Source organism: Lissotriton helveticus, chromosome 1_1 (genome assembly GCF_964261635.1).
Source record: "Lissotriton helveticus chromosome 1_1, aLisHel1.1, whole genome shotgun sequence".
NCBI lineage: Eukaryota > Metazoa > Chordata > Amphibia > Caudata > Salamandridae > Lissotriton > Lissotriton helveticus.
This window is the reverse complement of record NC_136057.1, coordinates 133,943,696-134,087,874: the sequence shown is the minus strand read 5'-3', so window position 1 is coordinate 134,087,874 and position 144,179 is coordinate 133,943,696. Positions and strand designations below refer to the sequence as shown.

The 144,179-nt window shown below is 48.8% G+C and overlaps 1 protein-coding gene across 1 annotated transcript; it reads right to left on the bottom strand.

Moving 5' to 3' along the window:
- Positions 1 to 27,858: 27,858 nt before the first annotated feature.
- Positions 27,859 to 114,299, bottom strand: LOC144768286 (uncharacterized). Its single transcript, XM_078651841.1, has 3 exons — positions 114,165 to 114,299; positions 90,020 to 91,869; positions 27,859 to 30,239 (listed from the first exon to the last, which is right to left on the bottom strand). Exons 2-3 carry the CDS (start codon positions 91,836 to 91,838, stop codon positions 29,080 to 29,082), a joined length of 2,979 nt encoding a protein of 992 aa, XP_078507967.1. The 5' UTR covers positions 91,839 to 91,869; positions 114,165 to 114,299; the 3' UTR covers positions 27,859 to 29,079.
- Positions 114,300 to 144,179: the final 29,880 nt, after the last annotated feature.

Here is a 144,179-nt window from a genome sequence, read left to right as displayed (position 1 = left end):
TCGCGCAGGCATGCACAGCATGATTTTGGCCTGCAGTAAAACACACCGAACACCACAGTTACCGAAGTCCCAAGCGACACCGGCCCTTTTATTTATAGCTCTCTGGCCACACCTGGCCAGAGAGTGATACAATGTGTAGGACAGGATCCGGGTCGTCCTTCCAGCCAGCAACACTAGAACGTTACATCCCTTATCAGTTTGGTCATTAAACAAACTAAACATAACAACCTAGCACATGAAGTCGGCCAGTCTTTGGTTTGGCTTAGGGTTTGGCCTGAGACTATACTGGTGACGGTGAGTGTCTCTTGGATTGCGAGAGATTGGAACTCCCACACGGGTGGCCTGGCATTCAGGACTACGCTGTTCCAGTCCTTGGGGCCTTGCTGGACTCGACGGGGCACTTGCCCCTGACATGCAGTCTGCATCCTCCACTGAGATTTCCACAGGCTCCAGCCTTTCTGTCACTGGTGGTTCTGTGGCAGGAGTGGGAATTCGCTTGAACCACAAGACATTCCTTGTTACAGTCTTGCCGTTTCTTTCCGCTATGACTGCCATTCCTTTGTTGGATTTCACCACCCACACACCGAGTTCGTAAGGTGTTTTGAACTTCCCGGTGTTCCAGCGATTTCGGCTCAATACAGAGCATCCAGGTGGCAGGACACGGGTTGTTGCTTTGCGTCGTCGGTTGGCTCGGTCATTGGTGCTTTGTCTTTTCACTTGGGTTGTCGTTGGGTCATATGGTTGCTGTTCCCCGCATACTGCTCTTGGGAACATATCATTCCAGGGTCCGGCCAGCATGAGAGACCACGGAGATCTCTGAGTTGTGCAATGGGGTGTGCTACGATATTCCCCCAGGAACTGTTGTAACCTGCATTCTGGGTCGGCACCTTCTGCTGCTGCGATTCGCAATACTTAGTTTATTGTGCGCATGAAGCGCTCCACCTCGCCATTGGCCTGGGGCCATTGTGGCATTATCCGGTGATGTTTGATGCCGAGGCGTGTTAGAAAGTCTCTGAACTCCCCCCCTTGGAAGGGAGGTCCATTGTCAGTCTTGATGATGTGCGGGATGCCGAATAGTGCAAATGATTTTTCTAACACAGGCTGCAGGTTGTTGAACAATGTGGAGGGTAGTACTTCGACGATGGAGTATTTGGTATAGCTGTCGACAATGACAGCAGTGACTCTCCCGTCAGGGAAGATTCCGAAATCCAGACTTAGCCAGGCCCTCGGGGAGGGGGCTGGCTCTTCCGTGATGACAGGTGCTGGAGCATCAGCATTTCCAGAAAGCTGACAGCCGCTATAGTTGCTTACCACTTTTTCAACGTGACTTTCCAGGTCTGGAAACCACACCTTTTCCCTCATTTGGGACTTCATCCGTCCGATGCCCTGGTGTCCTTCATGAGCAAGGACTGTCGCTCGTTCCTGCAAGCTGATAGGCACTACAATTCGTGATCCTCTTAGAACTACCCCATCTTCTGTCGAACTAAGTTTGTGTCTTACTTTCCAGAGCTTGCCAAGACGATTGCGGTCAGGTTCACTCCATCCTTGAATGTCTTTGAGGAACGTTTCCCAGGATCCTCCTCTCAACGCGGCTGCCACCCGCAGGAGGCAGGCATCTTTGTCAAGGTGCTCCTTGATATCTTCTATCGAGATGCCTTGGGGGCATGACCATTGCGAGATCATGTTGATGAAATCCTCCGTTTGCATCTCCTGTTCCAGGCCAGACTCAGTCGCTGTGGCCAGAAGGCGGGATAAAAAATCTGCAGGATTTTTGGCCCCTGGTCAGTAAAGCACTTCCATTTGATAATGTTGCAACTGAATTGCCCATTGTTCAATCCGCGGGGGGTGTGGTGCTGTTCTGCTGAACAATGGCAGAAGGGGCTAATGGCCAGTTATCACTTTAAATGGATGTCCACTGACATAGAGGTGAAAGTGATTGCATGCCCATTTAATCGCAAGTGCTTCCCGCTCTCTCTGTGAATACCTTGCCTCGGTTGCGGTGAGAGCCTTGCTTGCAAAGGCTAATGGGACCCAAGTCCCTGGTTCTGTCTCCTGGGTAAGCACCGTGAATTAGGGTGGGTCTGCACACCGTTAGTAAACTTAATTTATTCAAGATTGAAAAACTGTGATTCGTGACAGTTATCTGTGTGTAAGCGTGCAAGAACAATGGGGAAGGGTACCACCCCCCCTGTGTATGATATGTCAAAGGAGACCCTGGAAGCCAGGGACTATGTTCTGCACAACTATCTGGCAGTAAAGCCTATGGACTCATAGTTAATCCTTTAAATGCACTTTTATTTGTGTTTTTCTGAAGTTCTCATTTCTAAGTTAGAACATCATGATTTCAAATTCATTAAAACAAAAGTATCTCATGTTCCATAATACACAAAAATACAAATGTTTCATAACATTTCGCTCAAACGGTATTCAATTGTAAATGATAAACAAAAAGAAACAGAAAACCCAATGGATTTCGGGTTCACTCTGAACCCTTCGCCAGGGGTTGTAATAACGTTTGATGCTGTTGCAATTCTTCAGGGAAGTGCGGTTCTCGTGTCTACAACAAAATACACCGTTTCAGAAATTTAGAAAAGTCTACCTCTCATGAATGTAATCACCTTCACCAATAGTCTCGAGGTTTGCATTCTCCGTAATCTCAACAAGTAAGTGCTCACAAAGATTGGAAAAGTGTCTCATGCTCATTTAAATGTTAAACCAAACTCCCATCGTGTATTCCAGAAACCAAAGTCTCCAATAAAATCAAAAAATCCACCAAGTGAAACTAGATGTGACTAAGATCTATGTGTGAGATATAATAGGTGGAACTAAATTAATCGAATAAAATAAATCGAAATAAATACCTCCCGGTTACAGAAGGTCTATCTGTTCGTATAAGTGCCAGAAGCGCAATGGTTCATCAATATCTGTAAATATGAATGTAACAGAACTCATCATCATTTACCGCTGAACTCATCTGTGCCAAATTATCCAAAGAGTAAGGGGCATATTTATGATAACTGGCGCAGCCCCAGGGATGCGCCAGGTATTTTGCGCCGCTGCTCCGCCACCCATGGTGCGCCGCATTTACAATGCGGCGCACCATGGGGCAAAAACGGCACAGATGCGTGACGCATCTGTGCCGTAAAGGTGGCGCATTGCTGGAGTTGCGTCGCAAGCGCGACGCAACTCCAGCAAGGCTCAGGGGTGCCCCATCTATACAATGCTGCGTCAAGACCTACGCCTGCTTCAAGCAGGCGCAGGGTTTTGACGCAGCATTGGCCTGAAAGTGACTGAGTGAAATCTTATAGATTTCACTCAGCCACTTTTGCGAGGCGCACCTGCCCCGGAATGCCCACCCTGCGCCGGAACGCCCACAAGTGGCGCAGGGCTTTACAACGTGATGCATCTGCCTAGATGCGTCACGTTGTAAATGGGTCGTAGGGATGCGCCACGTTTACGCCGCAGTTGCGTGACGTAAGCATGGTGCATTCCCATCATAAATCTGCCCCTCAATGTGTAAGTGAACCTACCCCTCCAAAAGCAAGACTTTGAATCCGAATCTACTCCGATGGAAAAACTTTTATTTGTGTGGTGACTTCTGTTTTCTGTCCTGGGTAAGCACGGCACCTAGGCCCACTGGGATGGCGTCCACAATCAGTTCCGTGGGACGTGATGTGTCAAAATAGGCCATTGTCGTACTGTCCAATAGGGCAGCCTTCACTTGTTTAAATGCCTTGTCTTCTTCCGGGGTCCACTTCCATGGAGTCTCCTTCTTCGTGAGATTACGTAACGGCTCTGCGATAGTTGCTAAGTTCGGAATGAAGCGTTCGCAATACGTCTCCATCCCTAGGAAATTTCTCACCTCTGGTGCGTTCAATGGTGCCGGTGCAAGGTGTATCGTTGAGACTTCCGGGGATCCACTGTGACACCATCTGCACTGAATACGTATCCAAAGAAATCGATGGACTTTTGGAAAAATTGGCACTTCTCTCTGTGGAGTGTCACGCTGTGCTCGGCCAGCCATTGCAGGGTGGCACGCAGTCGTCGATGGTGCTCTTCGATGGTCTTCGAGTGAATCAATATGTCGTCACATACATTGAGTACACCTCCTAGGCCAGATAGTATTTCTCTCACGGTGTTCTGAAATATTTCCGCCGCCGCTGATATTCCAAAATGTAACCATTTGTAGCACCGGAGCCCAAGATGTGTGGAGAAGGTGGTTATATATCTGCTCTTCTCTGCTAGCGTGAGTTGGTGAGAGCCGGCGTTCAAATCTAACTTCGAGAACCACTGGGCACCGTTTAGGTCAGCCAAGATGTCGTCTACTGTCGGGGTTAGATGCCTTTCTCGCCGGATTGCTCGGTTCGGCATCCTCATGTCCATGCATATGCGGATTTTTCCCGGTTGTTTCAGCTTTTCCGCAATCACTATTGGTGATACCCAAGGAGTCGGGCCTGTTACCTTTTCAATAACCCCTTGCCGTTCCAGCTCCTGTAGTTCCTTTTCGACTAACGGTCAAAGATGAAAGGGGATTCGTTGATGTCTCAGGGCCACCGGTTGGACGGCTTTGTCGATATGTAGTTTCACGTGCGGTCTCCGTATGCTACCCAGTCCGTCGAACAGTTGCGGGAACATTTCTAGGACGTCATCAGCCTGTAGGAGTTTGACTGCATTCGCAAAGCTAATTAGCCTAAGGTCCTCTGCAGTGTGGCTGCCAACTAGTATGTCGGCCTCTCTGTCCACGACATGGAAAACTGTTGTTACTTCATGCCCTTCCGACCTCACTTGAACGGTCATCTTCCCATTGAGAGGTAACGGGGTTGTGCTGCCATAAATTTGTATTTTAATTTTGGATGGAGTGAGGGTTGGCTTCGGGCTCAATCATTTGTAGTGCTGTGATCCCATCACATTGACGGTCGCTCCCATGTCAATTAAGCCAGTCACCTGGGACCCGTCGATTTCGATGTTGCACTTCGGTTGCGGCCGCCGCCGCTTCTTCATGTCACTCGCGACCGACACAAAATAACACTCTTCCTCTTCTTCCTCCGTTGACGAATCTTCCAGGCGATTGCGGGTTCTGTCCGTCCGCGATGCTGGATGCTCCGCTAGTATTAGGTTTCTTTCTTACAGCCCCTGTTGGTGGCTTTCTCCCTGTGTTGCCTCTTCCTTGTGCGCTTCCTCGGCATACACTTGCAAAGTGGTTTGGGATTCCGCACTTTGAACATGACTTTCCTCTTGCCAGACAGCTCTCTGGTGGGTGCTCTTCTCTTCCACACCATCCGCATGACGCTCGCCGTGGCACTCTGGGTGGCCATAGACCTCTCCCTCCCCGGGATGCTGTGCGAACTGCGTCAGCCCGCTCTACTTTGACACTGGCTACTGGTTGCTGGGCCGCAGCCCCTTGCATGTTCGTCAGTCACTTGCTGGCTTGTGCCTTCTGGTCTATTCTGGTCTCCTGTTTTTCCACTCCGACTGCCTTTCTGGCCTTGGCGTTGTGTCTCGTGTGTTGGGCTGCCTCTTGCTGGCTCTTGTGCTTGCCACAGTCCGTTTCTCTGTCACCCCCCCCCCCCCCGCTGGGTTACTTGCATTTGCCAATGCTTATTTGATATGGGGGGGGGTCGCTGCTGTGTGTCCCTTCGTTGGTGGGACTGCCTGGCTACTTATATCCACCTCTGCCTGTTTCTCAGAGGTAGGGTTGCTGCCGGTTGCTTGTTTGCCTTTGCCAATGTTTATTTGGTGGCCTTACTACTGTTTGTTTGTTGGCCTGTGTCTGAGCTCTGTCGGAGCACGTTGGGTGTGCTTTCTTGTCCTTCTGCCCCTTTTCCTCGGCTCACTCGGGACTTCTCTCTACTCAGGGCCGCTGCGGTCCTGCGCGGCGACTCCTTGCGCTCTGAGCACGTGTTCAGGCTGGTGAGGGCTTCTCCTGCGCACTGCCAATGCGCGGGACTGCTCTTCACTCACGGCGCTTCCCGATGGCTCCCAGGACGCCGCTAAACGTGCACACAGCCTCTGTCTCACTTCCTTTGCGCCCTTACCGGCAGGGACACCTCCGGATGAGGTCAAGGTCGAGTCCCTCGCACTCCAGTCTCGGATGGCTGTTCTCCGGGTTCGCCAGTTGCCGAGGCGGCTCTGCTGGGCTCGGCAGGGCCTCGTCGACTCCGCGTTGTCTTCCACCGCACGGTGAGCCTTTCTCGTTGCAGGGTCACACTTTTGGGGATCTCAACCTCGTCGCCAGTGTGATGGGCGAGGGAAGCTAGGGACGAGGTCGTGCAGGCATGCACAAACAACAAGTGATGGACTGAATGTGGATCAATGTCACACACTCCCCCAGTCAAAAGATCTGGGCCCAAATCCATCGTTTTTTTGCACTCCACACCACCCTGGGTTAGACAATGGCGATATGCAAATCAGCTCTGACCCTGTTGCCCCATGGGAACAGTCCAGTCCGAACTACAAAAGCCATGTCCTTCCCAGAACGGATTCAAGCATCCGAGGACCGGACCGGTTTTGAGGTAACACCTCTCTTCAGCCCGGCTAGCTTGACTCCAAGTGGTGTGGAGTGCCTGGGACCCACGTCTGGGCATCCCCAGCGCACTTAGGGCGGCAATTGCAAAAACAACAAGTGATGGACTGAATGTGGATCAATGTCACACACTCCCCCAGTCAAAAGATCTGGGCCCAAATCCATCGTTTTTTTGCACTCCACACCACCCTGGGTTAGACAATGGCGATATGCAAATCAGCTCAGACCCTGTTGCCCCATGGGAACAGTCCAGTCCGAACTACAAAAGCCATGTCCTTCCCAGAACGGATTCAAGCATCCGAGGACCGGACCGGTTTCGAGATAACACCTCTCTTCAGCCCGGCTAGCTTGACTCCAAGTGGTGTGGAGTGCCTGGGACCCACGTCTGGGCATCCCCAGCGCACTTAGGGCGGCAATTGCAAAAACAACAAGTGATGGACTGAATGTGGATCAATGTCACACACTCCCCCAGTCAAAAGATCTGGGCCCAAATCCATCGTTTTTTTGGTACTCCACACCACCCTGGGTTAGACAATGGCGATATGCAAATCAGCTCTGACCCTGTTGCCCCATGGGAACAGTCCAGTCCGAACTACAAAAGCCATGTCCTTCCCAGAATGGATTCAAGCATCCGAGGACCGGACCGGTTTCGAGGTAACACCTCTCTTCAGCCCGGCTAGCTTGACTCCAAGGACATGGCTTTTGTAGTTCGGACTGGACTGTTCCCATGGGGCACAGGGTCAGCGCTGATTTGCATATCGCCATTGTCTAACCCAGGGTGGTGTGGAGTGGAAAAACGATGGATTGGGGCCCAGATCTTTGGACTGGGGTGAATGTGTGACATTGATCCACATTCTGTCCATCATTGTTGTGTTTGCAGTTACCGCTCTAAGTGTACTGGGGATGCTCAGACGTGAGTCCCAGTTACTCCACACCACTGGAATCAAGCTAGCCGGGCTGAAGAGAGGTGTTACCTCGAAACCGGGCCGGTCCTCGGATGCTTGTTTCCGTTCTGGGAAGGACATGGCTTTTGTAGTTCGGACTGGACTGTTCCCATGGGGCACAGGGTCAGCGCTGATTTGCATATCGCCATTGTCTAACCCAGGGTGGTGTGGAGTGGAAAAATGATGGATTGGGGCCCAGATCTTTGGACTGGGGTGAATGTGTGACATTGATCCACATTCTGTCCATCATTGTTGTGTTTGCAGTTACCGCTCTAAGTGTACTGGGGATGCTCAGACGTGAGTCCCAGTTACTCCACACCACTGGAATCAAGCTAGCCGGGCTGAAGAGAGGTGTTACCTCGAAACCGGGCCGGTCCTCGGATGCTTGTTTCCGTTCTGGGAAGGACATGGCTTTTGTAGTTCGGACTGGACTGTTCCCATGGGGCACAGGGTCAGCGCTGATTTGCATATCGCCATTGTCTAACCCAGGGTGGTGTGGAGTGGAAAAACGATGGATTGGGGCCCAGATCTTTGGACTGGGGTGAATGTGTGACATTGATCCACATTCTGTCCATCATTGTTGTGTTTGCAGTTACCGCTCTAAGTGTACTGGGGATGCTCAGACGTGAGTCCCAGTTACTCCACAACACTGGAATCAAGCTAGCCGGGCTGAAGAGAGGTGTTACCTCGAAACCGGGCCGGTCCTCGGATGCTTGTTTCCGTTCTGGGAAGGACATGGCTTTTGTAGTTCGGACTGGACTGTTCCCATGGGGCACAGGGTCAGCGCTGATTTGCATATCGCCATTGTCTAACCCAGGGTGGTGTGGAGTGGAAAAACGATGGATTGGGGCCCAGATCTTTGGACTGGGGTGAATGTGTGACATTGATCCACATTCTGGCCATCATTGTTGTGTTTGCAGTTACCGCTCTAAGTGTACTGGGGATGCTCAGACGTGAGTCCCAGTTACTCCACACCACTGGAATCAAGCTAGCCGGGCTGAAGAGAGGTGTTACCTCGAAACCGGGCCGGTCCTCGGATGCTTGTTTCCGTTCTGGGAAGGACATGGCTTTTGTAGTTCGGACTGGACTGTTCCCATGGGGCACAGGGTCAGCGCTGATTTGCATATCGCCATTGTCTAACCCATGTTGGTGTGGAGTGGAAAAACGATGGATTGGGGCCCAGATCTTTGGACTGGGGTGAATGTGTGACATTGATCCACATTCTGTCCATCATTGTTGTGTTTGCAGTTACCGCTCTAAGTGTACTGGGGATGCTCAGACGTGAGTCCCAGTTACTCCACACCTGGAATCAAGCTAGCCGGGCTGAAGAGAGGTGTTACCTCGAAACCGGGCCGGTCCTCGGATGCTTGTTTCCGTTCTGGGAAGGACATGGCTTTTGTAGTTCGGACTGGACTGTTCCCATGGGGCACAGGGTCAGCGCTGATTTGCATATCGCCATTGTCTAACCCAGGGTGGTGTGGAGTGGAAAAACGATGGATTGGGGCCCAGATCTTTGGACTGGGGTGAATGTGTGACATTGATCCACATTCTGTCCATCATTGTTGTGTTTGCAGTTACCGCTCTAAGTGTACTGGGGATGCTCAGACGTGAGTCCCAGTTACTCCACACCACTGGAATCAAGCTAGCCGGGCTGAAGAGAGGTGTTACCTCGAAACCGGGCCGGTCCTCGGATGCTTGTTTCTGTTCTGGGAAGGACATGGCTTTTGTAGTTCGGACTGGACTGTTCCCATGGGGCACAGGGTCAGCGCTGATTTGCATATCGCCATTGTCTAACCCAGGGTGGTGTGGAGTGGAAAAACGATGGATTGGGGCCCAGATCTTTGGACTGGGGTGAATGTGTGACATTGATCCACATTCTGTCCATCATTGTTGTGTTTGCAGTTACCGCTCTAAGTGTACTGGGGATGCTCAGACGTGAGTCCCAGTTACTCCACACCACTGGAATCAAGCTAGCCGGGCTGAAGAGAGGTGTTACCTCGAAACCGGGCCGGTCCTCGGATGCTTGTTTCCGTTCTGGGAAGGACATGGCTTTTGTAGTTCGGACTGGACTGTTCCCATGGGGCACAGGGTCAGCGCTGATTTGCATATCGCCATTGTCTAACCCAGGGTGGTGTGGAGTGGAAAAACGATGGATTGGGGCCCAGATCTTTGGACTGGGGTGAATGTGTGACATTGATCCACATTCTGTCCATCATTGTTGTGTTTGCAGTTACCGCTCTAAGTGTACTGGGGATGCTCAGACGTGAGTCCCAGTTACTCCACACCACTGGAATCAAGCTAGCCGGGCTGAAGAGAGGTGTTACCTCGAAACCGGGCCGGTCCTCGGATGCTTGTTTCCGTTCTGGGAAGGACATGGCTTTTGTAGTTCGGACTGGACTGTTCCCATGGGGCACAGGGTCAGCGCTGATTTGCATATCGCCATTGTCTAACCCAGGGTGGTGTGGAGTGGAAAAACGATGGATTGGGGCCCAGATCTTTGGACTGGGGTGAATGTGTGACATTGATCCACATTCTGTCCATCATTGTTGTGTTTGCAGTTACCGCTCTAAGTGTACTGGGGATGCTCAGACGTGAGTCCCAGTTACTCCACACCACTGGAATCAAGCTAGCCGGGCTGAAGAGAGGTGTTACCTCGAAACCGGGCCGGTCCTCGGATGCTTGTTTCCGTTCTGGGAAGGACATGGCTTTTGTAGTTCGGACTGGACTGTTCCCATGGGGCACAGGGTCAGCGCTGATTTGCATATCGCCATTGTCTAACCCATGTTGGTGTGGAGTGGAAAAACGATGGATTGGGGCCCAGATCTTTGGACTGGGGTGAATGTGTGACATTGATCCACATTCTGTCCATCATTGTTGTGTTTGCAGTTACCGCTCTAAGTGTACTGGGGATGCTCAGACGTGAGTCCCAGTTACTCCACACCACTGGAATCAAGCTAGCCGGGCTGAAGAGAGGTGTTACCTCGAAACCGGGCCGGTCCTCGGATGCTTGTTTCCGTTCTGGGAAGGACATGGCTTTTGTAGTTCGGACTGGACTGTTCCCATGGGGCACAGGGTCAGCGCTGATTTGCATATCGCCATTGTCTAACCCAGGGTGGTGTGGAGTGGAAAAACGATGGATTGGGGCCCAGATCTTTGGACTGGGGTGAATGTGTGACATTGATCCACATTCTGTCCATCATTGTTGTGTTTGCAGTTACCGCTCTAAGTGTACTGGGGATGCTCAGACGTGAGTCCCAGTTACTCCACACCACTGGAATCAAGCTAGCCGGGCTGAAGAGAGGTGTTACCTCGAAACCGGGCCGGTCCTCGGATGCTTGTTTCTGTTCTGGGAAGGACATGGCTTTTGTAGTTCGGACTGGACTGTTCCCATGGGGCACAGGGTCAGCGCTGATTTGCATATCGCCATTGTCTAACCCAGGGTGGTGTGGAGTGGAAAAACGATGGATTGGGGCCCAGATCTTTGGACTGGGGTGAATGTGTGACATTGATCCACATTCTGTCCATCATTGTTGTGTTTGCAGTTACCGCTCTAAGTGTACTGGGGATGCTCAGACGTGAGTCCCAGTTACTCCACACCACTGGAATCAAGCTAGCCGGGCTGAAGAGAGGTGTTACCTCGAAACCGGGCCGGTCCTCGGATGCTTGTTTCCGTTCTGGGAAGGACATGGCTTTTGTAGTTCGGACTGGACTGTTCCCATGGGGCACAGGGTCAGCGCTGATTTGCATATCGCCATTGTCTAACCCAGGGTGGTGTGGAGTGGAAAAACGATGGATTGGGGCCCAGATCTTTGGACTGGGGTGAATGTGTGACATTGATCCACATTCTGTCCATCATTGTTGTGTTTGCAGTTACCGCTCTAAGTGTACTGGGGATGCTCAGACGTGAGTCCCAGTTACTCCACACCACTGGAATCAAGCTAGCCGGGCTGAAGAGAGGTGTTACCTCAAAACCGGGCCGGTCCTCGGATGCTTGTTTCCATTCTGGGAAGGACATGGCTTTTGTAGTTCGGACTGGACTGTTCCCATGGGGCACAGGGTCAGCGCTGATTTGCATATCGCCATTGTCTAACCCAGGGTGGTGTGGAGTGGAAAAACGATGGATTGGGGCCCAGATCTTTGGACTGGGGTGAATGTGTGACATTGATCCACATTCTGTCCATCATTGTTGTGTTTGCAGTTACCGCTCTAAGTGTACTGGGGATGCTCAGACGTGAGTCCCAGTTACTCCACACCACTGGAATCAAGCTAGCCGGGCTGAAGAGAGGTGTTACCTCGAAACCGGGCCGGTCCTCGGATGCTTGTTTCCGTTCTGGGAAGGACATGGCTTTTGTAGTTCGGACTGGACTGTTCCCATGGGGCACAGGGTCAGCGCTGATTTGCATATCGCCATTGTCTAACCCAGGGTGGTGTGGAGTGGAAAAACGATGGATTGGGGCCCAGATCTTTGGACTGGGGTGAATGTGTGACATTGATCCACATTCTGTCCATCATTGTTGTGTTTGCAGTGCAGGCATGCACAGCATGATTTTCGCCAGCAGTAAAACACACCGGACACCACAGTTACTTAGTCGGGACTGGAAGTCCTGAGCGATCCCGGCCTTTTATTTATAGCTATCTGGCCACGCCTGGCCAGAGGGTGATACAATGTGTAGGACAGTATCCGGGTCGCCTTTCCAGCCAGCAACACTAGAACGTTACAGCAGGCATTTTATCAATACCCGTGGACGCACGTGAAAACTGCCTAAATGTGCCCGGAGCCCCCGTGGGCGTCCTCACAACCCCCTAAACCCTCGGGCAGGGCCCCCACCTTAGTACGGCCAACCCGCATGCCTCCTGCCGCAGAGGCATGGCCAACTGTGCTTGGGTCCCTGGGGTGGCCTTAGGCATGTGCAAGCTGTGCACCTGCACAGGGCCGCCAAACCCCAGGGGCCGCCACGCCAATATATATCCTTAATAGAATAATCCTCTGAGGATGGATACATATTTGCATGGCGGCCCTTGGCACGGATTTGGTAGCCTCCGGCTCTGTAACACCTTCCTGAGCTCCGGGGGGTTCTGCCCCGCCCGGACCCCCTCTTGCGGGGCCCCTACCTACGCTCCCTGCCCAGGGCCGCCATGAGCCTAGGGCCACCCCTGCCGGAGGAGGCCACCCCCCCTATGGGAAACCCCCAGGGTTGCGATCACCTCCGTGACCAGGCCGTGGTCGATCGAAGGGGAGGTCATCAAGTCCCGCACAGGGTTAGCAGGGGGGACTGGCGCCAAACTAGGAAGCATCAATGCAATTACAATACAATACAATTGAGCAAAAATACAACTTACATTTAAAAGCCATATTTCGTAAGATAGAAATCGGTCATAATTAAAATGTGTCGGGGAAAATCACATTAATTTGTTTCCCAATCCTCCATTATATGAGTGTCTGTCCCAAAAACGTACACCTACTGTCGCAGCCAAGAGGTAACAGCAGGCAGTGGATAACAGCAGGCAGTGGGTAACAGCAGACAGTGGATAGAAGCAGGCAGTGGGTAACAGCAGGCAGTGGGTAACAGCAGGCATTGGACAACAGCAGGCAGTGGACAACAGCAGGCAGTGGGTAACAGCAGGCAGTGGATAACAGCAGGCAGTGGGTAACAGCAGGCAGTGGGTAACAGCAGGCAGTGGATAACAACAGGCAGTGGGTAACACCAGGCAGTGGGTAACAGCAGGCAATGGATAACAGCAGGCAGTGGGTAACAGCCATCCAAAGGCGAATTTACTTAATCAATAAATAGGTGAAGCAGATTTTATGGCATGCACATTTCATTTTCAGAGGCTGCATAACAACAGAGGCCAGCACTGACCCTGGCAATATGACCTTGAACATTTAAAGGCATCTGGTCTACATAATAAGACCCTTTAACACCACCGTCGTGCCGGATATCAAACAATCAATCAATCAATCAGAGTACTTGTAAAGCGTGCTACTTACCCGTGAGGGTCCCAAGGCGCTGAGGGGAGGGGGTGCTGCTACTGTTCGAAGAGCCAGGTCTTGAGGAGTCTTCTGAAGGCGAGTAGGTCTTGGGTCTGCCGTATGTGGGTAGGGAGGAGTGTTCCAGGTCTTGGTGGCGAGGTAGGAGAAGGATCTGCCGGAGGGTGTTCGTTGAATGCGGGGGACAGTGGCGAGGGCGAGGCTGGCGGAGCAGAGATGGCGGGTGGGGGTGTGGAAGCTGAGGTAGGCTGGTCTGGCGTTGTGGAGTGCTTTGTGTGCATGGGTGAGGAGCTTAAAGGTGATCCTCTTGTCGACGGGGAGCCAGTGTAGGTCTCTCAGGTGGGGGGTGATGTGGCTGCGGTCGGGGACATTGACGATCAGTGGGAGGAGGCGTTTTGGATGCGTTGTAGTCGTCGTAGGTGTTTGGCTGGGATTCCTGCGTAGAGTACGTTGCCGTAGTCCAGTCTGCTGCTGACGAGGGCCTGTGTCACCGTTCTTCTTGTTTCGGTCGGGATCCACTTGTAGATCCTGCGGAGCATGCGGAGGGTGTTGTAGCAGGAGGAGGAGATGGCATTTATTAATTTTATTTATTTATTTATTTATTTGCGGGTTTGTATCGCGCTTGAATCAACTCCTTCCAGAGTATCTCTGCGCCCAAAAAACACCAAAAGCATGGTCAAGCAGTCAATGGATAGCGGATTCATTCTGAAACAGGAATGTTTTGAGCTTCTTCCTGAAGCTCAAATGTTCAGGACATTGCCTCAAAGCAAGGGGGAGCTGGTTCCATAGAGTGGGACTAACTACAGATAAAGCCTTGCCACCCTGTCTGGCCTTTCTCACAGCTGGCACTCTCAGGAGAAGCTGGTTACTGGACCTAAGCACCAAACTGGATTGTATGGAATGAATTTATCTCTCCAGTGCGATGGCCCTAATCCTTTTAGGCTCTTGTGGATTAAACAGCATGTCTTGAATTTTACCCTGTTACGGACTGAGAGCTAATGCAATTTCTCCAAGAGGGGTTTAGACGGTGTCCTAGGGGGGCATTTAGTACCAGCCTGGCAGCAGTATTTTGAATCATCTGGAGTTTGGCCAATACTCCATCATTGGCCGATAGCAGGAGGCCATTACAATAGTCAAAACGACTAAGTATCAGAGCTTGCACCAAGGTTTTCCTGATGAAGTCAGGTAGCAGGGGAAAAACCTTCCGCAACAAGCCAATGACATGGAAACAGGAACCCACAGTGATGTTACAATGCTGTTTAAGAGAGAGTTCATGATCCAAGCGCACTCCCAGATTTTTCACAACCAGCTTGGGTTCTGGGACCGGGCCAAGATCTTGCTGCCACCAGTCCGGGGTCCACAGGATCTTTGCTTCCCCAAAGAGCATAACCTCAGTTTTGCCTACGTTACATTGGAGGCAATTAGATGTCATCCAATTTGCTACCGCCTTCATGCCATTGGAAAAAGATGTTTTCACCTTGTCGGTAAGAGTTTTAAAAGGAAACAGGAGCTGGGTATCATCCGCGTAGGATACCGGGATGAAACCGAACTCTCTCAAGATTCTAGCCCGGGGGGCCACGTAGATGTTGAAAAGAGTTGGGCTCAAACAGGAGCCCTGTGGCACCCCCTTGGTAATCTCAGTCTCAACCGAACGAAATGTGCCCATACTCATACTAACCGATTGAGTCCGGTTAGATAGGAAACTTCTTAACCAGGCCAGTGCTGAACTCACAAGACCGATCTTAGCAAGCCGTTCGAGCAGAATATTATGGGATATAGTGTCGAACGCTGCCGACAAGTCCAACAGTACCAGGACTACCGAATGACCCCTGTCCTGGTAAATATGTAGATCATCCGTCACTGACAGTAGTGCCGACTCAGTACTGTGCTTCGGCCTAAAGCCAAATTGCGAGTGGTCTAGACAGCTGGTCTGTTCGATATAGCACAAAAGGTGCCTGTTCACATGTCTTTCAGTAAGCTTTCCCATGAATGGAAGTAGGGATATCAGTCTGAGATTTGACAAATCCGTTCAAGGGATTGTAGCATTCTTTCTAATAGGTCTTACCGATGCCTTTTTCCATGCCATGGGCACTCGGCCTTCGGTCAGTGATAGATTCACAAGGCACTGAATCCCTGTGCCCAGTGTCTTAACCACCACTCCTTCAACTCGCTGTGGACATTAAAATCTCCAAGGAGTAGGAATTCGCTTCCAGGATCGATATGTGCAGCCAATACCTCCAACAGTGAAATGGAGAAGTTTGCGCAGGGGTAGGGGGGGCGATAGACTAATGCCCCTTTACGACCAGCTTTATTAGGCATATTAATCTTAAAAATCATCAATTCCAACTCAGAGGTGCTATATTCTTCTAGAATTGAGATGGAAGGGTCGCTCCTATAGACAATGGCTATACCTCCCCCAGATTTGACTGGGCGGTCTAATCTAAGTATCTTATAGCCATCCCGGATCCCTAGTGTAATTGCTGGAACTGAGTTGGGTTTTAACCAAGTTTCGGTTAGGAAACATAGGTCTGGCTTTCGCGAGGAGATTAGCTCCCAGACTTCAGGGTAATGTTTAGATAACGATCGAATGTTACATAGCAGGTTCTTACAGCCTAGTTGCGTGTTTGGTCCCAGCCCTCTAGTGGGCACATACTGTGATTCCCCCGATTTCCTATCACATAATGCCTGGAAGTGGCATTTTCTACAGGAGAAAGGGCCCTCCGGAGGAGTTCCCACCTCCCCAGAACATCCCAACTGAGAGGGCATCCATAAGCCTAATAGTTCTCGCGAAGTGTAGCTTACCCGAGTAGTAGCATGACAGCCAGGGACAGCAGATGGAAATGCCATGGCTCCTAGACCCGTCCGGTCACGGACGGGCGGAGACGGGCTTCTCTTTGGCTTGTCTTAGGCGCGTCCTTAGGTGCACCCCTGCGCGCGACTGCTGCGTGCTCAGAATGATGAGAAGGCTAAGTAGCCCTTCCTTGGGGAAAACTAGACTGCTACCCGCTTCGTGCAAGCGGAAGTGGAGTGTGTGTGTCTGGCTCTTACCTGTCCGCCCTCCGCTCTACGGCGCTAATTGCCGAGTCGGACCGGGGCGGGCAGGCTATACTATTGAGCGCAGACATCCCTGTGCGCGAGTGGGTCTCTGTCACCCCCTGTGGCACCAAAAGCAGCATGGGGAATTTTAAAAAACTGCGATACAAGTGTATTAAAAGTAAATCAAGTTGTGCAATTTTAAAATAACATCAAAGGATTTCAGGCACCAAAATGCTTAGTCCAATTATAACTAGGCTTGAGGTATCTTGCTGGCGTCAAAGCGGGTCGGGGAGACTCTGCCACCGTCCCTACCGCGGTCAGCCGGCAGCTCCTCGCTGCTTAAGTAGCCCTTCCTTGGGGAAAACTAGACCGCTACCTGCTTCGTGCAAGCGGAAGTGGAGTGTGTGTGTGTGACAAGGAGTGGTGGACCCCCAGAACTGACCCTGTGATGCCTCCTTCGTTACAGACGACTCCTTGGGAAAACGAACAGGATGACCATGAAGAAATAGAACCCGGTCCCTTTAATTGGGCGTTTTCTGAGGAGGAGGCCCGACCTCCAGTCCACGTCAGTGCAGCCGGAGTGGACAAAACCCAGGAAGTATGGTACGGGGCGTGTGACGTCACCCCGGTGGAGCAGGAGAGGAGGGGAGTCGGAGTGGGAGAGCGGAAAGGAGGACGGAGCGAAGAAACCAGGCGTATATCGGAGGAAGAGACCGAAGAAAGCGGTGAAGGGTCCCAAGGAGAGCCAGGAGGCCAACGACACCACGAGCCGCCGTGCCACGCTCCCGGGGGAGGAGTGTGGCTTTCTCAGGTACGGCAGCGTATGGCGGCCTGGGTGGGAAGCAAGCGCGTGTAGAGTGTAATTAGCCCCGTTCTATCCATAGTCCTCCCCTCCTCGTGTTTCTTTACCCCGCGTTTACCCCTCACCGTATGTACTCACTGTCCCACACGTGTGCTGAGTGTACAGCATCACCGGGTGAACCCCTATCGCACAACACGGTCCCGAGGTGCACGAACCCCCAGAGGACAGTAACACTAACGGCCCTGTTTCTGTTGGTCTTCTCTTTCCTGGGGAACCCGGAGCCTGTGAAGCAGACGCCTTACCTGGACAGCCCAGAGGAGAGCCGCACTACGTCAGCCCAGGGGGAACTCCTACCGCCACCAAAACGGATCCTAGTCAATTCGCCAAAGAAAGACTGACTTTCCGGACAAGAAGGACCTTAATGTTGAACACTAAACGGGGTATCCCAATAAAACCTGCTTTGCCACAACAAACTGGTGTGTCTCTAATCCCTGACCCACCTTCCAGGCCCACAGTGGTGTCAGAAGTGGGATCTACTCCCTCAGAGCAAGAAAAAGCGGACATGGAACAGGTTATCCAAACCTTGATAGATGGGCAACAGAAGTTGGAGTGGGCTGTCAGTCAACAAATCAGCACGGCAGACGCTGACAGAGCCCTTTTCCGCTCCACGATGACGCAGGAAATGGACAACCTATAGAAAGTGGTACAAACCCCAGGGACTGCTGTGTCACAGGATCGAAGACCCTTTGGCCCTCATCCATCCGGAGTGGCCCTGCAGAAGTACGTCACCGGAGAAGACCCAGACGCCTTCCTGGTCAACTTCGAAAGAGCTGCCCGCGCTTGTGGGTGGCCGGAAGAGAAGTGGCCCTTCTTCCTTGCCCCCTTTTTAGTAAGGGAAGCGCAGACGGCCTACCAAGTCGCTAACCATGCAGGCACCGCCACGTATACGGAGATTAAAGGGGTGATACTAGACCACCTCGGGATGGATGCCGAAGCATACAGGCTCAGGTTCCGAAAGGAAAAAGGGGTGGCGGGCGAAAACCCGAAGACGCTATACTTAAGACTGAAAATGGCTGCAGAACAGTGGCTAAGGCCGGAAAACAGAAGCAAAGAAGACGTCATGACCAGCATTGTACTGGAGCAGTTCATGGAGGCATTGCCGTATGGAACTCAGAGATGGTTGAAGCAGCATTCGGGTCTGACAGCCGCACAGGCCGTAGAGATGGCGGCCAACTATGCCAGAGCGGCGCCCAGGTCGTTTCCCTGGGACACAGAAAAAGCCACAAAGACACCAATGCCTCCTCCGAAAACAGAGAAAAAGAGAGCTGTATTCGAACCTATGAAGCCACGGCCTTTCCGACCGGACATAACACCCATGAAAGGGCCCCAGTGCTTCGAATGCGGAGAGTGGGGCCACATAGCCCGCTTATGCCCACGGAAAAGACCCGTTGAGGAACCCATGGAAGTCGGATACATCCCTAAAACAGTGCTATACACCGCGGAGATGGGACCTTCCTATTATGTAAGAGTCAGGGTGAACGACTCCCCTGTTAAGGCTCTGTTGGATTCAGGGTGTAGGCAATCCGTTATCAGAGAAAAACTGCTGTTCCCCACACAGATAGGACAGGAAGGTGAAGTGCACATCCGATGTGTCCATGGGGACGTGAAGACCTATCCCCTGGCCCGCATCATCATACACCCTATAGGAAGAGAACCATGTACAGTGAGAGTGGGGGTGGTGGGGTCCCTCCCCGAGGAACTGATTCTAGGGGTAAATAATCCTCAGTTCCTGTCCTTATTCAAAAGGGAGCTAGACCTACGCCCCGCTAAAGCCTACTTGACTGTCGAACCATGGGCCCTAGACCGGGGATTTAAATTCGCACAGTCCAACGACCCTTCACTGTTGAACGCATGGGAGGCAGCCCATACAGCACAGTCAGAAACCACAGCTCCCACATACCCCCGGTTTAGCATAGAATGTGATCTACTGTATAGGGAAGGAAAAGAAGGGGACCATAAACAACTGGTGGTTCCAAAGGAATTCCGTGAACAAATCCTGTTCTATGCACATACCCATCTAACAGCGGGACATAGTGGGGCAGAAAAGACCACCCAGAACATACTGCGATTGTTCTACTGGCCCGGGATATACAAAGAGACCGAGGCTTATTGCCATCGCTGTGAGGTGTGTCAGAGGAAGAATCTCACCAGACCGCCTTCGGTGCCTTTGCAACCGCTGCCCATCATTGGCAATCCCTGGGAACGCGTGGGAATGGATCTCATAGGGCCTCTGCCACGCTCCTCAAGGGGACACACATATGCCTTGGTGGTCGTAGACTACGCCACCAGGTTCCCCGAGGCGTTCCCTCTTAGCGCCCCGACCTCTAGGAATGTTGCCGAAAAGTTAGTGGAGTTGTTCTCGAGAGTGGGGTTCCCACGAGAAATCCTAACGGATCAAGGGACTCCATTTGTTTCACGAATGATGACTGAGATCTGCAAGACGCTGGATCTCCGGCACATTCGTACGTCCGCCTACCACCCGCAAACGGACGGTTTAGTGGAACGGTACAACAGAACCCTAAAGACAACCCTAAAAAAACTATTAACAACTGAACCCAAGGACTGGGATAAAATGCTCCCCTTAGCTTTATACGTGGTGAGAGCACAGGTCCAGAGTAGCCTCGGTGTTTCTCCCTTCGAAATGTTGTATGGTCGCCAGCCCAGGTCCCTGCTCGAAATCACCAGAGAGGCTTGGGAGAGGGAAGAAGCAAACGAACAAAGATCTCTCCTTGATTACACTCAGCAATTAAGGTCCAGGTTGGGCAAGCTGAGAGATTTGGCCTATTCAAACATGAAGACGGCCCAAACCCACCAAAAACGATGTTACGACAAGGGCAAAAGATGGAGAACCCTGGAGAAGGGCGACTGGGCCCTAGTCCTGCTCCCCACTACAACGCAAAAGATGAGGAGTGAATGGAAGGGGCCATACCAAGTACTGGAAAAGTACGGCCATACCACCTATAGACTGCAAATATCGTCCACACGCAGCCAAACCTTCCATATCAATCTACTGAAAAAGTGGATAGGTACAGTACCCCGTTCTTCTAATCTGGTCCTACCAGAACACAGCTCAGGGACCACCTTACCCTACCTACCTGTCAATCCCGAGCTAACAACCACGGAGAAACAGGACCTCCACATGGTCCTATCCCCATTCTCCCCCTTGTTTTCGGACCTGCCGGGATGCACCCCATTGGCAGAACACGAGATCATACCACTACCGGGAGCATAGTTAAACAGAGAGCCTATCGTATCCCCGCAGCAAAAAGGGCCGATGTGAGGAAGGAAGTTGCCAACATGCTAGAACTAGGGGTTATCAGACCCTCAAAGAGCAATTGTTCTTCTCCCATTGTTATGGTCCCCAAGCCAGACGGCTCGACCCGTTTTTGTATGGACTTCAGAGCATTAAACGCTGTTTCGTCACTTGATGCATTCCCCATTCCCCGAGTGGATGAGCTAATCGAACGTATAGGAGAAGCCAAATACATAACCACCTTGGACTTAACCAAAGGTTATTGGCAGGTACCCCTGAGGGAGGAAGACCGCCACAAAACCGCTTTTGCCACCGAAGAGGGCCTGTATGAGTTTAATGTCCTTCCCTTCGGTCTCCATGGGGCTCCTGCCACTTTCTAGAGGCTGATGAATAAGGTATTGTCTCCCCACAACAAGTACAGTTCAGTATACCTTGACGACATCGTCATTTTCAGTCACACATGGAAAGACCACCTAGAACACCTGACTAGGATACTATCCTCCCTGAGGGATGCCCGCCTCCACGTGAATGCCAAGAAATCCCGAGCAGCATTCCCGAAAGTGAAGTATCTAGGATTTATGCTAGGAGACGGCGTGATAGCCCCACAAGAGGAGAAAATCAAAGCGATAACAGAGACGCCGTTCCCCTCAACAAAAAGGGAGTTAAGGGCATTCCTAGGTCTGATCGGCTACTATCGCCGATTTATCAAAAACTTTGCCGACCTTGCCTCTCCCTTGACTAACCTTTTACAGAAAACCATCAGAAACGTCCTTCCTCACCCTCCCTCCACAGATGCAGGAAGAGCCTTCACATCGCTGAAGGAAGCAATCACCATCAGCCCTGTGCTCATCCCACCTAACTTTGACAAACCGTTCATTCTGGCCACTGATGCTTCCGAGACAGGCATAGGGGCGGTCCTTTCCCAAATAGGTGAAGACACCGAGGAACACCCGGTTCTGTTCATAAGCCGTAAGCTTCATCCCCGGGAACAAAAATAACCCACAGTAGAGAAGGAGTGCCTGGCCATTAGATGGGCCGTTGACAAGTTAAGATACTACCTAGAAGGGGGGCCTTCCTTCTATACTCTGACCATGCCCCCTTACAGTGGATGCAAAAGAACAGGACGCAGAACGCCAGAATTCTACGGTGGTTCCTGTTCCTTCAGCCCTTTTCCTTCACTGTGGTGCACAGAAAGGGAAGCGACAACGGAAATGCTGATTTCCTTTCCCGTATGCCGGTCCTCCCCGATCGGGAGAAGCCAGGGGGGGTGGAGTGTGACAAGGAGTGGTGGACCCCCAGAACTGACCCTGTGATGCCTCCTTCGTTACAGACGACTCCTTGGGAAAACGAACAAGATGACCATGAAGAAATAGAACCCGGTCCCTTTAACTGGGCGTTTTCTGAGGAGGAGGCCCGACCTCCAGTCCACGACAGTGCAGCCGGAGTGGACAAAACCCAGGAAGTATGGTACGGGGCGTGTGACGTCACCCCGGTGGAGCAGGAGAGGAGCGGAGTCGGAGTGGGAGAGCGGAAAGGAGGACGGAGCGAAGAAACCAGGCGTATATCGGAGGAAGAGACCGAAGAAAGCGGAGAAGGGTCCCAAGGAGAGGCAGGAGGCCAACGACACCACAAGCCGCCGTGCCACGCTCCCGGGGGAGGAGTGTGGCTTTCTCAGGTACGGCAGCGTATGGCGGCCTGGGTGGGAAGCAAGCGCGTGTAGAGTGTAATTAGCCCCGTTCTATCTATAGTCCTCCCCTCCTCGTGTTTCTTTACCCCGCGTTTACCCCTCACCATCTGTACTCACTGTCCCACACGTGTGCTGAGTGTACAGCATCACCGGGTGAACCCCTATCGCACAACACGGTCCCGAGGTGCACGAACCCCCAGAGGACAGTAACACTAACGGCCCTGTTTCTGTTGGTCTTCTCTTTCCTGGGGAACCCGGAGCCTGTGAAGCAGACGCCTTACCTGGACAGCCCAGAGGAGAGCCGCACTACGTCAGCCCAGGGGGAACTCCTACCGCCGCCAAAACGGATCCTAGTCAATTCGCCAAAGAAAGACTGACTTTCCGGACAAGAAGGACCTTAATGTTGAACACTAAACGGGGTATCCCAATAAAACCTGCTTTGCCACAACAAACTGGTGTGTCTCTAATCCCTGACCCACCTTCCAGGCCCACAGTGTGTCTGGCTCTTACCTGTCCGCCCTCCGCTCTATGGCGCTAATTGCCGAGACGGACCGGGGCGGGCAGGCTATACTATCGAGCGCAGACTTCCCTGTGCATGAGTGGGTCTCTGTCACCCCCTGTGGCACCAAAAGCAGCGTGGGGAATTTTAAAAAAAACTGTGATACAAGTGTATTAAAAGTAAATCAAGTTGTGCAATTTTAAAATAACATCAAAGGATTTCAGGCACCAAAATGCTTAGTCCAATTATAACTAGGCTTGAGGTAGCTTGCTGGCGTCAAAGCGGGTCGGGGAGACTCTGCCACCGTCCTCCCTACCGCGGTCAGCCGGCAGCTCCTCGCTGCCTAAGTAGCCCTTCCTTGGGGAAAACTAGACCGCTACCCGCTTCGTGCAAGCGGAAGTGGAGTGTGTGTGTCTGGCTCTAACCTGTCCGCCCTTCGCTCTACGGCGCTAATTGCCGAGTCGGACCGGGGCAGGCAGGCTATACTATCGAGCGCAGACTTCCCTGTGCGCGAGTGGGTCCCTGTCACCCCCTGTGGCACCAAAAGCAGCGTGGGGAATTTTAAAAAACTGCGATACAAGTGTATTAAAAGTAAATCAAGTTGTGCAATTTTAAAATAACATCAAAGGATTTCAGGCACCAAAATGCTTAGTCCAATTATAACTAGGCTTGAGGTAGCTTGCTGGCGTCAAAGCGGGTCGGGGAGACTCTGCCACCGTCCTCCCTACCGCGTTGACCTGCTTAGACATGGAGAGGGAGGAGTCGAGGATGAATCCTAGATTGCGTGCGTGGTCGGTGGGTGTTGGTGCTGTTCCCACTGTGGTCGGCCTCCAGGAGTCATCCCAGGCTGAGGGGGTGGGTCCGAGGATGAGGACCTCTGTCTTGTCTGAGTTCAGTTTCAGACGGCTGCTCCTTATCCAGTTGGCGACGGCCTTTATTCCCTCGTGGAGGTTGGTTTTGGCGGTGTGTGGGTCCTTGGTGAGGGAGAGGATGAGCTGGGTGTCGTCGGTGTAGGAGATGATATTGAGGTCGTGATGGCGGGCCACTTGTGCGAGGGGGGCCATGTAGACGTTGAACAGTGTCGAGCTGAGGGATGAGCCCTGGGGGACGCCGCAGATGATGTCGGTGGCTTCGGATCGGAAGGGTGGGAGGCGGACGCTCTGAGTTCTGCTGGAGAGGAAGGACGTGGTCCAGTCAAGAGCCTTCTCTTGGATTCCGGCTTCTAGGAGGCGTGTCTTTAGAGTGCGATGGCATACCGTGTCGAAGGCAGCTGACAGTGTCTTTAATCTTAGTGGAATAGGGCAATGCATAAAAAGGTGGGCCTTATGATTAAGAACGGCAGCCCTAAGTCAATGGCAACTTTAAAGCACAACGCCTCCCCCGCACGGTTTGTACTTAATTGTACTTACTTGTCGAGATAAATGTACTTTTCTACTTTATTTCTGATGACGTGTTCCCTTATACTGCTAATGCATACTGTAATTTACAGTGTACTGTTACATAGAAATGTCAATAAAGAATTGTGATAAAGAAATAAAACAAGACCTCCAGGCGGGGCCGGCACTAAGGAATGCGCTCAACCAGGAGCAAGATGGGGAAATGCGCAGCACTAGGGCAGTGGATCTCACCTCTCCAAAGACTCCTGATGCACTGTTGAGGGCCCCGGTGCTCGTGTGAGCCCCTCCCCTCGCTGTAATACGACCGCAGTATCACCCCTGCCCTCCCAAGCCCTGGAAGTGTACGCATTTTAACTTTGCTTCAGAAAGCGGTGTCCCTGAAGCGGGCACTGCGCTCCGTTTATTTACTTATTTTAACTTTGATTCAGAGCTCTGTGTCCCTTAAGCGGGCCCCGCGCTCCGTTTATTTACTTATTTTAACTTTAATTCAGAGCGCGGTGCCCGCTTCAGGGACACCGCTCTCCGAATCATAGTTAAGAAGACGATAGGGATCAGCTGTCACAAGCTTGCTGTGCGAGGGCTACATGTTTAGAACCTGCTTCATTGGATATATGGCCGGATTCACCTCTTTGTCAGAACCTCAAATACTGCTGTACCAACAACAGAAAGAAAAACCTTTAAAAGGTCTAGATATGCGTTTTTGCTTTCAGCCGTGCCTTTGGTCTCGTAGCGCGTTCTCCTTTTCTACCCTTCTCCACAGCCCATAAATAAAACAAGCGGCCGCGCGGAACGAGGGAGAGGAGGGGGCCACGCCCCCAACCAGATGGCACACTGCACACAATTAAGTGCGAGCGGAGCTAAACTGTAGTTAGGCACGCTGCCACGGGACTACACGGAAGTGACCATAGGGCCAACAGCCAACAGAAATCAAGAAAACAACAGAAATGCCAAACTTAAACCAATCACGAGGGGCAGGAGAAATTACACAGAGCCAATATACAGATTACTTTAAGTCTCGCTGATAGGCAACCCTCTAAACCAAAACGTTTGTTGATCCTCAGTACAATTGACACACATACACCATTGTTCCTGTGTCATAGTAAGCATGTAAGGTAGCGCAGATGGTGAACGCATCCACTGCGGACATCTGTAGCATGCAGAGCACAGGCTTGAAGCCTTTTAAGATACAACACGTCCTCGACCCTTTTTTTGTAAAGGTATCCCCTCCCTATGATGGGGATCCTATACAACACGTAGAGTGGAGTATAATGGACATAAGGTGTGGATATTCTTAAAAGGGTTGATGCGTGTGTGTATGTCCATTTTGTATTTCCAAGACGCTTGCAGGTATAATCCTATGTGCTGTTCATCCCGCTAAAATCTAACTTTGCCGTTGCATTTAGGAAGCAAACTGCGTTGTTAAATGAAACATACAGGAAACTTATTTTAGGTCGAATGAAGTCCTGCATGAACCAAGAAGAGGTAGACGAAGGGTTCCTGCTGCTCAGGCGTCGGCAGTGCAGTGACTCGTAATAATGATCATTTTATCTGAGCATTTTATCTGAGCATGGTCCTGAGAGACCGACTCTCCTTCCAAAAAGTTCAGCCCCCCCATCAGTGCTAGCAGTGACACCCAGCTCGGGTTTATGCATATTTGTGGAAAGACCAGGATGCCATGAGCTCAGGTGCAAGCAAAAGAAATCACCAATTTGACTGTTGTTGGGCTCCTAGTATACAGTAATTTACAAGATTCAACGGGCCCCTCACAGTACTGGGCCCTGTGCCACTGCACCTGCTGCATCAATGGTAAAGTGCACAGAAGCATGTAGACTTAACAAGCACCAGCAGGAGTGTGTGATGAATGGACCAAGCATAGCAGGAGCATCTGCTGTCCGCTGGTAAAACACAAACATGAACTTCAAACAAAATTGGGGGCCCGATTCACAGAACTAACTTAAGACAAAATCCTAAATTTACTACTTTTGGTATTAACAGAACGTACTTACTACTTTTGATATTCACAGAATGCACTTGCTACTTTTGGTATTTACAGAATGGATTTACGACTACTAACTTTACGTCCGCACTCGGGCCTGGGATTCCAGCCCAGAGGCTGAGATTCCGGCCTGGAGGTGGAGATTTCAGCCTTGGCAAAGTCTCCGCCACCGGCCGGAATCTCCACCTCTAGGACGGAATATCCACCGCCGGCTAGAATGTCCACCTCCGGGCCGGAATCCCCACCTCCGGACCCGAATCTCCGGCACTGGGCCAGAATATCCGGCCCGAGTGCGGACGTAAAGTTAGTAGTCATAAATCCATTCTGTGAATACCAAAAGTAGTACGTTTAGGATTTTGTCTTAAGTTAGTTCTGTGATTTGGGCCCATTATCTCCAGGCCTAAGGCTGAAAGAGATATCTTCAATCATGACGAGCACAAATAAATGAATACTTGCAGTGAATAATTTTTTTTTTTTTTAAACCTAAGTGCCTGTGCTCATGTCACCGCCGTTGCTGCACACGTGCAAAGCTGGCGCTGCATCATTAGTTTAGTGCCTTATTGTCTTGTTCCCCTGCTGGGGGAGTAAATCATTAGGGGCCACTTGTACGAAGCATTTTTGCAGTCGGAAACGTCCAACCGCAAAAATGCTTTTACAAATGTACTAAATACAAATTGTGATTCTGTAACACGCTACCTACTCGCAATTTGTGTTTGCGATTTGGTATTTAAAAGGGGTGTGTTTACGGCATTTCTTCCAATTACTGAATCTGAATGGGCTGTATGAAAGATTTACGACCGAATTAAGGTAAAATTTTACTGATTCCCTGAAGTAGGTGGTAACCCATTTGCAAATAGGTAGGGGTCAGTTGAGAATGGAAAACAACTATTTTTAAGAGCAGGCAGTTGTCCCACGGACCCCATTGTCTACTCTTAAAAAATTAAACAAAAAAGCTTATTTTTTATCTTTTTAAATGTATCCCATTATCCTTTAAGGAAAACGGGTTGCATTAAAAAAAAAACAGACTGCTTTATTAAAAACTAATCATATACATGGTGGTCTGCTGACCTCAACAGGCTGCCATCTCTGTGATGGCTGTGATTCCAAATAGGTCTCAAATTGCGACCTATCTCACTAATATGCATGAGGTAGGTCTATTTGTCACTCGCTAGCAATCGCTAATGAAACTCAAAAGAGTTTCATACATTAGAAATTCCGATTTATAAATTACGACTCCTCGAGAATCGCTAATAGGAAATCGGTATTACTGATGCTAGTACATCCTGCCCTAAGTTGTGTTGTATTTTGCATTCCTCGAATGAGGAAAGCAAAAAAGGGCTGGGATGAAAAAAAGAAATAAAGAAATTAGTCTGGACACAGTACTTACTCCTTACAAGAGGTAAACTAAGTTATACCTGGCGGCACTCATAGATAAGGGGCTGCTCGGTGGGTTAGTTGCTTCCCAGTTGGTTGCAGCAGCATTCTTCACTACCGAAGCCTGAGCGCTGTAGAGCTTACAGAGTGACAAAAAAATAAATGTGCCCCCTATAGGAGGGGATCTTAAATGCACAGAATATTGACTTGAACCCATAGCAATGCCAGATACAGCAGGATTTATTTAGCAAAAGATGTCTACATACATCTGCAATAATCACAGTTCAACTACTAACTCTTAATCCTATGTGATAAAAGGTATGATGGGAAGGTAAAAAAGCCCATGTTTCTTTCTGCAGCTCTAACAGTATTCACGCACGCACGCACTACAAAGAGCAAGCAGCAACTGGGCTGAAGACGGAAGCAAGTCCGTTCCACGAGGCGAGTACCTCTGTGCGCTGCAGAGGGGCTATGGGCTTCGATTTGTTGGGACTTTGGCATCTGTGAAGAGGGGTCTGTTCTGAGAGCCCTAGCTGTAAGCTAAAACTTCACAGGTGACCAGAGCTGCAATTTCAGAGCACAGGTCTAGGCCGGGAAAATGACTTATTTTAATGATGCTGCCTCACTGGGGGCACATATGACTTGGCATGCTTGCGGCAGGGTCAGAAATGACTTCTCTAAATAAGTTTAGCACAGGCATACCACTATGCACTGAGTGCCTGCCTTTTGAACACTTTTAGCTGGGACTTAAACATCAGTATGCCGTACATCATGCCCTTAAATACCGAACAATGCTAGTGCATGGCCTAAAAGCAAGAGCTGCAAATGGTGCCTCAGTGATGTGTGAAGTGTATGCGCTTCGCAACGGAGTTTGCACACTCAGGGTTATTACACTAAATGCATGTACCATACAGGGAACAATGGCCATTGGGCATTTTTGACTATAAGCCCTAACTAAGTTACAACATTCCAGTAAAACTTACTTTGGGGTAAGCAGGACATAAGATTGTTACAGTGGAAATGGATCTATCTTGTTTGCATTAATTGGGGTTGTAGAAACATTCGTTTTGAGTGAAGTTCCTGCCATAAACTCTACAGTGATAGGCTTCAGTTTAGTGTGTATTCTTTGCTGCCGTTGCATATGTGCCTTTCGAATAAAGCTCTTCTCACACCCAGTGCAGTGATGAGACCTCTCACTGGAGTGTAATCTTCGAAGCCGTAGAAGATGTGCCTTACCAGTAAAGCTCTTCTCACACACAGTGCGGTGATAAGGCCTCTTTCCTGTGTGTGCACTTTGATGCCGTACATGGCCTTTCTTTCTGGGAAAAGCGCTTGGAAAACACTTTGCAGTGATAAGGTTTCTCTCCTGTGTGTTTGGTGTTACGAGACTTGACTTTTGATTTAAGCTCTTCTCACACACAGTGCAGTGAAAAGGCTTCTCTCATGTGTGTAAGCTTTGATGCCGTACAAGGCCTCCATTCTGGGAAAAGCTCTTCGAACACACAGTGCAGTGATAAGGTCACTCTCTGGTGTGTATTAGCTCGTGCTTTAGTAGATGCGCCTTTTGAGTGAAGCTTTTCTCACACAAGGTGCAGCGATAAGGCTTTTCTCCTGTGTGTATGCGTTGATGCACCTGAAGAATTTTCTTTCGAGTGAAGCTCTTTGCACATACAGAGCAGTGATAAGGCCTCTCTCCACTGTGAGTTCTTTGATGCCGTACAAGGCTTCCCTTATAAGCAAACCGTTTGCAACACAGAGTGCAGTGATACGGCTTCTCTCCTGTGTGTGTTGTTTGATGCAGCACAAGGGTTGCCTTCTGAGAAAAGCACTTTGAACACACAGTGCAGTGATAAGGTCTCTCTCCGGTGTGTATTAGTTCATGCTTTAGTAGATGCGCCTTTTGATTGAAGCTCTTCTCACACACTGTGCAGTGATAAGGCTGCTCTCCTGTGTGTGTTCTTTGATGCAGCACAAGGGTTGCCTTTTGAGAAAAGCGCTTCTCACACACAGTGCAATAATGAAGTCTCTCTCCTGTGTGTACGCTTTGATGCCGTACAAGGGTCTCCTTACGAGAAAAGCGCTTTGAACACACAGTGCAGTGATAAGGTCTCTCTCCGGTGTGTATTAGTTCATGCTTTAGTAGATACGCCTTTTGATTGAAGCTCTTCTCACACATGGTGCAGCAATAAGGCTTTTCTCCTGTGTGTATGCGTTGATGCTGAAGAAGAATTTTCTTTTGAATGAAGCTCTTGGAACACACTGTGCAGTGATAAGGCCTCTCTCCTGTGTGTACGCTTTGATGGGGCCTCTCTCCTGTGTGTACGCTTTGATGCTGTACAAGGCCTTTCTTATTAGCAAAGCTCTTGGAACACTCTGTGCAGTGATAAGGCCTATCTCTAGTGTGTGTTCTTTGATGCTGTAAAAAAGTTGCCTTTTGAGTGAAACACTTTTTGCAAGTTTCGCAGGGATATGCCCTGAGGATGGTGTGTCCTTTTTTGTGCCTCACATGAAGTGTCTCATTCATAAATCCTTTGTCACACACATTACAAGCAAAGCGTCTCTCCCTCATGTGCATTCTGCGCCATTTTTTTAAGTAGATATTTTGAGTAAAATTCATCTTGCCTCCGGAACCTTTATGGCTTTCTTTCCCATTCATATTTTCTAGATGTGATTGTTGTTCTGCAAAATAGAAAAAACATTGAAAATTACATGAAGAAAATATTTCTTGAAAAAGCTGCATTGATATAATATGGAGAAGTGAACAGTTACAATTCAGGGGAAAAAATGTATGTTCCAAGAAAAAGAGTCACACTTCCCTTTGAAACACAAATAGTGGCTAGTCCTCCTACACTAACTGTGGTGACCTAGTCCTGCAGCAGGAGCATGCTGGGAAATCAAGTGATTCACAAGAACCACTGTTGGACATGGGGTTTCTGGTTGGCTAGGGTAGGCACCTAAGCCAGGCAGAATCCACCACTCTAGTCAGGGTAAGCCAGATACACACCTGAGATAATCTGCGTTCAACCTCTGATAGCTTGGCGCAGAGCAGTCAGGCTAGTTTAAAGAGGAAATGTGCAGAGCATTTGTGCAACACACTAGTGCAGCAACACAGTGAGTAAACCACAAAAGGGAATCCATGCATGATTATGTAAAACTAAATTCTATATTATACATCAAACAAGTCCAAAATGACTTAAATCACACAGTTAGAGCAAATAATGCAGGTTTGACAGAGAAAAACACAAATAACTATAAAAACATAGGTCCCAGCGCACCTGCGCTCCTATTACACTTCATATGGTAACTGTAGTGAACGTGGTTGAAGTGATTGCATTTAGAAACCAAACGTAGGGCGCAGGAGCACCTACTAAACACTAAACAGTAAGTGAGCTTGAGTCTTCCAGCAGTTCTTCTCTATCGACGGCCCTGCGCCATTCTTGAGGTCATCTCCAGAGCAGAGACAATGCTGAACAAGAAATGCCCCTCACGCTCTTGCGAATTTGGAACCCGCCGGGGCCATTCGAATCGCGTTTCTTTGCCCAAGGAAAACCAAGCCACCCGTGAAGGAGAGCAGGGCGGCTTTACCACTCTTCTGGACCCAACCCGCCTCACAGTACCTTTGTGGGTGCAGGGTCACTGTCCTCAAGGCATCTGTAACTTGCTAACAATGTTGTCATGTCTTGGGAGTGGGACCAGATGTTGAGAGCTTCGTGCAATATATGCGTTAGAACCAGAGGGCGAGGCTGGCTGGAATGAGCCTCAGGGGAGAGGAGTTGGCCTAACGCTAGGGCGCTCAACCTCGGACCTGGGTTCGAGTCTCGGTAACGATGCCAAAACCTCCTGTGATTCTGGGCAAATCACTTAATCTCCCCGTGCCTAATATGAATGTGTGTCCTCATGTAACGTAACTGGTGCTATGTGAAACGCTCTGATACACGATTCGGTTCGGGTCTAGATCGCGCTATATAAAACTCTGCAAAAAAAAAAGAATGCTCTCCCGCCACATGTTACAGAATAACATGTCGTCAAAAGGTCTGCAGCTCCTGTAGCTCTGCAGCCTTAGACGCTGCACTGTACCACCTCAGAGCAGTACAAGTCTTCATTGGGCTGTTCCTCCAGGCTCACGAACGGAGGGGCCACACTAGTTTGTTCTTGGTGGCATCTGACGGTGGCGATATCTTGCCAGACTCCGGGGGTGAGGGTCACAATACAATTCAGCTGCAGTGAGCACGCTGGATCAAGGACGTGTCTGTTTCTCTGGTAATGCCTCCAGGCGAAACAACACTGTTCTAGCTAGAGAAAAAAGCTCACCACATGCTGGTTTGTAAAACATGGAGCACTTCCCTAGAATGCACAAATGCACTCCCCTTGTCAGAGCGCTGCACTGTAGGCCCTTGGTGCACTGTCCTGTAATGCACAAAGTTTTACCTTGGTGCAGAAGAGAGCACTTGCGACATGCTAGCCCTTGTAAAGAGGGCTTACCCAGCAGAAGTCTTGGAGAAAAGAGGCAACAAGGTCCTTGATGGCCCTGAGATCTGGAGAGAACAGGGGGCAAGCAAACAAGGCCTTAGAGAGCACGTCGGGGCACAAAAAGAGGTGGCAGGCAGCAGACAGCACATATAGTTAGGTTGCAAATTGGCAGTCCCTTTTGCAGCCCAGCAGCAGAAGGTCAACACAACAAGACAGTTAGTCGAAATGGTGGTTGCTCCTGGCAGCACAGCAGTCCTCATGGCAGTGAGCAAGTTTCAAGTTTAAGTTTATTGTTTGATTATTTAAAATCATTACAAAAACCCCCCAAGAAAAATAAAATGCGTCTGCACAGGCGGCTAAGATTTTCATACTATATAAAAGATCGAATTGTATCGGTGCTTTGTCTTACGTAAATTACATGAGTATAAAATTCAGTTATTATAAAATTGCACTTTAAACAATATTAAAATCAAATAACAGATGTATATAAAAATATGTACCCCAATTAAGGGAATGGGGTAGTATTACGTGAGCTTATATTTAGTCATCGTCCGCTTGCAATAGGAGACTATTGACAAATTTCATAAATTTGACTCCTCGGCAAGACAGGATGCACGACGAGCCCCCCAACCAGCGTATAACTGCTTGTCTGCTAGATCGGATATTCAGTTCGATGAGAATCGCTTTTAGGTATTGTCTCCTTTGGCTTAGGATGGCTGGACAGGCACATAGCAAATGGATTAGGGTTTTTTTTTTAAATCCACATAATCAACAAGCTTCTGAATTAAAAGCTGGCTTCCATGAGGGGAATAAGACCTTGGAGTCATGCACGCCCATCCTGAATTTTAGAAAACACATTTTTAAATGAGAGCTGAAATGGGCAGATAAGTAGGCTTGAGGCTTTGACGTCCTATATGAATTTATAACTGTCCATCCATGCCGCCTCTTTGTAAGCATCATTTTATCCTCCTGTAAAGATTTCTTTTTGGCCGTGACATTTACTGTTTTGTTAAAAGAAACTCTATCCATCGTGTTGTCCCATGCTGGGTGAAGTTCCATCGTAACCAGAGAAGTACTCAGGAAACTCCCCCAGGAGTTTGGTATTTCATGCTCCTTCTGTGACTTGATTTCATCCCAGCAAAGGCTGTTCAGAGTGCCCGCTTCGGAAGATCGGAGAGTATGGCAGAATTTAATGAAGTTACTCATACCCCTGTATTTCTGATCCTGGAGACCAAATTCCAGTTTTACCTGGGCAGGCGAGGCGTATTTAGGCAGATCAAAGACCGATTTGTAGATTTTCGACTGTAACTCATTCTGTAGATGCGAGTCTTTGCCACACCAAGGGACCAAGCCGTAGGACAAACAGGGTTGAATTTGGGCGGCCATTACTTTTAGCAAATGGGAATAGTTTGGGCAGTCCAATTTTTTTTAAATTAATCGATAAGCATAGATCAGCGACTGGGCCTTGGCTCTGAGGGCCAGTTTGTGTTCTTTGTGAATTGTACCCTGCCCGATAGTTACACCCAAGTATTTATATGAGCTTTTTTCTTATATATGAGCCCGTTGACCATCCATTTGAACTTTAGTGTTGTACCGTCAACTAGGCGGACGATTTTTGTTTTCTCTTTATTTAGCTCCAGCTGTTCCTTGTCCAAGTAGGATGCCAGGTTATTTATTGATCTCTGTAACCTGACTGGGGTTTGGCTCAGCAAGACTATGTCGTCCGCATATTGAAGGATTGCACCTGGCTCGTTAGCGAATTTCAGGGGGTGGCTCTCTGGCTTTTCAATGTGTGGGGCTATGTCGGATAAATACAGGTTGAAGAGGCTGGGGGCCAGGACACAGCCTTGTTTCAAACCGTCTTGTGTGTGGATATTTGCGGTAGTACTCAACCCGTTTCCCAGCTTAACTCTTGTCCATGTCTCCGTATACAAGGTTATAATAGCGGTGAGCAGTATGTTCGGCAGGCCCCATCTTTTGAGTTTTTCCATAGATGGCTCCGGATCACTCTATCAAATGCGGATTTAATGTCCACAAAACAGGCGAAGAGGCGGAGTTTCCTTCTTTGCGCTTGTTCCATCAAGAGAGCTAGAGTTGCGAGATTGGATTGGGTGCCCATGCCTTTCCTAAATCCTGTCTGGAATTTGGGAATGATGTTTTTTTCCTCCATGCAGCTTTGCAGGTGGATTAGTAGGCACGAAGCATACAATTTTGCTTCCACGTCAATCAGTGAGATTAGTCGGTAGTTTCCCGGCTTGCAGTGATCTCCCTTTTTGAAAATGGGGTGGATGATAGTCCCCCTCCAAGAAGCCGTGATGTTGGAGTGCAAATAAATCTCATTGAAGACTGGGGTAAGGATTGAGGACCACAACTCTGGGTTATTCCTGAATATTTCATTTGGTATACCTTTTGGCCCTGCCGCTCCCTGAGACTTTAGTTTCATTATAAGTCTGCTTAGATCTTTCGCGTTTGTCAGGGCACTTTGCTCGATGAAGGAAGAGTTCAATTGAGATGTAATATCTTCTGCTGCAACGTGAATGAATGAGGCTTGGGCTTCCTTTTGGTCGTGGTGTGGCCCCTGAAGTAATTGTTCGGGACCCATCGTGGATTTGTTAAACAGGGTTTTTACGTGGGCTGTCCAAATTTCTGCACCGATTCCTGCCTCTTGCTGAAGTGTTGGGCCGGCTGTTAATGTGTTAATGATCCCCCAGAAATTGCTACTGTTGGTTTTTTTGCTGGCTGATAATAGTTGCTGCCAGATAGATTCTTTATACACTGATTTTGCTTTTCCCAAGTTCCTTCTGTACGTGCTCCTTAGAGTTTGCAACTTTGTTTTTTGTTGGTTTGGGCCCTTTTCTCCCACTCAGGATAGGCGTCGTACTTCTCTCGCGATCTCTCTTTTGTGCATTTTGAGATCTAGATTGAACCATGGTTCCCTTCTGGCGACTTTTGTTGAACTCTGTAGCGTGGAAACCGGGAACGTTTGGAGCAAAAACTCAGCCAGCCGCTCCCAGTAGATTACGTGAGCCTGTTCTTGTACAGGGCCTTGGGTTTCTTTGAAGGCCTTTACTTTCTCCTCGATGGATTTTGGGGCCACTCCTCGCCATTTTACTTTACGCAGATTGAACGTTTCTGGTGGCTGCATGATGGTATTGCACTTTTGAACGATTTTTGTTTTATTCTTCAGGTTCAAAGTCAACGGAAGGCGGTCGCTTTCAGCTCGTGGAATAATTCTAAAGTTGTTTATCTGTGGAAACAGGTTAATGCTGGTTATTATGAAGTCTATTGTCGAGGCGACCTTTCCACTCAAGTATGTTGCCGCAGGGGGCGAATCCCACGGGGCTTTACCGCTCATGATTGTCATGTCGAGTGCTGCTAGTTTGCAAACAAAGTCGGACGCACCCTGTGAAGATTTACTGTTTCTTCCCCGTTTAGTCGCTAGAAGATTGATGTTAAAGTCGCCTGCGATCACCATATGGGAGTTCATGTGGCTTTTCTGCAGTGCGTTTAATAACTTTATTAGAGTTATGTATTTTCTGTTCTGCTTCTTCCTCTCCGGGTGGATGTAAATGTTGATTAGGAGGAGTTGTGTGGTTGGGTCCTTGCTGGTTACCTTGATCACTTGGATCCAGTTTGCCCCTGTGTCTATTTCTTCCGTTTCCCAATTCAATTTTTGCGTAATAGTTGATAAGCCCCCTCTCGGATGACCATAATTTGAGTATCTTTCTGCCAGGCAGTGATGTTCAATGAAACCGGGTATTGAGCTTGCCCCCATGTTCCATGTTTCTTGAAGCAAGATTATTTGTTGTTGCATAAAGAAGGTTACGGTTTCCTAATCTTGGTTCATGTCCCTGAAGCTGTGCACGTTCCACGAACAGAGCGAGATGTTGGTTAATTGGGTGTCTTCCCTTGTCAGTCTAGTTATTTTACTTTCTTGGTTAGGAGTACTTATTATTCAGTGTTTTTGTTGTTCCTGTTTGCTTCCCCCGATAGTGCCAGGACATTCGCTTTTGGGGAGCCTGTTCTTGTGGGAGGGAGGTATCGGTGAGTTGGAACGCACTCCTCGTAAGCATGTGGGCTGATGATTTCCTAGGTTTTTCCCTTCGTTTGATTTGTTAAGAAAGGGATATGGATACCTTGGGCGTTGAAATGCTTTGAGTCTGATGCCCCATGCCACAAATCTTCCACTCATGGCTGCAATTTTGTCCACCAGGTCCTTGGACGACCAAGTTGTCAGAGACTCCTCCACCCCACCCCCAGTTATTTCCTTGAATTCCACCGAGATTAGGTCACACAAACGGATTCCTTTTAATTCTGGGATTTCGTGGAAGAGTCTCAAAAGGTTTCCCCTATTGAGCGTATCCTGGGTGCCTTTTAATGAGTATTCCGGGATAAAGGACTGTTCAGTTCACACTCATCAGGTGAGCAGTTTATAGAGCCAACAGTGTCTGGCTACAAGTCCCAAGGAGCGTCTAAAAACATGGGATCAGAGCTCCAGTACTTATACTCAACAAGCATTAAAAATGCAATAGGTCTCGCAGTGACATTATTTAGAGCTATTTATAGTGTAAATGACATTGTTTTTTGTGTGTTGTTTTTATTTTGTAAAACATAATGAAATTGAATTGTAATTTTAAATAAAAGTAAAAAGATAGTACTAAATGGCCTAATGTGATATATACAGACTTATTGTGTCTAACTGTAAACTATATGTGTTTGGTAGAGGGCAACATATATTGTATATGTTTGTGAGTAAGATGTGTTGTACTGATGGAGTATTTAGATTAGAATGAAGGGGAAGATATTCAGATAAAAGGTAAGGGAATTAGGGTAGTATTATAAATGGCTAGGCCTTTTATTTTGGGTTTGGTTTTAAATAGATAAGTAAAAGGCATATACATTTACAATGCCAATAGCTCAAACTTGCGTAACTGCGAGACCTATTGCATTGCAAATGCTTGTTTAACATAGAGGGTAAGCAAGCACCAAACTGCGTGACACGCCAGGCATAGGAACACATGGAGAAAAATATTGCCTTTCAGAAGGAAATGGTATAGTCCAAGGGCTTTGTAAGAAATACTAATTATTACTCCTATTCCACCACCTACTACTCCTACTACCCCACCACCTACTACTCCTACTCCACCACCTACTACTACTCCTACTACTCCTCTACCACCTACTACTACTATTCCACCTACTACTCCTACCCCACAACTACTATTCCTACCCCACCGCCTACTACTCTTACTACACCACCTACTACTACTACTCCTACTGCTACTCCTCCACCACCTACTACTCCTACTCTGCCACCTACTACTCCTACTACTACTCCACCACCTACTACTCCTACTCCACCACCACCTTCTACTCCACCACCACCTACTACTCCTACTACTACTACTCCTACTCCACCCCCTACTACTCCTACTACACCACATACTACTCCTACTACACCACATACTACCACTACTCCTACTACTACTACTCATACTCCTCCTAATCCACCACCTACTATTCCTACTCCACCTACTACTCCTACTACACCACTACTCCTACTACACCTACTCCATCACCTACTACTACTACTCCTACTACTACTCCTCCACCACCTACTACTCCTACTCCACCACCTACTACTACTATTCCACCACCTACTACTACTATTCCACCACCTACTACTCCTATTACTACTCCACCACCTACTACTCCTACTCCACCACCTACTACTCCTACTACTTCACCACCACCTACTACTCCTACTACTTCACCACCACCTACTACTCCTACTACTTCTCCTACTCCACCTCCTACTACACCTACTACACCTAGTACTACTCCACCTACTCCTACTCCACCTACTCCTACTCCACCACCTACTACTACTCCTACTCCACCACCTACTACTACTACTCCACCTCCATCACCTACTACTCCACCTCCACCACCTACTACTCCTACTCCACCACCTACTCCTACTCCACCACCTACTCCTACTCCTCCTACTTCACCACCTACTACTCTAACACCTACTTCTCCACCACCTACTACTACTCCTACTCCACCACCTACTACTCCTACTTCACCACCTACAACTACTACTCCACCGCCACCACTTCTACTACTCCTACTCCACCACCTACTCCTCCTACTCCACCACCTACTCTTACTAGTACTCCTCCTACTCCACCATCTACTACTACTAGTCCACCACCTGCTACTACTCCATCACCTACTACTCATACTCCACCACCTACTACTATTACTACTCCTACTACTACTCCACCACCTACTCCTACTACTCCTCCTACTCCACCACCTACTACTCCTATTCCACCACCTACTACTACTCCACCACCTACTACTACTCCACCACCTACTACTCCTTCTACTCCACCACCTACTACTACTCCACCACCTACTGCTACTACTACTACTCCACCATCTACTACTACTCCACCACCTACTCCTACTACACCTACTACTCCTACTCCACCACCTACTACTACTCCAGCACCTACTACTACTCCTACTACTCCTACTTCTACTCCACCGCCTTCTATTACTACTACTACTACTCCACCACCTACTTCTACTACTACTCATACTCCACAACCTACTATTCCTCCTCCTCCTACTACTACTCCTACACCTACTACTACTACTCCTACTCCACCACCTCCTACTCCACCACCTACTACTATTACTACTCCTATTTTTATTATTTTTATTTGTTGAGCTTTTAAAGCGCGACAGCTACCCAAAAAGGGTTTCCCGGCGCTGAAAAATAGATAGCTGTTGAACAGATATACCACCTATCTTAGATAGACAAACTTTAGGCACGCTGAGAAGGCCCTGCGATGAGGATCTCAAACAGCGTGCAGGGAGGTAGGCATGCACCAGGGATTTTAGATATTTCGGGGCAGAGCCGAATTTAATTTTGTGCATGAAACTCAGGGTCTTGAATTTAACTCTATTTTCGACTCTGAGCCAGTGCAAAGCCCTGAGATGCCCTGACATTCGATCTCTCCTGTGACACTTGCACAGCAGTCTAGCTGCTACGTTTTGCACTAGCTGGAGACGTCTCATAACAGCTAGTGAGGACCCTAAGTAAAGGACGTTTCCGTAGTCAAGCCGTGAAGTAATAAGGGCATTGACTACAGACTTTTGCGTATCTTTGGGCAACATCCATATGATTTTTTTTAGCCATCTCAAGATGGTGAAGCACGTGGCTGTAAGCTTACTAACCTGAGGCTGCATGGTAAGGCCTTTGTCAATGATGATGCCCAAGTTTCGCACTTGGTCAGATGGCGTGGGAAGAGAAGCCATTTCAGGAGGCCAGTGCATAATACTCCACAAGTCCGGATTTGGGACCAGAATTAAAACCTCAGTTTTGTCTCCATTGAGCTTCAACAGGTTTTCCTTCATCCATGTTGCAATTTTGCTGAACCCTGCCTGCAGAGGAGATGAAGAATTCTGATCTACGTTTGAAAGAGATAAGATGATTTGCGAATCATCCGCATAAGTGAACATGGTCAGGCCTTCAGATTCGGCGATCTGCGCAAGTGGGGCCACATACAGATTAAAAAGCAAAGGACTAAGCACCGAGCCCTGAGGCACTCCATACGGAGACATGGATGTTAGAGGACCCAGTGTTTGAAGTTATTTGGAATGTTCTTTGGGTCAAAAATGAAGCAATCCAGTCTAAGGCCTTACCCCTCACACCCATGGCTGAGAGGGATTTTAACAGAATATTATGGGAGATGGTGTTGAACGCTGCGCTGAGGTCAAGTAAGATCAGCGCAGCTGAGTCCCCTTTGTCTACTAAGTGGCGCAAATGTTCTGATACCCCCAATAATGTAGTTTCTGTCGAAAACCCAGGGCGAAAGCCTGACTGCGAAGGATGGAAAATGTCATTGGCTTCTGTGTAATGAGCGAGATGGCTGTGAACATGCTTCTCCAAAAATTTGGAGAAGGCAGGGAGGAGGGAGATGGGTCGAAAGTTGGCCAACATTTTTGGGTCGGCCGTTGGTTTTTTCAACAAAGGTGAGACCTTAGCATGTTTCCATATGGTGGCCGTGGCTGGGGATTGGTTTATTGCCTTGCAGATCACAGAGAGATGCTGCATGTCAAGAAGTTTGAGAACAGAAATAGGAAGAGGATCAGCTGGGGAACCTGATTTCAGTTTCCCAATTATCTCTTGAAGGCCATGAACATTCATCTCAGGCCAGGAGGTTAGTGGCTCATATGTCAAGTCAGGCTGGAGTGGAAAGTCCGCATCATTAAAGCCCGACTCAACATTCTTTTAAACAAAACCCAACTGTTGTTTGTAGATGTCCGAATAAATAGTGTCAATCTTACTTGTGAAAAAATAAGCCAATTCTTCACATTGAACATCACTCAAGGAAAGGGGTTCAGCAGTAGTTTTAGAGCCCACTAGTTCTTTAACTAGATTAAATAAAGTTCTGGATTTATTTGTGGCTGCCGAAATGGTCTTTGCCACAAAGTCGGCTCGAACTGCAATACAGTCTTTGTGATACAGCCTAAGTTCCCTCCTGTAATTTTGGCCTACCGTTGGAGAATAGTCCTTCCTCCAGAGGCGCTCAAGACATTTGCATTTGGACTTGGTAACTTTCAGTGAATCATTAAACCATAAAGCAGGGGTGTTATGGGCCTTGACTTTCTTCTGTGTACATGGCAAACAGGCATCAATGGCCTCCTAGAGCCACTTGTCGGTCTTTATGGCCACAGTTTCCATATCATCCAAATCTGCATTCACATCATATGGTACAGAGTCTAATGCAGTTTTAAAAAGGTTTATATCAAGTTTCTTCCAGTTTCTGTAACCAAACAGGACAGTTGAATTAAAAGAAACAGGGGTCGCATGGGCCAAAAGGCTAAAATTGATAAGAAAGTGGTCTGTCCAGTGTAGGGGCAGAGCAGGGGAGCATTGGAGCCGAGGAAGGCTGGAAAAAATAGGGTCCAATAAATGGCCCCTATTATGTGTGGCCCCTGTATTACATAAACTAAGGTGCATGGCTGCCAGGTCATTTATCAGATTTATAGCTATATTATTCTGTGAGTCATCCAGATGAATATTTAGGTCCCCTACTATCAAAAGGTTACTAGAGTTGACCAAAAAAGAAGCAACTAGATCTGAAAACTGCGTCACCCAGGTTTGTGCGGAACCTGGCGGTCGGTAGACTAGTAAGCCAATCAGCATAAAACTGGGGAGCAGTGAGAGTTTAAAAAGGGCTATTTCACAGGCATTCAAAGAAACCGGTTCAAGAGTGCATTGCAATGATTTTTTGAATATGACTGCAATGCCACCCCTGGTTCTTTTCGGTCTGTCCCTTCTAACTATGGCTTAATTTGGCGGCAGGGCTTCCGCGACATCTGGGCCTGCACTGTCATTTAGCCAAGTCTCTGTAAGAAATAAGGCATTTAGTGTTTCATCGGACAGAAGGTCATAGATGTTTATTTTATGTTTACTTAAAGACCAGCAGTTAAGACTGCCAAACCGCCAGGTCAGAGGCGATTTACAGCCTGCGTCCGATTGTCTACAAAGCTGGGGAGTATCAAGCTGTAGCTTACATGTAGGGCACACACTAGAACATTTCCGGTCATTCCGAAGGATCATGCATTGTTCCTTTACTGATCCTCGGAGTGACCGTAGCATGCTCGAGGAGTAGACACTTATTATCGAATCAATTTGTCCAGAGGTCTGGGGCCCTGGGCACGACCTGGCGCTGACGGGCGCAGATGGGCTTGCCTTTGGCGCGCCCGCTGCGCCCGCCCGCTGCGCCGTCGGGGAGTGACCATCATTTTGTAGGAGGGAATGATGGTAGGCAGCCAGCGACTAGAGCGCTATCCCTGCCGTCCCCCCAAGATGGCGTCCACCCCTCTCTCGCACCAGCACCTGATCGGCTGTGCGAGGATTAGGGTTTCAGTAGCGTAGTGGCAAAATGAGGACCAGGACTAAAGTGCAGAATTAGTTAAAACAACCAACAAGTACAGACAATTTATTTAAAAAGATCCTCTGTTACGTAGCTGCGCAATTTTTAAGAACAGAGATTTAAAAGTACAATTTGCACACTGCCTAACAGCTCCCGGCTTTCCGCCACAGGGATAAACAGCAACTAAAAACTCCTACTCCTACAACTCCCATTCCACCACCTACTACTACTACTACTACTACCCCACCACCTACTCCCACTCCTACTCCACCATCTACTACTACTCCACTACCTACTACTACTAATCCTACTCCACCACCTACTACTACACCATCTACTACTACTCCTACTCCCACTACTCCTACACCACCTACTACTCCTACTCCACCACCTACTACTCCTACTCTACCACCTACTACTCCTACTCCACCTACTACTACTATGCCTACTCCACCTACTGCTACTACTCCACCACCTACTACTACTACTCCACAACCTACTACTCCACCACCTACTACTCCTAGTACTCCTACTCCACCACCTACTACTCCTACTCCACCACCTACTACTACTCCTACTCCACCACCTACTACTACTCCTACTCCACCACCTACTACTACTCCACCACCTACTCACCTACTACTACTTCTACTACTCCCACTCCACCTACTACTCCTATTCCACCACCTACTACTACTCCTACTCCACCACCTACTACTACTCCTACTCCACCACCTACTACTCATTCTCCACCACCTACTACTCCCACTCCACCATCTACTACTCCTACTCAACCACCTACTCCTCCTCCTACTATTACTACTACTCCTACTCCACCTACTCCTACTCTACCACCTACTACTACTCCTACTCTACCTCCTACTCCTCCTACTCCATCACCTACTACTACTACTCCACCTACTACTACTACACCACCTAATACTCCTACTCCACCACCTACTACCACTCCACCACCTACTACTATTGCTACTCCTACTCCACCACCTACTACTCCTACTCCTACTACTACTCTACCACCTACTCCTACCCCTCCTACTCCTCTTCCTTACTCCTACTACTCCTACTCCACCACCTACTACTACTCCACCACCTACTACTACTACTACTACTCCACCACCTACTACTCCACCACCTACTACTCCTACACCACCACCTGCAACTACTCCTACTCCACCACCTACTACTCCTACTCCACCACCTACTACTACTCCTACTCCACCACCAACTACTACTCCTACTCCACCACCTACTACTCGTTCTCCACCACCTACTACTCCCACTCCACCATCTACTACTCCTACTCAACCACCTACTCCTCCTCCTACTATTACTACTACTCCTACTCCACCTACTCCTACTCTACCACCTACTACTACTCCTACTCTACCTCCTACTCCTCCTACTCCATCACCTACTACTACTACTCCACCTAATACTCCTACTCAACCACCTACTACCACTCCACCACCTACTACTATTACTACTCCTACTCCACCACCTACTACTCCTACTCCACCACCTACTACTACTACTACACCTACTACTCCTACTCCTACTACTACTCTACCACCTACTCTTACCCCTCCTACTACTCTTCCTTACTCCTACTACTCCTACTCCACCACCTACTACTACTCCACCACCTACTACTACTCCACCTCCTACTACTCCTCCTACTACTCCTACTCCACCACCTACTCCACCACCTACTACTACTCCTACTCCACCACCTACTACTCCTACTCCACCACCTACTACTCCTCCTACTCCACCACCTACTACTACTCCCCCACCACCTACTACTCCTACTCCTCCAACTACTACTCCACACTACCACATACTACTCCTATTCCTACTCCACCACCTACTATTACTACTACTCCTACTACTACTCCTACTCCACCACGTACTACTCCAACTACTCCTACTCCACAACCTACTACTCCACCATCTACTACTCCTACTCCACCACCTACTACTACTCCTACTATTCATATTCCATCACCTACTACTCCTACTACTACTCCTACTCCACCACCTACTACTGGTGGTGGTGGGTAGGGTGCTGGTGGGTATAGTGGCAGTGGGTAGGGTGGCGGTGGATAGGGGTGGAGGGTGGCGGTGGGTAACCGTGGTGGTAGGGATGTTGGTGGGGTTGGTGGTGGTGGGTAGGGTAGAGGTGGTGGCCAGGGTGGTGGTGGTGGGTATGGGTGGTGGGTAGGGGTGGTGGGTAGGGTGGTGGTTAGTGGTGATGGTGGGTATGGTGGTGGGTGTGGTGGTACCGAGCAGCCCTGCCTGCCGATCACATAAACTCCCCGTGCCTGAATGTGCCCTTGTGTAACGTAACTGGAGCTCATGTAAAGCGCTCCAATACCTTCAGGTAGAGTTTGCACAATAGACAATAGAAATCTGCATAAAAAAAAACTTTTGCAATGCAATAGGTCTCGCTTTTATTTAGAGTTAGAGCTATTGGCATTGTAGTAACTGTAGAGACGTGTATCCTACGGGGCACATGTCAAATCGGAATAAGACAGCTCACTCGGTTACTGCACCTGTAGAAGAGACCTGTGCGTGTAGTTCCCAGTAAGCTGACTCGGTTGGTTAATGCACCTGCGACAGCGGGGGCTCAATGGGTAAAACGCATGCTGCAATAGCGTGCCCATGCACCTCCTGCAGAGAGCTCTCTGCCACACGCTAAAGGCCTAAAGGCCTAAAGATAGTTTGTGGTGTTAACACACCTGTTGCTCTATTCTCTCACTCTCTGCGTCTGTTTGAACTCAGCAGGTCACTTGAGTGAGATAGTTCAGCGGTTTATGCCCATGGTGCTGAGATCTCTTTCTAACCTGCAGAGTAATGTGTTCAAGTCATTGAAGGCCAGCGTGGTGGGTTCAAGCGCATCCTGTAGAGATCTGCGCCTAGCTCGTTCTGTAAAATAGTATGTGGTGTTACCGTGCCCCCTGATGTGGCCTTTCTCTTTCTCTGTATATAAAATATAACGATCACTTGTTTGAGAAGTAGTAAGATAGCTCAACGGATTATGCGCCTGCTGTAGAGATATTCATATAACCCGCTGGGTAATCTCCAGACTGAAATAAAGGTGCTAATCAGGTTAATGCGCCTGCCGCTTCCCCGGGCATCGGGTGCTGGGTGGTGTAAATGTAAATGTAAATGTCATGGTACTTATAGAGCGCACTGTCACCAGACGGTCACCTTGCCGTGTCGCCTATGCGGCTTCCTGGCGCTGATACTCATACTGCTGTGGAACCCCTCCTGGCTTTCCCTGTGAAGTGTCCACTCCTGGGCACCCCTAGGGTGAAGCCAGGCATCCTTAGCGCTGTTGGGGCCGGTGTGGAGGCTAGGCAAGCTATTGCCCAGAGTTGCAGCGTGAGGCCCGTGATTAGAATAGGCACCGAGGCGAGAATTAACAGGTCCGAGGAAATTGAGCCCGAGACCCCGCCGAGGCGGGAATCGAACCCTGGTCCCTGGCCAGAACTCTGCATCAGGGTCTGCCGCTCTAACCATTGAGCCACACTCCTCCATTGGTCTGCACTGGTGTCCGTGCCAGCAGGCCACTCTCCCCCTTCCCTGAGTGCACTAGGATTGTACGTGTTTCTAAGAATCTGTGGCTCATGGCCAAGGGCAATTTGTAGAAGGTCAATCGAAAGTTCCCAAGAATGTCGCTGTAGCCCCCCCACCGCTCCCCCACCTTAAGCAATTTAGTATCACCTATTCCCTTGGCAATACCACCACAGGAACCATAGATTGCTTTGTGACGGACCCCAGAAATGATGCTTTTGCTGTGATCACGGTAGGGAATCGGATTTTTTGACTCCAGGAAGTTCAAAAAATAGTTACATTTTACTGAAAAGTCGAGAAATACCACAGTGCAGTTTTCACCTTGGTTCAACCTCACAAATACAAAAGCACACCTACCCAAAACTCCACTTGCCCGAAACACTATACACAGGTCTCGAGTCGGGGTACCACGCGGGTGGACGGCGTCCCCCCACTTATTTTACCGGGAGCTCAATAACTATAAACTGCAACTGAGTGCAAGCCACCTTTCGTGACGTCAGCGTCCCTCCACTTCTTTTTTTAGGTCTTGTGCCCTGACTATACAAGTGTGCTGTGTTCTTTGAAGAAAACAGCTATACCATTTGTTCCCACCTTTGATCCAGATGTCCCTGGAACTTTGCACTGGTACACAGACAGACAGACAGACAGTGCTGCGTGACCAGCGCCAGGATGCCCGTTGGGTGACAGGAGCGCTTTATAAATGTGTTATACATACATACATACCAGGACGGCATCCTGAGGGGCTGATTCACAAGACCCTGCGAGATACATCTCCTGGCTGTACACTAACAGGTATCTGCAATCCGCGAGTATCTTGTTTCGGGTACTTATAACTCATGTTCGCTCGTCGTGCCTTAAGTGTCATAGTAGTTATATTTAATTCTGAGCCACGTTCAATGTTTTGGCTAATGACACATTTGGGATCGGAACCTTCCTACTGCACGGGGTCAAGCTTCCTAATGCACACAGCAGCGCTTCGCTTTTAACAATCCCACTTGCTCAAACAGGAAAAGGACATTTATTTTCACATCGTTTCCAGGGGTTTTCAATAGAAAACTCAAGTTTACACAGTTGGACTGCTGGGAAGTATGAGATATATCGACATTAATTCCACATTTTAAGATCCTTATGAAACCACGCTGTTATTGACAAGCTGTTTTATTGGCTTTGGCAGCCATTTGCAGCGAGTTCGTAGGTCTTTCAGTGAATGAGTGTTCATTTTGGGGCGGTCCGTTCATGAAAAATTTATAGAATCCAGGGTCTTGTCTTTGGAATGGCATAAGAAATTATTCACTTATTATAGAGTTACTCTGGGTTGGTTACAAAACAAGTCCCCTGGGGCGAGGGGCGCGCTCGTGTGCAGGCAGGCAGGCAGCCTGTAATAGCGGCGCAAGCAGCAAACCTTTCTCCTGAGGGGAGGGGGAAGGAGGCAGCTCCAGGTCGAGCCGCAGAAAGTGGCCGGCTCGAACATTATCATGGTGGGCTGCTGCATATGAAAGTGTAATTTTCAAGAAAGAAACGGTTTGGGGAGCCCGCTATAAGAAAAGTGTGTGGCCGTGATTTTTCCATTGAAATGCTGCATGCCAGTGAGCCGCACATAACTAAAATAGAATCCAGGGTCTTGTCTTTCATTAGAGCACTTTTCAAAGAACCAAACGTCATGCACGTTTTTTCGGCACATGAGGATTAGATGATTTGTAAATTAGGCCTGTAACCAATGTCGTGAAAGAACCAGCACCGCCTCTCCCCTACCTCCTCCACCGCCAAGGAACCTGTAGAATGACTGCAAAAATGCAACAACCAAAAAATAAATAAATGCCGGAAACCAGATAATGAATCCCGCCCCTCCTGGACTGGTGACCTGACTCATGGTTGCCATGGCAATATTTCAATAAATATTGTCGTGCTACCGTAAGTCACATCACCCAGTCCTCCAGAGGCGGTATCCAGAGCAGACAAATCTGCTAAACAGGAGCTTTTTCCAATGGCAGGCCTCTGTTTCGAGAGGCCTGCCAATGGAAAAAAGGGGCGAGGCTTCACGCCATACTGAAATCCCCTCTTCACAATATCTCTTTGCCTGCAGCAGCGCATGCGCTGCAATGCAGGCTTCGATCTAAAAAATGTCTTTGATGAACGGGTGACTTCAAATGAACCCTCAGAAGTGTGAAACAGTCCCTTGCAGCCCATTCCTGGCTCCAGACGATCAGTAGGGGGTAAATCAGCCCTTTGAGTGAGGGCAGGACACAACCTATTCAAATGTAAGAGTGAATGCAGATGTATCCCCTGTCACACTCAGCCCCTTCCATTGGGAAAGCTTGGTTGTCATGGCTCTTCCAAACATGATAGTTGCAGGGGTTTCCTCTGTGGTTGGGTGAGGGCGTCAAACGGTAACCTCAAAGAATAGTGTTCAAAACACCTTCGAGGTCGAGCTTCCCCAATGCAGAATGCTGAACAGCTTTCTTTAGAGTACTCATGAGGCGTTCTACCAGACCATTGGCCCGGGGTCAAAGGGGAGTGCTTTTTTGATGCTTTATATTGAGATGATTTAGAACTTTTTTGAATTCTCGACTATTAAAAGGTGGGTCAGATTTTAAGATTACAGGTACAAGTCATGTCGCAAAGATGCCAGCTAGGTTTTGAATAACACTGCTCATGTTTAGTGGATAAAAGGTCTTCTACCAATGGAAAATTCTGCAACTATTGGTGAATAACAATCTGTGTACCTTCCAGAATGAGGTCTTCCTGCGTTACTGAAAGTTCATCTCTTACATTTCTGAACTTCACATACTCGCTGTCATTAGTGAGAGGTCTAGAATACTGGTTCCACAACTTTTAATCTTGGCATGCTACTACCTTGGCTTGTGGCAGTGACAATTTGCTCTAAAGACATGGCAGTTGGTATGCTAGATTTCACAATAAATTTGATGTAATCCTCCATTGTCTTAGATGGGGTACCAAGGCATAATCAGCCAGTTTCTGATCTTTCCCTGGACAATGAAGAATCGTTTAGTTGTAATTCTTGTGACCTCAAACACTAACACTCAATTCTAGGAGGCATTTTTGCTGTGGGATTGCCAAATACGATCACAATGCTTGGTGATCAGCCACTAATGTGAAGGGCTTTCCATACACAAACACATGGAAATTATACACAAGCCTAAACCAGTGCCAAACTTTCTTTCTCAGGGTGTGAGTATGCACATTCAGTTTATTACAGCCTCTTTATGGCATGTACCACGATATGTCTCGGAGAATTTGGCGGTCCCTTGTGCTGTGCAAAGATTGCGCCTAACCCACAAGGGCTATCATCAACTACAACCTCTGCATGGAGTTTGGGATCAAAGTTAGGCATTTCAATGGCGCTCTCAATGGCTTGCTTGATTTTTTGGACACTCTGTTGGCCTTCCGCAAGCTCCTGAAAACCCATCTCTTTAAGGGATCGCTCGAACATTGCTGTTCCTCTGCCGCTCGGTCCATAAGCGCTAGGAGGCCTCAGGGTAGCTATGCGCTATACAAACTTAAATTCATTCATTCATTCATTCATTCTTCTCACACTCATGTGACCAATGAAAAGACACATAATTTTTGTTTAATTCTGGTGCAATGACCATAGCAAAGTCTTGAATGTATCTAGAACAGTAATTGACTGTTCCAAGAAATAATCGTAAGATAGAAATGCCTTGTGGGGGATTTGCAGTAGACAATGCTTGTAGTATAGATGGATCAGGTTTCACACCCCCATCACAAAAGACATGGCTGAAGAATGTCAAGCTTTTCTTGTGGAATTCACATTTGTCAGCATTCACAGTTAAGGCTGCATCATTCAGCAAATGACATACCTGCATGAGAATTTTTTAATGCTCATTCTGTGCAGCCCCACAATACCAATATATCACTATAGTTAAATGCATTTACTACAGGCTATATGATAAGTCAAATGACGTCTCAGAAAAGTTCTGCAGCAGAGGATATACCAAAACTCAATCGCTTTTAGCAAAACAAACCAATATGCGTAGAAAAGGTTGCAACATATCTGGATTTTTCTTCAAATCCCAATTGGTAAGATCCTTTCTTTAGGTTGAGTCGAGAGAAGAACTCTGCGCCGTTCAATTAAGTTATTATATCAGCAATGTTCGGACTGTGAGGTTTCTCTCGCTCAGTTGCCTGGTTGACCTGACGCATGTCAACACTTATGCGTACAGGTCTTCACTGTCTCTTTTAGGCACTGTTACAATGGGAGAAAGCCATGGTGTCGGACCAATGGAGCGTTCAATGATGCCATGTATATGTAAAAAATGAAGTTCCTTTTCAACAGCTTCTTGCAAGTGAAACGCAACTCGTCTGTGTCTTTGATGAAAATTGTCATTTATGTGTAACCTTACTTTCATGGTTTGACTTTTCCCGACCCATGAAATAATGAAGGAAACTGACTTACAATTTCCTGATGAGCATTCAAAGTGTAGTTCACTGATATCAGTCCCATATCAGCCGCACTATGGAAACTCAGTAAACACTTGAAGCTGTTCCTTGAAGTACATGAATAGGCGTATTCACCACAGTTTTCTTATGCTTCATCGTGGCTACACATTTTTTATTTGACTTTTGAAGGGCGTTGAGGCAGCCCATGAGTATACTTTAGTCTTTGAATTCGTAATTTGTGGTACCGTAAATAATTCGTGATACATCTCCAGCGGCATAATATTATCGACGCACATCTGTCTTCATGTTGAATTGTCTTCACTTAGGATTTTTTCTCACATTCGACAAGCCTCATATGTGCATGCCTTTTTGAAGTAGTAAACATCAATATTGCTCAATTGTCATTGTTCCTTTCATTGTAAACAGACACAGAGGAATTTTTTCTCGATGATTTAGACAATTATCAACTTCATTTTCCGAAGATTTGCCTCAATTGGTGTGACCACTTAGCTTTGTGGGAGTACATCGAATGTCACTGATGTAGCATTTGGTCGGCCATTTCTTCTTCACGCTGCAATCTGCTTACTTTTATCTTCGCGTTGCAAGTCGTCATGAAATGATTCGCTTTACCGCAGTCTATGCATATCTGTCCAATTGCTGGACATTTACCTTTGTGTGGAAATGGCAGTCCATATCTGTAACACGTTTTCTTTTTCTGTGGAGACAGGACATTGTGTCCCTCGGCCCTGTACCTTGGCTTACCTTTCGTGCTCATGACCAATGCACTTTGGGCACCTACGGCCTCTATGTCTGTCACTTGGCGATAGGCACGCTTGTCAGCACAAGCAGCCTTGAGGACTTGATACAAGTTCAGTTTCCATCAGCATTCGTTGTTGAAATGCATACAACAGACATCCATTGATTACTCCGAGGAGGGTCGCCTCCTCATCATAAATTAATTGAATTGACAGTGCTTTACCAAACATCCAGTCTTTCAACAAACTCATCAATGGTCTTACCTGGTCTCTGGCATTCTTGGCTGAATATGTATCTTTTATAATTCACATTTGTCACTGGCTTAAACTTGACATTAAAGCCCTTTTCGATTTGATCATATGTCTTTTCATGGCTTCTTTCACTCCTTCACCGGCCATGTTTCTCAAGATACTTTATACTCTTTTTCATCTATTGCAAATATGGACTCTTCAAAAGTCTCTATCCATCCATCTATCGCCAATATTCTGTTTTTTTGCAATATCAAACGCAGTTGGCGGTTTTAAGAATGCAGCAGCCGTATATACATTGAAGGAAAGTAGGGGTCTCTCAGGCACATCCTGTGGAACTTGATCAGACAGAGCTTCTCTAGCGCCTCGTGATGTGCTGGCTTCGGGGTCATCCTTAATGACTTTTGGAGCTTGGACCTTGTCCTGGCTCTCCATCGGAGCTGTGTATGTTATGGCTGTCTAAGAAGTTGTTCTGGTCCCTTATGCGGCAGCTTTGGTGGTGGGCCGCGCTGTCTGGGGAAACTCGGCAAACCCAACCCGACCCTCTTTCTGCGACTGCTCTCCACCATATTGTGAGACGATGATTTGTTGATAGTTTCGAGAAGGAAATAAATCTTTGTACACTACAAGTACATGACAGCAGATAACACTTGTCGATTTTGTGCTTAAATGTTTCTTCAAAAACACCTGGTTAATCTCTGCTTCATAGCATGTGAATTTAAGTGTAATGCGTACTGAACTATTTCTGTGTGCTTTCCTTGTCCACCTTTACTTTTCTTACTCCGCATAGCGTAATGGTATTAATTTGCGTAATGGCGCCATATATTCTATTAGAAGCTGTTTCGTTCAGTTCCTGTTCAGCGACGTGTAGACTTTCAGTGTCGATGTCTTTAACTTTAAGCATTTTATGCAGGCAGGCATTGCGCTGAGACTCCACCAGTGCCAGCATCGATTCTGCACTTCAACTGAGGCACATGTGGCACGCACGAGCAGTGTGCTAGACCACAGCAAACTCTTTGGAAGAGCGCTTTCAGTGTACGGGCTTCATATCCCCTTTCTTGTCACCAGTTATAGCTTCCTTCCAGCTCAGGTACTCACCAATAACCAAGCCACACACGGAGAGTAGTTGAACACATCTTGATTAGACTGCATGTACGTCAGAACTCAACATTCTACGCCGGCCTTTAACTCCTCTCTCCAGCTCTTACGTTCTTACTGATGATATACCTTGGAAGTCACTCATGAAGGTTTGATGCTACTACTGCAAGAATACGCTTGTTAGTTGCACTTGAAGAAAACAGCTATTGAATTTGTTAGACTTGACCCTTTCTACAGGGTCACCCCCAAACTGGTGCCTTCGCCCTTCCTATTTTTGCTGAATTTGTTTCTGTTGGCCTTAGGACACCCTCCTGCTCTACGCCACTATGAACCCATGTGGTACCCTTTGTAAAAGCTCTCAGGACCAACTAGGCTACTCCACTGGTACTCCCTAGCTGTTCGCGGCCACGGGCTGGCCCTAGGCCACCCAGATGCCACTGGTCCTTGCCCCTACACAGAGTGGGGGTAGTTAACCCAGGCACATAGTAGCCATTGTCCACTTCTCCCCTCATCAGGGCAGTTCTAGACTGCCACTGATCCTCCAGCCTAGGGTCCGCACCCTCAGGTTCACCAGAAGTCACAGGCGAGGTTCTCCTCCCCCTAACTCTCCTCCTAGGGTTCCACACTCTCCTCCTTTGAGAGGGCCCCCCAGAACACAACTCTCCCACCAGTTCAGGACCTCTCTCCAGCAACTGGTCTCCCAACCTAAGGTCTAAACCCTCAGGTTGCACTGTGGTCAGAGGCAAGGGCTCCCTCTCTCTACACCCCCTAACAGAGTTCTGCACCCTGCCAACTGGAGTGGAACCCCTGGAAGCCAAACTGGTCAGGACACTGGTTACAGATGTCCCTCCCTTCAGGTCAGGCAGATCCTGAACCTGTCCTCCCAACCCAGGGACCAACCCCTGCGGTTGAACACTTGCCTGGTACGCCAGGACTTCTGGGGGCGCACACAGCCTCAACCCCATGAGGATAACACATGACTCATGTGTTGTATGAAAGTCTGCCTGGCGCAGATCTCCCGACCCCTGTTGATCTGACAGCGTTCAAAGATCCCCCAGGACAGAAGTGGTGTCACCATTGCCATTCACTGGTGACTCAGCCTTTCTGGCTGGCCCTTGACCCACTGGTTCTTCCACTGGGGAACACATCTCCCTCTCACCCCTCAATCCAGACTTCTGCACCCTCCCAATTGGAGCGGTACTGCCAGGTACCAGAACCACTAGAGCTCTGTTTACAGACACTCCAGGGTCTCCTGACACTAGGAGATCCCCCTCAAATGGCTTCCTAGTACAGCCTAGGCCCTCAACCTGGTGTTCCTTTAGGGAACCCTCTAGAACCTGAGACTGGGTTTCGGGCACCTGGGAACACACAGTCCCACACTCACTCCTACTCCACTGAGACAGGACGTGAGCCCCTACACCCTCCACTACACCGGGACCTAGCTGGGCTATACTGAACCTCTTCCCCCCACACAGGACTACCCAAGCCACTACTTTTGGAATCACTCTCCAATGCCTTGGCAGAACTTTGGGCACTTACCCAGAAGTCTGCCTCCTGTGCAAGTTCCCAAGAATTAAAGGACTCACACTCCAACAGGTGTTGGCATAACCCCGGCAAACGACGACTAAGCATGTGCTCTTTGATAACCATATTGATCAGTCCCTCAAAATCATGTTCCGGGTTAAGAGTAACCCAATCAACCAGTGCATCATAACATTCATCCGCAAACTCTCCCCAAGACTGGTGAGACAGTTTCTTACTGCCCCTGAACTTCAACCTGTACTCCTCTTCTTGGGAACAAGTTACCATACTTTGGAAACTGGGAATGGGACTTCCGGCACTGGACCCCATATTGCTGCCACCTCTGGATCCCACCCTCACTGGTGAATCCAGAAAACCACAACTGCCCTTTGGGGATAATCTACCCTCCAGAGCTAATTTCTCCCTGGCGAAGGCACTCTCAGCCACCGCCATCTTCTCCTGCACTAAGACCCTTTCGGTCTCTAGCTTTTTCTCCTCCACCCTCAGCTGCACTATCTACTCGGCATGCTCTAACCTGAGCTTCTCCAAAGCCAGCTGATGCTCCCTTTCTTCCCTCCTATCTACCCACTCCTCTGGGGATAGGGAAAGGGATGGGGCACTTCCCCCCGACACTGGACCATCTAGAGACTGCCTATCTATGGGGTCCTCACTATCTACTAGCGTCCCTGTCCTGTCATTTTCTTCCTCCCCTTCAGACTCCACAGGGCCCCCCTCAGAACCACCACCCTCTTGGCGTGCGGCCAGGGCCCTAATCTCCTCATTGCGCTCACGTTCCCATTTGTCCTTTTGCCATTGGATCAGGTTTTCCCGAAGTTTCGAAATGGTGTCTGACCCACTCACTGCTATGTCTCTCTCCTCACAGAACCCCACCAACTCCCATATACTGTATCTAAACAGACCATAGAATTTAAAGACAGACTCCATTTTGGCAGGACGCTCAGAGACACGTGCAACACAGGAGACCTAGGTGCAAGAGCTGCAACAGGGGTACGTAATTCAAATATGACACTTTTAGGAGAAAAAGATAAAATAAAACTCAGAAACAATAATCCCCAAACATGTGAATATCTAAATGCAGGGCTTGTAGTGCAACCAGTTGTCGCTGTGGTACTGCGCAAACGCAAGTCCTATCCTCACCGCTGACCACCAATGTTTGAAATGGGATCTCTGGTTGGCTAAGGCATGCACCAAAGCCAGGCAGAGACCACCACTCTAGTCAGGGCAAGGGAGCTACATGCCAAAGATAACCCCTGCTCACCCCCTTGGTAGCTTGGCACGAGCAGTCAGGCTTATCCCGGCAATGTGTAAAGCATTTGAGCAACACACAGACACAGCAGCAACACCCTAGGGACACCATAAACGGAACTCCACACAAGGTTATATACAAAATAGCCTTTGTATTGTCATAAACACATTAGAAACATAGGGCCAGATGTAGGTCGGTCGGTAACGGCCGAAAATCGGTATTTTCGGCCGTTACCGACCGGAAAATCAGATTTGGTATGTAGGGCCCAGAATTTTACAGATTCGGTAAATTTACCGATCGGTAAATTTACCGAATCTGTAAAATACCGAATCGGTATTTATACCTATTCGGTATTTTTTATATGTAGGTGGGACTCTTCTGAGTCCCACAACCCTTACCGATTCTGTATTTTACCATCAAATATATTTGATGGTAAAATACCGATTCAGGTGTGCATGCACATGTGTGCATGCACACCTGTGCCATATGACAGGCAGACCTGCCCTTAGGGCAGGTATGCCTGCCACATGGCCCCCGAATCTTTTTTGGGGGTGCTAGAGGGTGTCAAAGTGACACCCCCTGCACCCTTGTCAAAATCTGTATCGGTATTTACCGAATCGGTAAATACAGATTTTTACCGATTCGGTAGCAGGAACATCTGGATGTTCCTACATCTCAACCCCTTAGATTTACCGATTTTTAATTACCGAATCGGTATGATTCGGTAAATAAAAATCGGTAAATCTATTTTACCTACATCGGGCCCATAATCACATAATATACACTGTGCCAACTGGCACTAGGCAATATTCACAGGGGATTAGATACAGGACCAGGCCAATCGGGCCCCGGTCATAACCATCAGAACAGGTAAGTAAAACACAAGTAATGAAACAACCAGTAACTACTGGTACCATAATGACCTCTGCATTATCACCTGTATTAAACACATTATGTCTGCATCATTTTGGGCATACACACATTACACTATCTCATTAGGTATAAACACATTAGCATTGACCTCATACTCGTAAATCACCTTAGGGCCTGGCGCCCTACAAACCTATTAGACCCCCTAGCCAACTGACCTTCTCAGGGGCTCAAATGCCCTATGTCCCAAATGTCAGGGCTGCTGCCAATGCAGCGGAATTCGCAGTGCGCAATTGCGCTGGGCAGAGGAGTGCAACGCACTCCTTCCTCACTCAGAAATGCCCCCAGAGGAATGCTGGCCTAAACGTGACAGCTGCCCACTACTTGCTGGGCAGCTGTGAAATCCAAAAAGATGGGCACTGGCACCCTCTGTCCCCCACTGGGACTCAAACAAAATAAATGGGCCGAAACGTTGCAGCTGCCTGCGCTTCGTAGGGCAGCTGTGGGAATGCACGGGCAGTCCTGGCACTCACTGTGCCTCTGGCGCCCAAAACAAAGCCCCACAAGCAATGAGGACGGGCACTTTGCACATGGGAGTCCCACCCTGGGACTCTGAAAATAAACTCTGCCCCAAATGTTGCAGTTGCTCACTGTCACGCAGGGCAACTGTTACGAAATCTTGCCAACACGGGGAAGAGCACGGGCCTCTGGTTTGAGATTAGACTGGAGAAGGGCCCAAAATGTTGCAGCTGCCCGCTTCTGCGGCACAGCTGAGAAAATGCCACAAGCACCGAAAATGTGCCTCGAGCTGCACCAACACGGTGGTGCATTCAGCTCCAACTCACTCACTGGGGGCGCACTGGCAGATTTCTCTGGGTACCGGGGGTGGGGGCAGGCACCAACAACGTGCCTCGTTTCTCTCCCACTCCTGGGCTCCTACTCACCTGGTCGGGCGGTCTCTCTCTTCTTTTGGTCCAAGGAGTGCGGGGTAGGCTCCCGTCCGCTTCTTTTCTCCTTTTTACAGAGGAGCGCGGGGTAGGCTCCCGTCTGCTTCCGGCTTCTTGCAGAGCGCCCTGCCCACAACCAGGCCACTCGGCCTGGCTTCCGGATCGCCGTGGGCAGCGCAGCGGCCCCTCTTGTAGATCCTGTGTGTTCTCCGTGGCGGCCTCACGTGGGGGGGCACAACCAGCGGGGTGGGCTCCAGCTTTGCTTTTAAAAAAAGTACTAATACGTGGAAACAGCGGCAATGCGGGGTGAGCACCCGTTCTTTCAATAAAGATGATTGCGGGTGGGCACCCACCGGCAGCACACACAAATGCGGGGTGGACTCCATCTTCAATAAGGAGCTCTGGGGGGAATCCCACATGCCGGGATTCCCTCGCAGCCTCGCGAGGCAGCAGGGCCTACTCCTTTCCCTTTCGGAGACCCAAATACAGCGCTCACCAGGCACTAGGCCACAAAAGTCCTCCAAAAGGCAGAAATAAGAGAGTCCTTGATGCTGAGGAGACCTAAGCAAAGTGCAGCCAGGCAGGCCGAAACAACAGCTGGGTCCCGCGGCGGTTCCTCCTGGCAGACTGTCCTCCCAAAGTAAGAACAAGCACAACACTTTCATGGGGTCACAGCCCCTACATTTATGGGACAATTTCCTTTGTGTTACAGCATTGGGCTTGGGAAATCAGATGCAACTGGTTTTAGAGCACTCTGTTTAGCAGGCTCATCTTCCCTATTGTTAGGTGGGGGCTCAGTGATCAGACGCATCACAGGGGGCGGAGCCAGCATTGTGGAGGGAAGGCACAGCCCTATTCAGGTCCCAGGTGCAACTCCCCCCACCCATCTGCATGCAGATCTCTGTATTCATCACTGGGCTGACTCACCCTGTCTCCTGGAGCCACCCACACCATCCAGCCCCTGTCACTCACAAGCCAGACATCACATCAGGCAGGCATACACACATCATGCACACATCATACAGAAATGCCAACTTCTAAAAGTTAAACAAAAAGGGGGGGGTTTGGCCCAGGAGGACAGGGGGGGGGGTAGGGCCTAAATATCACCTTCACTGAAGGTTATGTAATAGGGTGCACAAATGTATTAGTGTTTCACTGTATATGTAAAATGTTTTGTAAATAAGTGCCTTGAGTCATGTACAGCACAATTTAATTTATTTATTGTCCAATTTTTTTACTAATGTGAGATGTTTGTTTAGTTGATAGTGTGTCCACCTTTCGGACAAAAAAAAGCATGTTTTCGTAAAAATAAAAAGAGTAAAGAGGCATAAGTCATTGCCAAGATAAGCATAGTAACTAGTGTTTATCTCTTGCTTTGTGGTCACAAATTTGATCCAAACTGTAGGAGGTGTGGGTAAAACTTTTTTTCCTTAACTTCTAAAAGTGGCATTTCTCCACCTGTCACCATATATCTGTGCACACCATTGCGCAGCACTTATTCTCACAAGTTCATACATACTAAACTTAACCCTGCACTCCTCTCGTACCAGGAATTACCATGGACACACATATCCCCCATGCATTCCTATGTAAGGCCAGGCCAATCTCACCACACGCACTCAGAGAGCGCACGCACCCTACACTGGGCCACAGTGCTAAAGTGCCCAGAGGTCTAAAATCACTACCACCATGTCAGAGCTTAAGGCAAAAAGTTCAGGGGTGAACCGGCCAAAAGTCCAACACAGATGAAAAGTGGGTGCAGTCTAGGGAAGAGCAAGCGCCGCACTTTAAAATGACAAAATAAACCTTAAACGGCACGGCTGAAGCGGAGAAAGGAGAGAGGGTTGTTTGTAGTGTAGCTTTTGGTGTATGCGGCAGAAGGGTGGGGTACGGTTGATTTTTTTTTTAAACTCTTTATTCAAGACTGATTGCATCAAGGTGACATTTGCACATATTAACCCACGTTACTTCCATCAGCCCCATTTTTATCTTTTCACCCTCCCCAAAAGCTGAATAGTCAGTCATCTGAACTGTCGCAACCGTGTGTACCTCCTTCCCCACTACATGTGGGGCTGTCTCAAAGATTATGTACCATCAAAAATAAGTCCAGCATTCTCATATTTGTGTTCCGTGCTGACACTGTGGGTACCACCTACATTAGTCTCGCAGCTCCGTAAAACATATCAAGGAAAAAACAGCTTCTATCTCCCTCCCTACCCTCCCCAACATACCCACCCCGTCCCACCCTCGTCTCCTGGTCGCAGTGATATAGCTATAGTGTAGTGTCTTCTGATTCCTCACAATACTAAGCAAATCCTAACGTAGGCCTACTTGTGTCCTGTACGCTGCCCTGGGTGCCGGAATAACTTGTCCCACCAACTCTACTCTCTTTGTAGATATCACTACCTAGCTCCTTACGACTGCATAAGGTCCACCCTCTCCAGATCCATCAGCATTACCTCCCAGTCCTGAGCTATGGGATATTTCCTCTGTCCTTTCTCTTCCTCTCGGTGGGGTACGGTTGATGAAGCAATAAGAAAACAAATTTGGGTAGACTGATAGCAACATACTGGTTACCTTGGACATCTGCGCATTATATACTAGTATACCCAAATCTGGGAGGATTGCCGCCATACAGCATTTTTGCGAAATCGGAGACGCCACTTGAGCATTCTGAAATACTAATAGATTTGATTACTGTTGTTTTGGCTAACAATGACTTTATTTGGGGAGTATTATGATTTTATAGCAAGTTGCAATAACAGCATGGCCAGATTATCAGGCACAATCTGTTTTAGGTTTTCACCCGATGCACTTGGCTCTTCACAGGGTATTTTTTAGGATCACAGCGGTGTTCTCATTGTTCTATCTGATGGCGGTGACTTATCTGCTGCATTTTTTATCCCTATGTCATTGTTACAGTTGTGTAAGATACTTTGCATATCCTGTTGCTGCCTTGAAAAAGTCTCTATGACAAAACACATGACGGCTGTCTGTCTGTAATGGATTTTACGTCTCAGACGCAAGAAAGGTGAATAATTGTGGAAACAATAAACCACAACAAACATCTCTGATCTTGCAGTACTTCTCTACTGGCCACAAGGCATGGCCACTGGACTTCGCTGACTGCTTCAGTATTCCTCTGCTCATTTGGAATCGAGATGTTGGCAGGATAGGCCTCTTTGACTTAACGAGGGGGGGCAGCTGTCACTTATCACAGTTGCACATCACAAAGGCTCTGCATGAGTAAATGTAAATGTAAATGTAGTTGAGCTTATATAGCGCACAGCTACCCGCAGTGGGTTTCCCGGCGCTTGCTTAGGGAACCCTTCCTGGTATTCCCCTGTGAGATAGCAGGCTATCCACAAGGTGAAAGTCAGGCATCCCGCCACGAGGGGCCGTTGTGGAGATTAAGCAAGCTATTGCCCAGAGTCGCAGAGTGTGAACCCGTGAGTCGAGGTGGCACCCGGTCGAGAATTATCGAGTCTGTGGAATTTTTAGCCCAAGACCCCGCCGAGGCGGGGAATTGAACCCTGGTCCAGGACCGATCTCAGCTTCCGGGTCTGCTGCCTCTAACCCCTGAGCCACACTTCTCCATGAGCACTCTCACAAAGGAGTTATCACTGGTTTTTTGTGACTCCAGACAAGCTGGACCCAGGGCAAGGAAGAAGCAGATGCCTGACGCGTCATGGCGGTGAAAGCCTCTAGAAACTCCTACTAGTGGGCGCCAGGTATAAATATTGGACTCCAGACCGCAAAAGAATAAATGAGGTCCCAGTGCCACCTACTGTCCCTTCTAATACTTCATGAAAGTAAAAACAACTCTCAACAAAGTCCCGTAAAATTATAGTGTCAGAGTCAATTTACATCAGTGACACCTAGTGACCCCTCCTAACATATCTCACCATTAAAATTAACTCTCAACAAAGTTCCACAATGCTAAAGTGCAAGATGTTCTCTTGCGAGTATACTGTGTCTTTATATCTACACTGTTATTCTAAGTGTACATGGTGATTGTTTTGCCCATCTTATTCCAATATTATCTTGTGCATATACTGTTATCTCAAGTTATTGCTGCTTCCTATCCTACCTTGTGCATATAGCAGTGACCCTTCCTTTGTGATGTCTACTAGTCTATGCTTATATTGCTATACTACCTATGATGTGGGTGTATAAATTGTATATAGGCCCTTGATTATAAAGGGCGTGTCTGCAGACTGACCAATAAACTCCATCACAACCACCAGCTCCTAGATACCGTGACCACTAAGAACCCAGTGATATCAACAGGACCACCGTCGCTTTTCTGCATTCAAGGCCTCCTAGGAACACACATTGATTCTCCTTGGCAGAGTTGGAAGCATTAGTCTGTTCTCAAATTCCACGGTGATGACATCACCGCCCACTGCACCAGAGAAATGGGAGAACTCCTCGACATAGACGCCCCTTCGATACTCAACAAATTAAGTAGTATCCCTTTCAGATCTTGGTTTGGAGAGGTGTGGTGCAGCAGCCAGGGCAGCTGACTTCAGAGCACAGGGTTCACGGTTCGATCCCCGGCTCTGGCAGCAGCTCAGCACCATGTGACTCTGGGCAATAGCTCACTTAATTTCCACAACAGCCCCCAGCGCCTTGAGACCCATAAGGGTGACTAGTTCTGCACTTTACAAATACAGATTTACATTTTATTTGATTTAACAACAAGGAGGCAACAACTCCGTTTAGCTGAAAGAAACTGGAGACAACAACCCTTGGTAACACATCTTGCAACACCGGGAGCTAAATGCATAAAATACAAAAAACACATCTTCAGAGAAAAATCCCCCTTCTTCTGAGCCCAACTTGACCATTCTAGGAACAGACCTAAAGACCTTCTCAACATCATCAACCAGCAAACCTCCTCTTTCCCTCAACACTCAATAAATGAATCTACCATGCGCTGCAAAGAGTTTGCAACATTCTTCTCTGAAAAAATATCTAACATTGAAATCTCTCTTGACCCACCCATCTCTCTGTCCTACACCAAAGGTGTCCACCTAGCAAAAAGTGTCTACCCACGGCCCTACCTCCAACTAATGGTCGTCTCACCAAACTCACCCTATGCCAGTTGGACTGAATTCGACAATGTCCCTTAAGAAGAAGTGCTCAAATTACTCGCTTGCATGAAACCAACATCGCACATTTCCGATCCACTCCCTCCTGAGCATGTCAAGAATCTCAGTCACATCATATCTTGCCTGCATTGACCAAAATCATCAACTCCTCCTTTTCGAGAAGCTCCATGCCAACCTCCCTCAAACTGGGCCAAGTCACGCCCCCTCATCAAACAACACAGACGCCGACTAGATCAACCTTAACAATTACAGACCTATATTTATTCACATTTACCTTCAAAAGCAAGTCTCATCAAAGCACAAGAGTGCCTGACGAACTTAGTAGTCCATACGCTGGTACTTTTCAGACTGAATTATTGGAACTCTTTCCTGTTTGTCCTTCCCCGAGAAAATTAGCATCACTTAGAGAAATGCTTCATACAGTTTTCCACGTTGTGACAGGTCACAACATTTTGTTATCACATTTCGTCTACACTTTGCATCCTTCAATGGCTTCCAATTGAACAGACCAATGTAACACTGAATGCATCACCCACAAAGCCCTTCACAACTCCACACTCTCCTACTTGGTTGAAAAACTCAAAATCTCTGGATCTGAACAAGGATCAAGTATTCGTAAAGTCCTCCTGTTAGAACAAGCAACATTCAGGCAAGAACGCTTTATAAAGCTCGCCTACTGTCAGACATCAGGCCTCTTGTACGCTTTCCTTTACTGGCAGACCCTAAAACTATCAGTCCCAGAATGCCTGGGGTGGGCTCTGTTGTATCTCACTTATTTTCCCCCCTGTGCTCCAGCGCGTGGTACCTTCTCATCCCCTGCGCGTGAACCCTCTCCCAGTTCCCTCCCTTCCCATTGGTCCCCCCCAACATTCCATTCCTGCCCTGTTCACCCCCTGTGACATCACAGGTCACAACTGATGTTCTGCTGACCCACGCATCTCCACCGGTGTGGGGCTGTCATAATAAATCTTACTTATAACTACTACTGCTTCCTGATTACTTTACAACAGTGGCGACGACGAGCGGATGCCAGCGGAACTGCAGCCTCACACCGGGGTACATGTTAGAAACATCTGACAGATTTAAACACTGATGAAATTCTTCTGATACATCGGAACGACTTCTCTTACCTTCGGAATCCAGGTGCCTGCGTCTCATCGTCATGAGTGGATGAAGACGAGAACCGCGTGATTGCCGTGGTATGTGGATGCCTGTTACCTCAGCCGAGATTTGAGAGTCTCAAGACGCGTCACCTGTGGCGTTTTTTTTGTCGGAGGTAGGGCCGAACGGCATTTGGGACTTTCTGTTCATGTGTGCCGTCTGAAGGTGTTCGACTTGTCTCCAAGCAGCTGTTGGGTTTGCGCGCTGGATTTCCTTTCTACTGTGTATGCGTCAGCCGTGCGCATTCCTCAAGGAAATTCCTGTCAGTTGTGTTCGCGCTCAGAATCCATCGCATCTGCGCATGCTCGGTGACGCGTGATGTCACTGAAACGCAGCGTGACGGCCATTTTGTAAACAAAAAAATAATACCGAGTGAAATTGATTGTGCTGTTCAAGCCCAGTGTTCGAGCCCGGCCAACACTCTGTATTTGTGGAATCCTTCATAAAGTGTTCATAAAAGGGCCAATTATTACACTAATGAAACTGAGTGAACTAAACATTTTACATAAGACTATATTGAATTAAAGTGACAAGTTGAAGCTTTTAAGGTTGCTGCTGAGAACAATTCATAAGAGAAATATAAGTGTCATTCACCAGCACATCAGGACATATGACTGTGAGAATTTGAGTCAATACCCACCACCATGTGTGCTCTCAGTTCCTTGAATCTTTCGCAACCTCAAGCATTTCTACCTCTGAAAGGTGCTCCATGCATGCCTTGGAAAGAGTGGAAAGAATACTTCATTAATTATATTGAAACAGTGGAAGATGATGATTTCACGGCTGAAAAGAAAAAAAAAGTACTGTTGTACTGTCTTGGTCCAGGCGGTGTCAAGACCTACAACAACATAGAGAAGAAAGTGAGAACGAGTGGTGATGTATATCAACATGCCTTGGACGATCTAGACGACCACTTCTCGCCTATTGTGTGTGTCGCTGTTGATCGATACAAATTCTCAAGAAGAAAGCAAGGGAAAGAAGAGAGCATTGAAGATTATGTTGCGGCTTTGAACAACTTAGCCTTAACCTGCAGATTTGGAGCATTGCAAGAGGAGTTTGTGCGTGATCAAATAATTATGCACGCAAGCAACCCCAATATCCAGGACAAACTTTGGGTCAATGGTGAGGCTTCTTTGAAGGAGGTTGTTGCTCTGGTCAAGAAAGCTGAACTTACAGGCAGATGCGCCAAAGCAGTCATGGATGAACCTGTAGAAGTTAAAGCCATAAGATCCTCTAATGCAACCAAATTAAAACTCAAAGGTAACAGGAGAGAAGTGAGACATGAATATCACAAAAGAAGTGAACCAAGTAAACCAAAACATAGCAGTGAAAGACGTGGTAGTACGAGAGATAATGAGTTTGCTGAACTTAGATGTTATCGTTGTGGATCTCCAAACCATTTAGCCGATTCTAAAAAATGTCCAGCCATACATCAAAAATGCTTGTCATGTGGAATGACTGGGCACATTGCCAAGGCATGCAATAGAAAAATGTATAGACAAAGCAGACAGGTCCAACATGTTCTTGAAGAGAGTGATTCCACAGATGAAGATTCTGAGTATTCTGACTGCGACAGCGTCAGTTATGTCTTCTCTATCGAATATGATGTGTTAGAACTCACACCAATTAAGAAGAAAAAACCCATGTGTGATGTAAAGTTGGGTGGTGTGACAGTTAATCTTATGGCAGACTCTGGGTCTCCCTTCACGATCATCAACGAAAATGTGTGGAAGCAATTCACGGACAAAGTTGGCTCAACTCTCGAAAAATCAAAAGTCATCGCCAGAAGCTACACGGGAAACAACATTGAATTCTTAGGAACTCGTGATCTTGAATTTGAATTTAAAAACAGGAGAGCAGTTTGCAGACTTTATGTTGCTAAGAAAGGCCCTTCTGTCCTTGGTTGGAGTGACCAGGCGGATCTGGGTATCATGCTCGATCCCAACAGTGATGATCCGGTGTTGTCTATTGATGATTCTAGTAAACTGGCAATACTAAAAGATTTCCCGGAAGTGTTCTCAGGTAAAGTTGGACTTCTCAATAGTTTCGAACAAAAAATCGAACTTAAAAACTCAGCTGTTCCTTGCATTCACAAGGTAAGACATCTACCAGTGTCGGTAAGAGATGATGTCCAAGCAGAATTAAACAAACTTGTCAAAGATGGTATTATAGAAAAGGTGGAATCTGCGGAGTGGGTTTCCCCCTTGGTTGTTGTGAAACGTCCCAATGGGAAAATTAGACTTTGCATTGATCTCAGGGACCTCAATAAGAACATTATTGTAGATCAATATCCTCTACCACGTATTTGTGAAATGTTTAGCGCCACCAATGATATGTGTGTATTTTCCATTTTAGACCTGAAATCCGCATATCACCAGATTCCACTACACGCTGACAGCAAAAAATTCACAACCTTTATCACACCCTTTGGTTGTTATCGGTTTACCAGGGTACCTTTTGGATTAGCCTCTGCTGCAGCACTTTTCCAAAGGGTCATGACATCCATCCTGGAAGGTGTTGATGGCATAAGGTTTTTCCAGGATGATATCCTGGTCATGGGTAGCAACCAATCGGAACATGACACACGCCTTCGGCAAGTTTTTAACAAATTAAAAACGCATGGTCTAACTGTAGAACTGGACAAATGTAAAATCTCACAAGACAGAGTAATTTACCTTGGACACACCATCAGCCAGGAAGGCATTAAACCCAAACAAGGTTTAGTGGACGCTATTCTCAATGCTCCGTGCCCCTCAAGCAAAGAAGATGTGCGAGCTTTTCTTGGCTTGACGGAATATTATTCCAAGTTCATTAGGAATTTCTCTAAAAAAACCTACAGTATAAGACAATTGCTGAAAAATAAAACCAAGTTTGTCTGGTCGCCTAATTGTCAGATCACCTTTGATACCATCAAAAAGGAAATCAGCGAGGCACCCTTTCTCAAAGGTTTTGATCCCAAAGCAGAAATCTATCTAACCACCGATGCTAGCAACAAGGGAATTGGTGCAGTTCTAGCCCAGAAGGATGCATCAAACCAAGAATGGGTTGTAGCTTTTGCCTCCAGGTCACTCACCTCTGCAGAAGAAAAATACTCGGTAATTGAGCGTGAAATGCTGGCCTGTTCATGGGCGCTCAATTACTGCAGAGCATATGTGTGGGGATGTGAAATTCATCTTCGCACGGACCATAAACCGTTGATCAAGATACTGTCTTCCTCGGGCCTACAAAATGCTTCACCAAGACTGAGCAAAATGTCAATCAAGCTGTTGGATTACAACTACACGGCGGAATATTGGCCAGGAGTGAAAAATAAAATTGCTGACTTCCTCAGCAGACTGCCTCTGCCTCACACTGAAAGCATGACAACACAAGAAGAAGATGAGAAAGTGGCTCTGCTCTTCAACACTGACCTGGATGGAATATCTGCGGAAGAATGGAGTCAACACATGTCGCGTGACTCAACGTTGCAAGAAGTATGCAATTTCGTCAACTCTGCAGGGCCAGAAAAGCGCAACCTACATGACAATTTCAAGGCATACTGGGAAACAAGAAATGAACTCAGTTGGGAAAACGGTGTGTTGTACAGATTGGGTAAAGCAATAGCCCCAGTCACTCTCAGAGACAAAATTCTAAAGTTGTGTCACATAGGCCACCTTGGCATCACCAAGACTAAGCAGAGAGTCAGGTCAAGTTACTGGTGGCCGGGTATTGACAAACAAATTGAGGTCCAGGTCAGGAACTGTGTAGAATGTTGCGACTCTGACAAAACCCTCAAAACGTCAAAAATCAGTCTCTCTCCAATCCAACCCCCCCTTATGGCATGGGAGAAATTGGGCTTAGACATCGTGGGGCCCATTGAAGGACATGACGGAGAAATCAAGTACATCCTAGTAGCGATATATCATTTCTCCAAGTGGCCAGAAATTAAAATAGTCGATGAAATTGACACCTCAAAATTTATTCATTTCTTGGACAAACTATTTTTGAGTGAAGGATTACCCAAATCAGTACTCACAGATAATGGTCCACAATTCTGCTCAGAGGCATTCAAGTCGTTTCTAGCAAGGAACTGTATCACTCATCACACTACTTCAGTTTATCATCCAGAAGGTAATGGTCTCACTGAACGATTTAACCGTGTCTTGAAGGGACATATACAACTTTCTAGAAACGCAAACCAAAACTGGGAAGAAGAAATCTACAAACTCATCTGGGCATTCAGGATATCTCCGTGTGCCAGCACATGCACAGCACCTTTTGGCCTCATGAGAAGCAGACAGCCTTTGAGCATTGACCTGGGGTGGATGTCCAAATCTAAGCAAATAGAATGGTCACCAGAACATATCAGGAATAACATTATCAAAGCTCAGAAATACTACAAAGAATGGTTTGATTCGAAACACAGTGCCAAGGAACATGCATTTAAAGTAGGCGATCTAGTGAAAGTTCGTTTGGAAAAAAAAGTAAAGAAAGGAGATAGCAGATTCACTGCCCCTCTTTACATTGATGAACTGTTCAACAATGCGGCCAGACTCAGTGATGGGAAAGTATGGCACATGAGCAGATTGGCAAAATATCATCCGGGGGGCAAGACTCACAACCTACAGCAACGTGTTGCAAGTAACAATGATCTGTGGTTAGATGTGGATAGGGCTTGTGTTGGAGAGAGTAATATGTCTAGAAATGTCATCACACACGATCTCCAAACTGACTCTGACCCAGGTGATGGTCAATCGACAGATCAGTCTGTTGGTGTCAATCCCAGCACTTCGACATGTAATCGGAGTAGTCACGATGACCCACATTCTGACTCTGAAGTTGTGTCTGACGGTCACAGGCTCAGTGGTAGGTTTGGTAGAACAAGCTATGATTCCCATTCTGACACCGAATGTGCACCCAACTTACCGTCTGTATCTGGAAGGTTTGGCAGAACCATCCGGAGACCAAAACGATTGGATGACTTCTTCTGTGACTGATATGTTCACCAGTATATGTACTCTCATGTTATTGTTTACCACATTCCGTGGCACTGTTGTCAAAACCCTCAAGAGAGGAAGATGTGTTGTATCTCACTTATTTTCCCCCCTGTGCTCCAGCGCGTGGTACCTTCTCATCCCCTGCGCGTGAACCCTCTCCCAGTTCCCTCCCTTCCCATTGGTCCCCCCCAACATTCCATTCCTGCCCTGTTCACCCCCTGTGACATCACAGGTCACAACTGATGTTCTGCTGACCCACGCATCTCCACCGGTGTGGGGCTGTCATAATAAATCTTACTTATAACTACTACTGCTTCCTGATTACTTTACAACAGGCTCACAGATTGTATGCTTTCCCAGACTACTCTACTGGCGATCAGCTGACCTGTTCAGCATATAGACGGACAGCTCCTGACCTCATGTACTTGGCTTCTCTTTCTGCATTGGACCATGCCCCTTTCCTGTTTGCTCGAGTGCATTCTGGAGTACTCATACCATCCCTGCTTCGTGTTTGGAAAGTCCTTGGCTTCCCTGTGTTACCATCGCCTTCCTTCCTCCCCACTTACGTTTGGGACAAGCAGCCTTGTTGTTCACGCTGCCTCTAATTGGATTCTCCGCTCGCCTTTGGCATTTCTGCTCGCGTATCACATTACGCGATAAATGTTAGAACGCGAGGGTGATTTCCACAGCCTCGGACGCGAGGCGTGTTTGACCTTTTTTTTTTGCATTTGGCGTGAGCCGCGCTGCCTATTGTGATTCCTAACTCTGCTGCCTTGACAGTGAGGCGTGTTTGACCTCATTTATGCAATTGCGCATATCGCGACGCCTATTAGTGTTGGACCAAGTATTTTTGTATCTTTTTATTTTATGATAAACAAGAACGGAGTGACACAAACGACTTTACCACGGCAAGGTTGTTATATGCATGCATTTATTTATTAGAGACTTAAGAAATCCTCTTAATGGGAGTCCTGTTGTACATATAGAAATCAAAGTCCTCATTTCCTCGGAAGTCTACATTCTTCATCCCGGATTTCAGGAGATTCTATTTACTTTCTTTTTGGAGAGACATTTATTAGTTCAACCTTGTCAAGAAACTGACTACATAGTGTTCTTATTCAAGTTGGAGTGGTGCTATATACCACATCGTCAAGAAGTTCTTGGATTTAAGCATTTCTCCGCCAAATACCGGTAAATCTGGGTTAGCATACAAGTGGGACTAACTTCTATGTGGTATACTTACACACCTCTGAACAATTTTCTGTCCTCTGTTATTCTCTTGTCAATCTACAGGATTGCCCGCCCTTAACCAATCTCTCCTGAAAGACGCTCTGGTGGTCCTTCCCTGTCTCTCCACTCCACGGGGTATCAGGTTATCCTCAGTGTATTGCTGTGGTCTGAGGTGGCTATACCCTGTCGGAGTGAAGAGATTATATCTTCGCTCCCGTGGATTTTGGCTCAACCTGTCCTGATGTTCAGAGCAGAGCTACAGGTCCCGATACTTCTCTGCCAGCGCTACAAGGATCTGAAACTCCCTCCCACAACCTCCTTGAACAACCACAAGTCTTGCCACAATTAACAAGCATTGGTATAGCCAATAGGTCTTGCTTTTGGGGCCTTATAAGTGTTTAACCATGCAACAGTTAAGGTTGTTGCACCAAGGATATTGTGCTGCATAACTAAATACTTATAAGGTCCCAAAAGCGAGACCTATTGCTTGTTATCTGAAGACTTTGGGGAATGCCCGGTAGGTTCAATTTTGGTGATCCACACAGATTCCAGCGCTTTCCACCACAGAAATTAGAGGTTTGTTTCTTATTTACAAAGTTTGAGGTTTGCAAGGGATTCTGGGTAACAGAACCTGGTGAGAGCCAGACAAGTCACCCCCTCCTGGATTTCCTTGGGTGTCTAGTTTTTAAAAATGTATAGGTTTGCTAGGTTTCCATAGGTGTCTGTCAATTTTACAAAATACAGAGATCTTCACTTTTTAGACAGTATAATTTTAAACTATGTCGTATTGCCATTTTGTTTTTTACAGAGTTTTATATAGCGCGAACATGACCCGAATACGGTATCAGAGCGCTTTACATAGCACCAGTTGCATTACCTGAGGACACATTCAGTTTTTGTTAGGCACAGGGAGATTAAGTGATTTGCCAGAATCACAGGATGTTCAGCATCATTGGCGAGATTCGAATGAAGTTCCCCAGATTCGAGGTCGACCGCCCTAGTCGTTAGGCCAACTTCTCTCCCCATGTTGTTCTTGAAGAAGCTCCAAGACCCCTATGCTTCTTTATGTGCAGCCTCCTTTTTGTGGGCCTGCCTGTGCAGGAGGCGGATTTTATAAGGGAGAAACATGTGGAATTTAGCCTCTTGTTTATTGGCGCTTGAAAAGGTATTGGTGGAAGTTCATGTGATTAAGTTTTATCATGCCAAATGTATTTCATCAGTCATCTTGTTTTATAACATAGACATGTTATTTTTATCTATGGGTGGTTGGTTATTGCTGCTTGATGAATTATTGCATTTCTAGTATTAGGATCAATTTCCAAATTGTTGGCTATAGTACAAATAGTAGGGTATGTTGCAAGGGCTGTTTTTTATCAACTTCTTTTTAAAGATTGATTATTTTGTATGTTTATACTTTTATAATCTATGTTTATTAATAAGATCAAATAAAGTTGATTGTATTGTATAGGTTTAGAGGTTTCCCTAGGTGCCAGCAGATGTAGGGTTCAAAATCGACAGCTTGGCACTTTCCACAAAAAGTTTTTAATGTAAAAATGTGATGTGGGGGGGGCGTGGCTAGCAGCCGGACATGGCGGCAGCTTAGAGGACTAGCTCCGAGAGTGAAGCGGCCTCTCCTAACATCCGTAGCCTGATCCGTGGCTATTACAGGACCCCGAGGGAGGAATCGGAGGCCCAGGACCGGGCGGCACTGGCGGCAAAAACTCCGACGCGAATCGGACGTTGGAAGGCGGAGTTCCGATCGACTATCCCGGCGACCCGGAAGCTGACCAGAAGTAGGGGGCTCCACTACTCGGAGTACCCGACCGGAAGTGCCATTAAGCCGGCTGAGTGGGACCGGATGTGACCGGCGACCGGAGGGTGAGGATCGAGGCGTCCCAGCAATGTATTCCAGGCGACCCTGATTGTGGCAGAGGAGAGCCCCAGAAGGTAGCAGACCAGCGGCGGCAGAACAACAGAGGAAGCCGCTGCCGATAATTCGCGCTCGGCGACAACGCGGCCGGGTGGCCGAGCGCCAGCGCGGGGGACCAGAGCAACATACCGGAGGCAGCGAGGGTGGTAGGATTCTCCGGAGCAACATTATTAACAAAGAAAACGAAATAAAAAGAGATCCTCCCCCCCCCCCTCCCCGTGTTGAACCTGACTGGGGGGGGGAAATAAATAAATAAATAAAGCAAAGGGGAAAACAAATAAACAATTAAAATAGCGATGAACATGTGGTGACGCTTGGCAAACGGAGACGAACCTGGCGGAGGTAGGACCCGAATTCTTTGCTGGTCGCTGAAGGGCTGGCTCGCAAGGGACCACCACGAATTTGAGCAGTCAGGAGCACAGGTGTTGCATTGGAAAGATCGACACGGTCAGGAAGCAGAACCTGCCATAGCGCCTTGTTTCACAACTATCCCGCACCAATAGCGATACATCTCAATTTTGTCGCAGGGCGCAATCCACAGAAGGACGCCGCGAGAAGGCGCCATCCACAGTAGCACTTGCACCCTCAGTCCCTCAGCCTTAAAGTGGGAATAAAGCTGCATGAAAATAGGTGAAGGACCGGGTACCCACCTTGAACACGTACACCGCGGTCCCAAACGAACTCAGAAACCTAAGTGCGGAGCCCGCCCTACCTTAACCCCGGCTGCCTGGACATAAGAACGCGGGGTGAAGGCTGCAATAACAGCTGGACAGAGAACGTACGCCAGTACCCCCTCCTCCGGACAATTCCTTGTAAATACCGTCCGGTGCTGACAACCTATAGAGGAACAGTAGCCGTTATGGCGGGTAAAGGCACCAAAAGTGGCACGACACAAACTCGCATCGAGCGATACGCCTGCGATAAAAATGCCTCACCCCCGGCGGAAGGAAGATCGAGCGCCACGAGGACGACAGATGGCACAGGGGTGAAAAAAGAGACATTGGACGATGTAATGAGGGCGCTGACGCAGGTACAAACCACGGTGGGCTCCATCTCCACAGAGATAACCCTCATACGAGCGGACCTCCACAAAATGTCTGAAAAAGTGGGGTCGCTGGACCTGGTCACAAAGTCCCTGGTGGAAGATGTGTCAGAGCTACAAACAGCGATGGAGAAAATCACGGCAGAGAACAAGGCGCTGAAAGAAAAGCTGGACGACCAGGAAGGGCGTTCCCGAAGGAACAACATAAGAATCCTTGGAGTTCCGGAATCTGAAGGTGTCAGAGCAACTGATCTCTTTGTGGAAGACCTGATTAAATCGAAACTCCAACCTAAGGGACTGTCGACCTTTTTCTCCGTTGAGAGGGCACATAGAGTCCCGGGAGAACGGCCAAAGCAGGGGGCATCCCCAAGACCTATCTTAGCAAGACTATTTAACTTCCGAGATAGGAATGCCATCCTACAAGCAGCAAGAGTATCTCCTCCGGTAAGGATACAGAACTCCACTCTGGCCTTCTTCCCGGACTACACAGCGGAGGTGGCCCGTAAACGGAAGACATTTTTAGAAATTAAAAAAGAATTGAGACAGAGAGAAATTCCATACTCCATGCTGTTCCCGGCCAGACTGCGAGTGGTGGCTGAAAACAAGACTTGGTTTTTTGATAATCCGGAAGTAGCCCGAGACTGGCTGGACGGCTGGAGACCGTCTTCTCAATCCCGACGTGCGGGCAGGAACGCTAGGGACCAACGTACGGATGGGCGGGCGGACGTCCAGACGACGGGACCCGAGGCAGCGAGTCGCTCACCAACCAGAGACAGTGCTCACGAGGATGTGGAGGCGGAAGGATAACAGTCCGGTGGGCAGGGACCATTTAATAATGCTGGGAATGCCGGGTAGGCTGTCATGGACACTGGGCTGAAGACCTCCAAGAAGAGTATGAGGGGTCGCTGACTCCGGAGTGTTCTTCTTCCCCCAACGAACAAGTAACTTTGAGTTTATATGTGGGTTGAGTTAGGCACTCTGCTAAGTTGGGGTGGCGGGCAGTTCAAGGTCCGTGTAGCAGGGGGGCAGGGTGGGGGAGACCATGGGGGAAAGGGAGTATGTTAAAGGTTGATTGTTTAATTTGTTTGACTCTTAAGGAATATGCGAGGTACACTACATGGCACTATGTGCTGGTTAACACACGCCGGTCACGATGGGATCAGTCCAGGGCGCGAATAAACCCACCACTACAGTCTAACATCAACAGCTCTATGGTTAGTCATGGGCCGTGGTTACTGATGACGTCTCATATGGAGTTCATCTCCGTCTCTGTAATTATGCGATGTCACGGGCTGCGCAGACTGATGGTTTAGGGGGGAATCCCCACTCAGGTCCGGTTGCCCCACTACAATTGATGTCCTGGAATGTGAGGGGACTGGGGGATAAGATTAAGAGAGGGTTAGTCATGCAAAGCATTAGAAGGATACATCATGATCTGGTCCTCCTACAGGAAACACATCTAACAGGTGACACTACTAAGGCACTAGATAGACGTGGCTACCGCATGATAGTCCACTCAGACTTCACTTCAGGGTCCCGGGGAACAGGTGTTTTAATGAAGAAGACCTCCCGGTTCATACTGCAGACCGTTAAAACTGATGACCACGGCCGCTTTGCAGCGGCATGTGGTCAATGGGAAGGGACGCCCCTTAACGTAGTGTCTGTATACATTCCACCGGCGTTGCATGCGGCCGCACTTCCGGACCTGGGTGGATTTCTGCTAGGACTCCCAGAGGGTGATCTAATAGTAGGGGGAGACTTTAACGCTGTAGCTCACAATACACAGGATAGGTTCCCGATCAGAACCCAGACGCCCGGCCCATCTCGCTTTAGTGAATTTCTGGAGGCACAGGGTCTACAGGACATATGGCCGCATCTTCACCCTGAAGGCCAACACTACACCTACTACTCGGCAACCCACAATAGCCTATCCCGTATTGACTACTTCCTCACACTAGGAGATGGCCGCCTCACCGTTAGTGACATGCTGATAAGGCCCCGGGGTATATCAGACCACTCTCCACTAACGCTAAGCTTGTCATGCTCCGAAAGTACACGCAAAAGAGTATATCCAATTTACCCAGGGTATCTCAGGGTTCCGCACATCCGTAAGGCCCTGAAAACAACGACCAAGTATTACTTTTCAGAAAATGCAGACTCGGTGTCATTCCCCACGACCTTGTGGGAGGCCTACAAACAGTGTTACGGGGACAAGCGATAGCAACGATAGCAGGGCATAAACGCGCGCAACAACAGGAACTGCTAGATTTAGAACTAAGGGAAAGGGCTAACGCGGACCATATGGCAGACCCGACAGAGGAGGCCCTTCATGCGCTTCACATCTGTCAACAACTACATGACGATCACCTTCGACGACGGACAGTAGAGAATATAGAGGCGACAAAACACAGAATATATGATATAGGGGACAAGGCCAGTAAACTCCTGGCATGGCTAGATCAAAAAAAGGAAGGCAGCAGGACTATACTGCAATTGAGAGACGCGGAGGGGCTGCTACATTCACGCCCCTCTGAAATTATAGATATCCTAGCTGATCACTTCCAAGGGGTGTATACCCCGGAAGCGGAGGTCACAGCGGAAGCGGCGATAGCGGCTCTTACTAATGTGCAGACTGAGATCCTGCCGCGAGAGGCCGTAGAAGACCTGGAAACTGACCTGTCGGTGGAAGAGATACGGACGGCGATTAACGCGCTTCATACGGGTAGGGCACTGGGCCCCAATGGGATCCCGATTGAGTGGTTTCAGACTATGACAGATGTACTGTGCAAGCCCTTACTGGACATGTTCGTGGAGAGTCGGGAGAGAGGTACTTTACCTCTGGATCAACGAATGGCGACTATAGTGGCCATCCCAAAACCGGATAAATCACCCACAGAATGCACTTTCGTACCGTCCGATTTCGCTTCTTAACGCCGAAGCGAAAATCTTGGCGAAATTGCTGGCCAATCGACTGTTGCCACACCTCTCACACTTGATTCATCCAGACCAATCAGGCTTCATGCCACATAGCAGCACAGCTTTGAACCTCAGACGCGTGCACGGAGCTCTGGCTAGAGCACACATGCTAACAGACCCGGCAGCCATACTTTCCTTAGATGCCAGAATGGCGTTCGATATGGTGGAGTGGCACTACCTCTTCGCAGTCCTAGCCCATATGGGCTTTGGCCCCGGGTTCATCTCATGGGTAAGACTACTATACACGGAACAAGTCGCACACGTAGCAGCCAATGGCCACATTTCCCGAGCAATCCCCCTGGCCAGAGGGACACGACAGGGATGCCCACTCTCGCCCCTACTATTCGCGTTGGTTATAGAACCATTAGCCACAGTCCTTAGGAGGACACCATTATTGAAAGGAGTGCAGTGGGGAGATAATTGGGAGGATAAGGTTTCCCTATATGCAGATGACATGCTAATCTATCTATCTGATCCGGAGGCCGGTATCCCGAGGTTACTGGCGCTATGCGATACACATGGAGTAAACTCTGGATATACGATTAACTGGTCGAAATCGGTCATCTACGTCTTACGGGATCCTGCCCCGACCCTACCTAATGACTGTCCATTGACGATTGCAAATACGTTGTTCAAATATCTGGGCGTCCACATCACTCGAGACGCGGATGTATTCTATACACAAAACCTGCTACCACCACTTGTTCGCTTAAAGGCAGACGTAAGACACTGGAAAGCCCTCCCTCTGACGCTGCTGGGGAGAGTGGCGTTGTTTAAAATGATGACGCTACCCCGCCTCCTATATATATTAGAAAACGCCCCGGATGCGGTACCGCCTTCCTATTTTAGAAGGGTGACTGCGGCAATGACGGGTCTGTTATGGGGAGAGCGCCTAGCCAGGGTGACGCACGCCAAACTTAACCGAGGATGGTATGACGGGGAATAGCCCTGCCAAACATACAATTATATTACTGGGCATCACAGCTTAAGGTGATAAACCAGTGGATACACGCCCCGCAAAATGACCCGGCATATCTAGCGGACAGAGCGCAACTAGGCACACACAGCCTCTTAGCCCCACTATATAATCAGGGTCTCACGGCGAAGCTGATTGGCCCAACCAGACACACGGTGCAGCTCTGGCATAAGGCGCAGACGCGACTTAAATGGAACGGGGTTCTTACTAAACTTACACCATTATGGGACGCCAAGCGGCTCGGCTGCCTGAGATTTAGTAAGGGATTTACCCAGTGGGATAATATTGGAATCACAACAGTGGGGGACTTGTGGACCAGCAACGGGATGATCCCTTTCTCACAACTGCAGCAGCAGTATGAGTTGGGCTCTAACGAAACCTACAGATACATACAAATAAGACATGCATTGATGACTGTTATCGAGCCAGGGTCGACAGTCCCCGAATCTTCACCGTTAGAGGACCGTCTACTCACTGATTTCATGCAGACAGGTGCCACATCACTCACATACCGGAAGCTACTGAATAATCTTCCAGACCCCCTGCTTAAATTAAAGGAGAAATGGGAGACCGAATTGGGTGCCATGGACGAGACAGACTGGAACGCCGCGTTGGCATCACCACGAGAAGCAGGCGTTTCAGCGCGATTTAGACTGGTACAATTTAAGATACTACACAGAGTTTACTACACCAGAACCACCCTGCATAACATGCACACAGCAGAACACCCGAACTGCCTTAGAGGTTGTGGCGAGGAAGGGACACTGCTGCACATGCTTTGGGACTGCCCGATTATTGCTGCATATTGGAGACAAATTATGCGCACCATTTCCCAAACCTTAGAGACTTCACTTGCACCGGACCCCCGGGTGTGCTTACTGAATGTTTAAGAAGTGATATGACGCGCCGGGGGCAGCAGTGGGTTACGATTGGGGTCATGGTGGCCAAGCGAGATATAGCGCAGAAGTGGGGGGTGGCAGAGACACCGACACTAACGCAGTGGTGCAGGGCGATGGACAGACTTATGGTGATCGTGCGAGCAGTATATAAAATGAGAGCTAACCCTCGCAAATGGTATAAGATATGGCAAGCATGGAACAGCTATAGGGGTGATCTGTGCGAACCTCTACCTGAGGACGACTTAGACAGCTCAGGGGACGAAGAAGGGATGGAGGGCTGATGCACTAGAGGAGGGTTGGGAAGAACTGGGAAGGGGACTGGGACACGCATACATCTAAGTTCTGCCAGGATATGGGACAGGAGAGGGTTGCGGGGGGATGCATGGGACCCGCAGCCAGCATGTGGTGCCTGAAGTACATAGCCTTTGACATCTGTAAATACCTGAACTTAATGAGTCTAAAGTTTCATTGTATAAAAATAAAAATGTAAGACTACTCATACCGCATACATATCACGCGAAAGCCTTGTATAAACTATCGACAAACGCTGCCGGACCGGACGGTTGTCAGCTGAATAGCTGTGTAACCATGACTGTGAACTTTTTGTGTGATTAACGTTGAACCACCGGATTATACTGAACTTAGATGTATTTTATTGGCAATTACAAATAAAGTCTTATGGTTAAAAATTTTTTTTAAAAAATGTGATGTGTACACGTTGCGTTTTGGGCCGTTTCCTGCCGCTGGTACTATGCCTACCGACATACATGTTAAGATAATAAAGAATGTATGCTCTTTTACCTGAATTAAGAACAGATTGCTCAAAACCCATGGACTGGTATACGGTCTTCAATCTTCCCCTTGATACTTAAAATTTCTAGAGCAGAGAACCAAAACTACAGTCCATACCCTGCATCATAACGACAGGGTATCTAAATGGTCCCTATGTTCAGACGTATAGTACTTAAACCAATATAAAGTACCCTTTTTCATCTTTAGACACTAATCCAAGTCTGGGCAAATTAATGCTTTAATGAACGGAATAACTGTTTTTAGAAGAGCTCGGGACGCTCACCAGTATATACTGAAACAAAATTTGAAAAGCACACGCATCCAAATGCATAATGAATACTCATATCTAACAAGTCATGAGAATACAAACATGACATGTAATGCACAGCATTGTCCTGAAGAATATACTACTTGAATCCCACCCGGACTGTAACCTCAAAAGCACGCACTCAAAGGCTTGGGTAGTCTAACTGATATCGATTATCCTAAGCTGCATGATGGGCTAATATTTACAGGCTTGCACAAAGGCAGGGACATGTGCACAGATTTCCACCCGTCCCTCCTGTCAGCCTCGCTAATCAGGAAAGATGTAGTCACATCACAATTCTGTTTAGAAACATACCTTCACTGCAATTGGCGTTGGCTTCATTCAATTATATTATAAAAGCACCCGTCCATCTTGTGAGTTTTTTGCTCAGATTATGCTCCAAGAAAGTATGCGTGGAGAACCTTCACTAAATAGGCAGAAAGACAAAAAATTCCATTTCTGTTATCATTTAAACATCAAGTTCGGTACACTTTGCTTTACACCTTTTTGGCTAAAATATTCTACGCGACCACCCACATTTCGGGTACTCCACTCCAACTATACAAACAGTACGCACGCGAACTAAAAGGTGTACAGTGAAAGGTTCACAGAAGAAAATGGTGCTGGCAATAGCTCCAGAATACCGTCATCTAAATTGTAACGAGCAACCCCCCACATTGCGGGGATTGAGCCAAAACCAAATGCCATAAAATCACCAGCACTTCGTCTTGGAGAGCTACTACATATTGTCACGATAGTCCGATAAACATTTCATGTCCGTTGGCCCATTTAGATCTGTGTTGTGACAGCACAACAACAGGAAGAGTTTCGGAAGAAAACCAAAGACTTCATGCAATTTGCATCAAAGCAGCCGTAGCAAAAAACCCAAACATTTGTCTTACCCGAGCTCAGGCTGTCATCGCCGAACAAAACATACACAGTCCGATTGGCATGTAGTCTGATCCTTCGCAAAACCGTGTACTCGCGCCAGTATATTTCAAACACCAAAAGCCTATCCTCACTCACCACATCACACAAATGGGCATCAGGCATTGCATCACACTGCTTGTGTATTGAGACACCTAAAAGGTTGCATGATTTGCCATGGAAACACGTGATGGCCATTGCCAATCCAATGCAACATCACCATGCGCATCAGGCAGAGTCCGCCTATTGATTACAAAGATAGAATTACCTGTTGAAACAAACTTAACTTTATTGTTCCAACCCAACGCAACATCTTCTCAAGCATGCTAAAAGTGATTCCAGCAACCTTAAAACAAACCAATACTTGTAACAAAACGTGATGCCTAGTGCACGATCACTTCTGTTAGATCTTAATCCAAGCGTTACCACATCTTCAGCCTTAATTGTAATCATCCAATAACGGGAGTGTTATGCATCTCAAAACCTCCCTTACCAAAAAGATGCAAAGCCGATTCAGAAAATGAAGATAGACCTTAAAAGTGTGAAAGACAGAGGATCAACGGTGTTTACACGGCAATGACAGTCATACAGTAATTCATAAATTTACATACATACAAAACAAGCCGGGGATTTATGTGCGCAGGCACTCGCTAAAAGAAAATAAAAACAAGCACAAGTGCGTGTGCCTCGAGCGGCAGCAGGGGGAGAGAAGAGGGGGGCCTGCATGATTCCCTTGCGGGAGCGAGCAGCAAGGCGCGATAATTGATAACATATGGCGCCAGATGCTCACTCCCGCAAGTGAATCGCCAGACGTGCACGCGTAGCCATTGGAATAAATGCAACGCGTGCACGTTTTTGCAGGGAAAGCTTTGCCGATTACTAAAGGTCTCTTTCCTATGCAACGCATGCTCCTGCGTGGGCGAGACCTAAAAAGGAACTCAAAATCCTCCTATTTGAGAGACACTTTGGATAAATCTGTGATTGATTTTCTGCATCCACTTTTCCACTGTATCCAGATATTAACTGTTTGAAATTTTTCCCCTGACGTGATCTGTGGGATTAGTCTATTTTCTTTGATGCTTATCTGTTATTTTATAGCACATCTAATCTGCATTTTGGTCTTTCTTCTTTAGAAAAGTGCTTCAATGCCCTTCAGCCAAGATTGTACTATATAAAACCACAAAAATAAACACATTTGGTATAATAAAGAGAAACCAGAAAAAAAACATCTTTTTGAAAAGTTTATGCAGATTTGTCAAAAGATTCCAAAGTTATTAGCAAAGAAATATTTGCTTTTCAATAGAAACTCTTATAACCACATACTATGTGGGAGGGAAGGAAGAAAGAGCGGGAGAGAGAGAGAGAGAAAGAGAAAGATAGAAATAGAAAGAGAAGGGGAGAGAGAGAGAGAGAGAGTGAGAGAGAGAGAAAAATAGAAAGAGAAAGATAGAAAGAGAAAGAGAAAGATAGAAAGAGAAAGAGAAAGAGAGAAAGAGAAAGAGAAAGAGAGAGAGAAAGAGAGAGAGAAAGATAGAAAGAGAGAGAGCGATAGAGAAAGAAAGAAAGATAGAGAGAGAAAGAGAAAGATAGAAAGAGAAAGAGAGCGATAGAGAAAGAAAGAGAGAGAGAGAGAAAGAGAGCGATAGAGAAAGAAAGAGAAAAAGAGAGAGAAAGAGAGAGAACGAGAGAAAGAGAGCGATAGAGAAAGAAAGAGAAAGAGAGAGAGAAAGAGAGAGAGAGAGAGAGACACTATGGTTTAAGTGAGATTCAAATAATTTTAAAACATTAATTAAGATGTTAAAAGCAATCCCAATAATAACTTCATTGTGACCTTTGTGTTTTAGATCCAAGACTGCCAGACAGCCCTAAAGACATTGTGGGGATATTCAGAAAGCATCCCTGGGAATACATTCCACCCATTCCTTACCATTGGATTTGTGGTTTGTAACTCGCATCCGTCCCTCCCGCTGCCCAAATCTTGTTTACTGTATTCTTTCACAAACACGCTTTCTGTGAAAAAGGACTTTAACCCCTTTGCCACGGCCGCGATTTCGCGGCAGTGCGGCACTTCTGCAAAATGGGCGGGGCCATGTCGGCCGTTGGACGTTCGCAGCACCAGCGAGGTGGTGCTCGCAACGGCGGGAGGCCGACGGCCGCAGGGAAGGTGTTAAATCTTGTTTTTATCTTGTCACATTTGCTGTGCATTCGAAGACAGAGGTCAAATGTCAAGCTCTCTCTTTGAGGGAGTAGTGTTTACTTTTCTTCCTATGACTTCAAAATGAGAGAATTTATGTGATCATTCTGCTGAGTGTCCATAAAAGAGAAGAAGGTGTACGATTTGGTTCCTAGCACACAACAAAAAACAAGCACTGGCAAAGCCAACTGGTCTTGCGTTATGGACCTACTGACTTTGGAAATGACTTTTAGCAGTGTCCCACACCATCAGTCGAAAAAGAAATATCCTACTGCATTTTGCCGGGTTACCAAGATTGACACGTAGTTACTGAGGCCTATCCTTTGAATTTCAATCGAATGTGGTGGATATGATTCATGAAAATAGAATGCTTGGTACAGAGAGTTATTACTATGCCATCAATAAGCTCTTTAGGTGCTGCACCTAAAAATGCTGAGATTAATTTTTTTTTCTAAATGCTGGGAAAGGGGGCTATTGGTCTGAGAAAAGCTAGATATGGTTGTTCTCTGTTGCAGGGAATCCCAATCCATAATCAGAGCCTGAGAAGTCTCTCTCTAGTTGTGAGTATGTTTTTTTTTTTAAAGTAGTTTGATCGTGCCGTACTTGATTTGACTCTTTTCCTCAAGATACCATTAGCAAAGCGCCCAATGATTTCCAAATCAGCCCACGGGCTTGCAGTCTTTCACGGTATTGGGTGCAAATGCCTGTGATGTTCTGATAGTTTTCTGCTTGAATATGGCCACCACGCCGGCAGCATCGAGGGCGCTGGCCTTGCAGGGCGTGAAGTTAATTTTACAGCCCTCACACACCTCCTTCACAGCAGGCACCAAGTGTGGGGGGGGTCTCCCCGCACTCAGGTGTGTTATTCATTTATTAATTCAGTGTTTTATATAGCGTAAACATGACCCAACTGGGTATCAGAGTGCTTCACAATTCTATAGCATTGTACTTCTGACATTTGGTTTGATTAGTCCTTTAAACAAACTACCAAGAATATATATTCAATTTTAGGTAGAAAGCATTTCTACTTTACAAATAATACATGTCCTAAACATTACCAGAGATCACCTTGCATTATAATAGTATGTGTCCCAAATATTACAACATGTGACATTTTAGATATACATGTACTAAGAATACCTCATATAATTTAGTACAGTGGATTGTACGTAGCAAACAGACTGGTTACAGAATATATAGCTATTATTCTATACTGCTTTTGGCCCGGAAACGTTGTACAGATGTGGCAGGGTCACGTCATGATGCTGCTGGTGAGAGCTGCCAGAAGATGCTTCAATGGCACGGCCCTCTGTACATGCCAATGTCCCCCTCTACCCCAAGCCGTCCTTCCATTACCTTAGGTGCCAACTTTACATTCGACAGTGAAGTTTCTGGTCGGCTGCAGTAGACATGAGCACTTTAGTTGAATCGGCTGCTACCATTATGCGAAGGGCAGGTGGTGAAGGCAAGAAAATGAAGTCATTTGCTTTCATAAATAACAAGCAAGGAGAGGCAAGCAGCGAGGAGTGAGACGGTGAGGAACTGGTCTCTTACTTTGACGTCAGAGAAAGAACAGGCTTTTTAGGGAAAACATCATCTGACATTTGATCTCGGTCTGTGAATGAACAGCAAATGTGACGAGATAAGAACAAGAATTACAGCCGTTTACAAAAAAGCTTGAAGCGAGTGAAAAAAGTGGTCATATGAACTGCTCTTAGACAAAGAAAAAAGAAAAAGTGCCTATAGCAGTTGATAATATGGGACCATTGCAAGGATACAAGTAACGGGACGGTGCTCCGTGGGAGGGAACAATCTACGAAAAGGAGGGAAAAGTAGGAAAGATTAGCCATTTGGAAGCAAGGCTGTTTAAAGGAGATTCGAAGAAACAAATAAAAAGCAATGGGTGGGCAGTAAGCCCACAAAGTTAAGCTCTGTTGTGGCAAGACCTAAAACAAAGAACTGTGCGGATGTTTCAGAATATATCAGAATTAGTACAAATGAAGCACATTTGTTTTGTATTACTGAAGTGTGGAGAAAAATATTTGAATATGATTGAAACACATTAATACACTAGGGGATGACATTTGCAAACATTATCATTTATGTGCAGTAAAAACATATTTTGGTGTAAATGTAATGATCATTTCAATTGAAAATGTGTTGTTTGTAATGGCAGTGCTCTACCACACCAAGTAAACTCCACACTACGCCACTCAACCACACCACACCACTCCACTGCAATCTTTGCCACTCACTCCACGAAACAACACCCACACCCCTCTACTCCACACCACTTACCCCACTCCAATCTATCCCACTCCACTCCAATCTATCCCACTCCACTTCAAAGTACCCCAACCCATCCCACTCCAATTCACCCCATTCCAATCTATCCATTCCCAATTTACCCACTGCAATCTACCCCACTCTAACTCAATCTACCCCATCCCACTCCAACCTACCCCACTCCAATCTACCCTACTACACTCAATCTAACCTAATCAACCCCACCACACTCCAATCTACCCCACTCCACCCCAATCTTCCGCACTCCTCAGATTTACCCCACTCTGCTCCAATATACCCCAGTCTACCCCACTCCATTTCAATTTACCCCAACTCTAATCTACTCCAAGCTAACTGACTTCCCCCAATCTACCTCACTCTAATACAGTCCAATTTACCCAACTCCATTTCAATTTACCCCACTGCAATCTATCCAACTCATCTACACTCATACCACAATCTACCCTCTCAAAACTACCACAATCTACCCCACTCCAATCTACCATAATCTACCACACTCCACCCACTCTATCCCTCTCCACTTCATCCAATCTACCCCACTCCATCCAATCTACCCCACTCCATCCAATCCACCCCACTACAATCCACCATAGCAGCTATTATTCATCAAAAACACAAATTTACCAGCCTAGTAATCAATAGTCTTTCCCGTGTTGACAGTCTTATTCTGAAATTTGTCTCCCCCATGTTCTCCTTCATCTGCGCCCTTTTCTACCGACCCCCTGATCATATGCCCCTGTTTCCTCAGCTCTTAGGTGAATTAATCTCCCAGCTAGTCATCAGCTATGCCAGGATCATTATCCTTGGCGATTTCAAGTACTGGCCCTCAGACACTCGTGAAAGCACCTCTTTGGTAGAGTTCTCGGACCTTCTTCTAGGCATGAATTTCACCCAACATGTCCACAAAGCTACTCACGCTAAAGGGCACATTCTGGACCAAGTCTTGACCTCCAACATTGATATTACTCTCCCCCTAGTCTCTCCCTGCTCTTGGTCTGATCATTCCCTTATCTCCTTTATCATGGCTTATACCCCCTCCATCATGCCGCCTTTAGCAGGTACCCTCTTGGCTAGAAATTGGAAACGGGCTAATATGGGCGAATTCCACGCGCTGCTAAGAGCCACTGCTCCCAATGAACAGGTCCCCATCTCTCGCCAAGCCTCTAACCTCGATAGCTGGCTAGAATTAGCCAGTGACAAGGTTGCCCCTCTGAAAAAAATTAAAATCAAACGCCCCCACGACGCCCAACGCTGGTTCTCTGAGGACCTAAAAAAGGAAAAGCTGGCCCTCAGGCAGGCAGAGCGCCGTTGGCGGCGAGCCTATGCCCCCGATGAGAAAACGGCTCATGTAGCCCTGTTAAAACACTCCAACTACAAAAACTCCATCCTTCAGCCTAAGTCGGCCTACTTCTCGCAAAAAATAACCAACTCATCCACAAAGGCCAAAGATATTTTCTCAATTGTCAAAGAACTCACACAACCTGACCGGGTGACTGCTAAATCCGTCCCCTCACAAACACTATATGACTCACTGAACTCTTTCATTATCAACAAAATTACTTCCATTAAGAACAATATCCCTACCCCCACTTCCCCCACCATCCCTCTCACATCCTGTAAGAACCCCTTCACGCTGGATCACATTCCCCTGATCACTAGGGAAGAGTTCTGAACTCTACTGAACAAAGTGGGATCTGGCTCTCCTAATGATTGTTGCCCCCCCCCACATTCTGAAAGAGGCCTTTCTCGCCTGTCCTGATCCTCCGCTCTTACTCCTTAACAACTCTCTGAAATCTGGCATTGTTCCAGATACTTTTAAATGCGCCGCAGTTGTCCCCATACTGACAAAACCCAACGCAGATCCCTCGGTGCTTAGTAACTTTCGCCCCATTTCTCTGCTCCCCTACCTCAGCAAAATATTAGAGGCCCATGTTACAAACTGCCTCAGCTCATTTATTGAGCATTCCCAGTTTCTCGACCCCCGACAGCCAGGCTTCAGGCCAGCACACTCCACAGAATCTGTCATTTTGGCAGTAATGGACGAGCTTAGGAGTGGAGTCGATAAAAACATTGCCCAGGCCCTGGTGCTCCTGGATTTATCGGCGGCATTTGAAACGGTCGATCATGAACTTCTGGTCGACCGTGTCAACAATGCTGGCATTCAGGGTCTGGCCCTCAAGTGGATCAGATCCTTTTTACAGCATCGCTTCCAGGCAGTCCGTCTGTCTACCTTCTCAGCAGGGAAAACAAAACTGACCTGTGGGGTCCCTCAGGGCTCTGCTTTATCGCCCCTCCTATTTAATTTATGTATGCAACCCCCGATTGTCTCCCTACGCAACAGCCCAGTCGCAATCTTCAACTACGCCGTCGACCTTCAGTTGGTATTTAATCTTGATTCCACCAATGCATCCATTAGTAATTTTCAATCTACCATGATTCTTATTAGGGAATGGATGTACCCCAGTCAATTAAAACTCAATCCCGACAAGACGGAGCTTGTCTTGACTGGAGGGCTCACTAACCCCTGGAACTCAAATTTTTGGCCGTCATCCCTGGGCATTCCACCTCGCCCAGCAGACTCTGTAAAAAGTCTCGGTGTCATCATTTGTAATGACTTGTCTCTGAAGCTACAGATCAATGCTGTAGTTTTCTTGTGCTTCTTCCATCTCCGTAGAATTCGGAAAATCTGCAGGTTTCTGACCACGGAAGCCCTCACACTTGTTATCATGGCCCTGGTCACCTCTCGCATTGACTATGCGAACACTCTCTATGTTGGCATTCCAACCTACCAGCTTAACGGCCTACAACTTGTGCAAAATCAGGCAGCTAGGCTCATTTTCCGCCAACCTAAGCACCAACATGTCACCCCCCCTGCTGAAGAACCTCCATTGGCTCCCGGTAGCCAAACGTTGCGTTTTTAAACTTGGCTGTACCATCTTCAAAGCACTTGCTGGTCAGGGCCCTGTCTTCATCTCTTCCAGGATCCAACGGTATGTCCCCTCCCGTGATCTTCGCTCCTTTTACCATAATCTGCTCATCATCCCTGTCTTCAAACGTAAAAAACATGGTGGTCTCAGGTTTTCCTTTCTGGCCCCCCGTTTTTGGAACTCCCTTCCGAATTAGCTGAGACTAGTAACCAGCTACACCCTTTTCAAAACTCTCCTTAAAACTTTTCTGTTCCTGCAAGCCTATGAATAAGGCCCCACAAATCTTTCTGCCATTTTCCTTCCGCTCCTAGCGCCATGAAACCGCCTGGTGTCCGTGCGCTGTACAAATAATTTTAATATAACATAACATAACGCCCAATCTACCCCATTCCACTCCACCCTAATCTACCCCACAACACTCCACACTAATCTATCCAATTCCACTCCACCCCACTCTACCCAAACCTACCTCATTCCAGTCGAATCGAATCCACTCCACCCTACTCCAATCTACCCTACCCCACTCCACCCAAACTTACCTATCCCAATCTACCCCATTCAAATCTACTACAATCAATTCCACCACACTCTACCCCACCCCAACTAAATCTACCCTACACCACTCTATATAACTCCACTCCATTCTACTCCAGTCCAAGGTACGGCAATCTAAACTACCCCAATATACTGCACTCTAATCTACTCCACTCCAGTCTTCCCCACTCTACTCCAATCTACCTCATTCCACCCCACTCATTCCCAATCTATCGCACTCCAATCCACCCCAATCCATCCTACTCCACCTCAATCTACTCCACTCCACCCAAATCTACCCCAATTCAATCTACTCCACTTGACTCTAATCTATCCCATTCCACTCTACCCCAATCTATCCCCCTTCTATCTACTCCACCCACTGACTTTTAGGCATGCCGACCAGCAGTCACACTGGTGTACATAATGGCTAAAACTCATTGCCAAAGTCAATAGCTTTTGGATAGGAGACACCTATTTGCTTTGCCAATGCTTGTTTTCAGTGTTTTTTTCCCATCATATACACACACAACAGTTCCCTGCAGCCAACTCCAAGCAGGCACAGGTGTTCAACGGTGCCTGGGCACAGCAGGGCATTCCCTGAAGGGCCTGGCTTATGTTTTTTTTATTTTTTATTTTTAAGGGTTCCCAGACACTTTCTTGGGGTAAATGGACCCTTTCAAACTTGTGTATCCTTATTGGATATCGATAGGGTTTCAGACCGAGCAGCAGGCCTCCGAACATCACAAATGTCCACCAAGGTACAAGGCCAATTAATGTGTCTGCGCAGACACCTACCTTAGGTTTGCTGACCTCAAGGGTCATGATGTGGAATCCAACCTCTGTCTCAGAATCAGCAATTTCTTTCTACATTTTAACATTAGGCAGCCCCTGTGCCAGGGAGAGACAGGACGGCACCTCAGCTCTTTATGGCTTCTTTGGTATTCTTACAGGATGCGGGGAACAAGTCTCTTCATCATGTAATGGTTCAAGATGTAGCCAGCCAATCAGGGAGCTTCAGGTCTGCAGACCCAACTTTGGGTTTACGTATCCGAAATGGATGGACGAAAAAGCTTCCTCATCCAATCAGATCCAATATATTGTTACATTTGGGTCCGCGAGTCCAGATGCACGGACCATTCATGGGCTAAAGGTCCACCTAGCTCTATCTTAAATGACTAGTGGCTTAATTTGAGGACCACAAACAAACACTGCATGAAACTAGCCATGCCAATCCCAAATAGTTATGTGCAGATTCATTGAACTGTACCAAAGTTATTATATGTATATATATAATTATATTACATGGAATTCTGTAATCCCTGTATAAATGGCAGTCTCTAAGTTCTTTATAATCAGGAACTTGTGACGCACCAAATCAGTGATTATGAAGAAAAGACGTCAGAACTCGGCTTTTATACGTTATTACAGTCGAATTCTGAGGGCACAATGCCTGCTGCCGGAGCCAGCAGCTGGTTTGAAAGGAAGGTCAAGTCACACAAGCATAATTGAAGCAGTTGTTTAAAGCAACAAACAGAACTTTGCTTTTATTACTTCTGCTGTATGTTACTAGCTTACTATGAGAAGCAGAGGGAATATGTTTATTTGTTTTCTTAGATAAAGCAAGGGTGGAATCTTCCTGCATGTTTCTACACGTTCCGAGCTACTGCAGCTTTTTTTAAATTGACTTTTATTGAACTGTTTCTAATATCTTTTTGGAAGAAATACCTAACAGTTTTTTAATGTTTACTTTTGCACAAGAGGTTTTATGATCATTCTTCATGTTTGCAAACATGTTAGCTGCTGCATATGTAGGAGCTACGCACCAAGGTTTGTGGGAAAGGTGATGATGTGACCATGTATTATACGGGATAAAGTATCACCTGGTGCATATTATAAGAATATTGCAAGTCACGTCAGAGTTCCATAACCTTATAAAGGAACTCTGCCTTCCTCGTTCCTCTATATAGTTATGGAACACCTTGTTGACTTGCAATATCCTTAGAAGGTGCGACAGGGGGTACTTTATCCCTAATATATTTTCACTGATTATGGTTAAAGTGAAGTTGTAGATGGCTTTGTTAAAACACCTTAATGGGTCTTTAAAAAAAATCTGAAATTCACTTAAAAACAAGCGTAAAGTGTATATATATATATATGGTCATGACTTAAAGCCAAACAAACTCCTGAAATTTGTAAGTTATGGTTAGAACCACATTCCGTAACTCGCACTACGGGTGTGCAAACCCTAACTCAGCATGTTACGTGTGATGATGCAATGACATTTTCATAGTTAAAGAGTTTGCTAAAGGCAGAATGCTGCTGTAGGGAGATCATGGCTACTTTTGTCTACCCATAAAACAATTAACTTTTTACTGACCTAGAGGTTGGGAGGGTGAACTCACAAGTGACACATAACAAATCACTTTATGTATCTGTCTATCATGAGGTGGTGTGCACTCCTGGAGAACCCTGCAGTGGCAACAACATCCCTGGTGGGCCCTGCTGTTGAGGCTGAATACAGACTAGCATTTTTATATCAGGAACTGGAGACGACTGCGTCTTACCCAATGTAACTGTGCAACTGGAAACAGTGCCCTCTCTAGACTGCGCATGTCTGCTATTCTCAATGAACACCACATCACTTGTATCCGACTATTACGTGTGATTCTGGCCAGTAATTCCTCCCATGAATAGCGCTATTTCCAGTTCCTCAGCCTGGAATAGGGACGGACAAGGAAGGACGAGAGCTACTGGCCTACTTGTCTCATGCAGAGTCCCATAACCAGGCCTGTTCCTGCACAGGAAGGATGCAGTCCTATGTGGAACCAGAGAAGGAAGCAGGGACACATCTGCACCCTGTGTAATCCTACTCTGGGGGTCAGTATCGCTCAGTGGGTTCAACCCAATCCCAAATGATCCCCTTGGAGACTTTGTCAAATCTGCCCATATGCATTCTGAAGAGGTTACATGTGTTAGTGCACTCTGCATGTCCATGTATAGCGAAACACATACCTGGGGTGGCTTTCGACGGCAATAAATGTGATTTTGCATTTCCTCTCTCCATGGAGTCTTCATCTGCAGAATTTGTGTCCAGTCCTAGGATTGATGGGGGCACACACTGACCCCACTCCTCATGACAGAGCAGTTCGAACTTGCAGTTCTGATGTTGATCCTTTGATTCAGGATGCAGTAGCTTGTTGTTCTGATCTGAGCCCTGTGCATCCATACAGGGAGTTTCTAGCTTGTAGTCCTGATTTGAATCCTGCTCCTCAGGGTGCAGTGGTTCCACCGTGTAGTTCTGATCTGGTTTTTGTGCTTCAGGAAGCACTGACTCTAGCTCTCGGCCCTGTGCCGCAGTGTGCAGTGGTTCTAGCTTGTACTTCTGATCTGAACCATGTGCATCTGCACAGGCCGGTTCTAGATTGTCATTTTTATCTGGTTCCTGTGCTTCAGGGTGCATAGATTCTAGCTCGTAGTTCACGTTTTGATCCTGCGCATAAGGAAGTTCCTGCTTCAAGCATAGGTGTTGCTGTAGGCACTGGGTTTGTTGTGACCCCAACTCATCAAAGGACAATAGCCCAGACTCTAAGTGTTCGTCTGATGACATCCCATCAGGTGACATGGGTTGTAGGCTGCGGTTCTCCTGGGGATCTTGGAAATCAAAACACATCAATTCTTTCTCCAAGGGATCATCCTGTCCGTTCCCATTTGGTAGCACGGGTTGTACACAGTCGTTTTGCTGTGGTTCATGTCCATCAGGAATTAGCGGGTGTAAGCAGAGGTTCTGTTGCTGGTCCCAGCTATTAGTAGACAATGGGGATGATTCTTGCTTAAGGTGCCCATCTGGTTCCCTCTTTTCTGGGAACGCCGATTGTATGCTGTGGTCTTGATGTGGTGTCTGCCCATCAACAAATTCCGAGTGAAGACACCGCTTTGCCTCCAGTGATCTGCCTGGAGGATCTGTCTGAGGGCACCTGGATACAGTACAATACTGCTGTACTCCATTTCCATCTGGAAACTCAGTTTGCATGCACTGGCCTCCCTTCGACTCATGTACGTCTAGAAACCCAGTATGCAGGCACTGGTCTCGCTTCGACTGGTGTACATCTGGAAACCCAGGTTGCATGCTCTGGTCATGCTGCGACTTGTGTACATCTGGAAACCCAGGATGCATGTACTCGTCCTTCTGCGACTCGTGTACATCTGGAAACCCAGGTTGCATGCACTCATCCTGCTGCGACTCGTTTACATCTGGAAACCCAGGTTGCAGGCACTGGGTCTGCTGTGGGTCACATCGATGTAGAAACATTGGCTGTAGACAAAGGTTTGACTTCTCTGGACACACTTGAACATTGGTTGGAGAAGAGAGCATACAGTCCTGCTTTGGTGCATACCCATCAGAGAACACCGGCTGAAGACACAAGCTCGGTCCACCTGGCCTATCAGGCTTAGGTGTTGCAGGAGACCGGCTAACAGCACAATTTCTAATGCTCACTGGACAGACCACCTCCAAAGTCACTCCAGCATTATCTAGGGTACCTTGATCCTTTTCTATCCAGATTTTCTTAATCAGCCCAGCGACTCTAGAAGGTACGTCCTCCACAGTATTCAGCAAGTTACCCAGTTTGGCTTCCAACTCCTCCAGCATTGATAAAAGGATAATGTGGGGCAGGTTCTCCAAAAGCGGTTCCATCTCCTGGTCCCTTTGAGCATCAATTCGGGATCTTGAAGCTGAGATGTCATGAAGAGGTAAAGATGGGACTGTGGCTCTTACGGATTCACGTGAACACTGCGCATTCGCTTTCTTTCCTGGAGCCCGTCTTCTCCCCATTCTGGTACTCTGATTTTCAAGTCTCAAGTGTCTGCAGAGGAGAGGAAAAGAGAAAAGACAGCATGTTATCACAGGACAACTAGGTCAAAATACTCCTTCCTGTCTCACCAACCCCAGTGTGATCAGAGGAAATTGCGAACACCAGAAGAAAATGCAATCATTAAAATTTAACAATATCCATAACATAGTTCATCCATACTAATATTATAAAGAGAGAGACCAAACCTTTGAGGCGGATAATCTTAGTAACCACAGCACCAATCACAACACCCAATACAGCGTTGAAAAGGGCAGTATATATATATATTTTTGTTTTGCAGAGTTTTATATAGCGCAAACTTGACCCGAACTGAATCAGGTATCAGAGCACTTTACATAGCACCAGTTACGTTACATGAGGACACACATTCATTTTTGTTAGGCACGGGGAGATTAAGTGATTTGCCCAGAATCACAGGATGTTTGGCGTCATTACCAAGACTTGAACCCAGATCCCCAGGTCCGAGGTCGAGTGCCTTAGCCGTTAGGCCAACTCCTCTATACATTTAAAAGGTAAAAGAACCGTGCCAGCAAAGTAGTCCCTTGTGGGCGTGTCTGCGTTGTGCTGTGGGCGTTGGCTGGGGTCTTGTGTCCGCCCTTCATGCCATGTGAGTCGTACATACAAGAGCCAATTACGTTGCTGCGCAGCATCAAGGGGCACGCTGGGGGCGTGACTCGCTGGGGGCGTGAGAAATGCTGGGGACGTGTGTCCGGCCTTCATGCCATGTGAACACAATTGCGCCGCATCAAGGGGCACGCTGGGGGCGTGAAAAACGCTGGGGGGTGTGCTACGTTCCGCCCTTCATGCCATGTGGGTCGTACATTAATCAGAAGATCGTCTGCTGTGGCCGTGTGCCGGGGGCGTGACAAAGGCGTTCACCTGGAGGCCTGGTAAGTAACGTTACTGCAGCCTCTCCTGCGCGCTGTTACTGAACTCTCGCATTCAACGAAATTACACGCGCCTGCTACCATCAACCAGGGCTCTAGCCCAGCTCAGGCGGCAGATCGGTACACTAATTACACGCGCCTGATAACATCAACCAGGGCTGCAGCTGGGCCTCAAGCGGGGGAACACGCGCCTGCTAACATCAAACAGGCCTGCATCTGGGCCTCAAGCGGGGGAACACGCAAATGAGCGTGTCTGCGGGGACAATTACTGCAGCCTCTCCTACTCGATGTCACTCAACTCTCTCATTAAACTGATTTACCCGCGGCTGATAACTCTCTCATTTAACAACATTACACGCGCCTGCTAACATCAACCAGGGCTGTAGCCGGGCTCAGGCGGCGGAACACTACACCAATTACACGCGCCTGCTAACATCAACCAGGGCTGCAGCTGGGCCTTCTCCGTCCCTATTCTAATGAAAGAAATTTTTTTGTCTAACGCGAGATTTTAAAATAAATTGCCCTTGCCAAATACACACATTACACACATTCTATTTCATACCCGGACAACGTCGGGACGGGCAGCTAGTATATTATGAAATAATTTACAACAAGAGGTGGTGATGGACAGAGTCTCTGAATTAAGCAGAGTACTCTCACCCAGTCAAGAGATCAGGGCTAGATCCAACACCGTTTTTTAGCTCATTGCACCATCCCAGTTTCAGAACCTGGCTGTATGCAAATTAGTCTGTCCCTGGCCCAGTGCATCATGGGAACAGGGCAGACCAGACTACAAAAGCCAATTCTTACACTGGGAAGGAAACAAGCTTCCGGGGACCGGTTTCTGCCATTTCAGGCGTCTTCGGCCCGGCTTGCTTGAATCCTGATGGTGCAATGAGCAAGGGACTCACATCTGAGTATACCCTTCCACGCTTAGGGTGGACAAAATAATTTACAACAAGAGGTGGTGATGGACAGAGTCTCTGAATTAAGCAGAGTACTCTCACGCAGTCAAGAGATCAGGGCTAGATCCAACACCATTTTTTAGCTCATTGCACCATCCCAGTTTCAGAACCTGGCTGTATGCAAATTAGTCTGTCCCTGGCCCAGTGCATCATGGGAACAGGGCAGACCAGACTACAAAAGCCAATTCTTACACTGGGAAGGAAACAAGCTTCCGGGGACCGGTTTCTGCCATTTCAGGCGTCTTCGGCCCAGCTTGCTTGAATCCTGATGGTGCAATGAGCAAGGGACTCACATCTGAGTATACCCTTCCACGCTTAGGGTGGACAAAATAATTTACAACAAGAGGTGGTGATGGACAGAGTCTCTGAATTAAGCAGAGTACTCTCACCCAGTCAAGAGATCAGGGCTAGATCCAACACCGTTTTTTAGCTCATTGCACCATCCCAGTTTCAGAACCTGGCTGTATGCAAATTAGTCTGTCCCTGGCCCAGTGCATCATGGGAACAGGGCAGACCAGACTACAAAAGCCAATTCTTACACTGGGAAGGAAACAAGCTTCCGGGGACCGGTTTCTGCCATTTCAGGCGTCTTCGGCCCGGCTTGCTTGAATCCTGATGGTGCAATGAGCAAGGGACTCACATCTGAGTATACCCTTCCACACTTAGGGTGGACAAAATAATTTACAACAAGAGGTGGTGATGGACAGAGTCTCTGAATTAAGCAGAGTACTCTCACCCAGTCAAGAGATCAGGGCTAGATCCAACACCGTTTTTTAGCTCATTGCACCATCCCAGTTTCAGAACCTGGCTGTATGCAAATTAGTCTGTCCCTGGCCCAGTGCATCATGGGAACAGGGCAGACCAGACTACAAAAGCCAATTCTTACACTGGGAAGGAAACAAGCTTCCGGGGACCGGTTTCTGCCATTTCAGGCGTCTTCGGCCTGGCTTGCTTGAATCCTGATGGTGCAATGAGCAAGGGACTCACATCTGAGTATACCCTTCCACGCTTAGGGTGGACAAAATAATTTACAACAAGAGGTGGTGATGGACAGAGTCTCTGAATTAAGCAGAGTACTCTCACCCAGTCAAGAGATCAGGGCTAGATCCAACACCGTTTTTTAGCTCATTGCACCATCCCAGTTTCAGAACCTGGCTGTATGCAAATTAGTCTGTCCCTGGCCCAGTGCATCATGGGAACAGGGCAGACCAGACTACAAAAGCCAATTCTTACACTGGGAAGGAAACAAGCTTCTGGTGAAGAATTGGCTTGGTAGTTTGGTCTGCCCTGTTCCCATGATGCACTGGGCCAGGGACAGACTAATTTGCATATAGCCAGGTTCTGAGCTGGGATGGGGCAGTGAGATAAATAACGGTGATGGATCAAGCCCTGATCTTTGGACTGGGTAAGAGTGGTCTGCTTAATTCAGACACTCTGTTCATCACCACCCCCTTTTCTGAATCGTTTTTGGCCACTATAGGTGTGGCAGGGTATACTCAGACATGAGTCCCTTTCTCACTGCTCCATCAGGATTCAAGCAAGCCGGGCCGAAGAGGCTGAAATGCCAGAAACCGGTCCCCGGTAGCTTGTCTCCTTTCTGGTGAAGAATTGGCTTGGTAGTTTGGTCTGCCCTGTTCCCATGATGCACTGGGCCAGGGACAGACTAATTTGCATATAGCCAGGTTCTGAGCTGGGATGGGGCAGTGAGATAAATAACGGTGATGGATCAAGCCCTGATCTTTGGACTGGGTAAGAGTGGTCTGCTTAATTCAGACACTCTGTTCATCACCACCCCCTTTTCTGAATCGTTTTTGGCCACTATAGGTGTGGCAGGGTATACTCAGACATGAGTCCCTTTCTCACTGCTCCATCAGGATTCAAGCAAGCCGGGCCGAAGAGGCTGAAATGCCAGAAACCGGTCCCCGGTAGCTTGTCTCCTTTCTGGTGAAGAATTGGCTTGGTAGTTTGGTCTGCCCTGTTCCCATGATGCACTGGGCCAGGGACAGACTAATTTGCATATAGCCAGGTTCTGAGCTGGGATGGGGCAGTGAGATAAATAACGGTGATGGATCAAGCCCTGATCTTTGGACTGGGTAAGAGTGGTCTGCTTAATTCAGACACTCTGTTCATCACCACCCCCTTTTCTGAATCGTTTTAGGCCACTATAGGTGTGGCAGGGTATACTCAGACATGAGTCCCTTTTTCACTGCTCCATCAGGATTCAAGCAAGCCGGGCCGAAGAGGCTGAAATGCCAGAAACCGGTCCCCGGTAGCTTGTCTCCTTTCTGGTGAAGAATTGGCTTGGTAGTTTGGTCTGCCCTGTTCCCATGATGCACTGGGCCAGGGACAGACTAATTTGCATATAGCCAGGTTCTGAGCTGGGATGGGGCAGTGAGATAAATAACGGTGATGGATCAAGCCCTGATCTTTGGACTGGGTAAGAGTGGTCTGCTTAATTCAGACACTCTGTTCATCACCACCCCCTTTTCTGAATCGTTTTTGGCCACTATAGGTGTGGCAGGGTATACTCAGACATGAGTCCCTTTCTCACTGCTCCATCAGGATTCAAGCAAGCCGGGCCGAAGAGGCTGAAATGCCAGAAACTGGTCCCCGGTAGCTTGTCTCCTTTCTGGTGAAGAATTGGCTTGGTAGTTTGGTCTGCCCTGTTCCCATGATGCACTGGGCCAGGGACAGACTAATTTGCATATAGCCAGGTTCTGAGCTGGGATGGGGCAGTGAGATAAATAACGGTGATGGATCAAGCCCTGATCTTTGGACTGGGTAAGAGTGGTCTGCTTAATTCAGACACTCTGTTCATCACCACCCCCTTTTCTGAATCGTTTTTGGCCACTATAGGTGTGGCAGGGTATACTCAGACATGAGTCCCTTTCTCACTGCTCCATCAGGATTCAAGCAAGCTGGGCCGAAGAGGCTGAAATGCCAGAAACCGGTCCCCGGTAGCTTGTCTCCTTTCTGGTGAAGAATTGGCTTGGTAGTTTGGTCTGCCCTGTTCCCATGATGCACTGGGCCAGGGACAGACTAATTTGCATATAGCCAGGTTCTGAGCTGGGATGGGGCAGTGAGATAAATAACGGTGATGGATCAAGCCCTGATCTTTGGACTGGGTAAGAGTGGTCTGCTTAATTCAGACACTCTGTTCATCACCACCCCCTTTTCTGAATCGTTTTTGGCCACTATAGGTGTGGCAGGGTATACTCAGACATGAGTCCCTTTCTCACTGCTCCATCAGGATTCAAGCAAGCCGGGCCGAAGAGGCTGAAATGCCAGAAACCGGTCCCCGGTAGCTTGTCTCCTTTCTGGTGAAGAATTGGCTTGGTAGTTTGGTCTGCCCTGTTCCCATGATGCACTGGGCCAGGGACAGACTAATTTGCATATAGCCAGGTTCTGAGCTGGGATGGGGCAGTGAGATAAATAACGGTGATGGATCAAGCCCTGATCTTTGGACTGGGTAAGAGTGGTCTGCTTAATTCAGACACTCTGATCATCACCACCCCCTTTTCTGAATCGTTTTTGGCCACTATAGGTGTGGCAGGGTATACTCAGACATGAGTCCCTTTCTCACTGCTCCATCAGGATTCAAGCAAGCCGGGCCGAAGAGGCTGAAATGCCAGAAACCGGTCCCCGGTAGCTTGGCTCCTTTCTGGTGAAGAATTGGCTTGGTAGTTTGGTCTGCCCTGTTCCCATAATGCACTGGGCCAGGGACAGACTAATTTGCATATAGCCAGGTTCTGAGCTGGGATGGGGCAGTGAGATAAATAACGGTGATGGATCAAGCCCTGATCTTTGGACTGGGTAAGAGTGGTCTGCTTAATTCAGACACTCTGTTCATCACCACCCCCTTTTCTGAATCGTTTTTGGCCACTATAGGTGTGGCAGGGTATACTCAGACATGAGTCCCTTTCTCACTGCTCCATCAGGATTCAAGCAAGCCGGGCCGAAGAGGCTGAAATGCCAGAAACCGGTCCCCGGTAGCTTGTCTCCTTTCTGGTGAAGAATTGGCTTGGTAGTTTGGTCTGCCCTGTTCCCATGATGCACTGGGCCAGGGACAGACTAATTTGCATATAGCCAGGTTCTGAGCTGGGATGGGGCAGTGAGATAAATAACGGTGATGGTTCAAGCCCTGATCTTTGGACTGGGTAAGAGTGGTCTGCTTAATTCAGACACTCTGTTCATCACCACCCCATTTTCTGAATCGTTTTTGGCCACTATAGGTGTGGCAGGGTATACTCAGACATGAGTCCCTTTCTCACTGCTCCATCAGGATTCAAGCAAGCCGGGCCGAAGAGGCTGAAATGCCAGAAACCGGTCCCCGGTAGCTTGTCTCCTTTCTGGTGAAGAATTGGCTTGGTAGTTTGGTCTGCCCTGTTCCCATGATGCACTGGGCCAGGGACAGACTAATTTGCATATAGCCAGGTTCTGAGCTGGGATGGGGCAGTGAGATAAATAACGGTGATGGATCAAGCCCTGATCTTTGGACTGGGTAAGAGTGGTCTGCTTAATTCAGACACTCTGTTCATCACCACCCCCTTTTCTGAATCGTTTTTGGCCACTATAGGTGTGGCAGGGTATACTCAGACATGAGTCCCTTTCTCACTGCTCCATCAGGATTCAAGCAAGCCGGGCCGAAGAGGCTGAAATGCCAGAAACCGGTCCCCGGTAGCTTGTCTCCTTTCTGGTGAAGAATTGGCTTGGTAGTTTGGTCTGCCCTGTTCCCATGATGCACTGGGCCAGGGACAGACTAATTTGCATATAGCCAGGTTCTGAGCTGGGATGGGGCAGTGAGATAAATAACGGTGATGGATCAAGCCCTGATCTTTGGACTGGGTAAGAGTGGTCTGCTTAATTCAGACACTCTGTTCATCACCACCCCCTTTTCTGAATCGTTTTTGGCCACTATAGGTGTGGCAGGGTATACTCAGACATGAGTCCCTTTCTCACTGCTCCATCAGGATTCAAGCAAGCCGGGCCGAAGAGGCTGAAATGCCAGAAACCGGTCCCCGGTAGCTTGTCTCCTTTCTGGTGAAGAATTGGCTTGGTAGTTTGGTCTGCCCTGTTCCCATGATGCACTGGGCCAGGGACAGACTAATTTGCATATAGCCAGGTTCTGAGCTGGGATGGGGCAGTGAGATAAATAACGGTGATGGATCAAGCCCTGATCTTTGGACTGGGTAAGAGTGGTCTGCTTAATTCAGACACTCTGTTCATCACCACCCCCTTTTCTGAATCGTTTTTGGCCACTATAGGTGTGGCAGGGTATACTCAGGCATGAGTCCCTTTCTCACTGCTCCATCAGGATTCAAGCAAGCCGGGCCGAAGAGGCTGAAATGCCAGAAACCGGTCCCCGGTAGCTTGTCTCCTTTCTGGTGAAGAATTGGCTTGGTAGTTTGGTCTGCCCTGTTCCCATGATGCACTGGGCCAGGGACAGACTAATTTGCATATAGCCAGGTTCTGAGCTGGGATGGGGCAGTGAGATAAATAACGGTGATGGATCAAGCCCTGATATTTGGACTGGGTAAGAGTGGTCTGCTTAATTCAGACACTCTGTTCATCACCACCCCCTTTTCTGAATAGTATATTATGAAAGGCACTGATTTGAAATGTGTTTCCAACACTATGTCTGTTCCTTGATCTGCTCAAATTGCACAGTTTTATGAAAAAAAATGAATGCTGTAACAGCCTTGCTGTTTATAATACCCTAGCAGACAAGACTGACCTATCATTCTCACTTGCACTGTACAGCTCTCTTTTGCAATATTCGGTTCAGTGACTGAAGCACGCGCCTACATATCAAACCTCTACAGGTTCTACAAAATGCTTCTTATGTCATTGCATATATGGAGAGCATGTTCAACCTGGGGTTTCTTGGCACTGAATCAGAAATACATAAAAGAGGAGACAACCAATCAGACCATGGAAGAATCTAGTCTGAATAGGCTTGTGGGCTGTCAGATTTCTGGGACAACACTTGAAGTTAGATTTAAAATGGATTTCGCCGGGAGAGAAATCCGAATAGAAGGAGCTTGTACCAAAGCTGCGTCCACCTGATCTGATCCTCTGTAATTTTGGAATAGAAAATAAATTCAAGTGAGGCGATCTCTGCTTTTGTATTGGTGTGTACATTTCCACCTGGTTTACAATTAAGTGAGGGGCTAGACCTCTCAACCATTTAGGGCTGAGGCAGAGTGTCTAAGATTTGTTATTTTAATAAAGGTTTGGCGCATGCCCACCTCTGAAGATGATGTAGTAAACAAGCTGTGTCGCTGTGAATTACTTGTAGTCTATGAATGGTGATACTGGGTATTCTTACATATACTCTAATGGCATAATGCGATCTAGATAGAACTGCGGCCACCGCTATTGCTTTTCTTGTCAAAAGTGGGAGGAGGGGGGTTAGTTTCTGAAGCAGTTTCAGCACAAATCTGTATTTAGATCCTACTGCTCCAGCCTGCTGGTTCTTGCTAAGATTACTATTGATTTTCACTCAGAGGCTTTTAGCTGTGGGTTTAGGCTCCGGTAACAATCTCATTTTTGTTGGAGAGTAAAGTTGGTTCCAAAGGTTGGCCTTATTCTTTGGAATTACACAATCTCAGTTTTGTCCACATACGGTTTTAGCTGATTCAACCTCATCAAGTAATCATTAAATTGCATCATATTTTGACACTGGAGTGGTGAAATTGACATTCTGCCCACTCAAATTAACAACTGAGAGTATGTTATTTTATGTTATAGAGGATTTGTATCGCGCACTAATACTCTAGAGTGTCCTGGCACGGAAGTGGGCTGGGGTAGAAGTGTGAGACAGTTAGATGGTCAGACTAAACAGATGTGCTTTCAGGTGTTTTTTAAAAAGTTGAAAATCTTGGATAAGCTGAAGGTCCACAGGGAGCAAATTCCAGGCTGCTGCAGCTTTGACAGAAAGCGACTGGCCTCCCATACGAACTCTGAGGAAGCGCGGGATAATCATCCGGCGGAAGGAAGCAGACCGCAGAGGTCAATTCGGCACATAGAAGGCAAAGCGCTTCCTAAGATAGATGGGACCGTGTCCATGTAGGGCCCGGTGAGCCAGGGTAAAGGCTTTAAACTGTACTCACTGCGCCACCGGCAGCCAGTGCAGTTCCAGTAAATATTGCCGAGCACTGGATCTCCTCGCGGCATTAAACAAGAGTCTAGCCGCGGCATTCTGAATAGTTTGTAGTTTTTGCAGCAAGTAGCCAGGCATGCCTATGAACAGAGCATTGGCATAGTCTAGCCGCGAGAGGATCAGAGCACGAGCAACTGTCTCTTTGGCCACTCTCAGAAGCAGAGGGAAGATCCTTCTGAGTGCTTTGAGGGTGCCAAAGCAGACCCCAGTCAGTTTTTTAACGTGGTCGATAAACCGAAGGTCCTCACTAAACCACACCCCCAAATTCTTTACCGGTCCACCCTCAGAACGAGGGCGGGGGAATTTTGGAACCCATAAAGATTGTCTGAAATCCAAGAGAAACTGCCCGTACAAGAGAACCTCAGATTTGTCCTCGTTGCACTTCAGAGAGGCCTGCGCCAGCCAGCAGAATACCGATGCTAGGCACGACTGGGCGGTGTTAGTGTCCAGATCCGAGCCCCTCCAGGTAAATAGCAGCTGAGTTTCATCAGCATACGCTATAACTTTTGCACCAAGCTCCTCTCCTAAATACACCAGAGGGGTTAAGTATATATTAAATAGCAGAGGGCTCAAAGTAGAGCCCTGCGCGACCCCCGTAGCAAGGTTCCTAACAGAGGAAGAGCAGGGAGCCATGCAGACCTGCTGCGAGCTGGAATCCAAGAAAGATTTGACCCACTCCCAGACCAGGCCCGAAATACCAATGACAGATAGCTGGGCCAGAAGCAGCTGGTGGGGCACCGTATCGAAGGGGGCAGAGAGGTCAAGTAAAATCAGGGCCGCCCTGCCGCCCCCGTGAAGACACTCCCTAATCGCCTCCGACATCTCCACCAGAGCAGTGTCCGTGCTATAGGCAGATCTAAACCCCGACTGAGCTGGATGCAAAGCACCTGAAGATTCCACAAAAGTCTCGAGCTGCCTAAAAGCCACTTTTTCACAAACCTTGGGCAAAGATGGTAGTAGCGAAATGGGCCGGTAATTGGCGGGGACCAAAGGGTCCAGAGAGGGTTTCTTAAGAAGGGGTAGCAATTTTAGCCTGTTTCCATTGAGCTGGAACCAAGGCAGTCTGAAGGGAGAGATTCACAATGTCTACTACTGCTGTGCAAACCTCCTTGGCTACACCAGCTAATACCTGCGCCGGGCACGGATCGGAGGGTGAGCCAGACTTAAGGGAACTAAGAATGGCCAGAATGCCTGACTCGGCCGCAGGCGCAAATGAGGTGAGCTCAGGGTTGACCGCACACGAAATGGAGGTGGACCCCGGGGAAGGGGACTCCACAGTTGTGAAATGCGAGCAGACACTGTCCTGAATCCTTAATATCTTGTCCACAAAGAAGGTAGACCGCTCCTCACACCATTGTTGAGAGACAGGAAGCGCCCTGTGTTCTGCACAGGGGGATAAAAAGCTCTTGACGATCGCAAAGTTCTCCTTACTATTGTTCTGAGCCAACGCAATCCTCCCTGCAAAATAGTCGCTTTTAGCGTAGGAATAGTTATAAAGCTTGGAACCTCTTGAAGACAGTTCTCTGACCAATAGTTTTTGCAGGTTAAGGGAGCAGAGGTATTGGCCTATAATTCTTGGTTATAACCGGGACTTCTCCCTGGCTTTTCAGTAACATGAGCTCTACAGTATTTTGAAACGCGCTTGGAGCAACAGCTTGATCGGCTAAATTGATGAAAACGCTCTGCAGGGGATTGCTCAAGACCTGGCTTTTCAACTGAGACGCAGCACCCTCAGCGCCCAGATATCCTTGGAGTGCACCTTATAATTGCTGATTGATTGATTGATTGATTAGGTCAGAGATTCCATGACTGCTGGAGGGCAAGGGTCAGTTGGTGACCCGGATTTGACCTTGATCACAAATTCATGGAGCTTGTTTATTTCTTCAAACAAGCATAAGGAGAGTAGAGTTCTTTTCAGACTCATCTTCAGAATTACTGCTGCTGTAATTGTTTATACTATCTTTAAAGAATTTTTTTGTTAAGTATTTAAATTGTCAAAGAATGCCTCAATAGGAGAGAAGGAAGTTTTCATTTTATCTGGGGCGACAAATCATTCAGGATATCAAAATCTTTTTTTTTTTTATTATTTGCCTAATAAAAGGGCTTTGCATGTTCGGTTTTGCCTATATGTTCTGCAAGTTCCGTTTTAAATTAGATCTTGCTCTCTTCATCATCCCTTTCCCGTCAGTGTCGACGCAATGCAGGTTTCGCCTCCTTTAACTCTGGGTTGTACCAGGCCACTGATCTGGTGCGGTTTATAACACGCTGTTTGATTTGAAGGGTGTGGGTCACCAGCATGTTTGAGCCACAGAGTGGATTATTTTTCTTTGGAGAGAATGTCTTCAACTGATAGTAAGGGGGGGGGGGTTTGAAAGTGTTGATAACACTGGCTCTGTATTTATTTTTCGCCATTTGCATATGGTTTTCATTTCCTGCTTGTGGATGAAGTTAGAAAAATCTACTGGAATACAAAAATTGATCAAATAATGATTGGACCATATGCAAGGAAGGACGATTATATTGGGTCGATACAAATTATACAGCCAGATCAGATGTAAGGGATTTTGTTTTATGTGACCTGAGCATGTAATGTGTTGGTGTAAATTCAACGTCATTAACTCAGCAAATCCATTATCTTTAGAGTCTGAGTTGAAGTCATCAATTCCAAAATTGAGGAAGGGAAGCAGATCTACACATTCAGTTTGAGTAATTTGTAAAAGATTTGTGGATCAACTGGTGAATAATTGCTGATATCACACCTCCTTTCTCTGAGCTCGTCCTCTTTTAATCATCTTCGGATATGGCTTCTGGAGATCTGGAGTAGATTCCTCTGACAACCAGGTTTCAGTTAATAACAGGATATCCGGCTTAGAAGATTCTAATAATTTGAGTATTTCCATCTTATCTTTGCCTAGGGAGGGTGGGTTTAGTAAAGCCGCTTTTAACGACTTCTCAATCAAAGGATGTAGAAGTCTTATTGTTTGTTGGTCCAAAGTGAGGGCTGTTGAGTTCCAGATTATTCGATATGTGTGGCTGGCATACATGCCATTTGCTTCTAAAGTCGAGACAAGCATGGGGGAGATACTAGAATCTGTGTACTTGAAAGACAATAGATCTTATGCTGAATATGCGAAATATTTAGGATACTACCTGACTCCCGGTCCCAGCGGATGCGGCCAGGTGTGCTTGGGAGCAGACAGGCTTGTCTTTGGCAACATTTTTGCAACACACTCACAAAGAAATTGCTCTTAAAAAACTACATTCAACTGTATACTCACAGATGTGACACAACTTCCAACTCTCACTTGTACAGCCTCACACCTCGTTTATAAATGGATTAATGTGACAAACCAGATATCTCTTAACCACATCTTCAATGCTGCACAATTACACAGGCATTGTGCTCTCCAGTGCACACACACACATGAAACACAATTCATCCCCAGACACAAAGACCTACACACTGGAAATAAGTAATCAGACTGATCAGTCGCTTACACACTCATATGGATATTATCCACCCGAGAGGCCCAATCACAAACAAGCACATACACACTGTCTCGCACACACACATTCCTTCCATACATTCTGTATTGAAAGGATAGACTTCGTCCAAGCCATTCACGGGAATCAACTACTCCCAGAGACCTACACACAGGGCGGGCACAGGGTGCGCACAGATCTGCACAATCACATGTAACACCTCAAATAATCACGGCTCACTCTTCACACAAAGTTCTTGCAGTCTCTTCAACAGAGCTGTGACATCCCAGAGTCTCTGAGGCAACACCGCATGTGGAATGCTGTTGAGGGAGTTGGAAGGTGTCAGTATCTGAGGAGGAAGCAGATCTGTGGGTGGAGCATTCTGTAAGAAATAAAGTCCTCCTTTCTATCACCGCCATGAACACGCGATACTTCATATATTAGCGACGCGCGGAAATATGGAAAAATGTACAAGCCTGCATTGTGAGAGTACTGAGGGTATGTTAATTTTATGTTCAAAAAGCCATTGAAGTAGGTGATAACCCAGAGAAATATTGTCACTTCTTCAAACACTCCACACATTGCATGTGCGCTGCACTTCACAGTTCAAACACAACCTGCCATGCACTTCTCAGTACAAACACAACCTGTGGAGTGTAGAAGGATTACTCTATGTATAGGATTTTGTACTGTGAGTGTGTTTCCAGTACTAATCCTATACTGGACAGCACACATTCCTCTGCCCTATGGTGTAAAGGTTTTGCGTGGCACTAGGTAGACTTTGTACTTGTGGCAGGGTAGTGAGCAGCAGCATTCTGTATTTCATAAAGCAGGCTCAGCGCTGCTTTCTCCCCCTCGCACATCACAGTGCTGCACCTAACTGCTGTACTGAGTTGCACTGAAAATAATATATCTGCTCCTTACTGTGCATGTGTGGTCTGCCCAGCCTCAACCCTCACATTCTCTTGTGCACGCTTGGTGTGCCCAGCCTCAACCCTCACATTCTCTTGTGCAGGCTTGGTCTGCCCAGCCTCAAGCCTCACATTCACTTGTGCATGCTTGGTATGCCCAGCCTCAACCCTCACATTCTCTTGTGCATGCTTGGTGCACCCAGGGGAACCGAAAGAGAAGCACCCTGGAAACCGAAAGAGAAACACCCGGGAAACCGAAATAGAAGCACCCGGAGGAACCGAAAGAGAAGCACCTGGGGGAACCGAAACCCTCACATTCTCTTATGCATGCTTGGTCTGCCCAGCCTCAAGCCTCACATTCTCTTGTGCATGCTTGGTAGGCCCAACCTCAACCCTCACATTCTCTTGTACATGCATGGTCTGCCCAGCCTTAACCCTCACATTCTCTTGTGCATGTGTGGTCCGCCCACCTCAACCTTCATATTTTCTTGTGCACACTTGGTGTGCCCAGCCTCAACTCTCACATTCTCTTGTGCATGCTTGGTGTGCCCAGCCTCAACCCTCATATTCTACTGTGCATGCTTGATCTGCCTTGTCTCAACCCTCACATTCTCTTGTGCATGCGTGGTCTGCCCAGACTTAACCCACACATTCTGTTGTGAATGCGTGGTCTGCCCAGACTTAACCCTCACATTCTCTTGTGCATGCGTGGTCTGCCCAAACTTAACCCTCACATTCTCTTGTGCATGCTTGGTATGCCCAGCCTTAAACATTACATTCTCTTTTGCATGTGTGGTCTACTCTGCCTCAACCCTCACATTCTCCTGTGCATCCGTGGTCTGCCCAGCCTCAACCTCCCCATTTTATTGGGCATGCTTGGTCTGCCCAGACTTAACCCTAACAGTCTCTTGTGCATGCTTGGTCTGCCCAATCTCAACCCTCACATTCTCCTGTTCATGCTTGATCTGCCTAGTCCTAACCCTCACATTCTCCGGCAGCTGGTGGCAATTACAGTAATATAAGTGTGTTTCATCACTCTCTCCGTACCTCAACAAACCGTGCCGCTTAACCAATCTCTACTTCTCTATGTACTTCAACACCCTCCGAATGCTCCGCAGGATCTTCAAATGGATCCCCCCGAACACGAGATAAACCGTCACCCAGGCCCTCATCACCAGCAGACTCGACTACAGGAACGCCCTCTACTCAGGAACAACAACCAAGCTCCTGAGACGACTACAACGAATCCAGAACGCCTCAGCACGACTGATCCTCGACGTCCCCCGACGCAGCCACATCACACCCCACCTGAGAGGCCTGCACTGGCTCCCCGTCAACAAGAGGATCACCTTCAAACTCCTCATCCACGCACACAAAGCACTACACAACACCGGACCCACATACCTCAACAACCGACTCAGCTTCTACACCCCCACCCGAAGCCTCCACTCAGCCAACCTCGCCCTCGCCACAATTCCTCGTATCCGGAAAGTCACCGCCGGCGGCAGATCCTTCTCCTACCTCGCCGCCAAGTCCTGGAACGCTCTCCCTACTAGCCTACGACAGACTCAGGACCTGCTGGCCTACAGGAAACTTCTCAAGACCTGGCTTTTCGATTAGTAGCAGACCCCGCCCCCTCCCCACCCCTCAAGCGCCTTGAGACCCTATCGGGTATGTAGCACGCTTTAGAAATGCAGTGATTGATTGATTGATTGATGTACCTCCACCCTCTCTCTATCTCTGATCTCTTTACCTCAGCTTTGTCTACCTCACCTCTCATCCAATATACCTCACTCTGATCCATCTTTCTAGGCCGCTCTCTCATGCCCTTGCCTCTCTTCAGTCTCTGTACCTATATCTATATCTACCACTCGTAATTCCCGCTCCCTTATGCAAATCTCTCTACCTCATCCCTATCTCTGTACCACACTTATTTTTTTTCTCTATTACATCTCTGTATCTCTCCCCCTTCCATTTCTCTTCTCAGACAAACTCACCTCTAGCTTTACCTCACCTCCATCCTCTCTTCATGTCCTTTTACCTAACCTCTCTCACCTTCTCTCTCATCCCTTTCTGTGCTTCACCATTCTCCTCTCCTTTCTAGCTCAATTCTCTCTGACTCACTTCTCTCTGCCACATCCATCCCCTCACTCACTGTATACAGTTTAGATTTAACTCCTTTTTAGTTTACTGCCTAATCTCTCCACCTCCCTTTCTCGCCCACTACGTTGGTTCCCTTTCCTTCACATCTCTAAATATCTTACTACTTTCTGGCTACCTCTATTGCTCTACCTCAACCATTAACTATTCTCTCTTTCTCTCTCCCTCACTCACTCTTTCACTCAAACAGACATCATTCTCTGGAACTTCTTCTCCATTTCACCTCACCCCCCTCTGTCTCAACTATCTCTCTCAAACTTTATCTGTACGGATCACTCTGCCTGTCTCTTCCTCTTTTTTTTCCCCACAACTCTATATCTCCATATTAACATCACCTCTCTTTCTCTAGTTCATATATGTTTTCAAATCCCTCGTTTCGCTCTACAGTGGATTCCTCTTTCTACACTTCACCCCTCTCGGCTCTCGTTAACTGAAATGTTGTGATCTACCTCTTCTCACTTTGCACACTCTATCGTGCATCGTCCACTTCTTGCTGCTTTTACCTCTCTCTAATTCACTCTTTAATCTACATTACCTCTCTCTCTTCACCTCCCCCTTGGAATACTGCCCTCTTCTGCCTCTCTACATTACCTTCTCCCTACCTCACTCTAAACTCTACCTATTTCTTTACCTCTCTTTCACATCTTCCTCTATCTACCACTCTTCATCTTTCCCTCCGGCTACCTCACATTTTTCTATATTCTTTTCCTCTCCACCTCACATAGCTTTCTACATGATTTCCGTCTCTCCCTTCCACCTCATGTATCTCGCTCTACTGCTCTCTTTAAGTCTCAGTGCATCTCCTGTATCCTGGCCGGTCCCATTCTCTTACTCAGGAGGGTCACAGGTAACTGCCTAGCTGGAGAGTTTTACACATATATAGAAGTTGAGATGGACAAGGCAGGGGAAGAGAAATACAGAAAAAGTTATTAGATGGGACTGTGAAAATCCTCAGAGCAGTGCTTTGATTTTTCGTTGCTGTAGCAGGTATGCCAATGGTGAAAGAGCTATATTTACGGTAACAAATTTTCAGCAACTAAAGCTACATTTTCAAGTGTTATATTCATAGGTCTTTTTATTGTAATATTATGCACTAGTCCACTAAACGTAGCAGGTTTCCCTGAAATAGGAATAACACGCTGGCTGGATATCCACATAAAATGTTTTTGCAAGTAAAAGATCTAGACCCAAACTCAAAAAGAAATAACTTTATCAATGTTTGCTCAAGCTTCTTTTGATAGTACTTGGCTGGTGGACTATAGCCTGCTTGGGCTTTTAGATGCTTTTGCCGGCCCCAGGTTCTGAAGGTTTAACATGTTTCAATCTTTTTTTGGCATCATAGGGACTTGAGCCTAAAAGTGGTAATACATTCAAATGTATTCCTAATAGGGAGCCCCAAATATGTGTTGCCCGGGGTTCTACGAACCCTTAATATCTCAATGAACTATAAGTTATAGTTTCATATGCTAGTTTGAACAAACGTCCCCAACTGAATGCAAAACGACTGCCTCAAACTCAACACAGAAAAAACAGAAGAACTGATCTTCGGGAACACCGACTCTTGGTGGTTTGCTGAACTAGGACCCTCACCCACTCCTACAGACCATGCCCGGAACCTCTACATCATCCTGGCCAAACTCAAAAAAAAACACATCAACGCAGTCTCCTCCGCCTCCAATTTCACTCTTTGCATGCTCTGAAAGATCATCAAATGTCTTCCAATCAGCACCAGACGCACTATCACTCAAGCACTCGATATTAGCCACCTTGACTACGGCAACACCCTATGCCGGAATTACCACACACACCCTAAAGAGACTGCAAACCATAGAGAACTCAGCGGCCAACCTCCGCAGACATACCCACATTACTCCACACCTCAAGAAACTCCACTGGCTCCTTGTTCACAAAAGGTGTCAATTCAGGACGCTGACCCACAACTACAAAGCCCTGCAAAACCAAGGTCCAGCATACATCAACCACCACCTAAGGTTCCACGAACCCTTCGGACATCTGCGCTCCACCTCCCTGTCTCACACCGCTCCGCATCCGCCAAAGCAACAATAGAGGACGCTCCTTCTCCTACCTGGCAGCGAAGTCCTGGAACAGCCTCCCCCTCCCACTCCAGCCTCAACCTCCATTCAGGGAGGGACTCAAGAACTGGTTGTTCAACTGATTCACCCGAGCAGCATGGCTACCAGTGCCTGGATGCCCAAGTGGGTAATAAGCTGGGCTTTATAAATCTGCTTTATTAAAACCCTCACAATACTTTGGAGAACAAAGTTTGGAAATCAAAAAGTTCAATGTATAGAACTGTGAGCAAAAGATCTTAGGAATGTATTAAAAAAGATTAAACTAATCATTTTCTGTAAAAATACTCTTTTGTTTCCTTCTAGCACAACTGTTAATACATTTGTCTGATAATCTCTCCCAAATAAAAAATAAAAAAACAAGCATGTATTTGTGAAAATGAGTAAGAATCCCAAATGGACCCCTTCTGGACCCTTTCTGCTCCCGTTCCCTGCCAAAGTCATCGAGAAGACCGTCAACAAGCAGCTGGCCGCCTTCCTCGAGACGAACGGATCCCTCGACCTCTCGCAGTCTGGCTTCCGGGCCAACCACAGCACCGAGACCGCCCTGATCGCAGCCACCGATGACATCCGAGCTCTGCTCGACAACGGAGAAACAGCGGCCCTCATCCTCCTAGACCTCTCCGCGGCCTTCGACGCTGTCTGCCACCGTACCCTAGTACAGCGCCTCAGCAACGTCGGAATCCAGGAGAAGGCACTGGAGTGGACCATCTCCTTCCTCGCCGGAAGGACAGAGAGAGTCCGCCTCCCCCCGTTCAGATCAGAAGCCACCGAAGTCATCTGCGGCGTTCCTCAAGGCTCCTCACTCAGCCCAACCCTCTTTAACGTCTACATGAGTCCCCTCGCAGCCATCACAACCTCAACATCATCTCCTACGCCGACGACACCCAGCTGATCCTCTCCCTCACCAACGACCCCGCCACCGCCAGAGCCAACCTACACGAAGGGATGAAAGAGGTAGCCGAATGGATGAAGAACAGCCGCCTGAAACTGAACTCGGACAAGACGGAAGTCCTGATCCTAGGATCTTCACCCTCCGCCTGGGACGACTCCTGGTGGCCCCCCGCCCTAGGCAGCGCACCCAAACCAACAGACCACGCACGCAACCTGGGCTTCATCCTGGACTCCTCCCTCTCCATGACCAGACAAGTCAATGCCATCTCCTCATCGTGCTTCAACATTCTACGCATGCTACGCAAGATCTTCCGGTGTATCCCCACCGAGACCAGGAAGACGGTCACCCAGGCCCTCGTCACCAGCCGACTGGACTACGGTAACTCCCTCTACGCCGGAACCACCACCAAACTCCAGAAGAGACTCCAGCGGATCCAGAACGTCTCAGCACGACTCATCCTTGATATTCCCCGTCGCAACCACATCTCCGGACACCTGAGAGACCTGCACTGGCTCCCGGTCAACAAGAGAATCACCTTCTGTCTCCTCACCCACGCACACAAAGCCCTGCACAACCAAGGCCCAGGATACCTCAACAGCCGCCTCAACTTCTACGCTCCCAAACACCAGCTTCGATCGACCGGCCTCGCCCTCGCCGCCGTCCCCCGCATCCGAAGAGCCACCACAGGGGGAAGGTCCTTCTCCCACCTCGCCGCCAAGACCTGGAACTCCCTCCCGACCCACCTCCGCCTGACCCAGGACCACCTCGCCTTCAGGAAGCAGCTCAAGACCTGGCTGTTCGAGCAGTAGCGGACCCCTCCTCCCCAAGCGCCTTGAGATCCTCCGGGTGAGTAGCGCGCTATACAAATGCTTAGATTGATTGATTTCCTAATATAAAGGAGTTTAAACCCACACACTGAGACCAGATTGAATCTTTGATGTTCTATAACAAGGTCACAAAGTTACCCTATTGCACAGTACACCTCAAGTCCTAACTTTTAGCAAGGATACATAGCATTCTGCCCCAGCCCACCTAAGTCCCACCCTCTCCCCTCCCTTCTCCTTTGCCCCGGCCCCTCCCCCTTCTATCCCACCCACTCTTCTGCCCCAGCTCCTCCCCCTCTTCTGCCCCGCCCAGCCTCCCTCCTCTTTTCCCCCACCTCTGCTCAGGTCCACCCAAGTCTCACCCTCTCTCCTCTGCCCTGGGCCCTCTTCCCCCCTTCCCCCCTCATCTGCCTTGGGCCCTCCTCCCCCTCTTCTGCCCCAGCCCCTCCTCCCCTTCTGTCTGGGCCCTTCTTCCCCCTCTTCTGCCCCGGCCCCTCCTCCCCAGGCCCTCCTCCCCCTCTGCCCTAGACCCTCCTCCTCCCTCTACCCTGGCCCCTCCTCTTCGCTCTGCCCTGGCCCCTCCTCACCCTCTTCTGCCCCGGCCCCTCCCCCTCTTCTGCCCCTCTACCTCCTCTGCACCGGCCCCTCCTCTGTTCAGCCCTTCCTCCCCTCTCTGCTCTGGCCCCCTCGCCCATCTCTGCACCAGCCCCCCGCCTCTGCCCAAGCACCCCTACCCCTCCTGTGTCCCTGCCCTTCTCCCCCCTCCTCTGCCCCTCGCCGCCTCCTCTACCTCTCTTCCCCCTCTTCCCCCTCCTCTGCCCCTCGTCCCCCCTCATCTGTTCCTCACCCCCCTCCTCTGTCCAGGCCCTCCTAAGTTTCACCTTCTAACATCCCCCCTCTCCTCTGCCTGACCCCTCCCCCCTCTTCTGCCCCAGCCCCTCCCTCTCTTCTGCCCTGGTCCCCCCTTCTCTACACAGGCCCCTCCCCTCCTCTACACCGGTCCCTCCCCCATCTCTGTCCAGCCCCTTCTCTCCCTTCCTCTGCTCCAGCCCCTTCTTCTCCCCTCCTCTGCCCCAGCCCCCTTACCCCCTCCTCTGCCACAGCCCCTCTTCCCCTTCCTCTGCCCCTCCCCCCATCATCTGCCCCACGCCCCCCTTTTCTGCCCGGGACAACCTAAGTCTTATCCTTACTCCTCCCCCCTTTCCTCTGCCCCGGCTCTTCACCCCATCCTCTGCCTCAGCCCCTCCTCCCCCGCCCTTTTCCCCAGCCCCTCCTCCCCCTTCCCTCCTCTGACCCATATCCCCCTCCCCTCCACTGTTCCCCCCTCCTCTTCTCTGGCCCCTTCCTCACCTTCCTCTGCTCCAGCCCCCCTCCCTCCTCTGCCTGGGCCCTCCTCCCTTCTCCTCTGCCCAGGGCCCTCCTCCCTCCTCCCCCTCTCTACCCCGGCTCCTCCCCGACTCTGCCCAGCCCCTCACCCTCTGCCCTGGCCCCTCCTCCCCCCTCTGCCCATGTCCCCTCTTCCCCCCTCGTCCCCGGGCCTCTTCCCCCCTCGTCCCCGGGCCCTCCTCCCTCTCCTGTGCCCCTCTTCCTCATCCTCCCCCTCCTCTGCCCTCCTCTTCCCCCTCATCCACTCCCCTCCTCTACCCCCCTCCTCCCCTCTCCTCTGCCTTCCTTCTCCCCCCTCATCCCCCTCATCTGCCCCCTCCTCTATTCCCCCTCCCTCTGGCCCTCCTCTCCTCACCTTCCTCTGCCCCTCCCCCCTCTGCCCCCTCCTCCTCCCTCTGCCCCCCTCCTCCTCCCTCCACTCTGCCCCTCCCCCCTGTCCCCCTCCTCTGTTCCTCCTCCCTCCTCCCCCTCCTTGTCACCTCCTCGCCCCCTCCTCTCTCTCCTCCTCCTCTGACCCTCCCCCCTCTGCCCCTCCTCCTCCCTCTGCCCCCCTCCTCCCCCTCTACCCCTGTCCGCCCTCCACCTCTGGCCCTCCCCACTCTGCCCCCCTCCTCCCCCTCCTCTGTTCCCCTTCCCCCTCTGGCCCCCCTCTTCCCCCCTCCTCACCCCCTCCTCTCTCTCATCCTTCTCTGCCCCTCCCCCTCTGCCCCCTCCTCCTCCCTCTGCCCCCTCCTCCCTCCTCTGCCCCCCTCCTCCCTCTACCTCTGCCCGTCCCCCCTCTGCCCCCCTCCTCTGTTCCCCCCTCCCTTGGTCATCCTCTCCTCACCTTCCTCTGCTGTAAGAAACTGAACAGTTTCACTTCCAGGTCCCCCTCCTCTGACCCAGATCCCCCCTCCTCTGTTCCCCCCTCCTCTTCTCTGGCCCCCCTCCCCCTTCCTCTGGCCCAGGCCCTCCTCCCTCCTCTACCCCGGCCCTCCCTCCCTTCCTCTCTGCCCTGGGCCCTCTTCCCCCTCTGCCTCAGGCCCTCCTCCCCTCTCCCCCTCTCTATCCTGGCTCCTCCCCCCTCTTCTGCACGGGCACTCTTCCCTCATCTGCCCCAGTCTCCCCTCTCTCCCCTACTCTGCCCGACCCCTCTTCCCCCCTCTGCCCTAGCCCCTCCTCCCCCTCTGCCCTTGTCCCCTCTTCCCCCCTCATCCAGGCTCCTCCTCCCTCCTCCCCCCTCCTGTGCCCCTCTTCCTCATCCTCCCCCCTCCTCTGCCCTCCTCCTCCCCCTCATCTATCCCCCTCCTCTACCCCCACCTCCCCTCTCCTCTGCCCTCCATCTCCCCCCTCTTTCCCCCTCATCTGCCCCCTCCTCTGTTCCCCCCTCCCTCGGGCCATCCTCTCCTCACCTTCCTCTGCCCATCTCCCCTCTGCCCCCTCCTCCTCCCACTGCCCCTCCTCTTCCCTCTGCCCCCCTCCTCCCTCCACCTCTGTCCCTCCCCCGTCTGCCCCCCCCCCTCCCTCGGTCCTCCTCTCCTCACCTTCCTCTGCTGTAAGACACTGAACAGTTTCACTTCCGGGTCAGCAGTGCTGCTTCTCCCTGGCCTGTGAGAGTGTAGTAATCACTCCAGGCTCGTTGAGATGTTTCAAGAGTATTTATTGTAGAACAAGAGTACATCAGTAATACAGCCACAACATGAGCAGCCAGCAAGGCACTCAGCCCTTCTCCAACTGTGGTTTTCATACAACAACATTCCATGTCACATCATCCTTACAGTGTTCCACTGGTAGAGAGATGGATGATACAAACTACAACACAGCTAAGATATAACAAAGAGTAATGAAGGCAGAGTCAGCACATGAAGAGTTTCACTTCCGGGTCAGCGGTGGCAGCGACAGATGAGCTCCCCTCAGGTCTGTGGGTGTGATAGTGTGGTGTCATTTGTGGCAGAGTCCGCACCAGCAGCAGAGGCTGAGCTCCTCTCTTCCTGTCAGTGTGATCGTGTCCGGGTCAGCGGGGGCAGAGTCAGCACGAGCAATGAGTCCTGTCCAGTCCCAGCCTCCAGCAGGAGGGAGAGGCCCCTGAGAGTCTGTGCCTCCTGCAGGGGGAGAGGGGCCCCTGAGAGTCTGTGCCTCTTGCAGGGGCAGGGGCCCCTGAGGGACTGTGCCTCCTGCAGGGGGAGGAGCCCCTGAGGGTCTGTGCCTCTTGCAGGAGAGAGACCCCTAAGGGTCTCTGCCTCCTGCAGGGGGAGAGGGGTCCTGAGGGTCAGTGCCACCTGCAGGGGAGGGTCCCCAGAGTGTCTGTGCCTCCTGCAGGGGGGGAGAGGGGTCCCTGAGGCTCTGTGCCTCCTGCAGGGGGGGAGGCCCCTGAGGGTCTGTACCTCCTGCCAGGGGGAGGGGCCCCTGAGGGTCTGTGCCTCCTGCAGTGGGGAGGGGCCCCTTGGGGTCTGTGCCTCCTGCATGGGAGGGGCCCCTGAGGGTCTGTGCCTCCTGCAGGGGGGAGGGACCCATGAGGGTCTGTGTCTCTTGCAGGGGGAGGACCCCCTGAGGGTCTGTGCCTCCTGCTGGGGGAGAGGGGCCCTGAGTGTCTGTGCCTCCTGCAGGGGGAGGAGCCCCTGAGGGTCTGTGCCTCCTGCAGGGGAGAGGAGCCCCTGAGGGTCTGTGCCTCCTGCAGGGGGAGAGCGGCCTGAGGGTCTGTGCCTCCTACAGGGGGAGGGGCCCCTGAGGGTCTGTGCCTCCTGCAGGGGGAGGGGCCCCTGTGGGTCTGTGCCTCCTGCAGGGGGGAGTGGGGCCCCTGAGGGTCTGTGCCTCCTGCAGGGGAGAGAGGAGCCCCTGAGGGTCTGTGCCACCTGCAGGGGTAAGAGGGGCCCCTGAGGGTCTGTGCCTCCTGCAGGGGAGAGGGGTCCCCTGAGGGTCTGTGTCTCCTGCAGGAGGGAGAGGGGCCCCTGAGGGTCTGCCTGTCCAGCCCAGCCTCCTGCAGCGGAGAGGGGCCCCTGAGGGTCTGCGCCTCCTGCAGTGGGGAGGGGCCCCTGAGGGTCTGTACCTCCTGCAGGGAAGAGGGGCCCCTGAAAGTCTTTGCCTCCTCCAGTGGGAGGGGCCCCTGAGGGTCTGTGCCTCCTGCAGGGGGAGGGGCCACTGAGGGTCTGTGCACTTATCCTCATTTTCAGACCCTCACAGACCTCAGATCCCAGGGGAGGAGAGGGTCTGTAAATGTCTGCTCAGGAAGGAGACTGTCAGCCCCTCCTGCTGAGTTTAAAGAAAAGACTGGAGCAAATCTATTAGTGCTGACCCCTGACCTCCTGTCTTTGACCCCGGACCTCATGCCTTTGACCCCTGACCTCATGTCTTTGACCCCACTCTCTGTTGAACTGTGCTTAAAATGGCCGCTTAGACTCCATTTTGTGTTGCCATGCTCTCGGCAACCTGGTGAAGGATTGCTTTCTGTGTCCCTGTTAGAACTTGCTTAGCCCTCCCCGCTCCTTGCGGTTGAGCCGATTCCGAGAAGCTGCTTGTGTACATCGCCCCCGGTTGTGCCAGAGACTTAGCCACATCCTGTGAACTGTCGGTAATTCAGCCTCCCACGACTAACGGCTGTGCTCTGTGACCACGCCATCTAGGCGCGGAAGCCAGAGGCTGTGTACATTGTACAATCAGAGACAGATGCTCCCTGGCCATGATGACGCCACCCGAGACTGATAAGGAACTTGTATTCTGATTGGTTGTGTAAAGGGTGTGGCTAGTGCTATAATTGTGTGTGCTCTGCGGAGAGAAACAGCAGTCTCCGTAGAATTGTCTGTGTATCATTCTCGGACCCTGTCCTTAGCTCGAGCTAATAAAGTAACTTACTTTCCTCCACAGCTAAGTTGTCCTGGTCTCTTTGGTAATGTATGAGTAAGGAAGGTGAACCCATAGATTCTAGGTGTTCCTTGCACAGCTGGCTTTGACCCTCCAGTGGGGAGGGGTCTCCAAAAGCCGGTTCTACCACTGGCGCCCAAGGTGGGGCACCTTTGGTGGTCGTCATCGAGCTGGTGGTCGTGAGGGGTCAGTGATCGAATTCCAAAGGAGGCATACCACTACATTGGCTGAAAATTGTCCTTTTGGGCCCAAGGTGTCCGATTGCGTGATTCCTCGCTCCTATGGGCTATCCGACTGCGACCGACTGACGCCCCAGTTTCGGTGCCTAATTTTGGGAGATTAGACCTTTGTGACACTTGCTGTGCGAGGGAAGATTAACGGTCAGGTAAGAGTCGGAGTGACCCACTTCTCGTGTGAATTGTATTTGGTTTTGAGTATTGTTCAACTTTTGCAAAAGCTGAAGCCAAGGGGTAAGTACAGTTATATGCTGTAAATGTTCGATTGTACTCTTTGATGTTTGGAACCAGGATACCCGTCTAGAGATGCCTGGATTTAGTAAGTTTCGGAAATGGTGTTGTTGTTGTTTGTGCACAGGACTCCGCATTGGAGGAATCTTCTCCGATTCCTCCCTTGGGGACCCCTAATCATGAAGTCTGTGCTAAACATAGTATTGCCCCAATTGTGTTTTCCTCACTCTGGCACAAGTATACAAAGGGTAATGCTGAGTTACAATGGCCAATGAAAGGTAGTTTTGAACCTCCTGTATTAGACAATCTGGAAGAGAAATTGTTTCAGAGAAAAGTTAGACCTGCGATGTTTGAATCCTTTCGGGTTTGGCGCAAGGAGCCCAAGCAGAAGGAAATCAAACTCAAAAAGAGCGAAGCTAAAACAATGCGTATGAGTGTGATTCAGAAGGCCCAAAATCATGATGATCAGAAAATAGAAGATGGTATAGTGATACATGTTAGATTACATCGAATGCAGGCAGACGGATGTTACGTTACCAAGAAGGTCCCCGAAAAGGCCCAAGACAAGGAGGATGACCCTTTCATGTCCTCCATGTTGGACACCCCTCCACCTTATGCTCCCGCCATGTATCCAGCCTTTGATCCCGCATAATTGGCCCTTGCTACCGCTCCAGTTGTTGCCCCTGCCCATGCCCTGGTTCGTCTGAAACCTCAGCCACTCATTCCCAATGCCTCGACTGTTCAGGCGTCTGTACTGGTGCAGGTCCACCCTTCCCCTTCCCTTGTTGCTCCTTCCACTGGTCCAGTGCCTGTCCAACCCAATGTGCCTTTAAGTCCCATCACAACTAATCTGTTTCTTGTTCACAGTCATCCAACACCTCCCCCCAGTGCAGGGCTATTGGCAAATGCTTGGTAAGTGGTCCATGATTATATCCCTTAAGTAACTCCGCATCGACCACCCACTCCCAGACAACGTACTTTGCGCAGACAGATAGGTAATACACAGGAACAACTCGCTATGGGTCAATAGGCTTGTGTGTGTATGGAAAATGGCACTATGTACACCGCTCAGGATATATGGATGACCATGGATCAGTGGACGTGCATCCAACAGATTGTCAGTTTTTGTGATATGTGTGACATACTGATCCAAATGTGGGAGGATTTTATAGAATCAGATCCACCCCCAGGTCTGTCTGACCTTCGCAATAAGGTTGCGAAGGGGGACATTCAGGGCGCCGCACTATTCTGCGATTTGATCACGTTAGTAGCCTATAGGGACTCTTTATCTGGTATCATGCTGAATAAGGGTTTTCCAATGAGGGAGGTACAGCCTGTTTGGAGGGAACGAGTTGCTGGCGTGGGTGATCAGCCTGACATACCGGCGGGTTTTAGGCAAATGTGGGTCCATGTCCCTTGGAAAAGGTCTGATGTCCTCAAGCTTAAAAGCCAATTGCCTGAGCTGCGTAAAAATCCAGCGGGTTATTACAAGGAACTGTCTCAGATCCTCCAGTCTTGCGTGATGACTTTAGCAGATATCGATATGTTAATGGGACAGTTAGTACCGGCTGAAGTATGGTCTAGAATACGTCATAATGATCAGGCAGTATTTGGCCACACCGCAAGCTCGAACTGGCGGTGAGAAACCTGATCCCATGATCTTGACCCTTCCGGCCCAGATACTTACTGCCATGAAAACGATGTTGACACCTTAATTGGGATATATTCACTGCTTGCAGGCAAAAGAAAGATGAAAGTGTCTCAGACTTTTTCACACGATTTGAAAGCACGTTCACCGACTATAGTGGACAGGATATGACTTCAGAGGGGGGACAGCGACTGTTTGTGGATACATTTGTGTCCAATTTCTTACCAGAACTTGGGACTAAGCTCAAAATGTCGGAAGGTGCATGGCCCATTTCCACCCCGTCTGGAATTTTGACAATGACCCAGTATTATGAGAATAGGGAGAATGAAGAGCGAGACAAAACAGATAAGAAGACTAAAGATCTGAAAACAAAGGTATTACTCCAACATGCATACCCGACCCAGACTCAAAACAGGGATGCCCCGAAGTTTCAATGAATTGTTCAGAAACCTGCCTCCGTGACTCCTCGCCAACCGTTGGGGCCCAATCAGTGCGCTTATTGTCGCCAGGAGGGTCATTGGTGCGATGAGTATCCCTTGTTGGTCGGGAACCACTCTGCTCCTGCTGACCGCTTCACAGGGCAACGGCCCCAGAGAGGACGAGGACAAGGCGGACTTACAACGCACAGGACACAGGACAGGCGCCCCTCATGCACGAGTATAGATTTGATACAGCCAATTATGAAGATCGCAATTATTTTACTGAGGATTATGAGCCCGAAGAAGGGCCGAGGTTTCTGTCCCACTAGGATTACCAAGGACAAGGAAAGGGACCCGTGTCTATTACTGTTGACCAGAAGGGACCGTATGTTCACGTTACAACACTGGGTTCTACAGAACCATTCTTGGTCGACACTGGTGCAACCAAAAGTTCTATTGCTAGGTCTAAAGTCCCTGGGGCCACCTTGTCTGGTGCAAGTAACGTTTCTGTGGGGTTTTCTGGTACCCCAGTGTTTAGCCCCATCTCACTACCACTGGAACTAATGATAAGACCCTACACGGTTGATTCCTCTTTGGTTTTGACTTCCACATGTGGCGAAAACTTGTTGGGTTTAGATCTATTGAAAAGATTACATGCCACCATATACTGTTTTCCTGATGGTGTTTACATCACTATGGGCCCACCTACCACACAACCAGTATATTTAGCTTCCTCAGATCCCCTTCCCCAAGAACTTCAAAATGTCCCTCCTACCCTTTGGGCCCAAGGTGATACTAATGTCGGCCTTTTGTCCATACCCCCCTTTTCTGTTACCCTAAAGGAAAATGCTCTCCTTCCCCGACATCCCCAATACAAAATACCCAAGGAAGGGGAGAAGGCATTACTCCAGATCATTTCTGAACTTGTTGACAAGGGTGTGATTGAAGAGACAAGAGGGAATGTGTGTAACAGCCCAATTTTGCCTGTCCTCAAATGCACTGACCCTTCCAAGCATCCTGTTGATCGTTTTGTCATTGATTTACGCGAAGTAAATAAAATAGTAGTTCCCCAGTTTCCTGTGGTCCCAGATATCACTACCTTACTCACTATAGTGCCCCCATTGTCATGTTTCTTTTCTGTCATTGGTTTGAAGAATGCCTTCTTTAGTATACCCATTGGTGAACAAAGTAGGGATCTTTTCGGATTCTCATTGGCAGGTCGTAGTTTCCGGTTCTGTAGAGCTCCACAAGATATACCGAGAGCCCTTCCATTTATAGTCAGGCCCTCAAGGGCCAACTTGATTCCCTGTCCATACCTCAAGGTACCGCATTACTCCAGTACGTTGATGATTTGCTCATAGCAGCAGACACCGAGGCGTCATGTAAAGAAGCTACAATGAAATCGCTCCTGCATTTGGCACAGTTCAATCACAAAGTTTCCCTCTCCAAGCTCCAATATTGTTGACATGAGGTTACTGTTGGACTTTGCCTTTTTCCCCCAACATTTTTCGCTTTTCACCCCCCTGTTTTAGGATGTCTCCCCATGGTAAATAAAATTGTATAGGCCATGCGTGGTATGAGATGCCCTGTTTAATGTGACAATGCAATGCAATGGTGCGCAGTTATTAACCACCCATTATAGAAATGTACCCTGATGGAATGCTGTATTCAAAATGGCTGCCATGGCTGTGCATTATGCCACCTGACTGCAATAGGGTAGCGGTCTAGATGTTAGGTACCCAGCCATCCCTGCATTTGGAGGGAAAGTCTGGCACCCAGGGTGCTCTACTCCTCCCCCTGAGCCAGTCTAAACCAGTTTCCCACAGAATTTTAGAAGGTTCTGGCACTGTCTGGGAGGTGGGGTGAGGAGGGTATAAGTAAGGGGGATGTGCCACCATGTGGAGAGACAGAGCAGGGACATGAATGTGAGGGGACCTGCTGCCAGGGGATACCGCCACTTGGGCCTGTGTGCTGTACCCTGCACCCATCTAGAACCCCTCTACTGTCCCCAGAGCTTGTGAAGCCCCACTTCAGGAGTTCAGGCTGCTGTGTAGGAGGAGGGCCATGCTGCAGTTGGGATGGTGAAAGCCTACCACCCTGTTTTGATGATGCCCCCACTAACTGCTGACCTGGCCCAGTAGTGCCTACTGCTCTATCCCCCGGGCCCCTGAAGAAGGAGGGCCCCCCTAGGTCCCTGAAGCTGCCGGGACCTTGCGCCACGCAAGCGCTGCGCAAAGAAGCGCAGAGAAGGGAAGGAGCATCTTGGACCCCACCACCCAGGAGGTGGGAAGAGTTACCCTGGGGCTCGCTGCTGGGACTGTCCGCCCCCCCTTGCGCTGGGTAACACTGGAAACTGCTGTGCCTTGTGAGTGCTGCCTGCTAAGCGCTAAAGCTAAAGGATTGTGTCCCCCAGGAGCTATAATCTGGGAGCGCTACACTGCAGAATCCTACAGCGCTGTGTTAAGGGAACTGGGCCCACCTGAACGGCTGTGTGTGATAAGCGCTGTATATCCCTGAGAACTGCTATTGGGAAGCGCTGTGCCTAGAAGAAGCGCTGTGTGCATGGAAGCGCTATCCAGCCTAGAACTGTGCCTTTGAAAGCGCTGGCCTGCAGGAGACTGCCTCGTGTCCCCAAAGCGCCGTGACCAAGACTGCCCTGCTGTGAGTGTTTTAAGCGCTGTATTGCCCTGAGAACTGCTGCGGGCCCAAGCGCTGTGAGCGCTGCTGTGTACTCTAAGCGCCAGAACCCTAAAGCGCTGTGCCGTGAAGACGCTGTTGCCCTGCGAAGCGCTGCACTGCTGGAAGTGTTACTGCCTGAACTGCTGGTTCCTAAGCGCTGTATTAGGAGGACTGTGCCCCCAAGCTCTGTGCGGCAGAAGCGCTGTGCGGCCTGAAGGAACTGTTTTATTGGGAAGAACTGTATTATGCCAGGACTGCTGTCTCTTGCAGCGCTGCGTCTACAAAGCTCTGTTTAGCCCCCTGCAGTGGCCGGTGTCCTTGATACTGTTTTCTTTGGGTGCTAAAGTTAACCCCTGGCTAGGGGAGTGTTCTGTGCAGCCTGTCCTTGAGCAGGAAACGTGGTTGATGCCCCAGGTTAAATGTGTTATGCCTATTGTTTGACTTTGTGCAGAGGGCTGGCTGTTATATGCATACTGATGTTACCACTGAGGTTAATATTTTACGCCTATTAATGGATGTTATGCTGATGCAAGTTATGCTATGCCGTCCCACCTGATCTGTATTTTATGTCTAATGCTTGAGTTTACGCTTACACCTTACTTCCAGGTGAGGCCAAGGATTAAGGCCTGAGTTTGCCCTGCGATATTGACCTTGGGTTTCAGCATTAGTATTTCTTTCCCTCACGTTATACTGCTAAGGTTTCATGCCAATTATAACATTTTTATTTCAGCTGGACACTAATGGACTTCCTTAACCCTTTTTCTTATTTCTCCCATATTTCCTTGTAAATAATCCCCCTGGTATACTTTGCTCTGGCGCCAGTTGGCGCCCCATTGTGATTACTGCTGTTATTGTGTTTTACCTTTGCAGGTTGGAGATAATACAAAACGTATTCTTTTTCCAACCAGAAGCGGTGTTGTGTCTCTTTTGTAGTGTGCCTGGTGTGTCGTCGGTGGGTCCTGCGTGAATGCTTCACACATGACCTCTGAAGTTTGGCCTGACCGCTCTGTTCCATGCTACCCCCCGTAGAATTGGTCACCCCATTTCTAACAGTTACCTACTTATGTCATATCCTGTCAAAGGAGGGATGCCGCCTCACCCCTGAACGAATACAGACTGTTGAACTTGGCCCTTCTGGCAGGTTCACCCCTAAACTTTTTGCTTTTAATGGTGACATGGTGGTGGTGATTTTTGGTTTCTGCGCACTTTCACTGTGTCCCAGTGGAAAGTGCGTGGGCACTCTGAGTGCATGTGGTGAGATAGGCCTGCCCTCCCATAGGAATGCATGGGGAATGTATGTGTCCCTGGTAGTTCCTGATGCGTGGGGTGTGCAGGCTCGAGTCTGGTATGTGCGGACTCGTGTGATTGAATGCTGCGAAATGATGTATGCGGTGTGTATGTGTCCAGTGTGGAAGTGCCACTTCTAGACATGGCTGTGCGTGTGCTGTAAAGGTGCTGGCACGTGATTGGCTGGAGCTGGCTGGAGTGCCAGGCTCCATGAGTCATGATGGGTCTGCCTGGTGGTGAGTATGGAGATTAGCATGCTGATGGCTGGGGAGGAGTGCACCTGGGTCCTGAATAGGGCTGGGCTTTCCCCACACAATGCAGGCTCCGCCCCCTGTGGTGCGTCTAACGACCCTAGTTCTGCCAGTGAATAGAGTGAGGGGCTGAGCACATCAAGAGTGCTCCAAAACCAGCTCTGACTGGTTTCTCCCCCACCCTGCACCTAAAGACAAAGGATTTTACAGTATAAGAAGAGGCTGTGTCCCCTTATAATTTGTTCTCTTCCAGGATCCTATCTGAGGGGGGCTGCTGCTGCTGCTGCTGCTGGGCGCCAGGAGGACCGCCACTTGCACTGCCTCCCTGCCTGGAGGCCCAGTGAGCTGGCTCTGGGCCCAGCCTTCCCCCCCCCCATCTTGCTGCATTTTCTGGAGGACTTTTGCTGTCTTTTGGGCCAACTAGCGCTTGGGAGCGCTTTATTTTGGCCCCCAGCATTTAATAGCGCTTTACATTGCTTTTAGCGCCTGGAAGCGCTTTGTTTGCTGTTGTAGAGCGTGGGAGCGCTTTCCTTATCCCCTACAGTGCTTGGGAGCGCTTTATTTGCTGCTAACGCCTGAGAGCCCTTTGTTTTCTGTTAGCGCCTGGGGGCGCTTTATCTTTTAAAGCCGGTGCCCACCCGGCATTGCCCCCGCGGGATTGTTGCCTCGAGGGTGCCCACCCCTCCTTAGGCCGAAGTGCTACCTGCGAGTGCTGGGGGGAGGGCCGCCGCGCTGCCCACGGCGACCCGGAAGTCCCGCCCCCGAAAACCAGAAGCGGACGGGAACCCACCCCGCGCTCTGGAGTAGCAGGAAGAGGTGTCCAGACGCCAGCGCCGGCTCCAGCAGGGCTCCCCTGAGAAGCGGGAGAGCCCCGCCTAGGCGCCTGGCGAGCAGAGCTGGAAGTAAAGAAGTCCGCCTGCACTGCAGCCAGAGACCGCCGCCGCCTGTAGAGTCCATCGAGAGGAGAGGAAGCCCCCTCACCAGGTCCCGGTGAGTGCTAAAGAGAGAGGGGCGTCAGGGGACATTGGCGGTGCCCGCACCCCTCCTTCCGCAGTTGTGCAAAGTCCCCGAGGGATCAGGTAGCCATTGTCTTCTTGAGTCCCCAGGAGGGGGACTCCAGCAAAATGGGCGCATTTGTTCTTAGAGCCACGAGGGCTCTAGGGTCTCCTCTGTCTTCCGGGTCCCCCACGAGGGACCCCAACGATCTGCAGGCACAGGGGAGGGTCAAGCAGCCCCAGCTGGCAGCGGCCCGCTCCCCCCCACCCGGAGGCTCTTGATTGCCGCATTTTATCTCGAGTCAATGAGGGACTCCAAAGAAGCTCAGGGGGCATTTGTTCTTCAGAGCCTGCGAGGCTCAGACCGGGCATATTTGTTTGCCAGCCCAGAGAGGCTCCAGGGCACAGTTTGTTTGGTTAGAGCCCACGAGGCTCTTGGGGACATTTATTTGGTTTTGAGTCCCCTTGGAGGGGCTCCCACGTTGGCCCCCTCATGGTTGCACCAGCTGCCCAGCACTTCGTGGGCAGCTGCCACATTTAGGCCCCTGACATTTGGGACACAGGGCGTCCTAGCCCTAGCGAGGCCAGTTGGCCTAGGGACTGCCACAGGTGGTGGCTCATGTGAGTTTTGCGCAATTGTGTTCTCCTGTGCTGCACCTCTGAATGTGTTTTGATGCGTCATGTGCTATGTGTTCTTGCCTATACCCCTAAATGTATGGTGATACTTAGGTGGTTGTTTTTCTCCTAGTACAGGTGTTACTAGTAAGGTCCTGGTTCCCTGCGTGACATTTTCCTAAGGTGGTTAGGGTTGCGTAGGTGGTACTTACCAGTTACCAGTAGTTACTGGTTGTGTGCTAAAGTGATTTATACTCTATGTTCTAAGTGCTAATTCTAACAGTATTTCTAGTTCTAAAAGTGCCTATTCCTGACAGTGGTCCAGGTGGCCCTATCTTGTACATATCCCCTGTAAATTCTGCCCGTGCCTGTTGGCACATTGTAAAGTGTTTGTTTTATCTAATGTGTTTTGGTGTAATACAAAGGCTATTTTTATACATAACCTTGTGTGGAGTTTCCTTTGTGGTGGGCCTTGGGTGTTGTTGCTGGGGGTGCGTGCGCAAACACTTAACTCACATTGCCTCCGAGTTTAGCCTTACTGCTCGTGCTACGTTACCAAGGGGGTGAGCAGGGTTTATCTTGGCGTGTAACTCCCTTGCCCTGACGTGGAAGTGGTGGTCTCTGTCTGACTTTGGCGCAAGCCCTGGCCAGCCAGGGATCCCATTTCTAACACAGACTATCAGTAAAATGCCCCCACCAAAAACGCAGAAAGAGGTCCGTGCTTTCATTGGTATCACCTCCTACTGCCGCCAATGGATACCCAATTTTTCTCTACTCATTAAACCTTTGTTGGCCTTCACACTTAAAGATGTTCCTCACCCGCTTCCTTGGACAAATGAGTGCCAGCGTGCATTTGAAGAACTGAAAAACGCCTTGTGTTCGGCCCTGGTGCTAGGCACCCCTAGTTATTAGAAGCCCTATACCCAGCTCAGGTGGCTTCGCTCAATACCTATTTTGTGTGCGGGAGCACGTCCTACACCCGGCTGCCCAAGTCATGGGCTGGCACCTGTTATATTGCTTGGTTGCTTCCCCCAACCTACACAGCCGATGCAACAGTCTGGTTTCCGCTAATTTCTGAGCCTTACTGCCGTCTTTGTTGATTTTTCTGTAGTCTCTCTCCTCTTGTCCCCGTCGCTCCCCTCCCTCGCTCTTCCTGCCGCTGCCACCCTGCGGCCCCGCCCCCCTGGTACCCCATTCGCCACCCCGCTCCCGCCTCCCAGCTGCTCCTCCCTCCCTTAGCCCTTCTTATGGAGGCCGCACAGCAGTGAAGGGAGCGACGACCCTGCCACCAGGTAGGTCGCCCCACCCAGCTGCCACATGGTTCCCCTGTGCCGCCGCTGCCCCGCTACCCGCTGTGCCACTTGTGATCTTCCAGGCTGGTTTCAGCAAATTTCTGAGCCTTACTGCCATCTTTGTCGTTTTTCCTTTAGTCTCTCTCCTCTTGTCCCCGTCGCCCCTGGTGCCCATGCCCGACCTCCCCTGCCCCCCACCCGCTCCCCTCCCTTGCTCTTCCCGCCGCTGCCACCCTGCGGCTCCGCCCCCCTGGCACCCCATTCGCCACCCTGCTCCCGCCTCCCAGCTGCTCCTCCCTCCCTTAGCCCTTCTTATGGAGGCCGTCAGCGGTGAAGGGAACGACCTTTGACCCTGTCACCAGGTAGGTCACCCCCCAGCTGCCACACAGTCCACCTGTGCTGCCCCGCTACCCGCTGTGCCACTTGTGATCTTCCAGTCTGGTTTCAGCTAATTTCTGAGCCTTACTGCCGTCTTGGTAGTTTTTCCTGTAGTCTCTCTCCTCTTGTCCCCGTCACCCCTGGTACCCGTGCCCAACACCCCCTGCCCCCCACCCGCTCCCCTCCATCACTCTTCCTGCCGCTGCCACCCTGCCACCCTGGTACCCAATTCGCCACCCCGCTCCCACCTCCCAGCTGCTCCTCCCTACCTTAGCCCTTCTTATGGAGGCCGCACAGCGGCCGTGCAGCTGGAGCCAAAGGCAAGCCCGTCTGCGCCTGTCTGCGCCTGGACTGCGCCCAGCGCCAGAACCCCTGGCCCCCGCCGAAACCAAGTAACCCGACTGAGATATGACACCACGACCCTCCACGCACTCAACACCAGCCGACCAGCCACCTGCTACCAAGCCACTCAAAAGCGCACCCACGGACCCTTCTCCTGCCAAACCTGTAAATTCACCTGCCTCCGAACTCACGTCCCACCACCCAGACCAGGCGACAACAACAACCACCTCAAGTGCATCCTACTCAGCACCCACTCCGTCCACAAGCACGCAGTCGAACTCTGGGACCTCCTCGACACAACAGCACCAGACGTCGCCTTGTTATGTTATGTTATTTGTTTTTATAGCGCGCTCGAATCACCTGGGGGCATCTCGGCGCTTTACTCTAACTCACCTCCGAGGGAAGGCAGCAGGGAGGTTGATATCAACCAGGTTAATACAAAAGTGCTTTTAAGTGTTTTCTAAAAACAAGGTAGGAGGGAGTTTCTCGTAAAGTTCCAGTATTTGGGGCCGATATAGGAGAAGGCTAGCCCCCCGGATCGCTGGAGTCTGATGCGTGGCACTCGAAGCAGCTGCTTAGTGCAAGATCTTAGTAGACGAGAAGGAACATATCTTACCAGTTTGTTCTGAAGATAAACTGGTCCCTGTCCCTGAAGTGCACGGAAGGTGAGGCAGCAGATTTTAAAAAAAGGCTCTCCGCTTGATCGGAAGCCAGTGCAGCTGTCTCAATAAGGCTTGAGAGGGGGTGCCGGCATGCATATTCAGAACCAGCCTGGCTGCTGTATTCTGTATCACCTGTAGTTTTTTCAAAGCCGTGACTCCCCCCTCAGCAAGCAGGGCATTCCCATAGTCCATGCGACTCATTACTAGGGCCTGCGTTATGGTTCTGCGATGTTCCGTGGGGATAAACGGCAAGATCTTCCGTAGTAATCTTAATCTATGATAACAAGCCCCTGATATTGCGACTACCTGGTCATGCATGGACAGGGACTGGTTTATTTGATGCCCAGATTGTTAACACATGGCTTCGGAGTTGGAGGTGTGCCTAGCTGACATGGCCACCAATCATTAGACCAGACTGCTTCTGCCTTCCCTAGAAGCATGACTTCCGTTTTGCTTGGATTTAACTGTAAGCAGTTGTTATTCATCCATTTGGAGATTGTCAAGAAACCCGTGGCAAAAACGGAGTCGGTCAGCTTCAGGGTCTGGGCCGATGGTAAATAGCAGCTGGGTGTCATCGGCGTATGATATCACAAAAACCTGGATGAACGCCTCCTCAGCCTCCGACATTGCCATAGCCATCCCGGACGGCTACAAGACACCCGAAAGGACCGCGTCAACCAAACCGGAGGAGGAATCGCCATCGACTACAGGAACACCATCTGCAAAGATGCCCTCACCACCGCCGAACACCTACACTTCCAGATCCACACCGACCCCAAAACCACCCTCAGAGGAACCCTCGTCTACAGACCCCCGGGCCCACGCACACAATTCAGTGAAGCCATTGCCGACTTCATCATCCCACACGCCCTCGCCTCATCAGACTACATTTTCCTGAACTTCCACCTGGAGAACAACAATGACAACAACACCACCACTCTGCTCAAAAACCTCGCCTACCTCAGACTCAAGCAATTGGTGAACACCCCCACCCACCACGCCGGCCACACGCTCGACCCCGTCTTCTCTGCCAGCAGCCACGTTGCCTTCAGCCACTCCACCGGACTACACTGGACCGACCACAGCTGCATCCACTTCACCTTTGAGAAGACCACATCCCACCACCGCCCGCAACAGATCCCCCGCAGATGCTGGAGCAAAATCACCGCAGACCAGCTAACCACATCACTGAGCCAGAACCCACCCATCACCACCACTGACACCGACGACGCAGCCCGCAACCTCACACAGTGGATAGTCGACTGCAACGACGCCCTTGCACCACTGAAGAACCCTCCAGGCAAGCCCGGAAACAGGAAAACAACATGGTTCACCAACGACCTCAAAGAATCAAAGAAATCCTGCTGATCCCTCGAGAAAACCTGGCGCCGCGAACAGACGACAGAAAACATGACAGCCCTCAAGAACGCCACCCGCAAACACCACCAGCTAATCCGCACCACCAAAAAGACATCTTTCAAGGAACGACTGGACAACAACACACACAACAGCAAGGAACTCTTCAACATCGTAAAAGAGCTCTCCAATCCCAACGCCAACAGCAACGACATCACACCGTCACAAGACCTCTGCAACTCCCTCGCCACGTTCTTTCACCTCCAGCCACCAAACCAATGACCCTACAACCATCCTCAGTGCTTGGACTCCCATCAGAACCGAAGACACCGCCCACGTTATGAACACCATCCACTCTGGCTCTCCCTCCGACCCATGCCCTCACCACATCTTCAACAAAGCCGACACCATCATTGCTCCCCACCTACGGAACGTCATAAACAACTCCCTCGCGTCCACCACCTTCCCAGAGAGCTGGAAGCACGCAGAGATCAACGCCCTACTGAAGAAACCCACACCGGACCCCAAAGACCTCAAAAACGTCCGCCCCATCTCTCTTCTTCCCTTCCCGGCTAAAGTGATTGAGAAGATCGTCAATAAGCAGCTGACTGCATTCCTCGAAGCCAATGGGTCCCTCGACCCATCCCAGTCCGGATTCTGAGCCAACCACAGCACCGAGACTGCCCTCATCGCAGCCACCAACGACATCGGGACCCTACTCGACAATGGAGAAACCACCGCCCTCATTCTCCTGGACCTCTCAGCCGCCTTTGATACAGTTTGCCATCGCACCCTAATAACCCGCCTCCACAACGCGGGGATCCAAGACAAAGCCCTGGACTGGATCACCTCTTTCCTCTCCGACAGAACCCAGCGAGTCCGCCTCCCCCTTCCGCTCTGCGGCCACAGAGATCATCTGCGGCATACCCCAAGGCTCATCACTCAGCCCAACCCTCTTCAATATCTACAGGAGCCCCCTCGCCACCATCGCACGCAAACACAACCTCAACATCATCTCATATGCCGACGACACCCAGCTGATACTCTCCCTCACCAAAGACCCAGCCGCCGCCAAACTCAACCTTCAGGAAGGAATGAAGAACGTCGCAGATGAAACTCAGCTGTCTGAAACTGAACTCAGACAAGATGGAGGTCCTCATCCTCGGACCATCCCCATCCGCCAAGGACGACTCCTGGTGGCCCGCAGAACCAGGCATCGCACCGACACCCACTGACAACGCACGCAACCTGGGATTCATCCTAGACTCCTCTCTTAAGATGACCAAGCAAGTCAACGCCATCTCATCCTCATGCTTCAACCCCCTTCCGCTGGATCCCTACCGGAACTAGAAAGACGGTCACCCAGGCCCTCGTCACCAGCCGACTTGACTACGGGAACGCCCTATACGCAGGAAGCACAATCAAACTTCAGACAAGACTCCAGAACACATCCGCACTACTCATTCTTGACATCCCCCGCCACAGTCACATATCAGCCCACCTGAGAGACCTGCACTGGCTCCCCGTCAGCAAAAGGATCACGTTCAGACTCCTCACCCATGCACACAAAGCGCTCCACAACATAGGCCCCGAATACCTCAACAACCGCCTCACGTTCTACACTCCAACACGCAAACTCCACTCCGCCAGCCTCGCCCTCGCCACCATCCCACGGATCCGCAGAACCACCGCTGGAGGAAGGTCATTCTCCTACCTGGCGGCCAAGACATGGAACTCCCTCCCCGCCCTCCTACGTCTGACCCAGGACCACCTCACATTCAGGAAACACCTCAAGACATGGCTTTTCGAGCAGTAGCGGTACTTTACCCCCAGCACCTTGAGACCCTCACGGGTGAGTAGCGCGCTCTACAAGTGTATTGATTGATTGATTGATTGAACACACCACATACAGAAGAGAGGTGTAATTGACGCTGAAGACACAGCTGGCCAAGAATTTGGCCCTTTTGGGCCCTATGGTCAATAGTCGCAATATTCGACATCTTACAAGAGTGGTAGAGGCCACCATCAACGTGACTGCCGGTGCTCTCAGTAACATCACTGCTGAAATTCAAGCAGATTGTCTCATGACTTTGCAGAACCGGATGGTTCTTGACATAATCCTAGCGGACCGTGGGGGTGTCTGTAGATTGATCAGAATCAGCTGCTGTGTATATATACCTGATAATGCACCAACAGCTTATCAAGCAATCCAGAAGCTCCATAAGATTACTTCCGACATCCATCAGGATGAGGGTTCATGGCCCCTAACCGGCTGGTTTTGGGGCCTGGTCTCTCAGTGGGGATGGAAGATATTGATTTTCGTTGCCATCATTGCAGCCGCATTCTTTTCTTGCTGCCTCTGTGTTCAATGTATGTCGGCGCTATGTGGCCTCTGTGCCACCTCTTTAGCACCCTAACCAGTGAATTCACACTACCAGAATCCCATGATGATGCTTCAGAAGGAGGTCCAGAATATGATGGACATTGACCTAGGTGATGACTGATAGTTGCCGCTGCATGGCAAAAGGAGGGACTGTTGAACTGTGCTTAAAATGGCCGCTGAGACTCCATTTTGTGTTGCCATGCTCTCGGCAACCTGGTGAAGGATTGCTTTCTGTGTCCCTGTTAGAACTTGCTTAGCCCTCCCCGCTCCTTGTGGTTGAGCCGATTCCGAGAAGCTGCTTGTGTACCTCGCCCCCGGTTGTGTCAGAGACTTAGCCACACCCTGTGAACTGTCGGTAATTCAGCCTCCCATGATCAACGGCTGTGCTCCGTGACCACGCTATCTGGGCGCGGAAGCCAGAGGCTGTGTACATTGTGCAATCAGAGACAGATGCTCCCTGGGCACGATTACGCCACCCGAGACTGATAAGGAACTGTATTCTGATTGGACGTGTAAAGGGTGTGGCTAGTGCTATAATTGTGTGTACGCTGCGGAGTGAAGCAGCAGTCTCCGTAGAATTGTCTTTGTACCATTCTGGGACCCTATCCTTAGCTCGAGCTAATAAAGTAACTTACTTTCCTCCACAGCTAACTTGTTCTGGTCTCTTTGGTAATGTATGAGTAAGAAGGTGAACCCGTAGGTTCTAGGTGTCCCCTGCACCGCTGGCTTTGACCCTCCAGTGGGGAGAGTCTCCAAAAGCAGGTTCTACATCTCCAACGCTTGCCTCTCTTTCACTTCACTGACTCAAAAGCATGCGTTTTAAAATGTATCTTTTTATTAAATGTTTAAACATTTCTCCATATACAAGAAAAAGAACAAGAGAAACTAAAGAGTGGCAGTTCCATTTATAAATGTAAATATAAGGAATGACAGCCAAAGTTGTAAGAAAGGTATCCAACTTTCTATCCCACTCAATACATCTGTCAGTTTCCTAAGTCAGCATTAGTATTGGAGTATAAGGTTGGTAGTTTTCTTCTTTAGGGACAGGTGTGGTGCAGTGGCCAGAGCAGCTGACTCCGGAGCACAGGGCTCACTGCTCGAGCCCCAGCTTTGACTGCAGCTCAGCATCATGTGACTCTGATCAACAGCTCACTTAATCTCCCCGACGGCCCCAGCGCCTGGATACCCTAAGGGGTGATAAATCACACTTTACAAATCTGCAATTTAGGGACATGCTTGATTAAAAGAAGGAATTTGCTGAATTCTTTCATTTTTAGATGCTTTTATTTAATCTTGAGGGAAACAGCTTCTGTATTTAATGTTACTGGTGTTTCTTTTTCCTAGGCTGTTGTACTTTATAGGGAGTGGGTGCTGATGGCTTCTTCCACTTATCTTCTAGGGATCAGAGAGTCTGCCTTTCTGTATTTAAAGTAGGTGAAAGATATTCTTTGTTGATTATGTTTTTCACTTTCGTTTTGAATTTAGATGTAAGAGTTTTCATTATGTTCCACCATGGAGGAGGCATTTTCAAGTATCAGCTGTGCCAAGTGCCACGCATCAGGGGTTAGTGTAACACATTGTAGTGCATTTCACCACATTCCTGCGCTAAAGTACTATTATCACACCTTTTTAGTATTTCTTGAGGCGTTTTGCTTTCATTGAGGCTTGAGTGCAGCGTACCCTGTATTTGTTTAATCTTATTGCAGTCTTGGCTGGGCGAAGAGAAGGGACTTTGGTTGTCATGGAAACATCTTCTGGGCCCAGCTTATTACAATATATGGGCATTGTTTCCCGCGCACACGTCCGGTAACAATAATGAAAGTGTCTCTGACCCTGAGCACATGCTCTGTTCCCACCCCCAGTCGAGGGATGGACCGGCCTATAGGACAGTGTGACTGTGCCAGGACTAGTCCCACAGGTCAGTATAAGGGCCTTTGTGTTGGCCACTTGTGGGCCTGTTTCATGGACTTGTGGGACATTTATTTACTGTAGATTTTCCATATATTATCACATGGACAGTACCCTGATCACCAGCACATTACCTGTATCCATTGGGGTGTTTCAGCACCCCCTGCATGCCTTAATGATTGTACACCCCTCCAATTTGAAGACAGTGAAGAAGACCTACATTGGTCAATTCCCGAGGCTAACATTTCGTCAACCAGGGCCTAGACACCGCTGGTGTTCCAGATTAAATCCCCACCCTAAACCACTCCCTAAGGATTTGTAACGGTCAAACTAATTCAGAGACACCAGGGAAGCACACTTTTAATCGACCAGGACACTCTTCTATCATAGAATACATCCTGATATGTGTCAGGATGTGGCACTGGGTTGTGACTTTACTGTTCTGACCCAACACAACAGCGACCACAATGCTGTAATCTTGGACTTGGAACTGCCATTTAACAAGGAAGTCTCTGGTCTAAACATACTGCCAGATGACAGATTAACCTAGACCAACAATAGAAGAAGAGTCCTGTGGTCAACCATACAGCAGTCCCGTGTTAGGATGGCTTCCCTATAGGACATAGTGATTCTGTATCTAGTGGCAGTGGAACAGTCCATTTTCAGTGATGGTACATTCATCTCCTTCGCTCGAGTTGCAGAGACCTATGAGGTGTTGATTTCCACTCTTGCTGGTATATTCTTTCCCCCGTCATACCCAAGTGCATGTAAAAAGACCAAAACACCCCTGGTTTACGGACAGTTGTCAGATGGCCATGTGAGCATTGATAGAGGCAATCAAAACCAGAGATAGACCCCTAATCAGAGAAAAGAGGGCTCTGTATAGAGCTAGCATCACCGAAGCAAAAAAAGTGTGGGAGCTGGACAAGTGGGATACTTTGAAACAGGCCCTATCCACCCATAACATGAAGGCTTTCAGGTGTATAGTTAATAAAGGTAGCAGGTAAAGGGAAGCAGGCCATCAAACCAAACATTGCAGCCGATGTTTGGAAACAACATTTTGAGGCCCTGTTTCTTAGGTTGGAGGATGAGGGCACTAGTAAAGTTAAAGATTTTTCTCCACCACAGGACATCTACTCCGAGGCCCCTTCGATAACGCTTACAGAAGTTATCAATGCCTTAAGCAAAATTGCCCCTTCGAAACTGTTGTAATTTGGCAGCGATTGGTGTTAGCATTTAGCTGAAGCCATCTTGTTTTTGGCAGCCATCTTGTCTGTCATGTGCTCACCATGTGATCTGTCCTTCCTTGCTGTCGTTTACTCTTGTTCTCTGCTTATGGACAGACTATATTTAGGCTCTGTTTCTCTGCACATGCGCAGAGGACACTGTAACTCTTCATACACCTGTTCTAGTCTGTAACTGTCAGGTTATTCTTACCGGAGTCAGCAAACTGCTAGCTCCTCCCTACTGTTGACTGTGCATTTCTGTATGACCTTTTATGTATGTAAAACCTCTCTTCTGTACTTGTACCACCGTCTTCTGAGCCCCAGTGTGGATATAAAAGGACCATGTTCCTTCTATTCAGTGTGCTACTTCATACACTACCGAAGGGTGTTGTGTGAATGTAGTTCCAACTCATGAGGGTAATAAAAAGCTTTGTTTTATATTACAGTTCCTGTGCCAACTTCTATTCTATTGGTCTGAGGACTTGTGTAGAGCAGGGCAAACCCCTAGCACTGGTAGGCCTAGCTGAGGCTCACCATGACACAAACCTCCAGGTCTTGACAAGATCCCAGAAGAACTTTTTTGCACAAGCCTACTATCTGGGGCCCCTATTTGTGGACCTTGTTTCACGCCGTACGGCAGGGAATGGCAACCCCAGCAACGTGGACTGGCGTGGAAATTTTGCTGGTTCACAAGAAGGGCTCACCACTTTTACCCTCCAACTAAAGACCCATTTGTTTAATTGACGTTAGCCAGAAAATCTGTGCCCGGGTACTGTTGGATCATCTCCAGACCTGGATGGACAAATTTAAAATATTGAGCCCATTCCAAGCTGGCTTTAGGAAAAACACATCCACTATAGACCAAATATTCAGGCTCTAACTCTTGTCCTGGAAAACAGTGATCATAGAGGCCTCTATCTGATCTTTGTAGACCTAAATTCCGCATTCGATCTGGTACCACGAGATAAACAGTGGGCTGTCTTAAGGGATCTGTGAGTGGCGTCCTATCTTTGTTATATGCTTAGGTGTTTGCACGAAGGCAATTTAGCCAAAATCAGGCTAAGCAAACATGATGAACTTACCACTCCCATAGCTATAGATAAAACTATCAAGTATAAAAGTATAAAGTATAGTATAAAGTTTTATATAGCGCTAGCTAGACACGGGGGTATCCGAGCGCTTTACATACACAAAGGAAAATAAAAAGTTGCACTACATTGTAGGACATGAGGATGCATAAAATATATAAGCAAAGACATCACTCTTAAATATACATTGAAGGAGTGAAAATGCAGGTGTTTGAAACAGTCAGATAACTCCCCTCCTTGAAAGTCAGAGTGAGAGGGGAGACCATTAGTCTGTTAATGCCTCGGTTGGTTGACTTGGTCAGAGAAGTATTGGTTGAGGAGCAGTAGTTTCAGGTCCTTTTTGAAGCGAGGGAAGAAGGGGTTGCATTTTTGTCTATTTATAAATAGACTTGTAGATCCATTGAATGACACTGACCATTTCTTCTTATTAAGTCAAATAAGAATCTCCCCCTTTTATTTAGTTACACACAGCATCTTAGGGGGCCTACCTGCACTTCAGCATAGTGTTAGAGCGTTCAGATCTTATATTTGATTTAGGTTTTATAGAAACAGTTTAAACAAGGGACCATGTTGTATGATTACATCATTTTTGTTCCCCTGTTTTTCTTAAGAATAGAGCGGGGCCTCAACCACCGAGCAGTTGCCGGGCGAGGCATACTCCCACAGCAAGTTGGGTGAGTAACCTTATTAAGCTTTCCTTTAATACTGTTTAACGCACAATATTTGTGCATGCCCCACTTCTCGAAGCCATGTGCCTTGCCAGAGAGGTGTTTGCTGGGTCAGCCTATTCCCCCAGCTGGTATGGCGTAGGGAGTCATGCCAGGCCAGCAAACCAGCACGGGATACTGTGGGGAAGGTCCTGGGAATGGGCCCCCCGTACATCATAGTCTGAATTAGAGAGTGTCCCAGGTCTTTCAACTGGATGTATGACGTTACAACGCATACTTTTACATTGCATGCCTTTACAACGCGGTTTTTACATCGCATGCCATTACAACGCATAGTGCTTTTAGGCGCTGGATAGTGATTTATTTAATTTACTATTCCAACTCCAGTCCCCGTGGATAGTAGGGAAGGTGTTGGATAGTATATTAAATACATTCCCTATCCTAGAGCGCCCCCAGCGCTATGCGTTATAATGGTTTGCGTTGTAAAAGTTGCGTCGTAATGGTAGTGCGTTGTAAAAGTTTAGTTGTAAAGGATGTTTCCCCTTTCAACTTGGTCTTGTAGGCAGGGTCGGACCAGCCACCATTAAACTTTAGGAGGCGGGTTGCTAGGTTATATAGGTACAACTTTGTCATACCCAACCCTCCATCGAAGGGTGGAATTTGGAAGCGAGAGTGGACCCGAACCATTCCAGAGGAACCTCGCGTTCAAGCTGTCTAAACCCCTGAACCAGGCCCGGGGAATATGGAATGGGGTGTTTTGAATGATGTAGAGGAATCGGGGAAGAATCATCATTTTAAAAAGTGCCACCCTGCCTAGTGGGATAAGCGATAGGGCTTGCCACTTCTGGCGGTCTTTTTGACCAGTGGGGTGATGTTAAGTACCCAAGCCAATTCAGAGAGCAGAGCGACCCAGATTCTTAAGTATTTCAACGATTGCCGTCTGATGGGGATGGTAGACTGCGAATCAAAGCATTATCTAGATAGATGTAGGGGTACCTGGGTTGATTTTGCAGAGTTCAAGCGTAAGCCAGAGACTCGTTCAAAAATAGAGTATCTACAGGCCTCTGGGGTCGGAATTGGGCCGGCTCTGCGAGGAAGAGTAGGATGTCGTCTGCGTATAAAGGGATTTTGTCCTCATGAGTCTCCAGCCCTGAACCCCGTCATCAGCACGAAGAAGCCTGGCAAGGGGCCCCACAGCCAGGGCGAAGAGTAGGGGCGAGAGAGGACATCCCTGCCTCGTCCCCCTCCTGATTGGGAATGCATCAGAGAGTGCTCCATTGACAAGCCCTCTTGCGGTCGGTTTGGAGTACAGGACCTGAACCAAACGGCAGAAGTCCAGCCCCATGCCCATAGCGGCCAGGACATCGTCCAGATACCGCGAGTTGACTGAGTCAAAAGCTTTCTCGAAGTCTACTAGGAGAAGACCCAGATAAGTGGTTAGCGATTGTCGGTTGGCCAAGGCCAGATGGAGGCGCCTAAGACAGTGTCTGGTACTCTGTGCCGGCATGAAGCCGCACTGGTTGGGCTGGACCAGTTTGTTGAGGTATGGTCTGAGACGTTGAGCCAGGATGGTGGCATCAATTTTGACCTCTGTAATAATTAAGGATATGGGGCGGTAGTCGGTGCGGGTTGATGAGGGTGGTTGGGTTTTGGGAATGATGACTATTGTGACAGCGTCGGTCTCCAAAGGGAATGAGTCAGTTTCTAAGGCCTTTGTATATAGGGCAGAGAGGTGTGGGACCAGTATGACAACGCAGAGTAATACTCCTGTAGGTAGCCGTCAGGGACTGGTGTTTTCCTGGCTGAGACGTGTGAGAGGGCATCTTGTATTTCCTTGCGTGTGATGGGTAATCCATTCGGCTGATTCGACTGCGCTATGCCTAGGAAGGTGGAGGTTTTCTAGGGTGGTCAGCTCTGATAGTGAGAGTTCAGACCTCTGGGCAAAGTAAAATGCGGAGTAATAGTCAGTGAAGGCTTGGGCCATTGCTCTGGGCGAGCGGTAGGTAATCCCTTCAGAGTCCCAGATTTCTGGGATTATCCTGTTCGCCAAGAGTTATGACACTAACCTATGTAGTATTCTCCCATTTTTAGCACCCCATCCATATATGCGAGTGATGGAGGACCTATATAGAAGCTTCGCCGAGTCTAGTGAGATTTGTTTAATTTCATCTCTCACCAGTGCCAGTTGGCGCAACTGGGACTCGTTCGTTGCCCCGGATGAGCTCCCTTCGAGTCAGGTCGCTTTGGCCTCGAGGAGGGTGAGCCTGCTATCTTGAGCTGCTCGTTGGGCTTTAAGGTGACCCTTGGCGAAACCACGTATGGTGGCCTTACCCGCCTCCCAAAGGGCCTGGGGAGACGGAATCTTGATTAGTGAAAAAGTACTGTCTAAGTTCCCGCTTCGATCGCTTCCTAGATTTTCTAGTCTTGGAGAAACCAAGCGTTCATCCGCCACATGGGGCAAAGTGTATCAGGGGGGTCACCTAAGGTTAGGAGCAAAGGTGAGTGATCCGAGATGCATTCGGGAGCCGGCATTAAGATCATGTCGATGCGGACCTGAGTGTGGTGTGCTGCAGAGTTTGAGTGGATTGGGTGTCCTGCAGGTTCCATGTCCTCCATATGTCACAAATACTCATGGCTTCTGTCCAGCTTGCCAATTGCTTGGCATATAGAACGCGTGAGGCAGAGGGGGTCTCGTACCTGTGGTGTCGAGACTGTGCTGCATGACTGCATTGAAGTCTCCTCCTACCACCGTTGTTCCCGGCGGCAAGGAGCTAATCACTTCACCAGTGTAGCCTAGAGTTTGTGTGTGCGTGGCACAGATGGAGAGGACGTTGAGGGCGTTTTCGCCCATTGTTCCGGAGAGAGCAACAAAGTGTCCATGGGGATCTCTGGTGATTTGAGTAGGCACGAAGGACAAGTTACGCCCCAGGAGGCTCACCACTCTGCATGAGCCCCATGTGAAGCCTGAGAGCCAGGTTCTGTTGAACACGTATCTCACGAGGAAGGGACAGAGATTACCCATGAGATGGGTTTCCTGGAGCAGGAGTATCTTGGGAGTGTATCTTTGGGCATGTTGCAGAACAGTGGCCCGCTTGATTCTGTCCAGCAGGCCGTTGACATTCCATGACATTCCCCGGAGAGAGTCCTCTCTATGTTCCGTCAGTGTCATGGTCGGTGTGTGGGGGCCCAAGCAATTCCAGAGTCCTGCCGTTGTGAAGGGAATGCTTGTGCGATTACTAGTGGTGGCTGGAGGCCTTGCCTCTGGCAGTGTCGAAGCACTGTCTCTCTCTCCTAGGGCTCACCAGCCCGTCAGGCCCAGGGCAAGAGCCCCCACCCCGGACGCCCCCCAGTCAAGGAAGAGGGGCTCCCATCAGGATTCGAGCACCCTGGATTAGGAGGCGGCAGCAGCCGAGGGGTCCCAAGGAGGCTCGACGGTCAGGAGAGATAGAGGAGGGGGTATCTCCACCCGATGCCCCACTGCGTGACCACCGCAGCTGATCCTTGGCCTTCAATAGGTGCAGGTGGGTAAGTCTTCAGTCCCAATCTCCCTCAGGGTCAGCCCCGGCGCACAATCGGGCACCAAGGGCTCGAATGCAGGCCGGTCTGTACGGATCCTCAGATGTGATCGCTCCAGTCGTGACAGGCTCTGGCCAGGAGGGCCCCCCTCCGGAATGTGTGTAGGGCCCTGTCACTCACAGGTCCATAAAAGAGGTGGCGCCAGGTGGGTGGCTACTGCGTTGGACCAGGCCGGGAGCAGGACACCGGGCGTACCCACTGGGCGAGCGTGATTCTGGGCCCACCTCGGGGGTTGGAGGACTCTATCACCATGTAGTTTTGTCCCCAGTACTCCCGGGGCCTTCAATTCCTGCTTAAGCTTGATGCAGGGGCCTCAGGAATGTGTTGGGCCACATCTACGTCGCTGTAAGGCGGGAAGGTGATCTCTGTTCTTTATGATTTGGTGTGGTGAGTGCAGGCCGCCATTTTGTCAGGGGTGCAGTCGGGAGGTCTCGGGCAGATCCGACTGCTGCACCTCGCGTTTCTTGTGTCTGCTCCACGACAACATCCGCCCCTGGCTGCCGTTAGATCGGTATCTCCGCTGGAAGTGGAGGACAGCTGCCGATGGTGGCGGATATTCGGAGCGGATGACATAGGGGTCCAGAGCACTCTCAGAGTGCGACCGCCATCTTGACGCTCCAAGCCAGGCCCGCCGAGAAATTTTGTTAAGAATAAATATCTCAAAAACAAAAATAGTACCTTTTGTCTGGAAATTAGGAGGAACTACAGTAGATACTGCCTCTACTTACATTTATTTAGGGAGAGTTTTCTCCCAGTCTATTGAAACTGCCTCACATTTTCAACAGACAGAATTAAAAATAGTATCCCATGCAAGTGGGAGGCAACATTTTTCAGCCCTCTTGGAAATTTATCAAAATAAGATTACCCCTATTTTAACGAATGGTTTAGCATATGTTCCTATAAATCAATGTTTTTTTTTTCAATTTCAAGGAGGGAACACTCTTACGTATGCTTACTACTACAAGTCAAGCCACTCCTGTTCACGCACGCCGACTGGAATTAGGGGTAGTGAGTGCATATACAAGAGCCTTGGCAAACCTTGTCAGGTGGGTTTATAGCATATTGCGTGCACCTGAACGTACGTTGAGAGCAATTATATGTCAAGAAACTTTAAGGCTGGGCCAGGAAAAAATGCGTTTAATGGAAATCTAGAGATTGCTTTGGAGCACTTCCAGTGCTCCAAGAATTTTCTATAAAGTTGGTCTCCAGTGCTCCTAAAGTTTTTTCAGAAAAAATCTACTCCAAGCTTGAGCTATGAAATGGATAAACTTTATTGTCAACAGTTATCGCATTATGTTATGTTATTTGTATTTGTAGAACGCCTGGTTACACTGACCCAGTGTGTCCCGCGCTAAGCCAGGGAGGAGTATAAAGAGATCCCAAAATATTTGAGTTTTACTCTGGACTATAAGGTTAGGCGTTGCATTTAATGCTAAGACCGAGGACATTGCAGTTAAAAAATATAACAAAAAAATGGGGCAGTAATTTTGATAAAACCAGTCAATGTGATTTGTCTAGAGGAGGAATCCAAGATTTGGTACATGTCCTATTTGTCTGTCCAAATAGCAGCTTAGTTGATGCCGGTAATCGATTCTTAAAACTGATTTGCTTAAAATATAATATTTTTAGAACAATGGATCTGCTTGAGCTTATAAGAACCCCACCAGATGAATTTGTATGTCACAAAGTTTTAAACGTTTTTTTAAAGCGTTACTCCCGCTATTTTACAGATGTTTAAATTAGGAAGAAGAACCTCTTTTGTATATAAAGTATTTTGTGATATGTGGTGGCACTATGGAATTGGATATATGCATAATCTATTTTAACATATTCTGGATCTCGGAAGAGGTCTATACCAATAAGATTTAATTTCATTTAATTTCACTAACACTCCCTCAATTCTCCTGATATTGTCACACCTCTTGTACGATACCACTCCATTCCCCTTCATCATTAGCGCTGGCCACTCTCATACCACTACTGGCCTGGACAATCCCACAAGCCTCTGCGGTCTCTTTACACCTTTGACCCACCTAGGGCTTTAAAACTTCATGTTCATGCTGTGAACTTCATTTTTCAGAGATTACGTAAAAACCCTAACGTACCCCAGGTTAGCAGAGCAGACCCCGTTCACATTTCGCATGCTTTATTCCATCTTGCATTTCCTAAGAGAGTTTCGTTTGTTCAGAAGACGTGTTTCTGTGTCTTTATTGTCATACAACATATGACTCTAATGTATTACAAATTGTAAAGCCGTCACCCTCTGGGTGAGCTCAGACTGTGGTTTGGTGTTTATGATGGGCACGACTGAAAGCCCAGAGACTGAAGGCTCTACATGTTTCTCACAGTGCCTGCCAATGGGTCATTCAGACTAAATGCACATCCGATCCTTGGCCTCTCTGGCGAGAGCACAGAGCAATGGTCATATAAATGACATTTGTAAATGAAAGCACTACTGTGCACATGCTAGCGGGGCTGGGTTATGGTCAGTTTCGCATTCCCCTATGGGTGAGGTGAGACTAGGGCAGTAGGGTACTTTTTCTCCTCAAATCTTTCTGAAATCCTCAATCTGCACATCTCACATCATATCTTTCCTCTTCAGCACCAGCTTTTACCCCCTCTTTTTGTGTGTATTTCCTTTCATCAGCGCAGTCAATGAGGAAGATCCAGACGAATTTGGCAATTATTGTTGCGCCTGATCTGGGATGAGTCCAGCATCAGTAAAATATGGTGAATTTGTCCCAGTGGAGTTTGCGGACACTGGGATGTATTCAGTAACAGCTGCACGCCGCCGGCTTCTCTTACAGAGCAACAACCTTTACGAGAAGAGGGGGTTTCTTATTTTCCACTTCCAGCTGGGTCCACACCCCTTCTTTTGTTACAATCTCTTCCTGGCTTAGTGTTACCTAGAGCCCAACACCCATACATTAATGCGATGGAGGAATCAAAGGCTCAAGCATGTTATTTACAGGCGCCGTGCTCTGCTGGTGTGCCACCTTTCATTACGCTCTGGCAGCGCAGAGTGCAGACCCATTTCTGCCAGGCTCTGCAAACCCACTTTTCATGATGCTCTGGCAGCGCAGAGTGCAGACCCATTTCTGCCAGGCTCTGCAAACCCACTTTTCATGATGCTCTGGCAGCGCAGAGTGCAGACCCATTTCTGCCAGGCTCTGCAAACCCACTTTTCATGATGCTCTGGCAGCGCAGAGTGCAGACCCATTTCTGCCAGGCTCTGCAAACCCACTTTTCATGATGCTCTGGCAGCGCAGAGTGCAGACCCATTTCTGCCAGGCTCTGCAAACCCACTTTTCATGACGCTCCGGCAGCGCAGAGTGCAGACCCATATCTGCCAGGCTACGCAAAGCCACTTTTCATGACGCTCCAGCAGCGAAGAGTGCAGACCCATATCTGCCAGGGTACGCAAAAACACTTTTCATGACGCTCTGGCAGCGCAGAGTGCAGACCCATATCTGCGAGACTACGCAAAGCCACTCTGCGTGGCTTTTCATGGCCTGGTGGATATGGTGTAAGGAAGCGCAGGTCGCTGCATTTCCTTACACTGCCTCAGGGTGGCGTTCCATGGGCGTTGCAGTGGGTGTTCTCATGCGACACCCATGGGTTTTGCCGAATTCCCAGATTTACAAGGATCTGTAAATCTAGGAATGTGTCAAAACTGTGCGCCTCCCAGGGCAGGCGTAACAAGGAGAAATATTCTCCTTCAGCACCCATGGAAAGAGGAACACGCCTCCATGGATTTTTTTTGCAGGAAAGTGTTTCTCTCTGCACAAAAACAATCCTCCTAACAACACAGACCCCTTGCACCATGGTGCAACGGTGCCTGCGTTGGTGCTACACACAGTAATTGCACTTCCTCATTTATTTATTTTTTCTTTTATAGCGCTATTCATACTAACATAGGATCTCAGAGCACTTTACATCACAAAAATGGATTACACAGAAATAATGAATCATACAAGTGTGTAAATCAATGTACTGGAATGTTACAAACGACAATGTGCGCTAAATTGTGGGGGAGTCACATATCACAAACTTGTGGGCATTATATGTTAAGTGCACTTGGTGTGGAGAAACACAAAGTCCGGATTTAAATGTCAAGTAGTGGTTGCCTGTGCATAGACTTTATTACTATCCAAAGGAACCTTTTTTAATAACCGTGGAATAACGAAAAATGGATGATAGAAACAAGCCATGCCTTTCAGGTCACATGTAGCTCCTTGTTGCGGGCAGTACGACACGGCGCCATACTAGAAAGATTGTCACTGCAAAGAACCAAAGGTTGTCTGTTACAAAAGCAGTAACCCACTGAGTTATCTACATTCAATACAACAGAGGTGGGCAAGCCAACACATGGAACAGGGAGTGCCGAGCCTGAGTCGAACCAAAGCTGGGCTCTGGCTCGAAAAGCCAGTGGTGAAGCCGAGCCATGAACATGTTTGGCAT

What these genes read in the sequence shown, in the direction of transcription:
- LOC144768286 (XM_078651841.1), bottom strand. Translation starts at nt 91,838, where the DNA reads ATGGGGAGAAGACGGGCTCCAGGAAAGAAAGCGAATGCGCAGTGTTCA. An exon ending in GCCGTCGAAAGCCACCCCAG is followed by an intron (nt 30,240 to 90,019) that starts GTATGTGTTTCG and finishes TCTATTTTGCAG; the next exon opens with AACAACAATCACATCTAGAA.